This window comes from Rhinoderma darwinii, chromosome 2, assembly GCF_050947455.1.
Source record: "Rhinoderma darwinii isolate aRhiDar2 chromosome 2, aRhiDar2.hap1, whole genome shotgun sequence".
Lineage (NCBI taxonomy): Eukaryota > Metazoa > Chordata > Amphibia > Anura > Rhinodermatidae > Rhinoderma > Rhinoderma darwinii.
This window is the reverse complement of record NC_134688.1, coordinates 431,088,497-431,232,675: the sequence shown is the minus strand read 5'-3', so window position 1 is coordinate 431,232,675 and position 144,179 is coordinate 431,088,497. Positions and strand designations below refer to the sequence as shown.

Genomic DNA, 144,179 nt, shown 5'->3' with positions numbered 1-144,179 from the left:
GTTTGGTTGGAGAGACAACCCTGGGCGTCACTGCATCTAATCGCGAACTCTCTTCCAAACTATTAATTCCCATAACCATCATTGCTGGCGAGAGGTCCCATCCGGTCTCTGCTTGACTGGACTCTGGCTCTACTGCCAATTTCATCTGCCAGGACCTGGTGGACCTTCTTCAGTTCCCTACTGTCCTGCTAGAAAGGCCGTTGATCGTTGCCTCGGTGGATGGACTGCCAGTGCCGTGCTGAGTTGTTGCCAATATTGGACTATGTTCCACGCCTGTTTCGCTATACAACAGCTGACGTCTACCCGCTGCCTGGTCCCAGTTTTCCCTACCTTTCTACTGTCTACGTTGCCTCAGATATCCCCTCTGAACTATTGACTCTGTACTTTACCTGTTTGGCCAGCTGCTGGCCCGCTACGCGGTACGCCCAGTGGGTCCACACCCCGCATCGTGACAATAGGATTCACAGTTTTTTCCCCATTCCACCCCACAAATAAATTTTTTTTTTTTCCCCACTACATTACATGGTTCAATAAATGGTGCTGTGAAAATCTACAACTTGTCCCACCAAAAAAAGCCCTCATACGGCTATATCGACAGAAAAATAAAAAAGTTATGTATTTTGGAATGTGGGGAGGAAAAAACTAACGTGATATTCCTAAAGATGACTGTGACAGGAAGGGGTTAACAGGAATGACACACGATATCACACTGCAATCTAACAAGATTTCAAAGTTTGATGTAACATTGCCTTGGAGCCTTGGGGTGAATTACTAGTGATACATGGTGACATGAAGACATGGTTATGTATTTTAGTAACGTTGCTAAATAGGGTCTGAATTTATTTATGGGGGCATTGGGTCTGAATTAATTGCACAAGGTTCTCCTTATACCAGGGCAACACAGATGGTAATGTTGTCCATCTTTACCTGTCTGCCTGTCTCACCTGCTGTCTAGTAATCATCACATGAGACATTTACAATTCCCTTTAGAATAAATGATCAGGAGCTATTAAATAGGCAAAAAAAATTGTCAATTTACCTAATACACAATCCCCAATTAGTTTTCTATTTACCCCTTCCCCAGTGACCCATCAAATATTGAATGGTCTACTGTGTATAGGAAGGGGTCTTACACAAAATGTCGTAAGTGAAGTTATTTAGTCATAAAAGTCACCTTGTAGCAACATTCTTTATTTAACGTCCTAAACTTTCTATACAAATGTTCATGTTGTGCTTTTATTACATCCATCATCTTGCTACCACTCAGTTCTTCCCCTACACTATGGGACAACTAAATGTAAATGGAATACAGGAGGTCCTTCAAGTTACAATAGTCTCAGGTTACAATATTTTCAACATATAATGGTCTTTCCCGTCCTATTGTAATTTGAAAGCACATTCAACATACAATACCACAAAAGGTCTGGATCTCGGACATGGAAGATCCAGCCAATCAGCATGGGCATTTTACTGGTAAAACACACTGTCACGATCTGTGTAATGTGGACCCACTAGGCCGTACCGTGGTAGCGGGGTAGCAGCTGGCCAAACAGTGTACCAAGTCAATGTCTACATAGTCCAAGCACAAGGGTACCTGTAGCAGTTCAGACAGTAGCAACGGCTAGGCTCAGATGGCACCTTGGCAGCAGATACCAGGCGTGGTGTAACACAGCAGGAGTGACTGATGGCACAACACGACTCCTACTTTCTAAGACACAGGAACAACGGTAGCACGGGATACAGGATACAGGGAGCAGGTACGGGAACACTAGGAACTGGATACTACTAAGGGACCATTTGCAAGACTGACACGGGTAAACACAACGCTCAGGCAACAACGCTCTTTACCTGCGCCAGGAGTGAGTTGCTCCTTTGGACACCAGGTGAGGATGGCTCCATGTTATATTTCTGGTACACTGTATACTGTACAGTCTCCTGAAGAAGCTCCTATCCTCATCGTAGAAAGTGATTTACAGCCTCCAGCAGCTACGGTATTTCTGATCTTTAGGGCTAGTCCACATGTGGTTTAAATACTGCGGATTTTCCACACCATATTTTGTTGTGGAAAATCTGCAGCATAATACAGGAGCAGAAGAGTGGATGAGATTTCAAGAAATCTCATCCACACGCTGCGGACGTGATATGCGGAGATTCCACACACAATGTGGCCTGCGGTGCGTCTTTTTAAGCCGTAGCATGTTAATTGTGGTTGCGGAATTGCCGGTAGTTTGTTGCGGGTTGTCCCCATTGAATTCAAGTGAGGCGACTTTTGCGCAGGAATCGTCAAAAAAACACAAAAACCTTATGATTACCTCTGACATTCTGTAGGCTGGCTTTTCCTGGGATGACGTTTCATCCTATGTGACCGCTGCAGCCAATCACAGGCTGTAACGGCGATCACATGGGAAAAAACGTCATCCCAGAAGGCCGGCCTGGGTTATGTCCGAGGGCCGACCTCCTGGGATGACATTTCATCCCATGTGATTGCCTCTGCATCCAATCACAGGCTGCAACGGTCTCCTGGGCTGAAACATCATCCCAGGAGGCCAGCCTACCAGCAGGTCGGCTAAATGCTTCAGTTTTCCGAATCTGACATTCTGGGCGAAAGACTGCACCATAATATTGTGCAGTTTTTGGCCTGGAATTCCCTGTGGCCACCGAGGTGGATACGCTGTGTACCTTTTATGCAGCGTATCCGCCCCATGTGAACTGACCCTTATATGTGAGAATTTGCTTTATCTGTATTAGTTATCTGCGTAATCAGCATTTTTTTCTTATCTGTGGTTGACATTTTGGGGGCTTTAGAACCAATTACTTGTTTTCCATAAAGTGATGCCAGTTCCACACGACCAATGTGCCATTTGGGCCGTTTTTGTCGGCATCCGAGTGGCACCCGATAGTCTTCATAGACCCAATCATTTTAGCGGGGGTGAATCGGGTCCGTGAAAACTGACCCAATTCTCAGATCCGTGGAAAGATAGGACGTGTCCTATCTTTCCATGGATCACTGACGTGTGGATGAGGCATTAGGGTCTCAAGTTACGATATTTTCAACTTACAATCGTCGCCCTGGAACCAATTAATATTGTAACTTGAGGGATCACTTGTACTTGTATTAAGTAGTAATGGATGTTAAGCCTGACACATCTTTGCGTGTACTGCACCTTCTGCTGTACTTCAAACTCCTGTTTGTTTTTAAGTCGACACTAAAATAATCCATGCACTAGCAGGGGAAAAAAAGAAGTCACGCCAAAACTAACCTTCATGATGTTCAGATGAAGGAATCAAAATTTCAATAATATCTTAGATACTTATCAAGGAGAGAAGGGGCAGGCAATAATCACAAGGCCTACATCTTCAGATAATATTAATATTATAAGAGTAGTTGTCAGCTCTCCTGATATCTTTGTTTTTGTAAATACTTTCATTCCCCCTGAAATAACAATTCTGGAGCATCTTGTCTTAGGACCCTGCATTGTGTTTGTTCCTCTGTTATTCTTCCTGGAAATATATGAATAAATTGTCTAATGGGTGTTACCATTCCCTTGTCAATGGGGCGTGTCCCTACACAGTCTAACATTGTCCAATCAGTGTCAGAGTATCTACGAATCCACCCTATTGACACGGTAACACCCAGTTGTCCGTTTATTCATACAGAATAAAGAAGAGAGAAACTAAACGTATATTTAGTAGTACTCTTAAAACGGAGACTAAACATACATATTTAATGAAGACTATTTGCTTTTTCCTTTTTTACAGTAGTAGTTCATTCTTGAGTGTAGAGATTGTGGTTACCATCTCATTGCACAACTCATTCTGTGCAGAGAGATGATAGACCCTTTAAGAAAAAGCAAATCAAGGAGACCCCCTGATGCAACCAAATGAGAACTTTAATGAGATTTCTCTCTTTGTATGCAGGGTGATTGAAATGCCTCGGGGTAAATTTGAAGTCACTATATTATGTTTGAAGAACATTATAAAAATGTCATGAGAAATGTCAATTATATATGGCATTTCAGTTTGTCTTCTGTGTAATTAGGTGTATTGATTAAATAAATAGAATAAATGGAAACAAATCTGGTATGTAGACAAAGGTTTAACATTTCTGTGTATTTACATGTTATCACATCAGATATCGGGACTGTAGCATTGAACCTTTACTTCTCACTGGCATCAAAAAATACATATAGTTAGGTCTATCTATCTATCTATCTAGCCAATTTTGGCAGGTGCAACTAGCGCCGATCAACGAGACAGCTCGTTACTCCGATCGCTCTTCCCCATACATTATTATCATGTCGGCTTGTTTACGCAGGGAGATGTGCTGTCGATAACGATAATATTTAACTTTTTAAAAATGATACGATCAGCAGATGATCGAGCGTTTGCTCGTTCATCTGCTGATCGCTGTCCTATTTACACAAGGCAATTATCGTCAACGAGCGTTATATGAACAATCGTTTGCCCAATAATTGCCCTGTATTAAAACCATCTTTACTGTCTACAGCTGCTATAATCTGCTTATTTTATACTTATCTTAAGTTGCATAATATTCTATCTATCTATCTATCTATCTATCTATCTATCTATCTATCTATCTCTCATTTAGTAACTGTATATGCAGGGTAACAGTTTACATGTTGCTTTGCTTATTTTATGCTTATCTTGAGTTGCATAATATTAGTTTATGTCTGTCCGTTCGTTCGTCCGTCCATCTATCTATCAATCTTATTTTTGAAAAAAACAAAAAAAAACAAAAACTTTTTTTTAACCCTTTCAGGACTGAGCCTGTTTTGGCCTTGAGGACGAAGTCGATTTTCTCAAATATGACGTGTGTTACCTTATGTAGTAATAACTTGGGAATGCTTTTACCTATCCAAGTGATTCTGAGATTGTTTTCTCGTGACATATTGTACTTTATGTTAGTAAAAAAATGCTGTTGATAAATTTAATATTTATGTGTGAAAAACACCAAAATTTTGAGAAAATACCACACAAAATCGTTACTATTTCATATATTCCATTTGTCTACTTTATATTTGCATCGTTTTTTGAACATTCTTTTCTTTTTTTTTTTGATGTTACAAGGCTTAACTTTAGCAGCAATTTCTCATATTTTCAAGAAAATCTCAAAAGCCCATTTTTTCAGGGACCAGTTCAGTTCTGAACCCCATTTTGAAAACTGCACCCCTAAAAGTATCCAAAACAGCATTCAGAAAGTGTTTTAACCCCATAGGCGTTTCTCAGGAATTAAAGCAAAGTAGAGGGGAAATGTACAAATTTCATTTCTTTTTGCCAAAATTCATATGTAGTACAGTTTTTTCTGTAACTCAGAAGGTTTTACACGAGAAACGCAACTCAATATATATTGGCCAGATTGTGAATTTTTTTTTAGAAACATCCCACTTGTGGCCCTAGTGTGCTTATGGACTGATGCACCAGCCTCAGAAGCAAAGGGGAGCCTAGAAGATTTTGGGGCCTCCTTTTATTTATATATATATATATATATATATATATATATATATATATATATATATATATATATTTTAGACACCATGTCAGGTTTAAAGAGGTCTTGTGGTGCCAAAGTAGTAAAAAATAAATAGAAGTGACCCCATTTTGGAAACTACACCCCTCAATTAATTTATCTAGGGGTATAGTCAGCATTTTGACCCCACAGTTTTTATGCTAAATGTATTTGAAGTACCGTATATATCGGCGTACAAGACGACTTTCTACACCCTTAAAAAAATGTCAAAAGTGTGGGGTCGTCTTATATGCCGGATATTGTCGGATATTAGGGATGCACGTTGCAGCCGCACAGCTCAGTATAGTACACATGACTATGAGAGCGGGGCTGCGGCTGTGTAATTCAGCCACAGCCCCGCTCCTGAGTCCTGACATATGCGCGCGGGGTCAGCATCATGTGATGCGGCCGGCGCTGCACTAATGATCTGCGGCATTGAAGACAGAACATGGCGGGCGCGCTACAAAGCACCCCCATGTTGTCTTCAGTGCCTGAACTGCCGCTCATTAGTGCAGCGCCGGCCGCATCTCCTCATGCTGACCGCGCGCGCACTTCCTGTCAGGAGCGGGGCAATGGCTGTATTACACAGCCGCAGCCCCGCTCTATAACGCCGGAGATCAGAGAACCTCTCATCTCCGCCGTTATTCCCGTGAATGCTGCGATCACAGCTGACTGCAGCATTCAGGGGAAAGTGAGAAGGGGGGATGCCCCTGGATCGCGTCACAGGGAATTCCTGTGACGCGATCGAGGGCCATACCATATATGGGCAGACAGCCCAGGGTCTATTGACGGACCCCAGGGCTGTCTGACCATATCTCTTGTTGTTAGGATATACCCAAGTATGTCCTAACAACTGCCTGTGTGCTATCCGTCCACAGGCTAATGTACTGGCACATATCTGATATATGTCAGTACATTAACGTTTAAAAATAAAGTAAAAACAAAGTATGGTTACATTTTAAAAAAAATACACCTTCACCTTTTTTACAATAAACATTAAAATAAGTCTCAATACATAAAATACACACATTCAGTAATGGCGCGGACAACAATGTTTTTGCATCATTTATGATGTGTACGCTGTAAAAAAATGAAATAAACACGGCTTTCATTCACTTATTAATGTGAGGCGCGAGGTGCGATGAATTTACCCTCCATGTTCCTCACATTAATAGTAATTAACCCCATCATGTACCTCGCCTATCTGCGCATGCGCGAGTTCAAAGAGACAGAGTCCTGGGTCCTGCCGCCGATGGCCATAGTGAAGCGCTCCTGCACGAAATGGTGAGTATATCTTAAATTCTATATTTTAAGGGTAAAAGTTGGGGGTCGTCTTATACGCCCAGTCGTCTTATACGCCGACATATACGGTAGTCTGTGAAGATGAAAATCTACTTTTTTTCTAAAGGAGAAATAACACCCCAGCATTTGTAAAGCAATTTCTCCCGATTACGGCAATACCCCAAATGTGGTAATAAACTGCTGTTTGGACCCACAGCAGGGCTAAGAAGAGAAGGAGCATCATTTGGATTTTGGAGCGCTGATTTTGCTGGATTCGTTTTCAGTGCCGTGTCACATTTGCAATGAACTGGAGGGACCAAAACCGTGGAAACCACCCAAAAGTGACCCATTTTGAAAACTACACCTCTCACTGAATTTATCTAGGGGTATAGTTAGCATTTTGACCCCACAGTTTTTATGCTAAATGTATTTGAATTAGTCTGTGAAGATGAGAATCCACTTTTTTTCTGAAAAAAACGTAGACATTTTTAATTTTTACAAAGAATAAAAGAAAAAATACCCGAGCATTTGTAAAGCAATTTCTCCCGATTACGGAAATACATCATATGTGGTAATAAACTGCTGTTTGAATCCACAGCGGGGCTTAGAAGCGAAGGAGCGCTATTTGGCTTTTGGAGCTAAGATTTAGCTGAAATGGTTTTTGGGTGTCATGTCACATTTGAAAAGCCCCGGAGAGACCAAAACAGTGAAAATACCCAAATAATGACCCCATTTGGGGAACTACACCACTTAAGGAATCTATCTAGGGGTATTGTGGGCATTTAGAACCCACAGGTCTTTTTCAGAATTTATTACAATTAGGCCGTGAAAATGAATATCAACATTATTCCCACTAAAATGTTGAATTTTTTAATTTTCACAAAGAATAAAGGAGGAAAAAGCCACCCAACATTTGTAAAGCAATTTCTCCCACATGTGGTTATAATTTATTTATTTTTTATTAAAAATTCATTAACCCTTTCTGGACTGATCCATTTTTTGCTTTTTTATTTTGTTTTTCACTCCCCACATTTCAAGAGCCATAATGTTTTTATTTTTCTGTCAATAAAGTGGTGTGAGGACTCATTTCTTGCGGGACCTACTGTAGTTTTTATTGGTACCACTTTTTGTTACGTACAACTTTTTGAGCACTTTTTATTAACATTTGTTTAGAGCTGAGGTGACCAAAAAACAGCAATTTTGGCGTTTTAAATTCTTTATTATTTACAGCGTTCACGATGTGAGTTAAATAATGGTATATTGTAATAGTCCGGACTTTTACGGAAGCAGCGATACCAATTTTGTGTATTTTTTTCTTTTTTACATTACTTTAGTGAAAGAATTGGGAAAAGGGTTTTCTTTTGGACTTTAAATATTTATTTCATTTTTTTCACGAATAACTTTATTAGCTTTTTTTTTTTACACATTTTATTAGTCCCCATAGGGGACTTGAACCAGCGATCATTAGATAACTGGTACAATACACTGCAATACTAATGTATTGCAGTATATTGATATTTTTACAAGCTCCTGTAACAGCGCGATCGCTGTTCCTGTCCGTTAGTCCTGGGTGTCAGCTGTAATACACAGCTGACACCCGCAACGTATGGCACAGGCTCAGCGCGTGAGACGCTCCATATATCACCCCCCACACCACAACATGTTATTAAGTCGTGGTGCACGAACGGGTTACTGTGCAATGGGTGGTGCTGAGTGAAAATTTTCATTTTCCACGGATATGCCATTTGAGTGCACAATATGTTGTGCCCAGTTTGTGTCACTGAAGACAAATACCTCATAAAATATGAATTGAGTTCTCCCGGGTATGGCGATGCCAGATCTGTGGGCGTAAGCGGCTGTTTGGGCACGTTGTAGGGCTCAGAAGGGAGGGGGCGGCATTTGACTTTTGGAGCGCAGATTTAGCTTGGTAGTTGTTCTGTTTGGCGTTTTGCTGGTATTTCAGTTTATAATGTGGGGGCATATGTAATCTGTGCGGACTACATCCGGGTATATGTAAGCTGGGCAGAGTACATGAGGGCATAATAAGAGGGTATAATAATGTGGTAAATAAATAATAATCCGCAGATATGTGGCCGGTGTCGCACTGATAAATGGTGCCCGATCTTATCCGCTTTTTGAAAACACTGCACATTTTGCATTCCTATATTCTGGGAGCCAGAACTTTTTTATTTCTTCTCCACCGGAGCTGTGTGAGGGCTTATTTGTTGCGGGACAATGTGTAGGTTTCATTGGTACCATTTTGGGGTACATGCGTTTTTTTTTTTATCACTGCAATTCTGACAATGGTTTTTATTCTTTTTTTTTTTATGGCGTTCACCCTGCACTATAAATGACATTTTACTTTATGCTGCATACGATTACGGCGATACCATATGTATATAGTTTTTTTAAAGTTTTGCAGCGTTTGCGCAATAAAATCACTTTTTTATAAAATAATTTATTTTCTGTGTCCCAATATTCTGAGAGCCATAACTTGTTTATTTTTCAGTCAAAAAAGCTGTGTAAGGGCTTGTTTTTTGCGGGACACGTTGTAGTTTTTATTGGTACTATTTTGGCATGCATGCGACTTTTTGATCACTTTTTATTGTATATTTTGGGAGGGGAGGTGACCAAAAAATTGTCATTCTGGCATTGTTTTTTACTTTTTTTTTTGCGGTGTTCACCGTGCGGGAAAAAACCCATTATACTTTTATAGTTGGGGTCGTTACGAACGCGGTGATACCAAATATGTGTACTTTTAACGTGTTAATTTTTTTCCTATAATAAAAGACTTATTATAGGGAAAAAAAGCATTTTTTTGTTGATGTAACTTATAACTTTTATTTTTAAACTTTAATAAAACATTTTTATCATCTTTTTTTTACTTGTCCCACTAGGGGACGCTTAGACTTGCAGCTCTGATCGCTGCTGGAATACATTACACTACCTACGTAGTGTAATGTATTCCAACTCTCATTGTGACGTGACAGTCACTCTGACAGGAAGCCTACGAGGACCGGTTGCCATGGGTACCATTGCCAGCCCCCGTGATTTCACGTGGGGGCTGCTGATCTCCGCTAAACTCAAATTGCAATCGACTGCCGCATCGAAGGGGTTAACTGCCGAAATCAGCGGCGATGGGCCGCTGATCGGCTACAGGGAATGCAGGGCAGACACCCTGCACAGTTAACCGCTGCTGCGGTGTAGCGCCGCGCGGTGGTTAACTGTCAAAATACAGACGTAACTGCACGACGAGGTGTGCGAAGTTACTGCTCATCTTGAGGTGCAGTTATGTCAAGGTGCGAGAAGGGGTTAGTGCATTTTGTGCACTTTTTTTGCATGTTTTTGTCGCGTAATTAAGACTTCAATTGACTATGAGAATTCGGCGCGTCTTTGGCGCATTTCACGCACCAAGAATTAAACTGATGCTTCTTTTTTTACACAACATCTTTTTTAAACTTGCTCGTAAAAAAAACGTGTCGTATGCACTACAATGCGCTTTCCTATTGATGTCAGTAGGAAGCTTAAAGCATGTGTTTTTGATCGGTTTTTCGGCGATTAAAATGGCATTAAATACACGCCATGTAAACAAGGCCGAACTGTATATGCAGAGTTACTGCCTAGATTTTGTTTTGCTCATTTTATATTATTTTTAGTTCTTTTTAGTGTCTTGTAGCATATTTTCAATCAGAACTGCATTCAGAATTCTAATTGCTCCCTATTAGCTCTGATCTCACATCTAATCTGCACTTACTGATTCAGTGTCTGTGTAGCCCTTGCTTTGTTGTGATTTGCACCAGATACTGTATTATATTCTGACCAAATTCTACTGCACTAAAGAATCTTCAATAAGCTGTGAGGCGAGTGTTTAGTAACACAATATCGGCTGATTTCGAGTAGCATCCTGTAGAATTCTGAATACATAGTTAAATAAGACTCCCCTATAAAATACTCTGTGGGGGAGATTTACTAAGCAAAATGCATCAGAATTCTGACAGAAATTGGTCTAAAAAAGTGGAGTACAATGCGTGCGGCAAATTTATTTTGTGTTTTAGACACTCACTTTGGAAGACTGTACAGAGAAAGTGCTGTGACTAGGAGGAATCTTAAAATATTGCTGTAAAGTATGCCATTCATGAGGTGGTATTAGGAAGAGCATTTTTTCTAACATGTCTATGAAGTTGGGACAAATTTAATATTCTTCGTGCACTATTTTGATAAATATGGTGCAAAATGCTCTATTTTCGCAGTATCCTAAAATAATGCACTCTACAAAACACTATAGATTAGTATAACATTACTGAGCAATCTATTTGCAAAGTTACTCAACATTTTATATAAATTCCGTCCAAATGTGTAACAATAATGTGTAATGCTGAATCTATGTGATATAAGAAAACATATATATATATTCGTTTTTTTGCTAAATGTCTCTCTGGATTGATCTAGAAATTATTCCCAAGTTTGTAAACATTCTCCACTATTTATTTATAAAGCTTGAAGCCCTGTACCAATTAACAAGCTTTTCCTACAAGATGTAGCAAAAAAAAAATAAGATGATTGATTGGTAAAGGATCACATAGAACAAATATTTTTGCAGCCACCTGAATAGATTCTGCGTAAGAAGTGACAGCAATTACAGCAGCCATTGCCTCTCTCACAAGCAGTAGCTTCCTGAATTGCAAATAATCAGTGACAAATGACTTCCCCTCTCGTACTCACATCACCCTCGCTGCAAAGATGTAGCCGCATGTACATATACACACATTTATTGCTTATAATTAATCTCCTGCCGCTCTTTCCTTCTCGTCAACTGCAAATGACGTCCCGTGAAATATTTTAGAGCAGATTAAACTCTCTTGTCACGGGACACAAAGATGATTTCACTGTCCTGTGACAAAACACATGCTGGACTTTGGCCGTATCATGGAAAGCAAATGTTCATCTTATTATCAAGTCGGACAATGAAAGGTCAGTAAAAAAAATAAAACCTTATACGCATTTGGATAGCAAGGCCCAAAAACAACTGTAACACAGCTAAATTTTCACTTGATGCAAGTGGAATTAAGTAAATATAATATATTCTTAATGGATTTTATTTATAACAAAATGTGTTTATTATTGCTTTTTAATATAGTCAACTTTACAATTTTTTATATATACCACTTATCTGGTTGCCTGGTAACCATACAGCGGCAACTCCCAGTGAACAGCAATACAATTCTTGACAATTTGACCATTAAAGATTTTGTTTAGAGACAAAAAATTGGCACCTATTCATCTTGTTATATGATAAGAAGGCACTAATAGACTTAAGATTTTAATTCTGGACCAAATCGCCAATTTAAAACTGGTCACGTGGTGTCAGAAGCTATGCCGTATCCTTTTACTTGATGACGCACCGACACAGTCCCACGTGACCAAGGGCTGCCTTTCCTCCTGTTCGTGTCGGCACGTCATCAGGCACATGACCGGAAGAGGCTGGCTCTATCAGCAAGAGAGCATCGGTGCGCATGCACAGGCTGAACGAGAGGGAAGATAGGGTCATAATGGTAAACAGTGGGCAGGCAATCTTATGCAGTGGAAGCCGGGAGGAGAAGGTGCAAGTTCCACTTCCTAACTGGAAGGAGAAGGCTGTGCCTGCAGTGATATCAGGGTTCAGTGAGTGACCCTAAAGAAATTATTTCTGTATTGAAATGCTGTCTTATGATGGGGGAACCTCTTCAAAAGTATTTTGAGGATTTTTTTTTATTTTTAGGCCATCGTACAAGTTAGTCATTAGAAGTTAGGGTAGCAACCAGATGCGTAACTTGAAGCTTCTGGGTCCTAATGCAAAACATTTACCAGGAGCCTCCATCTATGATGTTCTATTTATAATACTGATGTTTTCTATGTGGTAGAGGGGCAATTTAGCCCCATCATGTTCCAGGGCTCAGGAGCAACTGCTACTTCCACATCCCCCATAGCTATGCCTCTGGTAGCAACAGAAATGTAGTAGAAGCTGCACTGCTGACAATATGACCCATCCACATAAAATTAAAATGGAAAATAATATAGTAACTGGTCTCTTGATGATTCTTGGTTGAGAGACACTACAAAAGGTCATAAAAAGTTGAGAAAAAAAATTCAAAAACGATAGGGGATGTAAAATAGATGTATGATAGATGTTATAGGAGGAAGAAACTTTAGAGAGAGAGCAACTTCTCAGACATTAGACAGTAGAGAAAATACTAATTATGACATTCTGCTCCATGAGACAGTACTCAATTTTCCTAATCTTAGGGAAAAAGTTTCCTTCCCAACTCTGAATCTGGCAATGAGTAAAAATCCCTGGATCACGACCAGACACTTTTTGAACTCTGTCTGTCAGTGAATTTACCATGACAACTTCCTCTGGTGGAAAGTTACATAGTCTCTCTGCTCTTACAGTAAAGAATCTACTTCTATATTGGTGTAAAAACCTTTTTTCCTTTCGACATAGAGGAAATACTTTTACTAGCTGGGCGTTCTGATGAGAAGTATCATCCACTTCTCTTCAGAACGCCCAGCTTCTGCCAGATCACGCTGTGACGTCACTCACAGGTCCTGCATCGTGTCAGACGAGCGAGGACACCGGCACCAGAGGCTTCAGTTGATTCTGCAGCAGCATCAGCGTTTGCAGGTAAGTCGATGTAGCTACTTACCTGCAAACGCTGATGCTGCTGCAGAATCAACTGTAGCCTCTGGTGCAGATGTCCTCGCTCCTCTGACACGATGCAGGACCTGTGAGTGACGTCACAGCGTGATCTCTCGAGAACACGGCTGTGTCTGCACTGCCAGAAGCTGGGCGTTCTGAAGAGAAGTGGATGATACTTCTCATCAGAACGCCCAGCATGTAAAAGTATTAAAAACGCCCCGATGTACGCACATAATACACGCCCACTTGGACTTTTACTTTTAAACACACCCACTTGGACTTTTGCAAGCCTCATTTGCATAACTACAAAAATGGTCATAACTTGGCCAAAAATGCTCGTTTTTTAAAAATAAAAACGTTACTGTAATCTACATTGCAGCGCCTATCTGCTGCTATAGCAGATAGGGGTTGCAAAATCTGGTGACAGAGCCTCTTTAAGAGACACTTTTTTATCAAAAAATGTGAACATATGAATGTGCAATATGTGACTATTGCATGTATTTTTTTAATTTATTTTTATTAAATGGATGGTTTGCTGTTTTTTTAATATAATATCACTTCATGTAAACTAGTTCCTGTTTGATGGCATTAACTTCCTCTCTGTGTGTACGACAGAAAGGATGACTTCAGGGTATGTGCACACGTATTGTTTTCAGCCGTTTCCCGGGCCATAAATGGCCTGAAATATGGCCGAAAAATCGGAAGCAGAACGCCTCCAAACATCTGGCCATTGATTTCAATGGGAAACCGGCGTTCTGTTATGAAAAACGGCCGCGTAAAAAATGGCCGAGAAATAGAAGTGCATTTCTTGAGCCGTTTTTGGAGCCGTTTTTCATAGACTCTATAGAAAAACAGCTCCAAAAATGGACGTTAAAAACGGAGTGAAAAACGCGACTTCGAATAAAAAACATCTGAAAATCAGGAGCTATTTTCCCTTGAAAGGGCATGATCAGACGTGGCAGAATTCTGCAAACACTGTCCGCATCAACGCCGCACATAATCCGAGTTGCAGATTCCGTTGTGGATTTGGCTAAAATGTTAAGTAAAATGCTGCGGATTTGTCTTTGCGGATTCAGGTGCAGATCACACCCTGCTCTCTTTCAAACATTCAATACATTTTTTATGTATTAGTGAACGACCAAAGATATTAAGATCTTTCACTGTTGAGAAAATGTCAAAACGGGTACAAGGTGAAAATGTGAGACCTTTTTCAATTACCTCTATATCTGTTACTGAAAAGGTGTGTGTAGATAAATTAATCACCTTAAGACGATTTGTGGGGTCTTGTGTATCTGGTCTCTTTTTATTTGCCGCTTGTCTCTGTGTCAGTTTTCTTTTGGATCGCATGCCAGATGATTGATTTAGTCTTGAGGATATGTTCTCTGTCTCAATCGGGGTTGGATGTGGGCGGCGCTGTGTCAGACATCGCCGGCTCACATCCTCTCTGATGCCGGAAGTGGGGCAGCAGCCATCTTTGTACCCCTGGCCTGTCGCCGTTATTCCACCTTTGACGGCCCCATATGATTGGACTACACGCTAGCTTACTTAATACAAAAGGGAGGGCCCCGCTAGGAAGACGCCACTCCCGGACGAAGGCATCTGCCGAAATGCGCGTCGGGTATTGGCGTCTCCTCCATGCGGGATTATGAAGCTGGGTATGTACCTTTATTCAGCTAGATATTTGGTTTAATCTCTCTAGGGCTGTTTGCATATTCTGCCTTAAGCAACAAGTCATCCGGGCCATTATGTCCTGCATGTGTGTTATATTTACATACACATTAAATGGCGTTCTATACATAGAGTAGCGCTATATATTGCACATAGCACTTTTTCTTGCACTGTTTAATCACTGCATGCTGCATGTAAGGCATAGTTAGCACATTTCTGACATGTTCTTACCCCATATGTCTCCAGTACATTTATTCATACCCTGATGGTACCATAAATATATCCTGCATAGGTTGACGCCTTTTAATACATTGTATTACTCATTTTTAATTGTATTTGTATCTGTTTGTTAATAAAATGAATTTCTATTATTTATTACGTCTGGTTTAGTTTTTGACCATTTTTCTTCTATAGGTTCTTCCCCTTAGTGCTAGCGGCGTATTGCTCTGCATTTCACTTTCTGTGCTAGTTAGGACACAGCTCCTAGCAGTACCCCTCTGCATTACTGTAAAAGCACCATCGGCGCTATTAGAAAGCATATCAGCATCATATAATGACTATAGATGCTCATATGCATTGTAATCGCGTCGATGATGCTGGTTTTAGTGATGCAAAGGGGTTAAAGCTCTCTACAAGCGGCACGATCGTCGCCATAACAAAGCATAGGAGCGTATGTAGTCATTACCTGCAACTCCTATGCAGTTAGGTTATGTTCACACAACCTATTTTCAGACCTAATTCAGGCGTTTTACGCCTCGAATTACGCCTGAAAAGACGGCTCCATTACGCCTGCAAACATCTGCCCATTGCCTGCAATGGGTATTACGATGTTCTGTTCCAACGAGCCTTTATTTTACACGTCGCTGTCAAAATACAGTGCGTAAATTGACGGCTTGTCAAAAGAAGTGCAGGACACTTCTTGGGACGTTTTTGGAGCCGTTTTCTCATAGACTCTATTGAAAACAGGACCAAAAACGTCCGTAAAAACGCTGCGAAAACGCCTTGAACCAAACGCCTTGAAAAACAGCTCCGTATTTTCAGACATATTTTGTTAGTCGTGTGAACATACCCTTAGGGCTCGTTCAGACGTGGCAGAATTTTTCCACTGCAAATGTTGGTGCAGATTTGGGCCAATTACGCAACGAATCTGCACCAACATTTGCATATTGGACAGGTAGTTCAGACGTTGCAGAAAACACAGCGGACTTGCCACAGATTTCAGTTTTTGCATTGCAAAGTCACAGATTAACTTTGTTCTGCGGTTCAATACGATTACCGTGATACCAAATATATTTTTTTTTTTTAGATTTGACTACTTTTACACCGAAAAAAATATTGCTTTGTTTCACCACATTCTGAGAGCCACAACTTTTTTAGTTTTCCATCTATTGAGCGGTGTGAGAGCTTATTTTTGGCGGGACGGGTTGTAGTTTTTATTGGTATCATTTTTTTATCACTTTTTTTTTTTCAATTTTTTTTAGAACTATGGTGATCAAAAAAGTGTTTTCAATTCTTTATTTTTTACGGCATTCACCGTGCCCTGTAAGGGCATGCCCACACGTGGCGGATTTCCTCCACAACTGTCCGCATCAATGCCGCACAGAATCTGCGTTGCAGATTCTGCGGCGGATCTGCCCAAAATGTGCAGTAAATTGATGCGGACTAGCTGCTGCGGACTGCGGGAAAAGTGCTTCCCTTCTCTCTATCAGTGCAGGATAGAGAGAAGGGACAGCACTTTCCCTAGTGAAAGTAAACGAATTTCATACTTACCGGCCGTTGTCTTGGTGAAGCGTCCATCTTTCGGCATCCAGCCCGACCTCCCTGGATGACGCGGTAGTCCATGTGACCGCTGCAGCCTGTGATTGGCTGCAGCCGTCACTTAGACTGAAACGTCATCCTGGGAAGGCGGACTGGAGACAGAAGCAGGGAGTTCTCGGTAAGTATGAACTTCTATTTTTTTTACAGGTTACTGTATATTGGGATCGGTAGTCACTGTCCAGGGTGCAGAAACAGTTACTGCCGATCGCTTAACTCTTTCAGCACCCTGGACAGTGATATTTACTGACGTCGCCTAGCAACGCTCCCGTATTTACGGGAGCCCCATTGACTTCCTCAGTCTGGCTGTAGATCTAAAAATACATAGGTCCAGCCAGAATGAAGAAATGTCATGTCAAAAAAGCAAGACACATCCGCAGCACACATAACATGTGCATGACAGCTGCGGACTTCATTGCGGAATTTAGAATCTCCATTGAAGTCAATGGAGAAATTCCGCCATGAGTCCGCAACCAGTCCGCCACAACTCCGCAACAGCCATTGCATGCTGCGGACACCAAATTCCGCACCGCAGCCTATGCTCCGCAGCGGAATTTTCAGCCTCGTCTAAACGAACCCTACTAAATAGAAGTGGAAGTCAATGGAGTCACCATATTCTGAGATCCATAACGTTTTTATTTTTCAGTCAAAAATGCTGTGTAAGGGCTTGTTTTTTGCAGGATGGGGCTTTTTGATCACTTTTTATTCTATATTTTGGGAGGGCTGTGGACCAAAAAATAGCAATTCTGGCATTGTTTCTTGTTTTTTTTTTGCGGTGTTCACCGTGTGGGAAAAAAACCCATTATAGTTTGTTTTTATAGTTGTATGTTTTTTTAGGAAAAAAGGCTGTTTTTCTTTACTTATAACTTTTAATTTTACACTTTTTTAAAACATTTTTATTAACTTTTTTTTTTTGTCCCACTAGGGGACTTGAAGACATGCAGCATTGATCGCTGCTATAATACATTACACTACCTATGTAGTGTCTTGTATTATAACTGTTATTGTGACGCTGACAGTCTGGTGCTCATAAGCTTCTAGTCTTCCGTGCATGGCAGACCCAGAGGCCATTGTCTGGCATCCGGTTGCCATGCGAACAATCGGCACCCCCCACGATCACATCATGGGAGCGCCAATGTGCTACAAACCCCTTAAATGCGCCGATCACAATAGATCTCCGAATTGAAGGGGTTAATTGCTGAAATCAGCGGCTACAATCGGCACCCCCCACGATCACATCATGGGAGCGCCAATGTGCTACAAACCCCTTAAATGCGCCGATCACAATAGATCTCCGAATTGAAGGGGTTAATTGCTGAAATCAGCGGCTACAGCCGCTGGCCGGCAACATTGGAGTGTCAGCTGTCATAGACAACAGACCTCTCGGTTCCCGGTGCGCAGTGTCACCGGCAGTGTGCATTGGGAATGTCTCAGTAGTTATACGTCTTCGTGCAGGAAGTAACTTCCCGTGACGACGTACAGTTACTGAGTCGTGCGGAGAAGAGTTAATATTCAATTTTTATGCAGATTTAAAAAAAATTGCAATAAACTTTTTAAACAAATTTGAGACGGAAATGCAAGATAAATTAACCAGCTACAGATTTTAAAATCCATACCTTAGGCAGTGGCGTAGCTGGGGGGGGGGGGGGGGGCAGGCGGGGCATGTGCCCCGGGCGCAACTTAGAGGGAGGGGAGGGCGCCAGCGCCGCCTCCTCCTGCACTATAATTGTACCTGTGTCCGTGCCCGGCTATTCAGCTCTTTTGTACCAGTGAAGCGATATCGCGCTTCCGTCGCTGAAAGGCGCTGACTGACAGGGAAAGTCATTCTGCCCAGCCAATCAGCGCCTTTCATAGACGCTTCGTTCAACCCCCAGGAGACCTGAGCAGAAGAGAGCAGGTTTCCATTGCTGCCGGCCGGCGTGGGAACGGGATAAAGGTGAATTTAAATAGTTTATTTTATTGTAATAAAATGTGTGTGGCTTTATCTACAGGGGGGCTTTATCTACAGGGGTGGCTTTATCTACAGGGGTGGCTTTATCTACAGGGGTGGCTTTATCTACAGGGGGGCTTAATCTACAAGGGGGGATTTATCTACAGGGGGGGGCTTTATCTACAAGGGGGGCTTTATCTACGGAGGTGACCTTATATACAGGGGGGCATTATCTACGGGGGGCTTTATCTACAGGGGGGGCTTTATCTGGGGGGACTTTATCTAAGGGGCGCTTAATCTACGGGGGAGCTTTATCTACAGGGAGGGCTTTATCTACAGGGGGGCTTCATCTACAGGGGTGCTTTATCTACGGGGGGAGGCTATATCTACAGGGGAGGCTATATACTGGGGTGGGCTATCTATGGAGCACCATATACAGGGGTGAGCTATATCTACAGGGGGGCTATATACAGGGTTGGGCTATCTATGGAGCACTATATACAGGGGTGGGCTTTATCTACAGAGGGGCTATATACAGGGGTGGGCTATCTATGGAGCACTATATACAGGGGTGGGCTATATCTACAGGGGGCTATGTACAGGGGTGGGCTATCTGTGGAGCACTATCTACAGGGGTGGACTATATGTGGAGCACTATATACAGGGGTGGACTATATGTGGAGCACTATATACAGGGGTGGAAGCTGAAGACATCTGAGCGGCAAAATGCAGAAATGGGCTGTGACCGGGAGAAGTCATCATAGAGGTCTGGACCGGATGGAGAAAAAGAACTAGAATCTAAGACGTCACCGGTGAGTCACTTAATGTAAATGTTTATTCTGCCTCTAATCAGCACTGTAGTCACTGTATGATCTGTAGCGAGATGATGGGTGGTATGATTATGATATGATTTATTTTTTTGTGAAACAGAATCTCCCAGCATATCCTTATCATTGTTCGGGCCATGCTGGGAGCTTAGTTTTACGCCATACATACCTATACGGCAGGGGTTGCACTAAATTGAGCTGTATTTGTATTTTAATTATACTTGCAGCATATGTTGGACTCTATATGTACAATATATGGCAGCATTTTATATATATATATATATATATATATATATATATATATATATATATATATATATATATACATATACAGTACATGGGGGTATTATTCAGTCACTATGTGGTTATGTTGTGGAGGTATTATTCAGTAACAGTACGGGGGTATTAGTCAGTCACTATGTGGTTATGGTTTGGCGATATTATTCAGTAACAGTATGGGGGTATTATTCAGTCACTATGTGGTTATGTTGTGGTGGTATTATTCAGTAACAGTATGGGGGTATTATTCAGTAACAGTATGGGGGTATTATTCAGTAACAGTATGGGGGTATTATTCAGTAACAGTATGAGGGTATTATTCAGTCACTATGTGGTTATGGTGTGACGGTAATATTCAGTAACAGTATGGGGGTATTATTCAGTAACAGTATGGGGGTATTATTCAGTAACAGTATGAGGGTATTATTCAGTCACTATGTGGTTATGGTGTGACGGTATTATTCAGTAACAGTATGGGGTATTATTCAGTAACAGTATGGGGGTATTATTCAGTAACAGTATGGAGGTATTATTCAGTAACAGTATGGGGGTATTATTGGTAATGTTGGTGTTACAATCTATGTACATTACTGTGGTGGGGGCTGTGGGGAAGTGTGAGTGTGGCAGCAGATGATCAGGCTAAGAGACAGTCTGCAGAGTGGCATGTGATGTACTTTGACATGTAGGTGATACTTACGTGTAGAGTGTGGGCCCAGGGCCTAAGATCATATTAATCCACCACTGGCATCGAGCCAGCACAAGCAGACCACAACAATACAGCAGGTAGAGCAAAGAAACCAGCCCAGGACGTGCCGCTTCAAAACAGTGCTAAGTGCGATCCGTCCTGGACTGGCCTGAATGTAATTGCAGAGAGTGACGCCGCAAATGAGACTGGCTGCCGAGGAGAGATATGGGGCAGTGCAGTGCAGACTGTACTATTTGTACTGCACTGATTGGCAGTAAGAAGAATTCTTTAAATATTTTCCATACTTCAAACAGCATTTTAAGGCTATGTTCACACAGAGTTTTTTGCAGGAGGAAAATTCTGCCTCAAAATGCCGTTTGAGATTTTGAGGCAGATTTTGTCCCTTCCTGCACGTCGTTTGCCGCCTTTTTTCGCAGCGTTTTTCGCTGCGTTTTTCGCTTGCGCCCATTGAGTGCTACGGGCAAAAAACTCAGCAAAATATGCTTTCTCTGCCTCCCATTGATGTCAATGGGAGGTCAGAGGCGTAAACACGTGAAGATAAGGCATGTCCCTTCTTTCTCGGGGGGCATTTTCGGCTGGTTTTTGATGAGCTTTGTGGAGCGGTTTACGCGCCAAAAAAGTTGTCAAAATACTCCATGTGAACAGGGCCAAACAAATAAACATCAAATGTTTTCCTATTTAAAAAATTTACATATTGCGTGTTTGTGTAAAGCTAGTAATGTGAAAACTCCGATAGATTTGGGGGGGGGGGGTGCCTTTTTATAGTTCGCCTCAGGCAGCAGAGAGGCTAGGTTCACCCGCAGGGGAAGCCCCTCCAGGGTCGCTGCAGGCCGGTCCCCAGGGAGAGCTGCATCCCCTCGGGGGCCCCGGCCTGGCAGAAATCCCCAGCCGTTGCGGTGCTTGGCGGTTAGAGGGGGGTTGGATCCTGGCTTCCCAAATACCCCCCCACCGTCCGGAGTGATGCAAGAGACGGGGACGTCGGCAGCCCCGCCTGGTGATGCGCCAATCAGGGGGCTGGCTGCTTCATGGCCTTCTGCAGGGGGAACGGGGAGTCCGGTGGGCCGTGGCGTTCATTTGGAACTTTGGATACCGCATACCGGGCAGCAGGCATCAGGGCTTCTAGAGAGGACGGCCCTTCCGGACAATCTGGTCAAGGATCTCCGTGCTCGCACTGTGGGTGTGGGCAGCAGTCGCGGATAATGGTTGCGTTGGAAGAAGGAGCGGTTGAGGAGCCTCGGCGTGTTCAAGTGTGTCCGGCTGGCGGGATCACAGCGCCTGAGCAGCCAGGTGGGTGTTTTCCTTCTGTCTCTTTTTCTACTCCTTGCATGTCGGGGGGTGCGGGGGTTGCGTCGGGCAGTGCGGCCGTCGGCGGGTATTCCGGGGGGGGGGGGGGGGCGGTAGTGGTTTCGCTGATCTAGTGGGTTGCTTGCGCGAGCTGGTCAAAAAATTTGATGGGTTGCAGGCCCCGGTATCGGTGGGAGCGGGCCCGGTTGCGGTTTGGAGGGTGTCGGTTGTGCCGGCCGTGGTAGGGCAGCCTCCAGATAGAGCGTTGGTCGGGGGCTCAGGGGGGGCTGTGGCGGTGTTGGTACAGACGGAGGGGATACAGGAGGGTGACAGGGTGCAGTTGGATGATAGAGCGCGGGGTGAGGTCTATGTGTGTTTTTAGGGCCCGTTGGGGGCGCATCTGAAACAGGAGGTGCGTGAGCGCATTTGGAAGGATGAGTATGTGGAGATATTTTCTCTTCTTCCTTTGGCTAAATTTAACTTAGATAAGGGAAAAAGGGATGAGAGCAAGAAGGAAGAGGAGGAGCGTCGGCGTTATAGACTCATTCCGCAAACGTTTGTGAATTGGCTGCAAGCTTTTGCAATATTGGCTAGTGTTGTTGTGGAGCATTGTTCCGCTTTTTTTTGTTACATGGATGCAATCGGCGAGGCACATCGGGTGTACGGCGGGGTGGCATGGCTGCGTTATGATGAACAATTTTGGCAGCGGAAGGCGGTGCGGCCCTGCATTAGATGGGATCAGAAAGACATCGCATTGTGGTTGACGGCTCCGGTTAAGCCAGGACAGTCCTTTTCAGGGAGCGGGGGGTCTGCAGGGCAGGTCGGACAGTCCGGTCATGGTTCTGGTTCCAAGCTCGGTTTTTGCTGGCAGTTTAACGACGGCCAATTTAAATTTGGGGCCACATGCAAGTTCAAGCACGTGTGTTCCCATTGCAGCGGGTCCTCCCATGGGGCATCAAAATGTCTGCGAAAAGTCAAGAAGGGAGGTGGAGCTGGTCAAGGAGGTGACGCCGGTGAAGTTTGAAAGGATGGCCCCCTTTCTAAGTAGGTATCCGGATAGGGCTGGGGCGCAGTTGCTTGCAGATGGTTTTCGCGTAGGTTTTGTGATTCCTCCCCCTCCTTATGAGGTTCCAGTTACTCTTCGGTCCGCTTATCAACACTCTGGGGTGGTGTCGGATAAATTGCATAAAGAAGTGACCTTGAGTCGCATGGCGGGACCTTTTGTAGAACTACCTGTGGCTGATCTTGTTGTTTCCGCGTTGGGTGTGGTGCCTAAGCGTGAGCCGAACAAGTTTCGTTTGATACATCATCTTTCTTTTCCCCGGGGAGCATCGGTGAATGATGGGATTGATCCGGTTTTGTGTTCAGTGGTGTACGCGTCGTTTGATAAGGCGGTGGTTTTGGTTCAGGAGGCGGGTGTTGGTGCCTTGTTAGCAAAAACGGATATTGAGGCAGCTTTTAGGCTATTGCCGGTTCATCCTGATAGTCAATGGTTGTTGGGTTGTTTTTGGGAAGGGGAATTTTTTGTGGATCGTTGTTTGCCCATGGGTTGTTCCCTGTCGTGCGCCTATTTTGAGGCGTTTAGTTCTTTTTTGGAATGGGTGATTCGGGAAGTCGCAGGTGTAAGGTCGGTTATTCATTACCTTAATGATTTTCTGTGCGTTGGCCCGGGTGGTTCGGGGGTGTGCGCCAATGTTTTGTATGCTTTGCAAGGTGTCATGCGAGATTTTGGGGTCCCTTTCGCTCCTGACAAAACGGAACGGCTGGTTACGGTCATTCGTTTTTTAGGTATTGAAATTGACTCGGTCTTGATGGAATGCAGGCTCCCGGAGGACAAATTGACGGCTCTGCGTACGGAGGTTCGGGCGGTGTCTCAGTTGAAAAAGGTTACGTTACGCAGTCTGCAGTCGGTATTAGGGAAGTTGAACTTCGCATGTCGGATCATGCCCATGGGTAGGGTGTTTAGTAGACGTTTGGCGGCGGCAACTGCTGGGGTGTTGGCACTGCATCATTTTGTGAGACTGAGCGGAGAGCATCGGGCCGACTTGGAAGTGTGGCATAGGTTTTTGGGGCAATACAACGGTCGGTCCCTTTGGATGGCTGGGGTTTCTGATTCTGTGGATTTGGACTTGTTTACAGATGCTGCGGGAGGGGGCGGTTTTGGTGCATATTGTGGGGGACAGTGGTGTGCTGGGAGTTGGCCTGCTAGCTGGATTGAACACGGTCTAACAAAAAACGTGGCCCTACTCGAGCTATTTCCTATCGTGGTCACTGTAACCATTTGGGGGGATAGGCTCAGGGATAAGAAGATCCGTTTTCACTGCGACAACCTTGGGGTGGTATTGGCTATTAATAATATCTCGGCGTCGTCTCCTACGGTGGTTCAACTGTTGCGGCATTTGGTGCTAGTTTGTTTGTCATTGAATGCTTGGGTGGTGGCGGTGCATGTACTGGGGGTTGACAATTGTGTTGCTGATGCTCTTTCTCGCTCGCAGTGGGATAGTTTTCGTCAGTTGGCACCGGCAGCAGATCGGATCGGCAAGGTGTGCCCGGATCATTTTTGGGAGTTGGTTTCTCTGGAGCAGACGCGTTTATTGAGCGATCTTTGGCGAGTTCTACGTGGGCAGCATATATGGCTGGCTGGGCTCAATGGGAGCTTTGGTTGGGGTCATTGGGGGACATCCGGTCTGACCGGGACAGATTAGTGGCCCTGTTGTATTGGCTGGGGGACGCGTATGAGTCGGGCGTGTCAGTGGCAATAGTGAACAAGTTTGTGTCTGCTGTGGCGTTCGGTATGAAGTTGCATGGTGTTTCAGATGTGACTAAAGAGTTTTTGGCGGTGCAAGCATTGAAAGGGTTTCGCAAGGGAAGAGTGTCGGTTGATCGACGACGGCCGGTGTCGTTTCGGATTCTGGGCTTGTTGGGTGCGGCTGTGGTGGGGGGGTGTAGTTCGGGCTTCGAAGTCCGATTGTTCCGATTGGCTTTTTCGTTAGCCTTTTTTGGGGCTTTTAGAGTGGGTGAATTGGTGTCGCCGAGTGTGTCACGTGCGGGCGGAATATGTCAGGATGATGTGGAGTTATTCGCTGATAGGGTGGAGATAGTGCTGCGCAGGTCAAAAACTGATCAAACAGGTAGGGGTAGGAGGATCGTGTTGTTTGCTATTGAGGGTTCGGCGATGTGTCCAGTACATTGCGTTTCTGCCTTGGGTGTACAGGTGGGGTTACCGGGGGTTCCGTTATTACAGCACGAGGATGGGTCATTTTTATCTAGGTTCCAGTTTGGTGCGGTGTTCAAGCGCTGTTTGCTGGCTATCGGGATACGGGCGACTGATTATTCTTCCCATTCGTTTCGGATTGGGGCGGCGACTGAAGCGGTGAGATGGGGTTTGGATGAGGCAGGGGTTAGGCGTATTGGGAGATGGGAGTCTAACCGTTTCCGCTCTTACGTGCGGCCTCATCTGCTTTAAAAACTGTTAAAATATTGCTGGGGTGTGAGTTATGCCTGTGTCAGATGGAGTGTGGATGGGATTTGTAAGCGGTGTGTGTTTTTCTCTTTACAGGTCTGCGCCCTTGTCTGGTTTGGATCTTGGAGCACTCCTTTGTGTATTGGGGCGCACTGAGGGCGGATGTTCGCCCTGACGGCCGTCAACTGAGGATTTCGCGGGATGATGCTGTCCTGCATTGGCTAGGTTTTAGGGGAATGGTCTGGGCTAGGGTGTTGCAAGAGTTTCAAGTTTATACTCAGCTAAACCGGGTTCCTGAAATATTAGTGTTGCATGTTGGGGGAAACGACTTGGGTGTGCGCCCTTTTCAAGATTTAGTGAGGGATATTAAGCACGACTTGCTGTGCTTATGGGCGTTACATTCGAGACTGATTATAGTCTGGTCGGATATTGTGCCCAGAAAGACATGGCGTTTGGCCCGTTCAGTGGAGAGGCTGAATAAGGCCAGGATTAAGGTTAATAGGGCGGTGTCGGTATTCGTGGCAAAAAATGGAGGAGTGGTGGTCCGGCACAGGGACCTGGAATCAGGTGTAGGGGGTTACTGGAGACAGGATGGTGTGCACTTGAATGAGGTGGGGATGGATTTGTGGAGTTTGGCCCTGGCAGACGGTAATGAAAGAGGGGTGTTGGTGTGGAGGAGCTTATGGGCTTGAGGTGGTCAAGGCCCATTTCGCAGTGGCGGGGGGAGTTCTTGAGGTTGGTCAGTAAAACTGGTGGGGGGGTCGCATCAGGGGTATGCATCCCCCAAAATAGGTGGAAGGGTGTTACCCCTTTTAAGCACTTTATTGGCAAAGCCATCTGCAGAAGTGAGCGGTGCCTTCGAGCCGGGTTACGGCTGGAGGTAAAAAAGCAAGTGGTGGTGGCAGATGGCTATTTTTTCAAATTGGCGGTAACCTCAAGGGCTTCCTCTGGTCATGTTATTGAAGTTATATATATATTGACCCTGTTAAGGGTTGTTATGTGTATTTTGGAAGAATTCCAATTTTTGGGGAATTCTTGGTTATTTAATGTTTGGTTATACAAATGTAATCATTTGTATTAATAAACGGCTGCTGTGGCCATTAAAGTCCAACATCGGTGTCATGTGTTTTATTCCTAAAAGGGTAAAGTATTATTAAGGATCACTCGACTCTACTTATCCAAGTCATGTTCATCCCCATACAGTACATGTAGACGGCGGCAATGATCGCTTGATCAGCGCTTCTTTCACTTACATTCTTCAAGTGTAAAAGGATCCTTACACTCTGCTTTACCTTTTTCCTTTATTTGTTTCCACTAGTCAGTGCTCCTGTCTGTCTAGGCCCATCAAGAGAACAATCGAGCTGTCATTCTGTTATTCCAATCCTCCATCTACTGTTTTAATGAGGATTACCTTGCAGATAAACTCTTCTTACAGCAGCAGTAAAATACTATAGTTTCCCATTCATTCAGGAGATTTAAAGAGGCTCTGTCACCACATTATAAGTGCCCTATCTCCTATATAAGGAGATTGGCGCTATAATGTAGGTGACAGTAATGCTTTTTATTTCGAAATACGATCTATTTTAAACCACTTTATGAGCGATTTTTAGCTTTATGCTAATGAGATTCTTAATGCCCAAGTGGGCGTGTTTTACTTTAGACCAAGTGGGCGTTGTACAGAGGAGTGTATGACGATGACCAATCAGCGTCATGTACTTCTCTCCATTCATTTACACTGCACTAGCGATATAGTTATATCGTTATGTGCAGCTACATACACAAACCCTAACATTACTGTAGTTTCCTGATAATGAATATACATCACTACCAGCCTGGACATGATGTTTATTCAGAAACCTGACACTTCTAAATCTTTTCTGTGAGATTCCAACAAGGCAAGCGTAATCTCGTTTGATATGACAGGTTACATCGTAATCTCGTGAGATTACGCTTGCCTTGCTGGAATCTCACAGAGACGCTACAGACATGTCAGGATTCTGAATAAACATCACGTCCAGGCAGTGATGTATATTCATTATCAGGACACTACAGTAATGTTAGTGTTTGTGTATGTGGCTGCACATAACGATATAACTATACAACGCCCACTTGGTCTAACGTAAAAACACGCCCACTTGGGCATTAAGAAACTCATTAGTATAAAGCTAAAAATTGCTCATAAAGTGGTTTAAAATAGATTGTTTTTCGAAATAAAAAGCACTGCTGTCACCTACATTACAGCGCCCATCTTCTTATATAGGAGATAGGGCACTTATAATGTGGTGACAGAGTCTCTTTAAAGGGAATCTATCACCTATATATTTGTTCCTAATTAAAACCAGATAGCGAAACAGTCTTTTTTTCTAATATTTTACATTTTTGATTGTAGATTTTTTTAATTCTATGTAGTGTACATGATTATGGGGGCAGCCATCTTGCCTGAGCTGCTGTTAACAGCATTTAGACATATGCTTTACAGCAGCTACATGAACCATAGGAACCTGTGAACAGGAGGGGACCCATTGACTTCTGTGGAGGAGTTTTCTAGACATGCTCTGTGACCTGTGAAGAGGTCATTGTGCAGGGAGGGGGAGGAGGGAAGCTGTGTCTATCACCTATTGTCAATGGTGGATCCTGTGTTATCTATATATAGGTGTTATCTATCATTGTAATCCTGCCTGTGATTATATTGAGATGATGCTGAGAAGTGATCTCTACAGAACAGGAAGTATCAGTCTATTGTGAGCTTCAGTGGTCAGAGTGAAAACTGCAAGATTTGGGGATTCTTTTTTAATATGGATAATGGCATAGAAATTATATTTTTTAAAAATCACAATAAAATTCTTAAAAAATGTTTCAAATAAAAACTTGTTTTAAATAGTAGGTAATTTTCTGATGACACATTCACTTTAAGGCTTTGTGCTGACTGCTAGAGAAGGACAATATTTTGTATTTAATTTTTAATTGCATAGTACTGCCAAAATAAAAAAATAAATAAAAAACAGACAAAATAGTTTTACATGAATATTGAGTTAAAAAAAACAACACACCCTGTTCTGACGGTACTGTCCCTTTACCCAATTACTATACAAACAGGCTTAAAGAGTTTATTCACTGAAGCATTACAGGGGGCCCCTTGAAACAAATGGCTATCCATTGCTTTTAATAGACACTTGCCAACAGACATGATAAGGTAATGCTTGGCTTTAGTTATTGGGCTTCCATTCATCGGTTCCGTTCGACTTTTCCGTTGGAGAAACAGATGAATGAAAGCCAAACGGAAACCATAGCTTCTGTTTGCATTACCACTGATTTCAATGGTAATGCTTCCATTGCAGTTGGTTTCCGTTTGTTTCCATTCTGTAAAGTTTCAGTGTTTTTCACGAAAACAAGAGCGTAGTCGACAGCACTACTGTTTCTGTTAAAAAAAAAAGCCAAAAACTTTACGGAACGGAAACCATGTGCAATGGAACCATTACCATTGAAATCAGTGGTAATGCAAACAGATATAGAACAAGATGTGGTTATTACTAAACCATACCTAGTATGAAAACCCAAAAATGCATTGAAAATATAGCACGGTGCCATTTCTGATAAGGAATTATGAGAAAAAATGAAATGAAAAAAGAAACAAAATTAATCCAGAAATATAACTAGGCACTCTTGCGTTAATAGAAAATTATCAAAATATTTTATTTTTAACTCCAGAAATCATCGGAAGTATAAATATATACATACATAAAATTTAAAAGAAAATCTCCTGGCCAGGAAAAGATAACATACAATTGGAACTGCTATACATAGACCAAGTCCCCTAAGGGATAAATAGCATTCATTATATATATATTTTTCTTAACAGGATTTTTTAAGAAAAGAAATTCAGTAAAACCGCTGGGTCGTATTCACACTTGCGGTTTTTTGGCAATATATATTTTTTATCCCATGAGTGGCCACAGTTCCTTTTCCAAGTAGTTGGTAATCATTTTTTGAAGAGAATCTTTTTATATAATATATTTCTCGTCACATGAAGATAGCCCTCGTATATTAAGGAGGCAGATTTTACAGCTGGTTTTTTTCCCCCTCCATTTCGATAATCAGATCCTTGATTTTGTGAGGCTCTATAGTAGCTAGCAGTCTATTAATAGACCCATGGGTCAATATGTAGCCTTCCCGGTCTTTAAACTTGAAAAAGGATGTTTTTTTCTAGATTTTTTATGTACAGCAAGCCCGACTTTTATTGCTCATACAGATTTTACCTCCAAACATACAGCAAGCACCAGGGAACCGTGCAGAGAGGCAACCAGCCCGACAGGTGGAATAGAGGGCCTTCACCAGGTGAGTACCAATATGTATGGCCATATACCTCCTTTAAAGCCTCCAAACTTCCACCGTCACGTCAAATGGTGCTCCCCTTTTCAATGCTCCTAGGCACTCCACATCGTACGCCGGAAAATGCAAGATCCGAAAGGGCAAGAGGACAAGCCGGCAACCAGGTAAGTTTCCAAAACGTATGGTATCCTTTTTCCATGTGATGTCTCCAACATTAGACAGGGATTTGCAAGGCAGGGGTTAGACGTCACTACCCGCCCTGTTTGATTAAGTCAGCTTACGCGTTTCATCCCTGAACGGGATTTCCTCACAGCACAGACCGGAGGAGAGGGATTCTACACCCATCGAGGGAGCGGGTATAGGTAAGTAATTATGTTATTATTTTTCTATTAGGTACATACATATGGGGGCATTATACTGGGTATGGGAGGGGGGCTCATATGGTAGCTGCTGAGGAGGGCATTATACTGTATAGGACAGCTATGGGGGGCATTATACTGTGTGGGGCATTATACTGTATGGGACAGCTATGGGGTCATTATACTGTGTGGGGCATTATACTGTATGGGACAGCTGTGGTGATCATTATACTGTTTAGGGCATTATACTGTATGGGACAGCTATGGGGGCATTATACTGTATGCGGGGTGTTATACTTTATGTGGCAGCTATGTGGGCCGTTATACTGTATGGGACATTATAGTGTATGGGGCAGCTATGGGGGGCATTATACTGTATTGGGGCATTATACTGTATGGGGCAGCTATGGGGGCATTATATTGTATGGAACATTATAGTGTATGGGGCAGCTATGGAGGGCATTATACTATATGGGGTGACATCATACTGTTTGGAGCAGCTATGGGCGGAAATATACTGTGGGGGCAGCTATGGGGGCATTATACTGTGTTGGGGCATCTATGGGGACATTAAACTTTGTGGGCAGCTATGGGGGACATTATACTGTGTGGGGGCAGCTATGGGGCATTATACTGTGGGGTCAGCTAGGGAGAGCATTTTACTGAGGCATTCATGGGGTCTGTTGGGCATGGCGGCTGGGCATAGGCATGCACAGGGGTCTGGTGCTGTTGGGAAGAGGTAGGAGGGCCCAAGCTGAATTCTTGCACCAGTGCCCATGAGCCTTTAGCTCTGCCCCTGTATCTGTATGTGTATATATTTCTTTGTGTGCATCTACTACATTATCTGTACTCAGAGAGTTACCACTGTGTTATCTGTGGTGTTACATAAGACTGCAGGTATCATCTACAACATTATATGTGCTCAGACAGTTATCACTGTGTTATCTGTGGTGTTACATAGGACTACAGGTAACACTACTACATTATCTGTACTCAGAGAGTTATCACTGTGTTATCTGTGGTATTACATAGGACTGCAGCTAACACTACTCCATTATCTGTACTCAGAGTTATCACTGTGTTATCTGTGGTGTTACATAGGACTGCAGGTGACATCTACTACATTATCTGTACTCAGAGAGTTATCACTGTGTTATATGTGGTGTTACATAGGACTACAGGTAACACTACTACATTGTCTGTACTCAGAGAGTTATCACTGTGTCTTATCTGTAGTGTTACATAGGACTGCAGGTGACATCTACTACATTATCTGTACTCAGACTTATCACTGTGTGTAGGGCTGGGCGATTTTGCAAAAAAATATAATCAAGATTTTTCTCAACCCTATGGACGATTTTTTATTTGATTCACGATTTTCTTAATTTTAGGAGTAAGCAATGTGTATGAAAATCCCGTGTAACATGTTTTCTATACTAGTGTTATTATAAAATGATACAAAGAATAAAGCTCACATAATAACGTATCTACATATGATTTGCTGAAAACACCTAATAAAAACAAATAACATAATGCAAATTCTTAAAAGCTAGTTGAATATATAAACCTTTTATAATATCAGAAAATATTAAATCTCCATATGACCAATACAACATTTTCTAATATACATGCTAAATAGTATCCAGCTGGTTGTTATCCAGCGTGCCCTGATGAAACAGGCTTGGTACAAATTCAATGTTTAATGATCATTTTACATCCCTTTGGCTTCGGGCCATTTTCTAACATTCTCAGTTTCTCTCTCAGAACTGTCACCTTTGCTCTTGACAGAACGAATCATGAAAACTTTTACGGTTCCATATTACAATTCATATCTAAATATGAGCATTAGGGAGAATCAGTTACCTGGACAGATCTTTAGCATAGAGCACCTGGAAGAAATGTTCTGCTTTTAGCCTCATCTACATGATTTTTTTCATCGTCACTCCTAACTCAAGGCAGGGAAGCCACCACAATTTTCTTTTATTAGGGTATGTTCACACGGCTTAGCAAAATACTTTTTCAGGCGAAAACAGCTCCTGATTTTCAGATGTTTTTGTAGCAACACGCGTTTTTCGCTGCGTATTTTACGGACGTTATTGGAGCTGTTTTTCAATAGAGTGACTTACATTTTTTTGCGGGCGTCTTTTTACGCGCCGTATTTTGACAGCGACGCGTAAAATAACACCTCGTGGGAACAGAACACCATAAAACCCATTGAAAGCAATGGGTAGATGTTTGTAGGCGTAATGGAGCTGTTTTTTCAGGCGTAATTCGAGGCGTAAAACGCCCAAATTACGGCTGAAAACAGTGCGTGTGAACATACCCTAAGTGGGCGCAATAGTAGACATACCATATGTGCAACCCAGCTGATAAGGGTGTCTACTTCTACATTAAAAGCAGAACAATAGCGCTCACTACTGTGATGTCTGTGTCCGCCCCTGAGTGTGTGTTATAGATATCCTTGTCCAGGTTTTAATATATACTAATCTATGTACTTTCAAACAGGCTCTTTCCTTATTTTAGAAAACAGCAAGTAGGGATATTTAACTTGCCTGGATATTTGGCAGAATTAATGGGATTGGATAAGAGTTCTCGAATGCTTTCGAAAGATCGGTTTTGTGAAAGTGTTGGCTGATTGGTTGCTGCGGGTAACACGACACTTTTTGCTGCAAAAGTGTTTATTCATGAGTGCCACTGTCACATAATATAAAACAAAAAATCTTAAAAATCAGTCTACCACGACTATGGTCATTTTAATTCTGTTTTTAAAACACAAGGCAGATTTAAGGCCAGATTCACACGAACGAGTGCAAACTCGGACGTGAAAAACAGCCGTTTTTCACGTATGAGTTGCACCCATGCAGGAACAGTTTTCACAGATCCCCATAGACTTTAGTCTATCGAGGGATCCGTGAAAATGGACGAAAATAGGATATCTTCTATTTTTCAACGGACCCTTCCTGCGGTCCGTTAAAACAATGGCCGTGTGAACGGTCCCATTGAAATACATGTGTCCGTGTGACGGTCGTTGTTTTAACGGCTGTCACACGGACGTATACTACGGTCGTCTGAATTAAGTCTAAAACAGATAAAATATTTGTTGAACGTTAAGTTATCCTTTAAAGTTTCTTGCCACAGTGTAATTAACGTGTTAAAAGTCAAGTTAAAGAACGCTGCATCTGTATCTTCCTTATTAATAGCACAAACATAAATTATGAGGCAATGTTTGATTCTGTATAAATCTTGAATAATAACAGAATCATTTTGAGTCTCAAACAAACTTCAGATGTAGTTATATAAACTAAGCCCGTGACAATGCTGGGAAGTCACATGGTCACTTACCATAATGTGAAGTAGGAAATGACTACTTAGAGGAGGAAATTACAATGGCAGGTCTGGATTTTCTGGACAAAACAGTATACTGCTTGCTAGGACTGTACTGCTGCCTCTGTGGATTGTAGGAAGCTCAACATTTTGGGAAGAAATAATGCTCAGAACATAGAGACCTCTCTGTGTTCTTTCATGTAAGGCTCCATGCACACGAACATGCTTTTGCTGCTGCAATTCTACGTGAGAATTGCGGCCCCATTGATTTCTATGGGCCCATGCACACGGTCCATGCATGGCCCAGGAGCCTGAACCGCAGAAAGAAAATACTAATTATGGCCGTGTTCTGCAGTCCAGGCTCATAGAAAATAATGGACACGGCCATGTTCACGGCCCGCGATTTGCGGGCGGTTCGCGGGTGACACTCTGCGGCCGGCCGACCCGAAAATCACGGCCGTGCAAATGGCTACGGTCGTGTGCATGAGGCCTAACACTACAATATATTCTATACAGGCTATAATCAAACAGGATTGTATCAAATTTTGCATATGTAATGTATCGTAACAGCTTTTGTTTTGTTTTTTATAATTCTTTGGCTTTGTTCACATCTGCATTGGGGCTCCGTTCATGGGTTCCGTCGGAGCTTTCAATACCGTATTCTACTGCGCTATTCACTCCGTCATGACGGAACCCTCACACAACAGTGACAACCGGAAACCATTTTCACCGGATTCGTCACCATTGAAATCAATGGTGATGCAAATGTAAACCTATGGTTTCTGTTTGTTTCAGTTTGGATTCCGTTCATGGGTTCCCCTGACGGAAAGCTCCGACGGAACCCATGTACGGAGTCCCTACACAGATGTGAACGAAGCCTTAGTTTGTTGATTTATTGGGGTAGGACTCCTGGCTGGTAATCCCTTCATACATCTGCTAACAAAATGTGATTCTAATTGATCTTTAAATAAATAATCTTTTCTGCAACAAAACAGAACAAGCTTATTGGGAATGCACTTAGCAGAGGTGTTGATCAATTGAGAACAAAGATTTATTTAGCTACATCCTATGGCAGACAGTAGATGAACAGCAGCAGTCACCAGCAACAACGGTTCAAGAATCTTGTTTTTTTAGAGCAGTGACCTTCAGGAGGTAGCTTTCCAGCTGTTGCAAAACTAAGGCCTCATGCATACGACCGTAATAGTGTGCACGATCGTGATTTGCGTTTCGGACGGCGCGGAGTGTCACCCGCGGGCCGCCCGCAAATCACGGGCCGTGCACATGGCTGTGTACATTAATTTAAATGAGCCTGGACCACAAAATTCGGCCGTAATAAGACATGTCCTATCTTTTTGTGGTCCAGGCTCCCGGGCAATGCACGTGCATGGGCCCATAGAAATGAATGGGACCGCAATTCACCTGCAGATTTGCGGGTGAATTGCGGCCGCGAAAACACGTTCGTGTGCATGGGGCCTAAGGCTTGGGTCAGATTTTTCATAGGCAAGTATCCTACAGGATTTGTGGTAGAAATAATAGGCTGATCTCAGGTTCGTGCTTCGGATGTGTTATTTGATGTGCCACAGATTCGCACAAGGATTTCTTTTTCCACGACATGGGCTAAAATATGTGTGGAAACTTTCCACAGCATGTGAGCGGAGTTGCTGAAACCCCATTCACATGCATGAAATGCAAGTGGTCGTTGGATATGACACCAATTTCTGTAACTAAATCTGAGTCCAATCTGTCACGTGTGAACATGGCCTAAAACTCACACAGTCAAGAAAAATCCATCCCTAGTTACAGAGAGGAGACGGACTGCAGGAAGTGAGGGTGTGTCTCTTTATAACCTGCCCATAGAAGTGAGGGGAGGAGAAAGCAGAAGGAGGAAACAGAGAGAGAAAGATAGAGACGGTTGCTGCTCATAGAAGTCTATGGAGAAGGGAGATGTAAAGCAGGAGGAGGTAGGCAGGAGCAGAATGAGAGAGACACAGATGCTGCTCATAGAAATCTATATAGAGAGGAGGGAGGAGCAGGAGGAAAGAGCAGTGAAAAAAAGATAGACACAGAGACACTGCCTATAGAAGTCTATTGAGAGGGGAGGGGAGCAGGAGGAGGGAGCAGGAGGAGGGAGCAGGGAGAGAGAGAGACAGAGACACACTCTCCATAGAGTCTATGGGGATAGGAGAGGGGGATGCAGGAGAAGAATGAAAGACACACAGCTGCTGATACCCATAGAAGTATATGGAGAGGGGAGGGGCAGGAACAGGAAGCAGGAGCCGAGTGGGAGGAAAAGACACATTGCCCATAGAAGTCTATGGAGAAGGAATGGGGAGCAGGAGAAGTGTGAAAGAGACACAAATGCTGCTGCCTATAGAAGACTATGGAGAGGGAAGGGGGGAGCAAGAGCAGGGAGAGAGACACAGACACATTGCCCATAGAAGTCCATGGAGAGGGGAGTAGAAAAAGTAAGTAGGAGCAGAAAAAGAGAAGTCTATATAGAAGAAGGAGGAGGGAGCAGGAGCAGAGAGAGATACACAGAGACTACCCATAGACGTCTATGGAGATAGGAGGCGGGAGCAAGAGGAGGGAAAGACACAGACATTCTCCATAGAATTCTATGGAGAGTGGAGGGAGAAGCAGGAGGAGGGAGCAGAGAGGACACTCAGATGAGCTGCAGCTGCTGGTAAGGGTATGTTCACACACTTACTAAAAAAATGTCTGAAAGTACGGAGCTGTTTTAAAGGGAAAACATCTCCTAATTTTCAGAAGTTTTTTTAGCAACTCGCATATTTCACTGCGTTTTTTTTAACGGCCGTTTTTCTAGAGTCAATGAAAAACGGCTCCAAAAATTGTGTTTTTCCCATTGAAATCAATGGGTAGATGTCTGGAGGTGTTCTGCTTCCGATTTTTCGGCCGTTTACCGCAAAAAAAACAGCCAAAAATAAGCCGTGAACATACCCTAAGAGTTATATGTTATCCCAGTGCTGGATTGTCAGCTACACTGCTCATTACTGCTGTATAATCTCCTTCATACTGCTACAACTTATACATACATATATATGTACACTACCGTTCAAAAGTTTAGGGTCACTTAGAAATTTCCTTATTTTTGCAAGAAAAGCACAGTTTTTTTCAATGAAGATAACATTAAATTAATCGGAAATACACTCCATACATTGTTAATGTGCTAAATGACTATTCTAGCTGCAAACATCTGGTTTTTAATGCAATATCTACATAGGTGTATAGAGACCCATTTCCAGCAACCATCACTCCAGTGTTCTAATGGTACATTGTGTTTGCTAACTATGTTAGAAGGCTAATGGATGATTAGAAAACACTTGAAAACCCTTGTGCAATTATGCTAGCACCGCTGTAAACAGTTTTGCTGTTTAGAGGAGCTATAAAACTGACCTTCCTTTGAGCTAGTTGAGAATCTGGAGCATTACATTTGTGGGTTCGATTAAACTCTCAAAATGGCTAGAAAAAGAGAGCTTTCATGTGAAACTTGACAGTCTATTCTTGTTCTTAGAAATGAAGGCTATTCTATGCGAGAAATTGCCAAGAAACTGAAGATTTCCTACAACGGTGTGTACTACTCCCTTCAGAGGACAGCACACACAGGCTCTAACCAGAGTAGAAAGAGAAGTGGGAGGCCCCGCTGCACAACTGAGCAACCAGACAAGTACATTAGAGTCTCTAGTTTGAGAGATAAACGTCTCACAGGTCCTCAACTGGCAGCTTTATTAAATGGTACCCGCAAAACGCCATTGTCAATATCTACAGTGAAGAGGCGACTCCGGGATGCTGGCCTTCAGGGCAGAGTGGCAAAGAAAAAGCCATATCTGAGACTTGCTAATAAAAGGAAAATATTAATATGGGCAAAAGCACACAGACATTGGACAGAGGAAGATTGGAAAAAAGTGTTATGGACAGACGAATCGAAGTTTGAGGTGTTTGGATCGCACAGAAGAACATTTGTGAGACGCAGAACAACTGAAAAGATGCTGGAAGAATAAATGACGCCATCTGTCAAGCATGGTGGAGGTAATGTGGTGCTGGTAAAGTGGAAGATTTGTACAAGGTAAAAGGGATTTTGAATAAGGAAGGCTATCACTCCATTTTGCAACGCCATGCCATACCCTGTGGACAGCACTTGATTGGAGCCAATTTCATCCTACAACAGGACAATCACCCAAAGCACAACTCCAAATTATGCAAGAACTATTTAGGGAAGAAGCAGGCAGATGGTATTCTATCTCAACCCCATATTGCTGTTGTGGGAGCAGCTTGACCGTATGGTACGCAAGAAGTGCCAATCAAACCAATCCAACTTGTGGGAGGGCCTTCTGGAAGCATGGGGTGAAATTTCTCCCGATTACCTAAGCAAATTAACAGCTAGAATGCCAAAGGTCTGCAATGCTGTAATTGCTGCAAATGGAGCATTCTTTGACGAAAGCAATGTTTGAAGGAGAAAATTATTATTTGAAATAAAAATCATTATTTCTAACCTTGTCAATGTCTTGACTATATTTTCTAGTCATTTTGCAACTCATTTGATAAATATAAGTGTGAGTTTTCATGGAAAACACAAAATTGTCTGGGTGACCCCAAACTTTTGAACGGTAGTATGTGTATATATATATATATATATATATATATATATATATATATATATATATATACATACATGTGATAGAGATAAGAGAGCAGGATTCTCCTTTTCTCTGTTTGCTGTGTATAGAAGACATGGGAGCCGTTAGGCTCTGTGTACTAGCCCAAAAACATCAGAGAATTAGAGATAGAGCCTGCAGAGGGGCAAACTGCTAAAAAAAAAAATGCAGAATACAAGTCGGCTTATTGACAGCTTATTCTGAAAAGTCGCCTGAAAAGATTGGTATGCTTTAAAGGGATTGTCTAGTTTCAGGGCTGTTTATTATAATGATGACCTATCCACAGGAAATTATCTTTATTGACAAATATCTAATACATATATATTTAAAAAGGTCAAGAGACACACTAAAAAAGAGGACAGTTTAATCACAAGCTCTGATCAACATTACAGTAACCAGAAGTATGATGTAAATTTTTAACATGGCTGTTAGCCAAACATTGTTATTCAATACAGATGCAAATTGCGAAAACATGTATAGTAAAGGCTAATAGCAAGCAGTAATTTGCATCAGATGTAGAGTATTTAATAGTTCAATGACCCATGATATGGTCAAAATAATAAACTGTTACACTAACCCATAATATAGTACACAGGCAGAGCAATAGATTGGTGTCCACCCTGACGCATATTTCGGCGCACTTGCCTTCGTCTGGGGGACGAAGGCAAGTGGGCATGGACATGAGATGCTGCAAAGCCAAAGTAGTGTAGTAGAGAAAAATAAATGACCCCATAGTAAAAAAAAAAATCATACTTTTATTCATTCCATAGAACAAAATAGATAAAAACTAGCAGCTTCAGAAGTAGCAAACGCATTTCGAATAAAGACCTATACTCATAGCATGGCATTCTGAAATACAGACATTTGTGGGATGTTTTGATCACGTGTCCTAATCTGGGCTGTTTGAATAGATCTTTAGTTCAGCCATGCTATGAGTAAGGATCTTTATCCGAAATGCAGATAGAATTATTAGATGTATTACAGCCTTGCACAAGCTTCGAGTTGCTATTATACCGCACACGCATGCCTCCAATTTATACATATTCATCTTTTCTGTTCCATTTTTTATTGGATGCCATATAATGTAGATATTCTGACATTGCTTCTAGGGGAGATTGTCTCTATAATACAGTTTTGTACAGAGGTACCATACAGCAGCACACAGAGTGCCTACGACTCAATGGTATAGACTCTGTGTGCCACCATACAGACTCTGTATAGGAAAGTCCACAGCACACAAGTAGATCACAAGTCATCCAACGTTTCAATCCAATTTGGATCTTTTTCATGGATATCTGTGGTAAGAAGTCGTCAGGGATATCAGTGGTGTATAGCAGCATGTATTGCAGGGTAAATCACCCGCTTTAAGCCTAATTCTACTCAAAACCTAAAATCTCAGTATGTTAACCCCAATATTTCATAATAATGTCACACTCACCAGAAAGCTGACATATGCAGAGGTTCTCTCACTGGAAGACACAATGATTGATGTGTTTTTTTAACCAAAGCCAGGAGTAAATACAAAATAGAGGAGTAATAAGCTCTTATTTTAAACTTTTCCTTCTTTTTAGATTCCTGGACCTGCATCAAAAACGGCATGTGCGATCCTGGCATTTTAATAACTTTAAGGTACACTTAAAAGTATATTAGGGAGCATCTTTGTATGCAATATCCAACTAACTAGTGAAAGTGAAGTTCCAAAGTGGAGCTACACTTTCAACAATGAGAGAGAATCACACATATGGTATTACCGTATTTTTCGGACTATAAAACGCAGTTTTTAGCAAAAATAAATCTTGCTAAAAAGTCCCTGCGTCTTATAGTCGGCAGTCAAGGGACCCCTGAACGCTTCCTTACCTAACCCCTTCCCGACCGACGACGTGTCGGCACATAATGGAGCGGATGAGGTGATGTTTGGAGTAGGCTTTCTCGCTTCGCCCGCTCAATACACTGCAGGTGTGAGCTGTGTTTTACAGGTGACACGCTGCTTTAACAGCCAGGAACAGCAATCGTGCAGTTCCTGGCATGTTTAACTAGTTAAATGCCGGCGTCAATAGCGACCGCAGAATTTATAGTGGTTTTTCCATGAAGGACATTTATGACATATCCAAAGGATATAAAGAAAAATAGGAGGTTTTGAAGCAGCACAGGTCCCGAGTCTGGTGAAGTGCACTCTGTCAAGCCACGCAAACCCACTCCGGCATAATGCAAATTCCAAGAAAAGTAGTAGGACAACAGCACACGTCTCCAGATCTTCAAAGTGGTTTTATTGTCAAAACATCCATGACAAACAGGCAACGTTTTGAACCATAGTGTGTGTAGGGTCTTTGTCAAGCCTGATAAAGACTGATACTCCTATTTGGCCTTCACTTCTACATGGGCTGCAAAGTGTGGCACCACTATGTTGATACTATGTGGCCCTAGTGAGACGACAGCCTGCTGTGAGCTTTAATATTTGGAACAGTTCAGGGATGTCATTTGACTCATTAGCTTTGGGCACCTAAGCTGTGAACACAGTGTGCTCTGGGTAATAAGATATAGAGTAAATGTGGGAAACACATCTGTGTGGCGCATGCGTCTACCATTCTATAATTGAGGCTCTGGAACTGGAGCTTGTTATTATTGGGGTAAAAGGCATTTGGTTAGGCAGCACTGGTGCCAGCTGGCACTCTTATTTGACCTTCACTTCTTTATGGGCACAACAGTTTGAAACATCTGCAAAGGGTGGCACCCCTACATTGGTACTATGTGGCCCTACTGTGAGGACAGATTGCTGTGAGCGCTAGTACAGTTAGGTCCAGAATTATTTGGACAGTGACACAAGTTTTGCCATATTGAATATACAGTTATACAGTCATGGGCTTAAAGTGCAGACTCTCAGCTTTAATTTGAGGGTATTCACATCCTAATTTTAGGAAGGGTTTAGGAATTACATCTCTTTAATATGTAGCTGCCTCTTTTTCAAGGGACCAAAGGTAATTGGACAATTATCTCAAAAGCTATTTGATGGGCTGCATGGGCTATTCCCTCGTGAATCCATCATTAATTAAGCAGGTAAAAGGTCTGGAGATGATTCCAGGTCTGGCATTTGCATTTGGAAGCTGTTGCTGTGAACCCACAACATGAGGTCAAAGGAGCTCTCAATGCAAGTGAAACAGACCATCGTTAGGCTGAAAAAAATTAAGAAATCCACTAGAGAGATAGCACAAATGTTAGGAGTGGCCAAATCAACAGTTTGGTACATTCTTGAAAACAAAAGAGCGCACTGGTGATCTCGTGAATTCCAAAAGGCCTGGATGTCCACGGAAGACAATCGTGGTGGATGATCGCAGAATCCTTTCCATGGTGAAGAAAAAACCCTTCACAACATCTACCCAAGTGAAGAACACTCTCCTGGAAGTAGGTGTATCAGTATCTAAATCTATCATAAAGTGAAGACTTCATAAGAGCAAATACAGAGTGTTCACCACGAGGGTCAAACCATTAATCAGCCTCAAAAATAGAAAGGCCAGATTAGACTTTGGCAAACAACATCTAAAGAAGCCAGCCCAGTTCTGGAACAGCATGAAACTAAGATCAACCTGTACCAGAATGATGGGAGGAAGAAAGTATGGAGAAGGCTTTGAACGGCTCATGATCCAAAGCCACCACATCCTCTGTAAAACATGGTGGAGGCAGTGTGATGACATGGGCATGCATGGCTGCCAAAGGCACTGGGTCACTAGTGTTTATTGATGATGTGACTGAAGACGGAAGCAGCCGGATGAATTCTGAAGTGTTCTGGGATATACTTTCTGCTCAGATTCAACCAAATGCAGCAAGGTGGATTGGACGTCACTTCACAGTACAGATGGGCAATGACCCAAAACATACTACGGAAGCAACCCAGGAGTTTTTTAAGGCGAAGAAGTAGAATATTCTGCAACGGCCAGGTCAATCACCAGATCTCAATTTAAATGAATCTGCTTGTAAACTGATAGTAATACCACACAAAATAGTCACTAGTTCAAATTTCCCATTTGTCTACTTTATGTTTGAATATATTTTTTGAACATCCTTTTATTTTTTTAGGACGTTACAAGGTTTAGAACTTTAGCAACAATTTCTCACATTTTCAAGAAAATTTCAAAAGTCTATTTTTACAGGTACCAGTTCAGTTCTGAAGTGGTTTTGAAGGCCTTATATATCAGAAACCCCCTAATAAATCACCCCATTTTAAAAACGTAAAAAGTATTAAAAACAGCATTCAGAAAGTTTCTTAACCCGTTTCACAGGAAATAAAGCAATGTAGAGGTGAATTTTACAAATTTCATACCTATTATACTTTTGTATTTTTTGACACAAAAGTATTTAACATTTAATTTTTTTTAGCCGAAATTCATTTGTAATACATTTTTTTATGTAAGAGCAGAAGGTTTTACCAGAGAAACGCAACACAATATTTATTGCCCAGATACTGCAGTTTTTAGAAATATCCCACATGTGGCCCTAGTGTGCTACTATTCCATGTAAAAACAACCCTAAAAAAAACAAGGGCGCACCTAGTGGATTTTGGGGCCTCCGTTTTTCTTGGATTATATTTTAGGCACCATATCAGGTTTGAAGAGGTCTTGTGGTGCCAAAACAGTGGAAACCCCCAAAAGTTACCCAATTTTGGAAACTACACCCGTCAAGGAATTTATCTAGTGGTATAGTTAGCATTTTGACCCACAGGTATTTTGCTATATTTATCGGAGTTAGACTGTGAAAATGAAAATCTACTTTTTTTCTGAAAAAACATAGACCTTTTTAATATTTACAAGGAATAAAGAAGAAAAAGCACCCCAACATTTGTAAAGCATCTTCCCCATGATTACGGAAATACCCCATATGTGGTAATAAACTGCTGTTTGGATCCACGGCAAGGCTCAGGAGGGAAGGAGCGCCATTTGGATTTTGGAGGACAGATTTTTCTGGATTGGTTTTCAGTGCCATGTCGCGTTTGCAATGCACTGGAGGGACCAATACAGTGGAAACCCCCCAAAAGTTACCCCATTTTAGAAACTATACCCCTCAAGGAATTTTTCTAGGGGTATAGTTAGAATTTTGACGCCACATTTTTTTTTTTTGCAGAATTTAGTGGAATTAGGCCGTGAAAATGAATATCAACATTTTTGTCCACTAAAATGCTACATTTTTTCATTTTCACAAGGGATAAAGGAGAAAAAGCCACCCAACATTTGTAAAGCAATCCCTCCAAAGTATGGCAATACCCCAAATGTGGTCATAAATGTATTTTTTATTAGAAAATAATTAACTCTTTTCAGGACTGATCCTTTTTTTTTTTTTTTTTTCATTTTTCACTCCCCGCCTTCCAAACGCCATGACTTTTTTATTTTTCCATCAATAGAGTGGTGTGAGGGCTTATTTTTTGCAGGAGGAGTTGTATTGATGCCATTTAAAGTACCATATAATGTACTGGAAAACTGAAAATAAAATTCTTTGCGGGGTGAAATTGGAAAAAACGGAGATTCCTCCATTGTTTTTTGGGTTTTGTTTTTACCGCTTTCACTGTGCGGTAAAAAAGAGAACTTAACTTTATTTTGCATCTCAATACGATTACGGTGATACCAAATTTATATAGGTTTTTTATATTTTACTACTTTTACAAAGAAAAAAGTATTTGTTAAAAAAAAAGTTGTTTTGTATCAACACATTCTGAGAGCCATAACTTTTTTATTTTTTGGTTGATTGAGCGGTGTGAGGGCTTATTTTTGGCGGGACGAGCTGTAGTTTTTGTACTTTTTGATCACTTTTCATTACATTTTATTTAGGTGACCAAAAAACTGTGATTTTGGCGTTTTAAAATTTGTATTTCCTATGGCGTTCACCGTGCGCTATAAATTCCATTTTACTTTATTTTGGGGGTTGGTACGATAACGGCGATGCCATATGCCATATGTATATGTTTTGCAGCACTGTGCGGGAAAAATAACAGTATAGATTTATAGTTTTGGTCGGTACGAACGCGATGATACCAAATATGTGTACTTTTTTCTTTACTTTTTAATTTTTTTCCTATAATAAAAGACGTATTTTTACACTTTTATAAAACATTTTTATTAACTTTTTTTTAGGCCTTATTCACACTAACATGTTATACGTCCGTGCTACGCGCGTGATTTTCCCGCCTGTCGCACGGACCTATGTTAATGAATGGAGCCGTTCAGACTGTCAGTAAATTTCACGCAGCGTATGTGCACTGCGTGAAACTCACGACATGTCCTATATTTGCCCGTCTTTCGCGCTGCACGCACCCATTGAAGTCAATGGGTGCGTGCAAATCGCGCTCGGGTGCCGCACGTGATTCGCGCAACAGCAGTAAAATAAATTCATGAAAACAGAAAAGCACCACGTGCTTTTCTGTTTGTAAACATAAAACCAGAGTGGCATAATGATGCCGGCTGCGCGAAAATCCTGCAGCCGCGCACCATATGCTGATGACACACGGACCTTTTGCGCGCGCAAAACGCTTACTGTTTTTTTTTTGCTCTTCACACTTACCTAGGTAGTCCAACTACCACAGTCACACTGACAGTAAGTCTATGCTGGTCCTCATAGGCTTCCATACATGGCAGACCCGGAGGCCGTTGTCTGGCCTCCGGTTGCCATGACAACCACATGGCATGGGGGCTGCCGATGTGCTGCAAACCCCCTAAATGCAGTCGATCGCAAGCGATGAGCCACTGATCGGTAAGAGTGGAGTGTCAGCTGTCGGGGACAGCTGACATCCCAGTTCCCGATGCACACTGTCACCGACAGTGTGCATCGGGAACGACACAGTGACTTCCTGTCACTCTGACAAGAAGCCTATCAGGAGGCTGGTCTTGATAGGCTTCCGTACATGGCAGACATGGATGCCATTGTTTGGCCTCCGTTTGCCATGCTAACCATCTGCAAATCTCGCAATTTCATAGTGGGGTCTGCCAATGTGCTAGAAACCCCTAAAATGTGGCGATTGCAATCGATCCCCGAATTTAAGGGGTTAATTGCTGAAATCAGCGGTGATGAGCCACTGATCGGAAACAGTGGAGTGTCAGCTGTTGGGGACCGCTGACTTCCCGGTTCCCGGTGCACCCTGTCACCGACAGGGTGCACTGGGAACCGCACAGTAACTGTACATCCTGGTGCGCTAAGACACTGGCCACCAGGACGTACAGTTGCGTTGTAGTGCGCCTCTCGGTTAAGACACAAAATGAGGTAGAAAGACCCACAAACAAGCAACAACTGAAGACAGCTGCAGTAAAGGCCTGGCAAAGCATCACAAAGGAGGAAACCCAACATTTGGTGATGTCCGTGGGTTCCAGACTTCGGGCAGTCATTGCCTGCAAAGGATTCTCAACAAGTATTAAAAAAAGCCATTTTATTTATGGTAATGATAATTTGTCCAATTACTTTAGAGCCCTGAAATGAGGCGGCTGTGTAGAAAATAGTTGCAGTTCCTAAGGATATTTTTGTTCAACCCCTTGAATTAAACCTGAAAGGCTACACTTCAATTGCATCTCAGTTGTTTAATTTCAAATCCAATGTGGTGGCACGCAGAGCCCAAATCATGAAGATTGTATCACTGTCCAAATGATTCTGTACCTAACTGTATATGGAACAAATCAGCTGTGTTGGGAACCGGACAACAATTAGGTTAAAGGGGTTTAATTTTGGGATTTCCTTATGAAGATTCTATACCCTTCCAAGTGAGAGTTGTACATTTTCTATCACTATCCACTATTCCAGAATTTAGTAACTATTGGGTCCCATTGATAAAGGATTTTGATAGATAGATAGATAGATAGATAGATAGATAGATAGATAGATAGATAGATAGATAGATAAAAAGTAGTAAATAGGCAGCACTCACAAAGGCTTATAGTGAAAAAAGAGGGTTCTATATTGACCCCAAAAGTGCGACATTTCGGCTCACACAACCCGAGCCTTTTTCAAGCCTGTGCTGCTGGATTCTGTTTTTGTATCTAGATAGATAGTCATATCAGGCTTTATATTTGATAGTAAAGTATTCTTCCATGTATATTCTTCCATGTAAAGTATTCTTCCATGAATTTGCACCTTCATTAAGTCCTGCACTGTATTTTACTCACTAGTGTCTGGATACATACATTACAATTATGTTGTATGTGCCTCAGCAAATCAGCAGTCATAGTGTGCTTGCATCATAGTCCCTACAAATACAGAGCATACTATTCTTGTAAAAAGCAAGCAGGAAAAAGAGGATTTGCTTGATGTTCTCCCAGTAGCAGTGCCCAGTTTGCCCAGTAGGAGGTTTCTGTCATTTCTCTGCACACATCTTAGATTCACAGAACACAGCAGCACTTGTCAGGCTTTCCAGGTTACATTGCTTTGTAGTACAGTGCGAGCAGGTGGACTCATGCAAACCTCAGGATTTCTACAAGATTTAAAGCAACTGCACTGAATTCTTTTTACAGCAGAATAACAGCAGTGCATCACACAGACTGGACTCAGAAGTGAATGCAAGGTATGTGCAATCTACTCCATTATCTACTTTGGCTTATATTTTAAACTGTCAAGGAGTTTGGAAGTGAGGAATCAAAAAGGATCCATTATAATAGTGTCATAAAGGATCATAGTAGGGTCAAGGAGGACACAGAAAAATACGGCAACAATGAAGCAATAAAGGATTAAAAGCAGAAATAAGAGTCATCCTCTAAAAATGTGAATACATCTCAGCATGTGAAGACTTAATGGGCTGACAGTGAGTATAATACAATATAAGCACCTCTAACTTTACCTGGTGCTTTACCACATTGTGACAATGAGCCCTGAAAACTGCCTGCTGCTTGACTTTGAAGGGGATAACTTTGCTCTCACCAGCTCCTGTTTTAATCAGAGCTCAAACCACTCTGCAGAGGACTGGTTCTACCCTGGGGTCACTTATGCCATCGCTCCTGTGTATGGGCTCATCATCCTTGTAGGACTTGTTGGAAATGTGACCTTAATCAAGATTTTCTGCACTGTAAAATCTATGAGAAATGTCCCTAATCTGTTCATCTCCAGCCTGGCTTTGGGAGATCTGCTGTTGTTGGTCACTTGTGCCCCTGTGGATGCCAGCAGATACCTGGCAGATAAGTGGTTGTTTGGCAGGGTGGGCTGCAAGCTCATTCCTTTCATACAGCTTACATCTGTTGGGGTATCAGTATTCACCCTGACTGCCCTCTCAGCTGACAGGTATGTATGCCAGTGGTTTTCATCCCATAGGAACATCTGTTAATGTATGCATTTAATATTTGTTTATATTATTATTGTATTATCAATTATTATTATACTTATTATTATTATTATTATTATTATTATTATTATTATTATTATTATTATTATTATTATTATTATTATCATCTATAGTAGATCAAATATTAACTGTTAATAATATAAATATGATTGTAGAAGTAACATATTTTAGGCCAAACTCAGAATCTGAATATTTAGGAGGGACTGCAGTTAACCCAAATATCCCACTCCCCTTATGTCACACTCATGTGTGTCCAGGGACATGAAATCTGGGTGCTCTTATTTTGTAAAGCTTTTAAGCTGTGGCTCTGCAGGGTAAAAAAAATAAATCTATCTATCTATCTATCTATCTATCTATCTATCTATCTATCTATCTATCTATCTATCTATCTATCTATCTATCTATCTATCTATCTATCTATCTATCTATCTCACACAGTGACCAACAGCTCTTCAATATGAGGACACTGCCAAATTCCCATATTCCATCTTACTGGACTCAAATAAGTGTGACATGGGGCAGGTGAACTTTATGGTTAAATGTTACTTAATATTCAGGTGTTGGATGGAATTTGGCTTCAAGCAGTATCATTTTTTTTAATTTATCCATTGGTGATATAACTTCCAAATAACCTTTGTATAGTCTACATATTGTATGGAAATTAAATACACCATTCATCCACATCCTGTAGAATAGCAGTTTTCCTGTTTATTGATAAGTAACCATACTATTTGGGTTACTTGTGATTTTACTACTCATTATGTTTTACATACACTACTGTATACCTTGATAACATGTAATAAGTTATAAATACACTACTGACCATATTTTACCTATTTTATGAAATGTAACAGTAAAACAATATTAAAAGCCTAACATCTATCTATCTATCTATCTATCTATCTATCTATCTATCTATCTATCTATCTATCTATCTATCTATCTATCTATCTATCTATCTATCTATCTAATCAGTTTAATCTATTTGCAAAGGTGCTGCTTTTTTTTTATTGTAGATGCATTCTAGCAATAAAAAGAAATTAAATAAAAAATGGTTGCAAAATTATACATACCTTCATGCCATGATATACACTGATATATTTTTATTTATTTTCCTTTTTTTTTTATATAGCAACACATTCCGCAGTGCTGTTTATACATGAACTCAAGCAGGTCCCTGTCTCCAGTTCATTTCACAGTATTATTTCCCTATAGACACATATAGTGCACACATGCCTGTTTCATAAAAAAGACAATGTGATGGAAACCATATAAAATCCCAAAAATTGACTGCTACCTTGCTGCAGTTGAATGTTTCTTATTATTGTATATGTATTCATAATAATATTGTAACATGCTGGAAATTAACAAGCTTCCAGGGCTGAATTGGATCTAATCTCTTTCCTCTTTCATCTGCTCCATGTGTTCTTCACCTTAGTGAGTTCACTTACCTTTATACGCAATACTGATGTTATTGGACATGGCCAATAACATAATGCACACACACAGTAGGAGATCATCTGGCATGAGTTGCAGATAGCTGCACAGCACGGGCTCATTATTCAGTTTCATCATGTTCCTTCTTTTTCCAAGATACCAGGTTTAGGATAATGGGCACAGGGCATCATTCAGGATTCTGTGTCAGGGTTTATCACAAGACTGTTTAATTATTTTGCAATAACAGCTTGGGTCACTAAAGGGATGAGAAGATATTGAAAAGATTACCTGCAGTTGGATATCTCTGCTCAGTGATACCCTCCAAGTATCTCACAGCATTAAGATGCTGCAGAGAAGTGGCTTCATTCCAACTAAATAAACCTATGGGATTAAACTTGAAAAATGTATAGTAGAGGAGTGTGACAGTCTTCATAAAACACTGAGTCAACCTTATATGTCTCTGTCCAGTAGTATCTGGCAAGTACAGACCAAACACTAAGCATATTTGTACATTGCAATATTACCAGCAGATAGTTGTAAGATGAGAACACATGTTATTCTAAATTCTCCACTGCTTTGAGATGGGTGCTTTCAAATCATCGTAAACATTCAGTAAAATGACACCTGCCATGCACTCTCTATTATCTGTCCATATATCCCTATTACATGGTTAAAGGGAACCAGTCAGATTGAACATGTCCTATGTGCAGGCATGTTATAGAGCAGGAGGAGCAGTAGACTGATATATAGATTCAGGATATCCTGTAATTTATTCAATGAAATCCCCGCTGTCAGAGTCCAGTGGGTGGTCTCAGCCACTGATTGACAGCTATTTCTGTATTTATAGTTATACAGAGACAGCTGCCAATCACTGAGTAGGACCGCCCACAGGACTCTTAAGGCAGGAGATTTAAATCAATGATTATTTTGTATCTTTTCACACACACACACACACACACACACACACACACACACACACACACACACACACACACACACACACACACACACACACAGAGCTATATATAAATCTGCTCAGCTACTCCTGCTCTATAACATTCCTTCAAATCAGACTGCGTGTTTGACGTGACAGCTTTCCTCTAATTAACATATATGTTACAATGTTTCTATGTTCTATATGTTTATGGTTATAGTAAAGCCAAGAGTGTAAACCTGATGTGTTATTTTCTATAGCAATGCAGGTAAATACTGCTGAGCGATGAAAAGATATTGTATATTTACAACTGTGAGAATGCTGTAGGTACATGGGCTCATTGCAGTACATTGTGGTACCATTGTAAGAAGACCGTCTAGTCCCAGGACTGCAAAGCTCGTATAAAATCACTATATTGTTGTCACAAATATAATTGTAGCAACTGATGCATTTTAGGCTTAACTCGGCTATCTATCTATCTATCTATCTATCTATCTATCTATCTATCTATCTATCTATCTATCTATCTATCTATCTATCTATCTATCTATCTATCTATCTATCTATCTATCTATCTATCTATCTATCTATCTGCCTATCTATCTGCCTGCCTATCTATCTGCCTATCTATCTATCTGCCTATCTATCTGCCTATCTATCTATCTGCCTATCTATCTATCTGCCTATCTATCTATCTGCCTATCTATCTATCTGCCTATCTATCTATCTGCCTATCTTCCTATCTAGCTATCTATCTATTTTATGTCTGTCTGTCTATCTATCTACACCGTCTTGTTATTAATTTTTCAGAACTGGTTGCTATTTTAATAGACAAAGGTCACACTCTCAACAACGGAAGATGTAGTTTATAATTACCCATCTTTGCATCAATAAGTAGTGATGTTTGATGAATATTTACAAGGTATTGGTAAGGGTCTGCATGCTATATCCCTCTGTACAAGTTAAAGTGGCTGACTTCTCTTGGGGGTGGGGAGTAGGCTGGAAAAGTCATAATTAGGTCTCAAGGTGAAATCAATAAGAGGTCGCATGCTCTTAAAGTAGATAAAATAGAATAGCATTAAGACTTGAGAACAAAGATAAAGGAACTTCGATTGATAGGTAGAAGGATGGATAGTTATACAGTGTTGTGCTCCTACTCTGTGATCTGTTCATAAGACCAGTAACATTACAACATAATATGTATGTATACATTAAACGATATAATACAAGAATAGTAAAACATTTTGTCAAACAGGCCCTGAATTGTAATTAAAAGGAAAGACACCATGCTATCAGTGCTCTCCTCTGTACCTACTACAGTTCATATGGTCGTTATAGAACGGGTTTCATTTGGGACCTCCATTTATCAGCCAGAGCGTAGGACTACTGCGAAGAGCAGCTCTTAATCAGGCAGACTCTGCACTACCAGATATTATACAGTCCTCCATTCCCTTGTCATGTAGTAGCACATTGCGCAGGTGCCATCATCTGATCGGGGTTTCCGCAGCTGCCTCCATGCAATCATCGGACAATTTCTTTAAATCAAAGTTCTATACAAAGACGAAAAAAAAATGAAGTTGTTGGTTGGTTGGCCCTTACCTGGTCTTATCTGGGGTCTAGTAATGTGTAAATCTAGGGATTTCTTCCTACATGCTTCATGCATATCATTACACTGGTGTCATGAACTGCCCATTATCTCTCCTAGACGTTACAGGATCCATCACTATTGATGTAGTGGATGTGCACTATGACAGACCTATGGCAGGCACTGATGGAGTCATGCTAAGGGTGCAGCGTGAGAGAATAACATCCAAAATCTCTTCATCACAGGATCCCACATAAGTAAGATTCAGGGGCGTAACTAGGAAAGACTGGGCTCCATAGCAAACTTTTGACTGGGTCGCCCTCGCCTTTCTTGGGTGTCATACACAGCCCCCCATGTAGATAGTGCATCCCTGTAGATTGTGCGATACAGCCCCCCTGTAGATTGTGCCATACTGACCCCCAGTAGATAGTGCCCCCTCCCCTTTGTAGACAGTGCCATACAGACCCCCCTTGTAGATAGTGCAACCCCTCCCCCTTGTAGATCGTACCATACAAACCCCCTGTACATAGTGCCCCCATTAGTGACATACAGCCCCCCACCTCACCTTGTAGACAGTGCCCCCACCTCCCCCTTGTATAAAGTGATATACAGCCCCCCAACTCCCCATTGTAGACAGTGCCATACAGCCCCCTAACTCCCCCTTGTAGACAGTGCCCCCCGAACAAATAAAACTAAAAAAATGTACTCACTTAGGCCCTGTCCCCGCGACGAACGGAGCCGCTCCACAACGCCGAGGGGATCCTTGCGTGGGTCGGTGTGATCCAGTAATGTTCTAAGAAAAGATGTCACAGCATTGTTATGTTATGGCAAATAAAAGTATGTTTTAAAACAGAAATGTCAGGAGAGAGGACAGGTTCTATTTAAAGGCAATATATAATTATTATTTTTTTGCAATAATTAAAAGTCTATGCAAAAACAAAATGGGGGTAATTTATTAACTTTTATGACAAGTGGGTGGAGCCCGACAGATTTACCAGAAACTGGCGCAAATTATGGCGGAAATCTACACTCATGGCTGGTATAGATTTCACTTTCTGGCAAACAGATGGCCTAATTTATTAAGAAGACTTGCATATGAAACGCCAGTCTTCATTTTCTCCAATTACTTTTCTCTAATCTGCTCTTATTTTCTGATTATTTTCTTTTTTTTATTCTATTTTGTTTAATTGTAATGAGCGCTGCCATATTTCTAGAGCTGCTGCTCTGAGCAGCTTAGACATAAGAAAAATCGGTCAGAAAACAACCTACGAGAGACTGTTCTGGTAATACGCTGTAGGTCATTATATGATGATAGTTCCCTTTATGTCCGCAGTCTTGAACTCATATCCACTGAGGGCCTCAGAGCGCGTGCGTGTGTCATATAAATTATTATATGAAAATATTCCTTTAAGGACAAACCCTTAAAAAAGCCCAAGAAAGGTATTTCAAAATATTTCAAAATTGTGAACACCTTGTATAAGTAGAGTCCGTGGACTAAGTATGTGGTCGTATCACAAAAGTTCTAACAGAAACCTCTGTATTATGCCAATAGATTTCTACCTTGCCAATGCTGCCTACTTCTAAATCGTGGTTGATTATCGTGTGACATTGCAATCTCCCAGAGACTACAAGAACAGGCTGAGTGAAGACGACTGTTGGAATAATCTATTTGACAGTAAATTAGATTTGTAACAGTTCTAAGTGCTGTAATGAATAGAGCACTTGTCTATATGTCTAATGGGATTTGGCGCATACAATATTAGTGAGCTAACGTTTTTTTCTAATATTATTAGTAGATATTAGGACATGGGAAGAAATCTATTTCTGGCTATAAAACAACACATTTCTTATTGAGTTTTATATTTTAGTGAAGTAATGATAAACATAGACATACATTTCCACATTAAGGGTAAGTTCACGCGTAGCGGAAATACTGTGGATTATCCGCAACGGATCTTGTTGTGGAAAATCCGTGGCATAATACAGTAGCAGCAAAGTGGATGAGATTTAAACAAATCTCATTCACATTCTACGTAAATGATAAGAGGAAAAAAACGCTCAGAAATTGACCTGCGGTGCATTGTTTCAATCCGCAGCATGTCAATTGTATTTGCTTTTTTGTTGCGCTTTTTACCTATTGAATTCAATGGGGAGGTAAAACCCGCAACAAATAGCAGATGTTGCGATATTTGCGGTCAAAAAGTTGCAATCCCGCTACAAAAATTGCAACTCAAAAAGAAAAAAAATCTTATACTTACCTAGAATTCTGTGCTTCTTCATCCATGTGACATGGAATGAAATGACACCCCAGGAGGCAGAGCTGCAGGACGGCAGAGGAATGCATGACCATGGCCACGTGTAAGTATGAAACTTTTTTTTTAACGCGCCGTTTTCCACAGCAGACTTATCTATACTGTTTCGATGCCTTGCACCCTTAAATGGTACAATACCGTTAATTTATGTATTTCGATACTAAACTGTGCACAGCTTAGTATTGTAACACATGAATGTAGTCAGAGCGGGGCTGCGGCTTTGTAATAAAGCCATTGCCCTGCTCCTGACAAGTGTGAGGTGATGCGACCAGCGCTGCACTAATGAGCGCTGGCACTGAAGACAGAAGATGGCGAGCGCACTGCAAAACACTCATGAGTCATGACTATTTTTTATTTTTCAGTCGACAGAATTATGAGGGCTTGTTTTTTGCAGGACGATTTTTAGTTTTTTTGTATAGTTGTTTTATTCTTTACCACTTTTACAACCTAAAAACCACTTGTTAAAAAAAAAAAAAAGATTGTTTTGTGTCACCATATTCTGAGGCCCATAACTTTTGGGGTGCATATGACATTTTGATCACATCCTTTTTATTCCATTGTCTTGGAGAGGTGAGGTAATTAAAGATGAGCAATTTTGGCAGTTTTTGTTAAAAAATTTTTATAGCATTTACTATGCGGGATAATTCATGTTATATTGTTCAAGTTCTGACTTTTACAGACGTGGCGATACCAATTATGTTTATTTTTTATTTTTTTTACATTACCTCAGTGAAACTGGCCTAGTACTTCTATGTGACCTGTTTAAGAATTTACTTTAGCCCAGTATGGTATTCCATTCATTTATCTCCAGTCAAACCAGCGCTGTGCTGACTGAGATGTTTTATATCAGCTGATTGGAGTTTTAAGACAGCTTATCTTTCCCAGCTGTAAACCAGAAGTAACATTATTCCCCATTACATTTTATTTCTGCAGAACTTTAAACAAGATTCATATCAAAATTGAAAGTTAGTTTTCAGTTGAGCCAATTTAACATAAATTTTCCAATGAAATTCAATGTCTTAGCGTGAAAAAAAGAAATATCATCATGTCAAGAATTGTCACAGAATATCATCCTCCATGTCCCCATGTCATACAAATGAGATCTGTACAGCACATGAAGCCACATTTCCACCATCTTCACTTTCTTTGCCGTTCTTTTTGCTATTAACATCCTCATTGTAACAATTAATGAAAAATCTTGAGTATCAAAGTATTTGAATGAAAAGTATTTCCTATTCAAGTGGATACTTGCATCCATTTCATAAGGTCATCAAATATGCAACGGCATGTTGGTGTCCAAGATAAGAAAAAAAATGGGTCTGCTTTTCCACCCAAACAGCGCCACATCTGTCCTTGGGCTGTGTCTGGCATTGCAGTTCTGAACTTTGCACTTGCTTGAGGAAGAGCTGCAGTACCAGTCACAGCCAATGGACAGATTAAAAAAAAAAATCTTGGACAACCCTTAAAAAAACAAAAAGAAAAGCTATAATTCTTGATGGTCATGGCCAGATATGGTACTGTAAGACTTGACATAGGGGTTCATAATAAAACAGAAGATGGTGTTCTTGGTAATTTGATTTATCGGCCATGGGTTCTTGCTACTACTAACATTTTTGTTCCTTTAGGCTAATGTTTCAACCACTCAGATATTAATGCGATTATTAAAAACATCTAATAAGGGAACAGACGACCAGCAGCCATACAATGTTGTCCTATATAAAAAGACTATAAGGGCCATCTACCAATATGAGCGCACACATATCACCATCTTATTTCTACATAACCATCTACATTATTAAAGAATAGCATTAAGTAGCTAAGTATTAGACCTAAATATCTAAATTGTTTTTAGTAGATTGAATGTATAATTCTTGAGCGCAAGAGTCTGTGTAGGGCGGCAAATGTTGAGGGAGGAAACTACATTTGGGGAAGGTATGGATTGGATTTGGTGTTGGGCCTCCTTGCCTGCCAGGTCCCATAGAAGTATTCAGCATTCCATCATTATATACTGTATATGGCAGCACATGACTTTATTGGTAGTTACATAGTGTGCCCAGTTATAGTTTTGGCACTGGGGCCCAAGTACTTGAAGCTGTACCAGTAACAACTATTTTTTTGGTGATTCGTTACTCTAGAATTAGATTTTTCTTTTGTAAGTACGATGAAGTCTTTTTGCCCCCTTTATCTTATATTCTACTCTATTCAGTCTGATTCTACTTTCTTGAAATATATTTAGAATTCCTTTAAGCTGTTAAAATGCCCCTATTTGCATTTACTACTTAAAGAGGCTCTGTCACCAGATTTTGCAACCCCTATCTGCTATTGCAATGTAGATTACAGTAACGTTTTTATTTTTAACCCCTTAAGGACGCAGCCTAGTTTGGGCCTTAAGGCTCAGAGCCCATTTTTCAAATCTGACATATTTCACTTTATGTGGTAATAACGTCGGAATGCTTAAACCTATCCAAGCGATTCTGAGATTGTTTTCTCGTGACACTTTGGGCTTCATGTTCGTGGTAAAATTTGGTCGATATATTCAGTCTTTATTTGTGAAAAATTGCAAAATTTAGAGAAAATTTACAAAAAATAGCATTTTTCAGAATTTAAATGCATCTGCTTGAAAAACAGACGGTTATACCACCCAAAATAGTTACTAGTTCACATTTCCCATATGTCTACTTTAGATTGGCATCGTTTTTTGAACATTCTTTTATTTTTCTTGGACGTTACAAGGCTTAGAACATAAACAGCAATTTCTCATATTCTTAAGAAAATTTCAAAAGCCTTTTTTTGAAGGTGCCAGTTCAGTTCTGAAGTGGATTTGAGGGGACTATGTGTTAGAAACCCCCATAAAACACCCCATTTTAAAAACTAGACCCCTCAAAGTATTCAAAACAGCATATAGAAAGTTTTTTAACCCTTCAGGCATTTCACAGGAATTAAAGCAAAGTGGAAATTAAATTTGCAAATTTCATTTTTTCTGCTGAATTTCAATTTTATTCAATTTTTTTTTAGTAACAGAGAAGGTTTTACCAGAGAAACACTACTAAATATGTATTGTCCAGATTCTGCAGTTTTTAGAAATGTCCCACATGTGGCCCTACTGCGCTCGTGGACTAAAACACAAGCCCTAGAAGCAAAGAAGCACCTAGTGCATTTTGAGGCCTCTTTTTTATTAGAATATATTTTAGGCAGCATGCCAGGTTTGAAGAGGCGTTGAGGTATCAAAACAATGGAAACCCACCAGAAGTGACCCCATTTTGGAAATTACACCCCTCAAGGAATTCATTTATGGTTTTTGTTATCATTTTGACCGCACAGTTTTTTCACAGCACCTATTTGAATTGGGCTGTGAAATGAAAAAAATGATATTTTTTCCAATAAAATGTCATTTTTGATCAAATTTTCTTATTTTCACAGGGAACAACATACCCCATTTTGTTGCCCAATTTGTCCTTAGTGCGGCAATACCCCATTTGTGGTGATAAACTGCCGTTTGGGCCCATGGGAGGGCTCAGAAGGAAAGGAGCGCTATGTGTTTGTTGGAGTCCAGATTTTGCTGGATTGGTTTTCGGGTGCCATGTCGCATTTGCAGAGCCCCAGAGGTATCAAAGCAATGGAAACCCACCAGAAGTGACCCCATTTTGGAAACTACACCCCTCAAGGAATTCATTTATGGTTTTTGTTATCATTTTGACCGCACAGGTTTTTCACAGCACCTATTTGAATTGGGCTGTGAAATGAAAAAAATTATATTTTTTCCAATAAGATGTCATTTTTGATCAAAATTTCTTATTTTCACAAGGAACAACATACCCCATTTTGTTGCCCAATTTGTCCTTAGTGCGGCAATACCCCATTTGTGGTGATAAACTGCCGTTTGGGCCCATGGGAGGGCTCAGACGGAAAGGAGCGCTATGTGTTTGTTGGAGTCCAGATTTTGCTGGATTGGTTTTCGGGTGCCATGTTGCATTTGCAGAGCCCCAGAGGTATCAAAGCAATGGAAACCCACCAGAAGTGACCCCATTTTGGAAACTACACCCCTCAAGGAATTCATTTATGGTTTTTGTTATCATTTTGACCGCACAGTTTTTTCACAGCACCTATTTGAATTGGGCTGTGAAATGAAAAAAATGATATTTTTTCCAATAAGATGTCATTTTTGATCAAAATTTCTTATTTTCACAAGGAACAACATACCCCATTTTGTTGCCCAATTTGTCCTTAGTGCGGCAATACCCCATTTGTGGTGATAAACTGCCCTTTGGGCCCATGGGAGGGCTCAGAAGGAAAGGACCACCATTTGGCCTACTGGAGCTTTTCTGGTGCTAAGTCATGTGTGCAGAAGCCCCTGAGGTACCAGTACAGTTGAAACCCCCGAGAAGTGACCCCATTTTAAAAACTACACCCCTTAAGACATTCATCTAGAGGTGTAGTGAGCATTTTGACCCCACAGGTACTGTGTAAAAGATAATGCGCAGCAGATGGTGCAGTGTGAGATTTGCAATTTTATATATGTATATGCCATTTCAGTGTCCAATATAGTGTGCCCAGCATGCGCCACCGGAGATATACACCCCTTAAATTGTAATGTGGGTTCTCCTGGGTACGACAATACCCTACATGTGGCTGTTATCAGCTGCCTGGGCATACGGCAGGGCTCAGAAGGGAAAGATGAGGGGGGTAAGCTGTGCGGAGTGCATCAGGGTAAATTGAAAATCAAGGGATGTATGATACATTTTAAAACAATCTTTTATACAGAGCCCTGGTTTTTCGGGACACGTGTCACATTGGTATATTGTGTTCTTCCTTATCCCCCTCTTATAGCAGACTCTGCACCTCTTTTGACTCTTTCCCTTTCCACCGGTTTGGGGACCTTCTCCTGGAAAGTGTTGCCCTGGTACGATGCGCCCCCCCTTCCTGGTCCCTAAAGATTAGATCTTGAAATTCCAGGAAAGTTCCCCTCTGGCCTGCACATCGACGTAGCACATACGCATTGTACAAAGCCATCTGTATGATGTGCCCGGCCAGCTTCTTATACCTCACCGCATGGCGCTGTAGGGCTTCAGGACTTGATTTGACAAGTCCATCCCTCCCATGTACCTATTGTAGTCCAGGATGCAGTCTGGTTTGGGGGTGGCCTTTCCTTCATATATCCTAAACCTGTAGGTATACCCTGATGCACTCTCGCAGCTTATACATCTTCACGCCATACCTTGCCCTCTTACCTGGCAGGTACTGGCGGAATTGAACCCTCCCTTTAAAATGTACCAGGGACTCATCAATAGAAAAACACTTCTCGGGGGTGTATGCTTGGGAAAACCGGGCACTGGAACGGTCTAATAGGGGTCTCCGTTTATACAAACGGTCAAAACTGGGGTCATCTCGGAGTGGGCACGGCTCATTATCAGTATAATGTAAGAAGCGAAGTATTGCCTCATTTATTTTTTTAGGTTCCAGTTCATTTCTGAAGTTGCTTTGAGGGGCCCATATATTAGAAACCCCTATCAAACACCCCATTTTAGAAACTAGACCCCTCAAAGTATTCACAACAGCATTTAGAAAGTTTATGAACCCTTTAGGTGTTTCACAGAAATTTAGAGCAAAGTAGAGGTGACATTTACTCTTTTTATACCATTTTTTTTATAACACAAAAGGATTTATCAGAGAAACGCAACTCAATACTTATTGCCCAGATTCTGCAGTTTAGAGAAATATCCCACATGTGGCCCTAGTGTGGTAATGGACTGAAGCACCGGCCTCCGAAGCAAAGGAGCACCTAGCGGATTTTGAGCCCTCTTTTTTATTAGGCACCATGTCCGGTTTGAAGAGGTCTTGTGGTGCCAAAACATTGGAAACCCCCCAAAAGTGACCCCAATTTGGAAACTAGACCCCTTGAGGAATCCATTGTAGTTTTCATGGGGTGCATGCGGCTTTTTGATCAGTTTTTATTCCATTTTTAGGTGGCGTGGTGACTAATAAACAGCAATTCTACTATTGTTTTTGTATACTTTTTTTTTTTACAGTGTTCACCGTGCGCTATAAATGATATATTAACTTTATTCTGCGGGGCGATACGATCACGGCGATACCAGATGTTTATAGTTTTTTTTTATGTCTTACGGCGTTTGCACAATAAAATACGTTTTGTAAACAATCATTCACTTTTTGTGTTACCTTATTCTAAGAGCCATAACGTTTTTATTTTTCAATCAATAAAGCCATGCGAGGACTTATTTTTTGCGTAACGAACTGTATTTTCCATCAGTACCATTTTTAGGTACATGCGACTTTTTGATCTCTTTTTATTCCATTTTTTGGGAGGTGAAGTGACCAAACAATTGTGATTGTGGTACGGTTTATTAATATTTTTTTTTACGGCGTTCACCGTGCGGGATAAATAACAAAATAATTTTGTAGTTCAGGCCGTTACGGACGCGGCGATACCAATTATGTATAGTTTATTTGTTTGTTTATATATTTTTATTAATAATAAAGGCCTGATAAGGGAAAAAGTGGGACTTTTACTTTTATTACTTTTAAAACTTTTATTTTCTTATTTTTACACATCTTTTTTTAACTTTTTTTTTACTTTATTACTTTGTCCCACTAGGGGACATGAGGGCAGGAGGCCCTGATCGCTATTCTAATACACTGCACTACATGCGTAGTGCAGTGTATTAGAACTGTCAGCTACTCACTGACAGCAAGCATAGTGGGTCCTGACGTTGTCAGGACCCACTAGGCTTCCGTCTATGGCATAGCCGGACGCCATTGTTTGGTGTCCGGTTGCCATAGTCACCATCGCCGGCCGCTATCGCGTAGCAGGCCGGCGATGGCAGCTTAACCCCTAAAAAGCCGCGATCTCTATAGAACGCGGCTTTTAAGGGGTTAATCAGCGGGGACACAGCGATCGGTCCCCGCTGTAGGAGCTGTGACAGCTGCTGAACAAGACAGCAGCGTCACAGCTCCTGTATGTGTCGGGAGGACGGCCGAAACGGCCGTTACTCCCGAGACGTACTATTACGGCATGGAGCGCGAACGATACAGCTGCCATGACGTAATAGTACGTCAAGGAGCGGGAAGGGGTTAAAAAACAAGCATTTTTGGCCAAGTTATGACCATTTTTGTAGTTATGCAAATGAGGCTTGCAAAAGTCCAAGTGGGTGTGTTTAAAAGTAAAAGTCCAAGTGGGCGTGTATTATGTGCGTACTTCGGGGCGTTTCAAATACTTTTACTAGCTGGGCGTTCTGATGAGAAGAATCATCCACTTCTCTTCAGAACGCCCAGCTTCTGGCAGATCACGCTGTGACGTCACTTCCCCAGGTCCTGCATCGTGTCGGACCAGCGAGGACACATCGGCACCAGAGGCTACAGTTGATTCTGCAGCAGCATCGGCATTTGCAGGTAAGTCGATGTAGCTACTTACCTGCAAACGCTGATGCTGCTGCAGAATCAACTGTAGCCTCTGGTGCCGATGTGTCCTCGCTCGTCTGACACGATGCAGGACCTGTGAGTGACGTCACAGCGTGATCTGGCAGAAGCTGGGCGTTCTGAAGAGAAGTGGATGATTCTTCCCATCAGAACGCCCAGCTAGTAAAAATATTAAAAACGCCCCGATGTACGCACATAATACACGCCCACTTGGACTTTTACTTTTAAACACACCCACTTGGACTTTTGCAAGCCTCATTTGCATAACTACAAAAATGGTCATAACTTGGCCAAAAATGCTCGTTTTTTAAAAATAAAAACGTTACTGTAATCTAAATTGCAGCGCCGATCTGCTGCAATAGCAGATAGGGGTTGCAAAATCTGGTGACAGAGCCTCTTTGATAGCGCTGCTTTTATCTGTTATTTCCGAATGGCCTTTCTAGATTTCAATGGAATGATTCTCTTTTACTTTGCTAAGAAAATAACTTTGCATTGAAGTGTATATGACTGAATAAAATAGACACTGGGCTACTGTGATAGATAAGGCGAGGAAGATCCTTTATACTATATAAATTCAAGTTTAAAGTCTTTGTATGTTGATATGCTCCTGCTGAATACATTGCCTGAATTAAACATGCACATCTGGACACTGGGTGACACTGGCCACCTCTGCCCCTCCATTACCGCCCTGTGATAGATAGGTATGATACAATTGATTGGACTCATTTGTAAAATTAATATATAAAGAATACTATTGCCACTAACCCTTTACCCCTGAGGAAGCTGATCTGTGTATGAGCGATACGTGTGGGGCACTTTGCTGTGGTGTTGGTTCGGCCAGATTCTAATTATCTAATTATTCTAATTATCCTAGTTTCTCCCGTCTTTTGTCTATTACTTTGGTTTCTGAGGTCTTTCTATTTTTACTTGTGTTTTAACTATTTTGTGTTCTATGTATATGTTCATATATACTTTTTGTATATTATACTAAAGCTACTGTGCGTTTTCTATATGTACTGCTCTGGGTGTGTGCATACTCTCTTTGTAAGTGGTCGCTTTTCCATGTATATTGAATTAAAACATGAACTCTCTTTCAAAGAAGATAGCTAGCTTACAATCAAGTGCGTATGCAGTATGTGTATCGAGGGAATACAAAAGAGTTTTTCTGTTTTTTTTATAGGAAAAGACATTCTGTTAATTGCTCGCTCAGACATAAATGCATGAATCGCTTTGGGGTTTGAAATGGATAAGTGTGCAATTTGAGTCATAGTATGATCACAAGAATCCATGTTCTTCGAACAATGGATAATACAGTGGTTCCTCAGGTTACAATATATTCATCTTACAATGACCTTTCAAATGTGGTTTCAAATCAGTGTGGGTATTTTACTGGTAAAGCTCCTGGGAATAAGTACATCACATTGTGGACAGTTATCGCCAATCAATGGGCACTGTATTACTGGAGTACGGGTACTGCTTGGCTGTCTAGCAGCACTTCTCTGCGGTACAGTACAGTCCTAAACGTCCTGTACTGCTCTCTATCGACTTACCTGCAACAGTTGATTCTGCAGCAGCATTGGCGTTTGCAGGTAAGTCGATGTAGCCTCTGTCGCCTGGTGCCGATGTGTCCTCGCTCGTCCGACACGATGCAGGACCTGGGGCAGGAAGTGACGTCACAGCGTGATCTCTCGAGAACACGCTGTGTGTCTGTGAACTGCCAGAAGCTGGGTGTTAACGAAGAGAAGTGGATGATGCTGATTCGTCAGCATCATACACTTCTATTCACAACGCCCAGCTAGTAAAACAATTAAAAACGCCCAGATGTACATTCACAATACACGCCCACTTGTACTTAACAGTTGTACTTTAGAAAGCCTCATTTGCATAAATATAAAAATGGTCATAACTTGGCCAAAAATGCTCGTTTAAAAAAAAAACACAAACGTTACTCTTATCTACATTGCAGCGCCGATCTGCTGCAATAGGAGATAGGGGTTGCAAAATCTGGTGACAGAGCCTCTTTAATACTTGGTGGCAAAACCCTTGTCGGCAAGCACAGTAGTCATACATTTTTTGTAGTTGATGATGAGGTTTGCACACATGTTAGATGGAATTTTGGCCCACTCCTCTTTGCAGATCATCTGTAAATCATTACGATTTCGAGGCTGTCGCTTGGCAACTCGGATCTTCAGCTCCCTCCATAAGTTTTCGATGGGATTAAGGTCTGGAGACTGGCTAGGCCACTCCATGACCTTAATGTGCTTCTTTTTGAGCCACTCCTTTGTTGCCTTGGCTGTATGTTTCGGGTTATTGTCGTGCTGGAAGACCCAGCCACGAGCCATTTTTAATATCCTGGTGGAGGGAAGGAGGTTGTCACTCAGGATTTGACGGTACATGGCTCCATCCATTCTCCCATTGATGCGGTGAAGTAGTCCTGTGCCCATAGCAGAGAAACACCCCCAAAACATAATGTTTCCACCTCCATGCTTGACAGTGGGGACGGTGTTCTTTGGGTCATAGGCAGCATTTCTCTTCCTCCAAACACGGCGAGTTGAGTTAATGCCAAAGAGCTGAATTTTAGTCTCATCTGACCACAGCACCTTCTCCCAATCACTTTCAGAATCATCCAGATGTTCATTTGCAAACTTCAGATGGGCCTGTACATGTGCCTTCTTGAGCAGGGGGACCTTGCGGGCACTGCAGGATTTTAATCCATTACGGCGTAATGTGTTACCAATGGTTTTCTTGGTGACTGTGGTCCCAGCTGCCTTGAGATCATTAACAAGTTCCCCCCGTGTAGTTTTCGGCTGAGCTCTCACCTTCCTCAGGATCAAGGATACCCCATGAGGTGAGATTTTGCATGGAGCCCCAGATCGATGTCGATTGACAGTAATTTTGTATGTCTTCCATTTTCTTACTATTGCACCAACAGTTGTCTCCTTCTCACCCAGCGTCTTACTTATGGTTTTGTAGCCCATTCCAGCCTTGTGCAGGTCTATGATCTTGTCCCTGACATCCTTAGAAAGCTCTTTGGTCTTGCCCATGTTGTAGAGGTTAGAGTCAGACTGATTAATTGAGTCTGTGGACAGGAGTCTTTTATACAGGTGACCATTTAAGACAGCTGTCTTTAATGCAGGCCCCAAGTTGATTTGGAGCGTGTAACTGGTCTGGAGGAGGCTGAACTCTTAATGGTTGGTAGGGGATCAAATACTTATTTCTCTGTGCACAATGCAAATAAATATATATAATTTTGAACTATGTGATTTTCTTTTTTTTTTATATATATATATATATATATATATAGATAATCTATCTCTCACTGGTAAAATGAACCTAGCCTAAAAATTCTAGACTGTTCATGTCTTTGACAGTGGGCAAACTTACAAAATCAGCAAGGGATCAAATACTTATTTCCTTCACTGTATATATGTGTGTGTGTGTATATATATATATATATATATATGTACATATATATATTCACATATATATATATACATATATATATATATATATATATATATATATATATACATAATGAAAAAAAAAAAGGCTTGACAAAGATTCAGCACAATTAATAGACTTCATCTTACGAATTTCGGTTTTATCAATTATTTTCTCCCAGTTTAAACTGTATCTACATCTTTAGGACGCAGATACAGTTGAACACAATGGTAGAGCAGGGTATGTATCGCTTGACGCGAGGCAGTGACGTCATCGCGCCTGTCTGCACAGAGCTGCACAGACCAGAGGAGAACAGGGATCTCTTTCACCCGTCATTGAAACGGGGTTATGTGAGTATGTTTATTATTTTTATCAGGCACTATTGGGGGCAGCTGTGGAGGCATTATACAGAGTTGGAGCAGCTATGGGGAACTTTATACTGTGTGGGGTGCAGCTATGGGGGCAGTTATGGGGCATTATACTGTGTCAGCGCAGCTATAGGGGCGTTATACTGCGTGAAAGTCAATTTTGGGGGCATTATACTATGTAGAGGCAGCTATAGGGGCATTATACTTTGTGGAGTGCAGTTATAGGGGCATTGTACTGAGTGTGGACAGCTATGGGGGCTTTATACTGTGTGGAGTGCAGTTATAGGAGGCATTATACTGTGTGGAGGCAGTTATAGGGGCATTATACTGAGTGTGGGCAGCTATGGGGGCATTATACTGTGTGGAGACAGTGTCAGGTGGTATATTACATACTGTAGTATACAGCAGGCTAAGGGCATCAATATTAATTCAATGTCGTAGCAAGCAAAATGGGGTGTAGCCTAAATAATCGTTTAATAATTGTAATCAAGGTTACACGTGCAATGAATCGCGATCTTGATTGAGGACACACACACACACACACACACACACACACTTGCAAAATTATTCACCCTTCTTGGTGTCTTTCCTGTTCTGTTGCATTACAGCCTGAAATTTATATTTGGATTTTAAATTTGATGTTATGTGATGAACCTGACAAAATAGTCCAAATTGTTATAGTGGAATGAAAAAATGACCTTGTTTAAAAGAAAAAACTATAAAACGTTAAAGTTGTGAGTGCATATGTATTCAACCCCCTTGCTATGAAACCCCTAAATAAGAACTAGTCAAACGAATTAATTTCAGGAGTCACTTAACCCGTTAGTGACCGGTCCATAGTCTTTTTACGTCGGTCACTAACGGGCCTTATTCCGATGCCATAGACTTTTTACGTCGCGGCTGGGAGCGTCCCTGCTCTGCCGGGTGAGATCGATATTAGTATCGATCTCAACCGTTTAACCCCTCAGATGCGGTGCTCAATAGCGAGCACCGCATCTGAGTGGTTTTGGAGAGGGCTGGAGCTCCCTCTCATCCCACGACACCCGGCGATAAGATCGCCGAGTGTCTGTGTCTCCCATGGCAGCCGGGGGCCTAATAAAGGCCCCCAGGTCTGCCTGGAGCGAATGCCTGCTAGATCATGCCGCAGGCATGACCTAGCAGATGCCTGTCCGTTTTAAACAGGCATAATACACTGCAATACAAAAGTATTGCAGTGTATTATAATAGCGATCGGAGGATCGCATAGTGAAGTCCCCTAGTGGGACTAGTAAAAAAGTTAAATGTTAAAGTTAAAAAAAAGCTATTACATTACTTAACCCGCACGGTGAACGCCGTAAAAAATTAAATAAAAAAACGTAATCCTGACTTTAAAAAAATGTGATTAAAAAGTGATGAAAAAGTTGCATCTACTCCAAAATGGTACCAATAAAAACTACAAGTCTTCCCGCAAAAAAAAGCCCTCATACAACTGCATCGGCGAAAAAATAAAAACGTTACGGCTCTTCAAATATGGAGACACAAAAACATATAATTTTGAAAAAAATGCGTTTTTTACTGTGTAAAAGTAGTAAAACATACAAAAACAATACAAATTTGGTATCGTTGCAATCGTAACAACCCGCTGAATAAACGTATTGTGTTATTTATACCACACGGTAAACGGCGTAGATTTAGGATGCAAAAAAGAGTGGTGAAATTTCAGATTTTTTTCTATCCCCCCCCAAAAAAAAGTTAATAAAAGTTAATCAATAAATAATATGTACCTCAAAATGGTGCTATTAAAAAATACATCTTGTCCCGCAAAAAACAAGACCTTATACAGCTATGTCGACGCAAAAATAAAAAGGTTATAGCTCTTGGAATGCGACGATGGAAAAACTCAAAAAATAGCTTGGTCATTAAGGTCTAAAATAGGCTGGTCATTAAGGGGTTAATCAGTTGAATGCAGTCCCCCTGTATGCAAACAAAGTGTCACAAGATCTGTCACATGACGTCAGTATAAATACACCTGTTCTGAATGGCTCCGGACTCTGCAACACCACTAAGCAACATGAAGCCCAAGGAGCTCTGCAAACAGGTCAGAGACAAAGTTGTAGATCAGAAGTATAGATCAGGGTTGGTTGGGTTCTAAAAAAAATCCCAATTTTTTTAACATCCCACGGAGCACCATTAAATCCATTATAGGAAAATGGAAAGAATATTGCACAACTTCAAACCTGACAAGAGAAGGTCGCCCACCAAACTTACAGATTCAACTAATACTATTTAATTAAAGGGAAAAAAATGTAAATGATAGTTACTCTTAAACCTTGTAATTTTTATTTTATTTAATAAAGCAATTGAAATTGAAATATAAGTAAGCTGGTAATATAAGCCCTTTTTGTACGGTACACTGTTTTCCAGTTCTCTGAGTACAACCAGCCATGTAAACAATATATTTTCTTAAAATTCTGAATTCTATGTTCATGGACAAAGAGCAGGGGTTTACCTGAAGGTGGGGGGGGGGGGGCGGGACAGGGCTTGGTGATACATCTACCTTGGGTGCTGAGTAAGGAGTTATTTCATTGGCACAAGCATCAGGAGTTAATAATAAAGTTTTCGTAATTACGGGGATACATACTATTTTGGCAGCAGACTCACTTTGTATGATAGAAGAGAAGTAGGTCACCACAAAGCACCAGCTGTGCCAGGGCAGGCTGATAACGGAGTCTCTAAACTACGAATGTATGATGTATGTATGCACATCTGCTTACAAGGATTTAGATGTATTACTTTGTGGGGAGAGCAACCAAAACTTTGCAAAGGTGAAAGAAAGCTAAGCTTTGTCCCAGCATGGTCTATAATAGTAATAGGTAGCTGCACCCAGAAAGTTTCTATGAAATTGGTCATACACTTTTGGCCGACTGCTATCTTTCCAGACTCCACCATAAACATGCACACTCGGCTAAATATCCCACGGCAATAAATAATCGAACATATTGATATCCAACATGCCGTTTCTGCTTTACTCCAACATCTGCCATCAGATGGGAGACCTCCATACATTAGATAGCTGGCCGATTGGCTGAATTTGATCTGATGTGTATGACCAGCTTAACTCTTGTTGAGGCATACATCGAAATCAAGCATTAGATGGCAATAATATATAGTCATTTTATTATAGCTACTAATCACCCAAAGTCACTTTCTAGTTTTGTCTTAAGGATTGTAGGATTGTAATCTGTGCCGGTAGTTTAGATTTTACTAATTTTTTTTTCCCCACATTTTGATGTCTGAGGCAGCCTGAGATTCCTTCACTATAGCCTTGATTCTTCTCTTTCCTAACTTTAGCATAAAGTACATTATATGAAATCTTGTCTGGTACGTTTTAATTCCACCATGCCGCTTATCTTTTCACTTCACTGTTTAAACACCAACCAAAACAAACAACATGGGAAGAAAGTGTAATCAGGAAAGAGCACACGATATCGGAAAGGACAGTAAATACAAATACTTAGCATTTCTTTCCAAAAAAAAGTTAACCTACTTTCATGTTTATCTGATATTCCTCAGGGTTAAACGGTTTGCAAACACTGCCTGACTTTATAAAATAGAATGTAATTTGTTTTATCTAATTTGCTCCTTATTTAAATCTATAACTAAACAATCAACCTTGAGAACCTGATATTAAATGCGAATAAATAAAATATACAATAGAGACGATTTGCACAATGTCTGAAGGAAGTATAAAACACTCCTTAGATGTAGGACTATAATGACTGCTAAAACGGTAATATTTAATCTATTAACAGTTCAAACACTATAGTCAAACACTAAGGGAAGCTAAAACATTTACTGGTCACACAGTCCGCAAAACACGGCTTAGTGCTTTACACAAAGTATTACTCACAGAGATTGTCTATACCAGTGATCTTATGCTAGGGCTCCATGGCAATCCCTACAAATCATGGTAAGATTGTGATCATACAGCGACTTCCATGTTTCCCTATAAAAAAAGTTGAAACTGAGTTTTTGTTATGATCTCAAAGTCGCTTGTAGCTTTTATGCGGAGGGAGGTCACATTGCAGTCGTTCTGTGATTTAACTGCTTTCTTTCAAAAACAAAGCCAACACCTGCCCACAGGTTCTGTGTAGTATTGCAGCTAGGCCCTATTCACTTCAATAGAGCGAGCTGAGCTACAATACACAAACAACCCATGGACAGATGTGGCACTGTTTGTGGAAGGAAGCAGACATGTTTTTTTAATCCTGGACAACACCTTTAATCCAACCCAGGGGCTTAGCTAGGGGGGGGGCAGGCGGGGCATGTGCCCCAGACGCAACTTAGAGAGGGGCGCCAGCGCCACCCTCTCCTGCACTATAATTCGACCTGCGTCTATAGGACACAGGTACAATTAGAAGCAATGAATGGCCGGGTACGTTCCGTGCCATTCAGCGCGATTCTACGAGTGAAGCGACGCGATACTTTGCGCCACTTGCGTCATTGAAAGCCGCTGATTGACAGGGAAAGTCATTCTGCCCTGCCTATCAGTGCATTTCATAGATGCTTTGTTCAACCCCAGGAGACTTGCGCAGAAGAGAGCAGGTCTCCATTGCTGCCGGACAGCGCGGGAACGGGATTAAGGTGAGTTTGAATATTTTTTTTTTTTATCATAATAAAAAAGTGTGTGGCTTTATCTACGGGGGTGGCTTTATCTAAAGGGGGTGGCTTTATCTACGGGTGTGGCTTTAGCTACAGGGGGCTACATACTGGGGTGGGCTATATGTGGAGCACTATATACAGGGGTGCGCTATATATACAGGGGGGCTATATACAGGGGTGGGCTATCTGTGAAGCACTATATACAGTAGTGGGCTGTATACAACGGTGGGCTATCTGTGGAGCACTATATACAGGGCTGGGCTATTTCTACAGGGGGGCTATATACAGGGGTGGGCTATCTGTGGAGCACTAGATACAGGGGTGGGCTATATCTACAGGGGGCTATATAAAGGGGTGGGCTATCTGTGGAGCACTATATACAGGGGTGGGCTATATCTACAGGGGGCTATATACAGGGGTGGGCTATCTGTTTAGCACTATATACAGGGGTGGGCTATATCTACAGGGGGGCTATATACAGGGGTGGGCTATCTGCGGAGCACTATATACAGGGGGGGCTATATGTGAAGCACTATATACGGGGGTGGGCTATATCGACAGGGGGCTATATACAGGTGTGGGCTATCTGTGGAGCACTATAGTGTGAGTGTCAGGGTTAAACTTCCTTCTCCCTGTTATTCCACACCGAATAACCACCTCTGTAAATTGGAATTGAGCGCATGCATGGAGAAAATATACCACGCAGACAAGTTGGTAGATGTCCTCCCTCAGTGAGGTAGGAAGTGAACTAACTTTATTTGAACAAAGAAACACAAAAGTTCCCTCCCTAGAGATGTGGTACGTGCTTAAGCCCCATTGGCTCCTCAGCTGTGAGTTCTTCTGTACACTCCTCTTGCATTCCATGGGCGGTGTCTTCCATAGGCGTGCCCCTGATACATGGTCCATTTTGTTACATTCCAGCTCTTTGTGTAATATACTGATATATACATACATATATATGTAAGGATAATATTTTTGCAAACAATATACATGGTAATGATCACTGACAGTAGCTCTATGTGGGTCACTATATACAGGGGTGGGCTATATGTGGAGGACTATATACAGGGGTAGGCTATATCTACAGGAGAGCTATATACAGGGGTGGGCTATCTGTGTAGCACTATAGGGGGAGCTATAAGTGGGACACTATATGGGGGGGCACTATCTACAGGGGCTCTATGGGGGCACTATCTACAGGGGGCTCTATGGCAGGCATTATCTACAAAGGACACGGTGTATGTGTGTGTGTGTGTGTGTGTGTGGGGGACACAGTGTATGGCGCTATTATGTTTAGGGGCGTAGTGTGTGGTATAATGAGAAAAAGAACTAGAATCTGAGACGTCACCGGTGAGTCACTTAATGTAAATGTTTATTCTGCCTCTAATCAGCACTGTAGTCACTGTATGATCTGCAGCGAGGTGATGGGTGGTATCATTATGATATTACTTTTTTTTGTGAAACAGCATCTCCCAGCATATCCTTAACATTGTTCGGGCCATGCTGGGAGCTGGAAACAATTTAGTGCAAACCTATACGGTAGTGGTTGCACTAAATTGAGCTGTATTTGTGCTGGTTCTGTATATATATATACTGAGCTTGGTTCTGGGGCTGTATTTATGTACTGAGCTTGCTTCTGGTGGTGAGTATAGAACTATATTGCTTGTAAAATGTACAAATGTTTTTATGCTCGAGTTACATAAAAAGAAATGTGGGAAAGAAATGACACGTCATTGATTTGTATAGAAAACAAACATGGCGAGGGGGAAGGAGATGTCGGGAAAGAGATTGGGGGGGAGCAAACAAAATCTTTGCCCCGTGTGCTGGGGAACCTAGCTACGCCTCTGATCCAACCTGTATGTCCATTGACTCCTATTGGTAGACAGTCGTGCTATTTATATACACATTAGATTGTCGGCAGAACCTGTTTGAAACTGTTGGGTCTGCTGACTGTAATGAGTCAGTTTTTCTGTCTTTTTATTTTCTACAACAATATTTGCATGCATGTACTGTACATACTTTTGATAGGATGCTATTTTCAATATTACACATGTACTGTAGGGGAGAACATCTGCTTTTACTTTTTGTTTTTGATGCTAAAAACCTCAGTACCTTCTGTAAGGGAGGGAGGTTTATTCTGTACTAGGAATGTAAGAGTTAAAGAGTACGACTATAACCCCATCCCGCCACAGCCCTTTTTTTAGATTTTAATTTTCTATTTTTCTTCCGCACATTCCAAAAGCCATAACTTTTTTATTTTTCCGTCAATATAGTCTTATAAGGGCTTGATTTTTGCGGGACGAGTTATAGTTTTTCGTAGCATTATTTGTAAATTATTTGTGGGGTTCCTCCATTGTTTTTTGCATGTCGTTTTTACAGAATTCACTGTGCAATTAAAACAACATGTGAACTTTATGCTGTGGGTCAATGCGATTACGGCGATACCAACTATATATATTTTTTTTATATTTTCCTACTTTTACAAGTAAAAACCTAAGTGTAAAAAATAACATTTATTTTGCGTTGCCAAATTCCGAGAGCCATAACGTTTTTATTTTTCCGTCGATTAAGTGGTATGACGGCTTTTTGCGAGATAAGCTGTAGTTTTTAGTGATAGCATTTTGGGGTACATGCGACAATTTGATCACTTATTATTTCATTTTTTGTGGGAGATTAGGTGAACAAAAAAAAGAGATTACAATTTTTTTTTTACGCCGTTTACCGTGGGGGTTAAATAATTATTAGATTGTAATAGTTCAGACTTTTACAGACGCGGCAATACCAATTATGTTTATTTAATTTTTACTATGCTCTATGGGAAAAGGTTTTTTTTTGAACGATTACATTTTTTTATTTTTTTTTACATAAAAAAAACTATTTTATTTGACTAATTTGAACTTTTTTTATTAGTACCCCTAGGCGACTTCAACCAGTGATCGTTAGATCGCTTGCACGATATACTGCAATACTAATGTATTGCAGTATATCGTGACTCTGACAGAGTTCTTTTAAGCTTAATAGGTGCACAAAGATTGCGGACCCGGGGGCCTTCATTAGGCCCCCAGGCAGCCATAGAAACCATCACCCCTCCCCCGCGATTGCGTTGCGGGGGGCGCGATGAGCTGTTAAAGGGGGTCGCACCCCTCTTTCTAACTATTTAAATGCTGCAATCGCCATTGACCGCGGCATTTAACGAGTTAAACTAGCGGGATCGCGCTCAAGCGATATCCCGCTCGTTACTTTGAAGTGTCGGCAATAACATACAGCCGACACCGGCATCGTATGGAGCGGGTTCACTCCGTGAGCCCGTTCCATACTTCCCCTACCTGACTTTGGCGTATGGATACGTCAAATGTCGGGAAGGGGTTAAATGGGTATTTCAGCTTCAGGAAGTAAAAAAAAATCCCTCCTTTCATCCCTACAACGCCCACTGAACTTGATCACTGGAAGAGCTGCACCAAAAAGCCTCTATGGGCAAAATACAGGTGCCCCATAAATTGCACAGGCAGTGAGTGTTGGGGGAACCATGTACACACTTGAGACCTGCTGCAATGTTTACATGCAGTGACGCTCGGGTTAATGGGCGCCAAAGGAATTGAATACATTTTTCTAACAACATATAATTTAAAAAGCCCTCTTATTTTATGAAGGTCTAAATAAAAATTAAATTAAAACTCAGAAAAACCCTTTAAGAAAACAGCTGCATTCTTGTCCTCTCGCTGAGCAGCTGTTATGGAATCACTGGTTGCGCAATTCCCAGACTGCTGGAGACTGTCGGGAGTAAGTGTGCAAATAAAACTGCAATCCCAAATCCATCACAACTCTAAACGACGGAATCTAAGGCTACTCTGAGGTATTCGCCAGAGCCCATCGCAAGGCGGGATGGTTTTTGCTGCACAGAACCAAGGTTGTTCTAACAGAGTTCAGTGTTGGATAAGGGGTGCAAAGCAGGCTATACCTGAACAGGTAACCAGAAAGCCAGAGGGTAAACAGAAAGTCCAAAACAGAGATAGTGGAAATCAGGTACAGCAGAGGTCAGAACCAGCCGGGAGCAGATCATCAAAATCGGTAAACAAGGGGTTAACGAGAGACAAGCCGAGGTCAGATTCCAAGAAGTCCAGAAGTCTAGGGCACAGGGTAAGTGAGAGCTTGATCACCACATCTAAGAAAGGAGAAAGATTCCACATGGACTAGCCACACAGTCCATTCGCTGCAATGATTGTGCCACGGGTAAGCTTACTATAAATCCAACATCTCTTTCGCCTAGTTACCCGGGGACCTGTAGGAATGGACAGAGGAATTTGAATTTGAATAGTGCATTTTTTTATTTTTCTGTTATGCGGTGGAAAGGTCATCAGTTGTCAGAAGCTGGACAACCCCTTTAAAATGTCAGATAACACCTTAAAATTGTAGATTAGGCTTCCTCCTTTTATCCCTTCTCTTTTATTTCTGATTTCCTTCCTTTTCTCGGTTTGTGATTTTGTATTGCTTTTCACAGACACTGACAGATATTTAATGTCCTTTGACAGCTTAGCGGTTTCCGAGATGTGGAGACCCAGCTATTTTAAATACTACTGTCATTTGTGTGTGCATTCACCCTTTTGACGTTCTTGCATTTTACTGCCTTTTATTATCAATTTTTATTGAAAAACCCAATAAATATTACAATTAAAAAAAAAACCAAAACAAGTTAAACCAAACAACTATCTTCCTAAAATATTACAGTACATTTTAAGAGTTATCAGAGAATATTGTACAATGTTACTGCCAATTAAAGTGTTGTAACCATTATCATATTCTTGTGTACTGCTGTAATAACACTTGTGATCAGTTAAATTTGTGGTGGAAATGTTATGGTTTGGGACTGGTTGTTACAAAGGGTCTGCGGACCCACTGGGCCGTACTGCCTTGGCGGTAGGGCAGCTGGCCAACAGGGCGCAGGTCACAGTCTATGGTATATAGGGTACCTGTGGCAGCACGGACAGTAGCTTGGCAAGAACTAGGCAGCGGGTGGACGTCAGGCGTGGAGAAGCAGGCAAGCATGGTATCCAGCACAGCATGACTATAGCAAGCACAACACTAGATCGGGATACAGGTACAGGAACGGGAACAGGAACAATGGGAGCAGAAAACACTAGGGGACCAGACTAAGGGATACACAACAACGCTCAGGTATAGAACTAGGGGGCTGGACCCCTCTTATAGTCCAGGGTACTCACGGGTCAAAGTTCGTCCATCCGGTCCGGTGCGCGCGCATGCTGGTGCCCGCTCTTAAAGGGGCAGCGCGCGCACCAGACCAGATAGACGAACTTTGACCCGTGAGTACCCTGGACTATAAGAGGGGTCCAGCCCCCTAGTTCTATGCCTGAGCATTGTTGTGTATCCCTTAGTCCCTTTAAGAGCGGGCACCAGTGTGCGCGCGCACCCTACGGGATCCGGCAGAGGTGAGTGGACGCTCGCGCTGGCGTCTCCTGAGGAGGAGGCTGGGGCCAGCGCTTGCCGACTCGTGGCTGTGGCTGTGGCTGTCAGGGGAAGGTTGGAGCTGACAGCCCGCAGCCACGGACATTACACTGGTTTTCTGCAACAGGGTCTGTTCAGCTCAGCAACATAGAATCCACCAAAAAAAAAATCCCATTGTAGTAGATCACCCTTTAAAATTGGGGCCTTAGTGGAGAGGCTACCTAGATCCTGAAATGACTGGAAGAGTGGGTGGAGGCTTAGGGTCTGGAGACCTTCTGTTTATAGGTGCCTCGCAGACATGTTCAGGTAGAATATTGGATAACGATGTCCTGGAGATAATAAATCCTTAAATTATGGGATCAGAGCTTTTGGGAAACACAGGCCCTGGAGGTAAGGTCAGGAAGGTGGAGATAGAGATATAAATTTACTCAACCTGTTGCAGGAAAATTTCATGGGCCAGTTTGTGGAAGACCCGACTAGAGGTGACGCTCTGTTGGATCTGGAGCAGACAAAAAATGGCGACAGCACCCTGCAACACTAATGCCACCTAAACCACTAAATATAAATAAATATGCACTAAAGCTAAATCTACTTACAAATAGGGAGGTTCTTAGTGCACATTTTGATCAAAAAGTGTTAGCCCACCTGCCACGACAAGGTGACCTCTGTAAGGTGGGAACCTACGCTGCACATACACCCAGAACTGGGACTAAGCCTACATATATACCTGGGGATGGTAGGATCCAGCATTGAACCGATTAAAATCACCCAGGGCAGAATGGGAGTAGTGCAAGAACAACAAGTGGAGGCAGTCACTAACCCCACATATATGGATCCCATAAACACAACAAAAAGTTGAACAGCACATTCCAACTAAATGATACAAAATGTATGCAGGTGCAAGAACACCTGTGACTGCAGATATACAGCAGACAAAAAATGGCGACAGCACCCTGCAACACTAATGCCACCTAAACCACTAAATATAAATAAATATGCACTAAAGCTAAATCTACTTACAAATAGGGAGGTTCTTAGTGCACATTTTGATCAAAAAGTGTTAGCCCACCTGCCACGACAAGGCGACCTCTGTAAGGTGGGAACCTACGCTGCACATACACTCTGTTGGATCTTGTCATTTCTAATAATGCAGAACTTGTTGGGAATGACAATGTTCGTAAAAACCTCAGTAACTGTAAAGGATCTGCCAAACACAGCTTCTGTGTCGACGCCCGTGGTTAATCAGTCTGAATCTGCTCCTAGGTCTGATAGAGTGACTCGATCTGCTACCACTCAGGCTGGTAGGCTGAGGAGTGGGAGAACCAATTACAGCCTGGCCAGATGGTTCTAGCTCCCGCCCTCAGTCTATGTATACCTTCATTTGCTTCTTGTCTTTGCCTGTAATTCTATCTTGTTTCCTGGCTTTGCTGCTCCAGCTATTACTATTGACCTCTGCTTCATTTTGACCCTGGCTTTACTGACTATACTCCTGCTATGCGTTTGGTACCTCGTACACTCCTGGTTTGACTCGGCTCATTCACTACTCTTGTTGCTCACGGTGTTGCCGTGGGCAACTGCCCCATTTCCCTTAGCTTCTGTGTACCCTTGTCTGTTTGTCTGTCATGCACGTATTAAGCGTAGGGACTGTCGCCCAGTTGTACGCCGTCGCCTCGGACGGGTCGTGCAAGTAGGCAGGGACTGAGTGGCGGGTAGATTAGGGCTCACCTGTCTGTCTCCCTACCCCGTCATTACATAATCACAGGCCCATATACCTTTTCTACCCTGGCTCCTACTACTATGGACCCCCTTGAGACACTGGCTCAGCAAATGCAGGGTCTCTCCCTACAGGTCCAAGCCCTGGCTCAGAGGTGTGACCAGCGTGATGCTAAGCAGCTAGTGCCCTCCACCTCACCTCTTGAACCCCAGCTCAAGTTGCCTGATCGGTTCTCAGGGGACCGGAAGTCTTTTTTCTCCTTTCGGGAGAGTTGTAGTTTCCGTCTAAGGCCCCACTCCTCAGGTTCTGAGAGACAGCGAGTGGGTATTATTGTCTCCCGGCTCCTGGATGGCCCCCAAGAATGGGCCTTCTCCTTGGCTCCTGACGCCCCTGAACTCTCCTCTGTTGACCTTTTTTTTTCCGCTCTCGGGCTCATCTATGACGAGACTGACAAGACTGCCTTTGCCGAGAGTCAGTTGGTGACCTTACGTAAGGGTAAGAGACCCGTTGAAGAGTACTGTTCTGACTTTAGGAAGTGGTGTGTAGTTTCTCGCTGGAATGACCCTGCCTTGAGGTGCCAGTTTAGATTGGGTTTGTTGAACGCCCTGAAAGACCTGTTAGTTAGCTATCCCTCTTCTGACTCTCTAGATCAGGTTATGGCTTTAGCGGTACGTCTCAACCGACGTCTCAGGGAACGACGACTTGGACGTTTTTGTGCCTTCTCCTCTGGCTCCTTCATGATGGCTCCCGAGGTTCCGTTACTTTGTTCTTCCATGGAAAACTCGGATGAACCAATGCAACTCGGGGCCTCCGTGTCTCCCCAACAACGTAGAGAGCTCCGCAGGAAGAATGGTCTCTGTTTCTACTGTGGGGATGACAAGCATCAAGTGAACGACTGTCCTAGGCGTAAGAATACTCCAGCCGGAAAACTTGGAGCCGAGAGGGGATGATGTATGGACCGGGCTCACGCACTGAGCCTGCTCCATACACTACAAGTGTCAGCAGCTGACACGCTGCTCTAACGGCCAGGAACAGCCAGCATCTGTTCCTAGCCTTTTAACTAGTTAAATGCAGCGGTCAATAGTGACTGCGGCATTTATAGTGGTTTTCCCCTGAAGGACATTTATGACATATCCACAGGATATGTCATAAATGTCAGTTAGATGCGGGTCCCGCATCTATCTCTAGAACGGGGCCCCCTAAACCCAGTTCTATCTTACCCGACTCTGCTGTCTTCCGGCCACTTCACTTCCTGGTTACATGGTGTAGTTACGCAAACAGCATAACTTGCTGAGCTATGCCGTTTTTGTAAGTCCCATACAACTGAATAGTAGTTATGGAAACAGCGTAGCTCGCATGCTACGCTGCTTCTGTAACTCCATTCACTTCTATGGGAGTTACGGAAACAGCGTAGCTCAGCTAGTTAAGCTGTTTCCTTAACTCATCCATGTATTGCAGTGTATTGTACTAGCGATCTAATGATCGCTGGTTCAAGTCCCCTAGGGGAACTAATAAAATGTGTAAAAAAAAGTTAGATACATTTTCAGGAGTGTAAATTTTTTTTAAAAGTTTAAAAATTAAAAACTTTTCACATTTCTCCCCAAGCACAATGTAAAAATAATTTAAAAAATTGATATAGCTGCGTCCGTAAAAGTCTGAAACTATTACAATATAGCATTATTTGACTCACACAGTGAACGGCGTAAAAAAACTAAAATTTAAGACCCCAGAATCAATGTCTTTTGGTCACCATAGCGCTAAAAAGAATGAAATAAGAAGTGATAAAAAAATCGTATGTACCCAAAAAATGGTGCTAATAAAAACTACATCTCGTCCCGCAAAAAATAAGCCCTCACACCGCTCAAACAATGGAGAAATATAAGTTATGGCTCTCAGAATCTGGTGAAACTGAACAATTTAGATTTTTCTTTGTAAAAGAAGTAAAATATGAAATGTTTTCCTATTTTCTGTTGTCTAAAACCTGGGTGCGTCTTATAGTCAGGTGCGTCTTATAGTCCGAGAAATACGGTACTTAAATTTTACCTATACTGTAAGAAACAAAACGCAGGCTGGGAGGGCAAAAACACTTAATTTTAAGAAGGCCAATTTCCCCAGGATGAGGGCTGCAATTCAGGATATAGACTGGGAAGATCTAATGTCAAATAATGGTACAAATGATAAATGGGAAATCTTAAAATCCCCTTTGTATAATTATAGTGCAAAATGTATTCCTATAGGTAACAAGTATAAACAACTAAAATTAAACCCCACATGGCTTACACCTTCTGTAAAAAGGGCAATACATGACAAAAAAAAGGGCATTTGAGAAATACAAACCTAAGGGTACAGCTGTAGCCTTTGTAAATTATAAAGAGCTTAATAAAATCTGTAAAAATGTAATAAAATCAGCAAAAATACAAAATGAAAGGCAGGTGGCCAAGGATAGTAAAACAAATCCCCAAAAATTCTGCAAGTGTATAAATGCAAGGAAGCCAAGGTCTGAACATGTAGGATCCCTAAATATTGGTAATGGGGAGATGGTCACAGGGGATCAAGAGAAGGTAGAGTTACTAAATGGTTTTTTTTAGCTCTGTATATACAACAGAAGAAAGAGCAGCTGATGTAGCCGATGCCAGTGCTGTTAATATATCAGTTGATATACTGAATTGGCTGAATGTAGATATGGTCCAAGCTAAATTAAGTAAAATAAATGTGCACAAGGCCCTGGGACCAGATGGGTTACACCCTAGAGTTCTTAAAGAGCTTAGTTCAGTTATTTCTGTCACCCTCTTCATAATATTTAGAGATTCTCTAGTGACTAGTATAGTGCCAAGGGACTGGCGCAGGGCAAACGTGGTGCCTATTTTCAAAAATGGCTCTAGGTCTTCCCTGGGTAATTATAGACCAGTAAGCTTAACATCAATGGTGGGGAAAATGTTTGAGGGGCTATTGAGGGACTATATACAGGATTATGTGACAAAAAACAGTATTATAAGTGACAGCCAGCACGGTTTTACTAAGGACAGAAGTTGTCAAACCAACCTGATTTGTTTTTATGAAGAGGTGAGCAGAAGCCTAGACAGAGGGGCCGCTGTGGATATAGTGTTTTTGGACTTTGCAAAGGCATTTGACGCTGTCCCTCAGAGACGTCTAATGGGTAAATTAAGGACTGTACGTTTAGAAAGTATAGTTTGTAATTGGATTCAGAATTGGCTCAAGGACCTTATCCAGAGAGTTGTGGTCAATGATTCCTACTCTGAATGGTCCCCGTTATATGTGGTGTACCCCAGGGTTCCGTGCTGGGACCATATTATTAAACTTTTTTATTAATGATAGAGAGGGATGGGATTAATAGCACTATTTCTATTTTTGTAGATGACACTAAGCTATGTTATATATAGTTCAGTCTATGGAAGATGTTGGTAAATTACAAGCTGATTTGGATGCACAGAGTGTTTGGACATCCACTTGGCAATTGAGGTTTACTGTAGATAAATGTAAAGTTATGCATCTGGGTACCAACAACCTGCATGCATCATATGTCCTAGGGGGAGCTACACTGGGGGAGTCACTTGTTGAGAAAGATCTGGGTGTACTTGTAGATCATAAACTAAATAAGAGCATGCAATGTCAATCAGCTGCTTCAAGGGCCAGCAAGATATTGTCGTGTATTAAAAGAGGCATGGACTCGCGGGACAGGGATATAATATTACCACTTTACAAAGCATTAGTGCGGCCTCATCTAGAATATGCAGTTCAGTTCTGGGCTCCAGTTCATAGAAAGGATGCCCTGGAGTTGGAAAAAATACAAAGAAGAGCAACGAAGCTATAAGGGGCATGGAGAATCTAAGTTATGAAAGATTAATATAATTAAACCTATTTAGCCTTGAAAAGAGACAACTAAGGGGGGACATGATTAACTTATATAAATATATGAATGGCACATACAAAGAATATGGTGAAATCCTGTTCCATGTAAAACCCCCTCAAAAAACAAGGGTGCACTCCCTCCGTTCTATAGAAAATAGGTTCAATTTGAAGCGGCGACAAGTCTTCTTTACTGTGAATCGATGGTATAGCCGACCGCAGGAGCTGCTCACAGCAGGGACAGTAGATGGCTTTAAAAAAGGCTTAGATAATTTCGTAGAACGAAAAAATATCAGCTTCTGTGTCAATGTGTAGAAATTTGTCCCATCCCTTGATTGAACTTGATGGACATGTGTCTTTTTTCAACCGTAGTATGTAACTATGTCGCTCAGAATTTGGCGACACAAAATACATTTTATTTTTCTCAGTTTCATTGTTTTTTCCTTGTAAAAGTAGTGAAATATAGGAAAAGTTAACATGTCGTTTTAATTTCACGGTGAATTCCGTAAAAACTAAGCGCAATAAACAATGGAGGAATTGCTGTTTTTTTCATTTTCTTCCCCACAAATAATTTTTTCCCCGTTTCCTAGTACATTATATGGTACAATAAATGGTGCCATGAAAAATTACAACTCACCCTACAAAAATCAAGCCCTCTTAGGACTATATCGATGGAAATATAAAAAACTTATGACTTTTGAAAGGTGGGGAGGAAAAATGAAATTGAAAATATATTAAAAATGGCTGCGGCATTAATGGGTTACAAGACTGTGCCACTTAAAGTGTTGTAACCATTAAAGAGTCTCTGTCACCATATTATAAGTGCACTATCTCCTACATAATGTGATCGTTGCTGTAATGTAGATAACAGCAGTGGTTTTTATTGATCATTTTTGACGGATGTTATGACCAATTTTAGATTTATGCTAATGACTTTCTTAATGCCCAACTGGGCGGTTTTTAGCTTTTGACCAAGTGGGCGTTGTAAAGAGAAGTGTATGATGCTGACCAATCACGATGTGCTGTCACTTACTTACACATTAATGTTACTGAAGTGTCTTGAGAGTGAATAGACATCTTTTCCAGCCATGACGCGATGTCTATTCACAATCCCGACACTTCGGTAAGATTTGTGTGGGACTTAATGACAGCACAGCGGGATCTCGATGTGCTGTGTGAGTAAGTGAAACACAAACGTTACCAAAGTGCAACCCCTATCTCCTATTGCAGCAGATCGGCGCTGCAATGGAGATAAGAGTAACATTGTTTTTTTTTTAAAACGAGCATTTTTGGCCAAGTTATGGCCATTTTTATATTTATGTAAATGAGGCTTTCTAAAGTACAACTGGGCGTGTTTACAGTAAAAGTACAACTGGGCGTGTATTATGTGTGTTACATCTGGGCGTGTTTACTTCTTTTACTAGCTGGGCGTTCTGACGAGAAGTATCATCCACTTCTCTTCACAACGCCCAGCTTCTGGCAGTGCAGACACAGCGTGTTCTCGAGAGATCACGCTGTGACGTCACTCACTTCCTGCCCCAGGTCCTGCATCGTGTTGGACGAGCGAGGACACATCGGCACCAGAGGCTACAGTTGATTCTGCAGCAGCATCGGCGTTTGCAGGTAAGTCGATGTAGCTACTTACCTGCAAACGCTGATGCTGCTGCAGAATCAACTGTAGCCTCTGGTGCCGATGTGGCCGACACGATGCAGCACCTGGGGCAGGAAGTGAGTGACGTCACAGCGTGATCTCGCGAGGACACGCTGTGTGTCTGCACTGCCAGAAGCTGGGCGTTAACGAACAGAAGTGGATGATGCTGATTCGTCAGCATCATACACTCCCATTCCCAACGCCCAGCTAGTAAAAGAATTAAAAATGCCACGATGTACGCACATAATACACGTCCAGTTGGACTTTTACTTTAAACACGCCCAGTTGGACTTTAGCAAGCCTCATTTTTAAAAATAAAAACGTTACTCCTATCTACATTGCAGCGCCGATCTGCTGCAATAGGAGATAGGGGTTGCAAAATCTGGTGACAGAGCCTCTTTAAGCTTGTTGTGCATCTTAAGAGGAAGTGATGATATGCTTGTGTGCTGCTGTAATAACACTTCTGATCAGTTAATATAGTTATTCATCATTTATTTGGATTGCGATTGTGTTTTATTAAACAGGAACCTCTCCAGTAACCCCACATTACACGAGAGTGGACCTTGTAACATGACAGTGACTCTAAATTGTTTGTGTCAGAGACTGGTAGCGAGTTAAAAGAAACCCCTACTAAATGTTGTTTCTGCCAAAGAGGAAAAACATCAGGTAATAGAGCAGAAAAAATTAGTTTGTAAATTTTATTGTTTTAGTTTTTTTATTTTGCTCATATACATCACCTTTATCTTACATGTATACAGTTTAAATGAAGATGAAATGCTTACATGTCCACATATATTACAAAATAGAAAAAAAAACTTTACATGGGGTGTCATTACTTTTTTACACGGCTTCATAATTACACTGAACAATCCTTCTAAATATGGACATTTTCTTCCTGTTAGTCTGACTGTAGTGGTTCCAGCATTTTTTTTTTTGTATTCCGCTGTGGTTTTTGAGGCTATAATTAAAATTTGCTTGTTCACCAGCATAACGCATATTATTCCCAAAGTACAAGCCTAACAATCTAATTTCCACTTAATTAGTTTAGAAATGGTTATTAGGGATTTATGTTTGTTTCCTCTGTTTCACATGGATAGACATGCAAATAGTTTGACATTTTTGTTGCGTTTTGTTATCCATTACTTAGTGTAAGATTCTGCAGTTTTTTAATGCCCTTTTTTATGATGTCCAGTGTAAAAGGGGTCCTTATCAGGCAAAAAGCTCACTTTATGAGCAGGGGAGGGGTGGAAAGCAGGCACAGAGGAATAGGACCATCAGCTGAATGTAAGAAGCACCACTCAACAATCCTTTATTCTGTGAATAGAGAGAGAGGATAAGCTATTGTTGTGCACCTTGCAACTTCACAATTAGCTGAATTGCTTCCTACTGTAAAGGGAGAGATTCAGGTAGCAGAAGTATTTTAGCAAGTAGCTGATAATATAATTCAGTCTATATTATTGTACTGTAGGTACTGAAACTGTTTGGTGCCTTTATTTAAGGATAGTAAGGCAAAGTGTAGACAAACGTACTTTTATATATGATAGATAGATGATAGATAGATAGATAGATAGATAGATAGATAGAAAAAATGGTAGATTATGAAGAACATTGTGACTTTATATATATATATATATATATATATATATATATATATATATTTACACACACACATATATATATATACATATATATATATATATATATATATATATATATATCTATAGTCCTGTGAATAAGTTTACTGAGGATCTAGATTTATGTAAAACCTATTTCCACCAATGTAAGAAAGTAATTCTGAACTTATTCATTGGTTGTGCCACCCTTGGCAGTAACAACTGCAGTCAAACATTTGCGATAACTTGCGATTAATCTTTACATTGCTGAGGAATTTTGACGCACTCTTCTTTTTAGAATCGTTTTAATTTGGCTCCATTGGAGGGCTTTCAAGCATCAAATACCCCTTTAAAGGGGTCATCCGGCAACAGAAAATGTCATGCCAATCATGTAATCAATATAAAATTAGGTAACTTACTAATATGTTATATGCCGATTCCCCGTCTGAGAACACACAGTAGTTTTCTCCACTTTGATGATGCGCCGGCACAGGCCCACATAACTGAGATCGCTCTCCTCCTCTCTTGTGTTGGCGTGTCATCAAACCACGTAACCGCAAGGGGGCTAGCAGTGGGACAATTCAGAAGAAATAAGCCAGCCCCCTTTTTACACAGTGCTGCCTTGGTATCTCCGATCCCAGCAAATGCGGATTGTAATAGCAGAGTGGAGATAAAGCAGCTGAAATTGCAAGTCCCGCCTAATATCCGGAAATTTGTGAACGCTTTATGTCACGAACTGTCGGTCAGACATTCTTTTTCAGGATTTTCTGACAGAGAGCAGAATTAATGGTACCATTACTTATGACACATTGTCCAGCTCCCGCAGAAGCAAAGCCATCCCAGACCATCACACGACCACCACCATGTTTGACTGTTGGTATGATGTTCTTATGGTGGAGTGCGGTGTTAGCTTTATGCCTACTATAGCAAGACTTATGTCCAAAAAGTTCCACCTTTGAATCATCAGTGCACAGAATATTATTCCAAAAGATTTGGAGGCCATCTAGATGTTTTTTGGCAAATGTGAGAGACAAGCCTTTGTGGTCTTTTTGGTCAGCAGTGGGTTTGGTTTGTGCCTTGCAACTCTCCCATTGATGCCATTTTTGCCCAGTGTCTCTCATCGTGGAAGCGTATGCTCTGACCTTAACTGAGGCGAGTGAGGCCTGCAGTTCTTTAGATGTTTGTCTGGGTTCTTTTTTTGACCTGCTGGATGAGTCGTTGATGCGCTCTTGGTGACATTTTGATTGGTTTGCCACTACTGGAAAGGTTTACCACTGTTCCAAATTTTCTCTTTGTGAATAATGGCTCTCACTGTGGTTTGCTGGAGTCTCAGAACCGTAACAATGAGCCTTTTCCAGGCTGGTAGATTTCAACAACTTTGTTTGGCATCTGTATTTGAATCTCTTTAGGATGTGTCTGTTGCTTATTTTTCATACCTTCTTGCCTGCTTTCCATTGCTAGACAGCTTCCATTTAATTGATTTCTATATTTAAGTATTAATGCCTGGGTGTGGCTAGTAACATTGAACCAAATTGTCAATGGAATCTGGTTAACTGGTTGATTTAGTAGCTAAGGGGCAATTACTTTTTCACATAGGACCACGTAGGACTGAATAGCATTTTTCCTTCAATATATGAAATCATCCTTTAAAAACAGCATTTTGTGTTTATTTGGGTTATTTTTGTCTATTATTGCTTTTTGTTACTTTTTTTATTTTTCAAACTTTATTAAGTTTAAATACACATAGAAAAAAAATCAGTTACTATACAATTCCAACAAAATTTGCTGGTAGATATTAATACAGTACCATTTATATACCTTGTCCCAAAAAAAAACCTCTCTCATTTCTCCTGCCCCCTTACATTATCCCTATTTATTAAATCTTTTTGATCAGGCGATTGTGCCCAACTGCTCTTGTATTCATGCAACTTTCCACTTTTTTGAAGACTAAAGTTTTCCATTAGGATCACTAGGTCCATTTTTCTAGTCCACTCCCTCACCACAGGCACTTTTTCGGTAATTCAGGATTTCAGTATTAAATTCCTGGCACAGAATAGTGCTTTAACTATCCAATTTTTGCTACCTTTTATTATAGTTTTTATTATTCTATTATTTTGGACTGGTTTCCCTCGGTATACACGTGACTACATTTGTTTCAATCTTCACCTCATAAACTTTTTCCAGTTTTATAAAAAAAAAATTCCCAGTACATATTTAGTTTAGGAAATGGACAAAGTATCCTCTTTCCCTCCCACATTTGTGACATAGATCAGTTATTCTTAAAGTGTAGCTAAACGTTTGACAAACTTCTGACATGTCATAGTGACATGTCAGAAGTTTGGGTTAGTGGGGGTCCGAGCACTGAGACCCCCACCAATTGCTAGAGCGAAGCAGCTGAGGCGCTCGTGTGAGCGCTCAGCCGCTTCGTGTCTGTTCACCTTTTTCCGGAAATAAATGTATCGGTGTACGGACTCAATAGAAAGTCTATGAGTCTGTGCTCCGATACATCGGCTTTCCGGAAAAAGCTGAACAGACACGAAGCGGCTGAGCGCTCACACAAACACTTCAGCTGCTTCGTTCTAGCGATTGGTGGGGGTTTCAGTGCTCAGAACCCCACCAATCCAAACTTATGACATGTCACTATGACATGTCAGAAGTTTGTCAAACGTTTAGCTACACTTTAACTCCATTTTATATAGTCTCAGTGGAGTATATTGTAGACAATGCAGGATAAAAAAAACTGCATTATATTGTTACTTTTTTACTTTACACCCCCTTTGTCCATCAAATTAGTAGTGTACCCATTGTGTTTCTGTAATTTCCCGAATATCGTTGTTCCATTTTTTTATAGTCATATTCATCATCATTTACTCATATAATATATATATATATATATATATATATATATATATATACACATATATATACACCCATATTTTAGTTATAGTTTTAGTATAGTTTCCCCATCAATCCCTTTTTTGTTTCACTTCCCTATTCTCATAGAAAGTGTGTCTTTCTCTTTTAAACATTTATTTTTTAGATTAGAGCATCTTTTCTTATAACTCTTGTGTTATTTCTCAGTTATTCTTCTTGATAATGTATGAACACACTGATAATCACAGTCTGAGGCCTCATGCACACGAATGTATTTTTTTTTTCTCCCGTAAATACTGGCATAAATACGGGTCCTTGGTGACACGTATTCGACCCGTATTGCACCAGTATTTACGGACCCGTGCCCGTAAATACGGGTCCGGTGTCACCAGTATTCCACCCGTATTTACAGGCACGTTTTCACTGCAAAATTGCACTGCACTAATCGGCAGACCTTCTCTCTGAGGGTATGTTCACACGACAGCGTCCGTAACGGCTGAAATTACGGGGATGTTTCCGCCTGAAAACATCCCCGTAATTTCAGCCGTAACGGCATGTGCAGGCGCCTGAACGCCACGTCCATTACGGATGTAATTGGCGCTGCTATTCATTGGAGTCAATGAATAACGGCTCCAATTACGGCCAAAGAAGTGACAGGTCACTTCTTTGACGCGGGCGTCTATTTACGCGCTGTCATTTGACAGCGGCGCGTAAATATACGCCTCGTGTGAACAGACAAACGTCTGCCCATTGCTTTCAATGGGCAGATGTTTGTCAACGCTATTGAGGCGCTATTTTCGTACGTAATTCGGGGCAAAAACGCCCGAATTACGTCCGTAATTAGTGTGTGTGCACATACCCTAACAGTGCAGGATAGAGAGAGGGGGCAGCCCTTTCCGCAGTAAAAGTATATTCACCTTTTATGTTTACTTACCTATAGCTACATTTGTGTCTGGGCTGTGTATTCATGCTGTCTTTCACAGCTACATATGTCCTTTACATTACATGGTGTTTATGTGGACATGGTATAATCTGTCTCTAGATGGGTTGTTCTGTTTACCCTTGGGGATAATTACATCTAAACCTCTCTGATGCTGTTCTTGGAATCTGGCTTATTTTAACATTGATATTATTTCTGATATCACGTATTGTTATTTATTATGTACCAATAAAGATTTATATATTTTATGAAGATACGTTAGTTATACATTCATAGATATAATATCGGGTGCTATGTCCCCTATGTTTTTTGGTTGTTCTGCATATTTTCAAAACCAGACAAGTGCCCTTGACAATGAATTAATTACAAAGTGACCCCCTGCTAAGACCCCAGCAGTCAGCTATAATATATGGGGAAACCTGGCAGTGTGTATTTAATTTCCCTGCAGCACCACCACAGGTCAAATTAAAGGGAGTCTGTCACCAGAATTTTCCATATCAAACTGCCAACAATGTAATATAGTGTAGGCTTCCCTGAATCTAACGTTATTTCCCTTTTTCACATGGGTGCCTCCTTTGCAGAGAAAATAATTTTATTCTTCATATGCAAATGAGCATTTTGGAGCAACGAGAGCGTCACCGTTGCTCTAAAACGCTCTGAAACGCTATGGACCGTTGGATCGCTGGTTGAAGTCCCCTAGGGGGACTAATAAAAAAAGTCAAAAATGTTAAAATTAAGTTGTTTTTTTATGTAAAAAAATATATATATTAAAAGTTTACAAAAAAAAACATTTTCCCCCTAAAGCATTGTAAAAACAATAAAATAAACTAACATAATTGGTATCGCCGCATCCATAAAAGTCTGAACTATTACAATATATCAATATTTAACCCGCGCGGTGTACGCTGTAAAAAAAATAAATGTAAACGCCAGAATCGCTATATTTTGGTCACCTCATCCCCCACTAAAAATTGAATAAAAAGTGATCAAAACCTCGCATGTACCCCAAAATAGCATTAAAAACTACAGCTTATCCTGCAAAAAATAAGCTGTTATACCAATTAATTGACAGAAAAATAAAAAAGTTATGGTTCTCAGAATTTGGCAACACAAAATAAATTTAATTTTTTACACTTAGTTTTTTCCTTGTAAAAGTAGTAAAACATAGAAATAGCTATATATATTTGGTATCGCCATAATCATATTGACCCACAGAATAAAGTTAACATGTTGTTTTAATTTCACGGTGAATTCCGTAAAAAGTAAGCGCAAAAAACAATGGAGGCATCGCTGTTTTTTTCTACCCAACAAATAATTTTGTGCCTCTTTCCTAGTACATTATATGGCACAATAAATGGCGCTACAAAAAACTACAACTTGTCCCACAAAAATTAAGCCCCCATAGGACTATATTGATGGAAAATTGAAAAACTTATGGCTTTTGGAATGTGGGAAGGAAAAACAAAAATGAAAATCTAAAAATTGTTTACGACGGGTTAATATCCTTTCCCATTACCTAGGAGCGCACGCTCTAGTAAACATATATATCATTGCATTGATGGGAGTTACTATACATAGTCTTCTTTATAAAGAGCACATACTTTGCAATACCTAGTATATTATGTTAAATTGTTACTACTGAAAGCACCTATAGAGGACAGTGCAGCCATGTTCATTCTCGATACCCTAAGTACATAGCTACTTAATAGACTCTGTGAAGCCACGTCCATGCTTGTGCCTCCAATAATGACGGATCTGCTTACAGTACTGCACAGTGTATGTGCTACCTTTGAACCCCTGTCCTTCTGTTATCAGTTTCAATGGCAAACTATTAACATGATGTATATCGGAAAGTGTAAGTATCAAAAAAAAATACCGGGATATACAAGTCCCTGACTTCCCGGTACTGGACCTTTTGTGCGAAATTTTTTATTCTTCTTGTGAATATCCCTGTGCATAAGGGAAAGACACAAGTGGCACAGAAGACATACAAAAATAATCATAAGCTGCTCATGTTTTGAACTTGCTCCTGAAGGTGGTCATTGCGAAGTAGGGCCCTATGCCAAGTTTTGATATAGGACCCTATGGCCACCGGTTTCCACCCAACCAGGTACATCTTTACCGAATAAAGCTAAGAGTCAAAGCACACAGCACATAGACCCCAATGATGAGAACTAATTTATGACATATCAGAAGTTTTTTCAAAACTGGAGCTTTACTTTAATGTAGTTGTGTATTCCACATATTGTACAAAGATGGCAAGTGTGATTAAAGACCTAGATGGGAAATGTCATATTACATGCCGGCTATTCAAGTATGCTGGAGCAGTTGCCTTTAGTGGAGAGGTTTTCTTTATGAGTGAACTGCTTTAACCTACTTATATTTTAACTGTGCAATGATATTAGGATCTAAGGAAAATATACAGAATAATACACATTGTTAATGGTGTGTTATACCCAGTCAGCTACTTTATTTGTCCCATTCATTAAACTAAGATCACATAGTTCCAGTTATTTACCCTTAAAATGAAAAAAGAAAGAAAGAAAAGGTAAAGTCCAATACAGACCTGCAAGATATAGTCTGTTCTATTGTCAAGGATGCAAATTCATGAATGTTTTAGCACCTACTGTACAACTTTGATACTGTTGTGATTAATAATGTATTCCGTGGGTAAATATTTGCACAAGGTTGTTAAACTGACTTCTGTGTTTTCTGCTTTGTAATTAAAACTAGAATGCCTGTACATACAATATATGGACAAGACAACCACAGAATGAGACAAGTTTGTTTCACAAACAGATGAAGATCATTAAAATACTTTGCTCATGTTAAATATGGGTCAAGTTCTTGGACCAGAGTGGGACTACAGCTTCTTTTTTATATAGTAAACATAGTGAAGTAAACAAAATGCAATGAGGTTAAACTAAATGTTAGTGTAAATCCTGTAACATCCATTCTCTTGTGTTTGTTTTTACCCTGTTCTCTTGGATGGAGTAAAAATACTGTGTGGGTTCGACTTAAAGGGATTGTCTCATAGAGATAAGAACTAGTCGCTCAGAAATAAGATCATCTCTGCTGGATCTGCTTCTAGAACTCCCTATGATCATCTGTTATTATTGCGTGAAGGTTCGTCCGGCCATATATTTCAACGGGAATGCAATGGTTCTTTAGTGTTACATGTTAGCAGTAGCGGATTTACATGCGAGTAGCATGAAAGCACAGATTGGTGCCTTAGACTCCACCCATCAAATAGACCCCACCTTAAAGGGATTGTAGAATTTTGCATGCACTGGCCCTTTAAGTAAAGAAAGATCAACGCTCGCAGGTACTAAAGAGTGCACAAGATGCAGGAGGAGAGCGGTGGTGAGGAAGGCTGTGACCAGGGAAGAATGAGGTAAAAACACGGTCAGGAGTCCGAGACTGCCGTGGAGAGGTAAGAATATGTCGGCAGAAAGCAGCAGCCATTACACATATTAGTCAGGTTAAATACTTTTCCCTGAGCAATTAATAGCTCATAGTAGGTAGAATCTCTGACTGGAGTCATGCTTTTTATATTCATTAAAGGACAGTTCATTAAACAGCTTTTAGGTACATTGTAGAATATTTATGTAGTAATTATTTTCCCCAAGCAGAAAGTTATGGCCCAATGTTAATTGTGCTCATTTCTGAAAGTGTCAGCTGCACAAGCTGTTAGTATTGAAGGTTTTGTGCCACCATTAGGGAATGTACCCTATTTACAGTCATTCATATGGCATTGTCTATGTATTTCTGCCTTTGCATGATGTAGGATAGAAGACACATCAAACAAGGGGGCAGCTGCACCAGTTTATAGACATTCACATGCACTATATTGATTCATGTTACTCAATATGTGTGACCAGGAGTAACTAAGGATTCTAAATAAAGTAAAAAAACAAACAAAAACTAATGTACATGGTAATGGACCATCACCCTTACTACCCAGGGGCCCAAAGAATTCTCAGACCGTTTCCGATTGCAGTCATATCACTTTTCTACTCTGTTCTTTAGGTAGTTAATTTCTGTAATTGCTATTCGGCTTCTATACAAAAAAAAACTATGATTTTACCATAAAGCAGAACTTTATGCAGACGAGGCTTAAAAACAATAGGTTAAATCAGTGGGTAAATAAAGATATAGCCATATATATTGGTCATATAGCCAATTTTTTAGGATACGAAAAGGCATAATATGGGCAAAAAAAATTGTGTTAAAGAGGCAACAGAAAATAATGAATTCAGACTCAACACACTTGTCCTTTTAGTAGCTTTTTGCTTAATTTTTCTTGCTTGTTTTAAAACATTAAGGCCAGGCTCACATGTAGCGTACATACTGCAGATTTTCCCTAACGGATTTCATTGCGGAAAATCCGCAGCATATTACAGTAGCAGCAAAGTGGATGACATTTGAACAAATCTCATCCTTACACTGCGTAAAAAAACTGTGGAAAAAACGTTCATAAATTGACCTGCGGTGCAGTGTTTTAATCCACAGCATGTCAATTTATGTTGTTGGATCGCTGCTTTACTTTTGCGAGTTTTCCCCATAGAATTCAATTACTGATCCATTCATTTATTTGGCCCACTGACACCTTCCCGTATATTTACGGGTGAGCGTCTGGCTGGAGAAATGACCCGCAAAAATAGGACATGTCCTATTTTTTTATTTTGCGAACCATGCTCCTATACTTTATAATGAAAGCACGGCCCGCTAATGCGGGTGACTGTCCGCAGCCGTCCACGGCCGTCCGTGCCCGTAATCATGGGCCATGCACACGGCTACCGCCATGTATATGAGGCCTTAATGGTAAATTTATCAGACTTGTTGAAACTAATACATATAGGTGGGAAACCTAAAGCATGGCCCAGGAACACAGGAGAAATGTTGAAGTTCTATTGGATACTGGAATTCCTGGCTCTCAAGATTTCACAATGATTTGCACACAATACTGCACTCAACTTTTTATGTTGATTAAATTTAATTATAAAGTAATATATGCTGTTATGTATAAAACTCATAAATCCACAACCCTTATTTTCATGCTTCATTTAAGGCAAAATCTGGTTGAGCGCTGTATTTGAGAAAGGGGAAAATTCCGATTTTTTTTTTTTTTCCCTAGCCCAAAAATCTAATGGAGGTAAAAATCCATTTAACAATTTATACTTGGTCAAAGATAGGAATATTTGAACAAAACTACAATATTCTGAAGTCTCCCCCTCTTGTTTCTTTGGAAAAGACTAATAACTCCTTCACTTTCATTAAATTCCATGTACAATAAAGAAATGTCAATATCTCAGAACTCATTAAAATCTAACGTACAGTTCAAAAGAAAGCACAAGGCCAATACTAAAGACTTTGTCGTAATTACTTAACCTATTTTTCAACCAGTCAATAGAATTCAGAAAAAGTATGTTAAAAAAAATTGTGAATCTAAATTGGAAAGATGGACTATTTTATTTATCTCAGATTTCTTTGTTCTACTGATACTAGTACAGTAATGTTAGTGTAACAAAAAAAGACCCCTGAACTTTGGGAATAAAATTTTTTTAAAAACATATTGCACAATCTTTTGTTGTTGTTTTTTTAATTCATTATTTATTTTTCTTTTAAGTGCAAAGTGATACAAGAATACAGTATCAAAACAGAACAATATACACTACCGTTCAAAAGTTTAGGGTCACTTAGAAATTTCCTTATTTTTCAAAGAAAAGCACAGTTTTTTTCAATGAAGATAACATTAAATTAATCAGAAATACACTCTATACATTGTTAATGTGCTAAATGACTATTCTAGCTGCAAACGTCTGTTTTTTAATGCAATATCTACATAGGTGTATAGAGGCCCATTTCCAGCAACCATCACTCCAGTGTTCTAATGGTACATTGTGTTTGCTAACTGTGTTAGAAGGCTAATGGATGATTAGAAAACACTTGAAAACCCTTGTGCAATTATCTTAGCACCGCTGTAAACAGTTTTGCTATTTAGAGGAGCTATAAAACTGACCTTCCTTTGAGCTAGTTGAGAATCTGGAGCGTTACATTTGTGGGTTCGATTAACCTCTCAAAATGGCTAGAAAAAGAGAGCTTTCATGTGAAACTCAAAAGTCTATTCTTGTTCTTAGGAATGAAGGCTTTTCCATGCGAGAAATTGCCAAGAAACTGAAGATTTCCTACAACGGTGTATACTACTCCCTTCAGAGGACAGCACAAACAGGCTCTAACCAGAGTAGAAAGAGAAGTGGGAAGCCCCGCTGCACAACTGAGCAACAAGACAAGTACATTAGAGTCTCTAGTTTGAGAAATAGACGCCTCACAGGTCCTCAACTGGCAGCTTCATTAAATAGTACCCACAAAACGCCAGTGTCAACGTCTACAGTGAAAAGGCGACTCCGAGATGCTGGCCTTCAGGGCAGAGTGGCAAAGAAAAAGCCATATCTGAGAATGGCTAATAAAAGGAAAAGATTAATATGGCCAAAAGCACACAGACATTGGACAGAGGAAGATTCGAAAAAAGTGTTATGGACAGACGAATCGAAGTTTGAGGTGTTTGGATCGCACAGAAGAACATTTGTGAGACGCAGAACAACTAAAAAGATGCTGGAAGAGTGCCTGACGCCATCTGTCAAGCATTGTGGAGGTAATGTGATGGTCTGGGGTTGCTTTGGTGCTGGTAAAGTGGGAGATTTGTACAAGGTAAAAGGGATTTTGAATAAAGAAGGCTATCACTCCATTTTGCAACGCCATGCCATACCCTGTGGACAGCGCTTGATTGGAGCCAATTTCATCCTACAACAGGACAATGACCCAAAGCACACCTCCAAATTATGCAAGAACTATTTAGGGAAGAAGCAGGCAGCTGGTATTCTTTCTGTAATGGAGTGGCCAGCGCAGTCACCAGATGTCAACCCCATAGAGCTGTTGTGGGAGCAGCTTGACCGTATGGTACGCAAGAAGTGCCCATAAAGCCAATCCAACTTGTGGGAGGGGCTTCTGGAAGCATGGGGTGAAATTTCTCCCGATTACCTCAGCAAATTAACAGCTAGAATGCCAAAGGTCTGCAATGCTGTAATTGCTGCAAATGGAGCATTCTTTGACGAAAGCAAAGTTTGAAGGAGAAAATTATTATTTCAAATAAAAATCATTATTTCTAACCTTGTCTGTCTTGACTATATTTTCTAGTCATTTTGCAACTCGTTTGATAAATATAAGTGTGAGTTTTCATGGAAAACACAAAATTGTCTGGGTGACCCCAAACTTTTGAACGGTAGTGTATGTACAAACAACATTTGCACACAAAAAGGATACAATAAAACCCTAGTAGGAGAGAGAAAAAATTGTAAAATAAAAACCTATATATGTAAACTGGACCATAACCGGGCAAAGTTAAGTTGGTCATCAGGGCTGGTCTCAAACTTATATCTTTGCTTGGCCAGTCATATAGGTTAACTGTTTTTTTTTTTAAATAAAATAATTTTCAATGTGAAAAAATGTTTTGTTTTTTTTTGCTTGGAGACTTTTTTTTTAAGATGAAACTTTATCAAATAATATATATCTTTTTATTCCAAAGCATTATATCCTGTCAGCGTTACATTGACAGGCAACATTTTAGGCTATGAACAAACTTATATGAGGTCCAAAATAGGAACGTGGTTCAAAACTTCCATGAATATATATATAAAAATCGGCCAAAAATGAAGTTCTAAGAACCACAACTACATTTTAAGGCATATAAAATACTTTTATTAAATACAAATTAAAAACATCAAAACAGGATGTAACGATGAACCAAGATGCAAGGTATATTAAATGAGAAGTAACATGCAATTTAAAACAAAATGCATAGTATTTAGGCTACCAGAGGTATTTATAAATGGTACTAACATCTACTACACTGGAACAACCAAGTGTGTGCAACAATGCACGTGTGTGACTATCTACACAGAGGCAAGGCTACATAGGACGCTGTCACTACCAAGAAGAAAAGTGTCCTGTTACACGTGAAACCTGCTGGAAGTGGTAATATGAATAGTAGTGGCTCACCTAAATATAGAAGAGGGGAAGGTGCACCCCATCGTGCACCCCACCTATCCGGTAGATAGGTCATCAGTTGTCAGATGCTGGAAAACCCCTTTAAATACATAATACATTCCCTTTAAGAAGATCCCTAATATATTCTTTAAGAAATCCTCAAATGCTTAAAGGCTATGTAAACCTTTGAAATGGATCTTTTTTTTTTTATTAAAAGGTCAATCAGTGTGTTTGGTGCAACTTTATAATTCGTTTTTTATTAAACATTCTTTTTACCTTACTTTTTACTTTCAGCTGTATTGTTCACTGAATCATGTACCTGTCAGGTCCGCATGAGTGCCGGGTTCAGTGAAAGGGTGTCACATAGGATCCACCTGTTATCCATCGCATCAAGCTCATAACTTAGATGTGATAGATTACAGGTACACGCAGGGCCCGCTGCGACTGAACCCGTCAGGTCTGCGGGACTGACGGATTCAGGTCTTAGCGAATGATACAGCTGCTCTGTATGCAGAATACACAGCAGCCGTATCTCAAAAAGTAAAAAGAATTTATAACAAAAACGAATTATAAAATTTCACCAAACACACTAATTGACCTTTTTATTACAAAAAAAATCCCTTTCAAAATGTGTACATAGCCTTTAAGTACAAATGTATTTATAATAAAGAATTCTAACATAGTAAGATCTAAATACAATACATAGACCAAGCAACAACCCTTCCTCTGTCTTAAAAATCCTGATCCTCAGTATCTTAATACAAAGATTTATTTAAAGGTAAGCTTAAAATAAATATCCGGAAATATGAGGAAAACTATTCAAGATTTGTGTCTTAGGATATATACTAAATCTATTACACCTATTTATTATAATTATATACATTTATATTGAAACCCAAGCAGAAGGAGAAGCTAGTTACTTCCTCCTTTACAGATGACGTTATTGAACTATTCTTTCCAGTATCCCTTGATGTTTAGGTCTTCTAACTTTATCATTTATACACAAAAAATTGCCGTGCCATGAATAAGGACACGAGATGTGTCTGAAACGCGTAGGCACACTACAATAAGGAAAACTCTTATCCTTTACCCACCACTCATCCTTGTACTCTGTCAGATTGCAGAACTATCCTATCTAGTTCTTTTTACTTGTTACACCAATAAAATAGGAACAGGAGTCCCGTTTTACTTACACTCAGCGCTGGATTGTGGCTTCACTTTTTCTCCTTTATAATTTATACATAAGGATATACATTAGGGTGGTGGTGCTCTCTCTTGGCTGCCAGGGAGAACTAAGAGAGGGAGGTGGGATCTGCTGTGTGACTAAGTAACCCAGAAATTAGCCCCATTAGCGCTAATATGGCGGATAGTGGAAGCAACTTTCTGTCCCTAAAAATAAAGGCAGAAGATGTATTGGGGACAAACAGATGAGGTTACAATAGAAAGACAGCACACAAGTACTGCACATAAACATTCAGGAGTGCAATTTATTATTGGTTTGAAGTACACTAATGCATTTTATATAATAATTCTAGGAGCTTGTCACATGCAAAAGTAATTCAAATGTTTGTTAAATTTACACCTCCTTTTAAAGCTGAAGCTGTCAGAGAACACGGCTTAGTGCTGCCAATGTGTGTATATAATTTGTTCCACTTGTTATTGTATTAGCCGGTAGAGGTTTACAAAAAGGGACACCTAAACTACAAGTAACATTTTCGCCTAACCTAATGTTATAAAATATTCTGGCTGGAGTTCTCCTCTTCTTCAGAAACAAGTACCAAAGATTATGATACTGTTTTTTTTCGTCAGTTTACAACAATTATGGGGATTCTAGATATGTATAGGATACTGTGTGTGCGATTATTAGCATGGTCATTGGGATGGTGGGTTATTAAAACTATTTTCATTGGACAATGGGGTATCAATGTATGTGAGTTTTTACGATTCAGATTTTTGTACTATTAACCCCTTAAGGACACGGCCTAGTTTGGGGCTAGAGAACTCAATGATGTTTTTTGTTTATTTATCACCACATTCTGAGAACCATAACTTTTTTTTCTGTCCAAATAGCTGTTGGAAGGGCTTGTTTTTTGTGGCAGAAGTTGTATTGTTTTTAATTCTATCATTTAGGAGTACATATAAAGTATTGAAAAACTTTTATGAGGGCTTGTTTTTTTGCAGTATGAGCTGTAGTTCTATTTAGAACCATTTTAAGATTCACAGGATTTTTGGATTAATTTTTATTTCTGTTTTTGGGAGGGGCGATGAACAAAAATCATAAATTCTTGCATTGTTTTTTAGTTACATTTTTCTTTTTGCGGCAATAGCAATTATGTATAGTTTATTTTTGTCTTCTTCCATCATAAACATATTCAAAGGGAAGGAACACACTAGGCGTTAAGCACTGCGGATTTTCCACAACGGATTTAATTGCAGAAAATCCGCAGCGTAATACAGTACAAAACAGATAAAAACAAGGGGACATATATACAAAAACACCAAAAAAGGCCATACTTACAAATGGTAATACAGTAGCAGCATCGTGGATGAGATTTAAACAAATCTCATGCCCACACAGAGAAAAAAATCAGGCAATAAAAACGCACGTAAATTGACTTGCGGTGCGTTTATTTTAGCCGCAGTCAATTAATGCTGTGGAACCACTGCTTTTGTGTTGCGGGTTTTCCCCATTGAATTCAATAGGGGTGCTTAAACCTGCAACAAAGTGGTGTGTGTTGCGACATTTGCGGCAAAATTGCAGCGATTTTGCCTCAAAAATAGCAAATAAGAAAAAAAAAAGGTTATACTTACCCACAGTTCCCTGCTTCTTCTCCAGTCTGGCCTCCTGGGTGACCACTGCAGCCAACCAAAGGCTGCAGCGGTCACATGGCCTGCAACGTCATCCCAGTAGGCCGGACTACGCACAGAAGAAAGGAAGGGGGTAAGTATAAACTTTTTTGGGGGTTTTTCGGTGCTGCTTGATGCAGCATATCCGCCCAGAACACACTGTGTGTGTTCCTACCCTAAGGGAACATAGGATTAGTTTTTTTCTTTGCACACTTTATTTTACTTTTTCTTAAAATTTTCTTTAGTCCCACTAGGAGTCTTGAACATGTGATCCTTTGATCACTTCTATAATGCACTGCCTTTGTTAAGCCTGGGCTACCATGGAAACCCATTGGCACACTACACTTAAATTGTGGGGGCGATATTAATCGCACTATCTAAGGGGTTAAACGATCGGGGTGGAAGTTATCTCCTATCCTGGGTGCCAACTGCTGATCACCGCTGTACATTTACGGCGCTGTGCATGAAGTGCATCCTGCAAGCGTTGTAAATGGTTTGTTTTCTTTGTTATTATTTTGCACGTTTTCACATATTTTATTATAGACTTTTTGATTTCTGAGCAATATTTTGTTTGCTACTTAATATATTTGTATGAACATATGGGGAAATCCCTTGTTGCGTTTATACTAACTATGTTTAATTTCAGGCAGATACTACTCTGTGTGTCTCAACAGGGAAACTGCTGTTTGCTCAGGACATATCACTTGCTCCTGGAAGAATAGGGTTTAAGTCCTCATGCCCACTTCAGTTGTTTTCTTCAGGGTGCTATCCGTTTTTCTGATAGCACTCGAACACATTCATTTCAATGGGGCCATGCACATTTACGTTGTTTTAACGGAACCGTGTTTTCGTTCCGTCAAAAATAAGACCGGTCCTACTCCTGTACGTTTTTTATGGAACAGTCTCGGCTTTTTCATTGATTTGGTCCGTGAAACAACGGACTGCACACGGAAGCCATCCGTGTGCGGTCCGTGTCTCACGGATCCGTCATTTACGGCTGCACGATGGACAATTGTATATTTTTTGTTTTGCTTTGAATAGAGGGCATTATACCCTATATACAAAGGAAATAAATGGAACAGTGGTGCTTTTGATAAAAAATATTTTTTTTTAACTCTACTTTATACAAATGCTGTCTTGCTCAGTGTAATATACAAATTGCAATGTACTTTTACAATACAATAAGACATGCATGATTTCTATGTCTCGTGATTGATGTTCCTCAGTAAAATATTTGATATGAACATAAAAGTGACTAAATAGAACATATAACCAATAATTCAAAAAGGGTAACATTCCTCCGATATAGGATCCTTCTTTGTTATCTGATAAATAGAAGGTGAAAATATTTACTCAGAACCGGAAGATGAAGACAAAAAATATTATTTGGCTTCTGAAGATACAGAATGCTTACTGAAAAAAAACAAAATCAGGGTCAGGGGCACTATTCACATTTATTCCTGGTCAAAAAAACAAACGGCTCATACAGAACAAGACTCAATCTGAAAAACCTAAACCATTGCATAGTTTATTGAAAGTTCAAAATGGAAATGATAAAGTCCATCATTTCCCTAATCCCAAAACATTCGATGTGTACCAAAGATCTGAAAGAAGCATAATATCACATCCCATTTCATCCCTGGTACCAAAAATTTCTGATATTTTGCATTAAACATCGGAAATATGACCTTTCATTTCCAATTTTAATGCCTCCCATTTCAAATCTCATCTGCTTCTGGGTTTAGTAGTAGAAAGAAAGGAATAAACATTATCCCATACATAGATGACTTCCTACTGGTTGCAGCATCCAGACAAGTATTTCTTCAACAGCTTCAGACAGTCACAAATCTGATGCAATAGACAAGTTGGCTCAATTAATCATGAGAAGTTAGATCTATTTCTCTCAAAAATTAAAACATTTTCTGGGAATTCACTTAGACTCTTCAAATATCCACCCTTCCAATGACAATAGAGAGAGACTAAAGAGAAAAATGCACTCTTTTTAACAACAAAAATTCTGTATCAGTAAGTAAAAGTACAGTATGAGGATTTTGGGACTGATGACATCAAGCATTCCAGCAGTCGTGTGGAGCCAATTCCACTCAAGACCTCTCCCCAGTCTAATCCTATTATCCTGGAACAGAAACCCAAGCTCTTTAAACAAAAAGATAAAAGGTTCACAGAGAATTAAGAACATCTCTGACTTAAAGAGGCTCTGTCACCAGATTTTGCAACCCCTATCTGCTATTGCAGCAGATAGGCGCTGCAATGTAGATTACAGTAACGTTTTTATTTTTAAAAAACGAGCATTTTTGGCCAAGTTATGACCATTTTTGTAATTATGCAAATGAGGCTTGCAAAAGTCCAAGTGGGTGTGTTTAAAAGTAAAAGTCCAAGTGGGCGTGTATTAGGTGCGTACATCGGGGCGTTTTTAATACTTTTACTAGCTGGGCGCTCTGAAGAGAAGTAACATCCTCTTCTCTTCAGAACGCCCAGCTTCTGACAGTGCAGATCTGTGACGTCACTCACAGGTCCTGCATCGTGACGGCCACATCGGCAGCAGAGGCTACAGTTGATTCTGCAGCAGCATCAGCGTTTGCAGGTAAGATCGACTTAGATCGCTGCTGCAGAATCAACCGTAGCCTCTGGTGCCGATGTGGCCGTCACGATGCAGGACCTGTGAGTGACGTCACAGATCTGCACTGTCACAAGCTGGGCGTTCTGAAGAGAAGAGGATGTTACTTCTCATCAGAGCGCACAGCTAGTGAAAGTATTAAAAACGCCCCGATGTACGCACATAATACACACCCACTTGGAATTTTGCAAGCCTCATTTGCATAACTACAAAAATGGTCATAACTTGGCCAAAAATGCTCGTTTTTTTAAAATAAAAACGTTACTGTAATCTACATTGCAGCGCCTATCTGCTGCAATAGCAGATAGGGGTTGCAAAATCTGGTGACAGAGCCTCTTTAAAGGAACAGTGTCACCACAAAAAAAATTTTCATGTCAGTTTAATGTTAGTGTTTTATTAAAAACGTTTATATTTATTTGTGTGTTTGTGTGTTACTTTTTTCTATTTTTTCACTTTTTCTTCCCTATGGGGGCTGCCATTTTTTTTTCCATTTCTGTATGTGTCGATTAACGACACATACAGACATGGAATACGGCAGCCACAGTCCCATAGGGACTGCGAACGGGGCCCGTCCCATCCACTTCTGTGTACGCCGTCTGTGTGGGAACTGCGCATGCGCCGCTCCCACACAGTCCAATTTGAAATGCGCGCCGTCCAGCGCCATTTTCCTGTGGACCGGAAGTCGCGGCCGGACAGTAAGATTACTACTTCCGGTCGCGGCTTCCGGACTTGTGCACTTGGACCAGCGGCAGCAGACGGAGCGGATGGGCCGGAGGGAACCGCGGCGGCAGGAGCAGGTAAGAGATTTCTATGTATGTTCGTGTTTGTGTGTGTTTACTACTGTATGTAAACCTACTACACTGTGTGTTAGCTCAAAAAATGGCGACACACAGTGTAGGAGGTTAGACCGTTCAATCCCCTCGTTTATCCCGGCACTAGCCAGGATAAAGGAGGGGGGGATTCTCAGAGCTCACTAGAGCGAGTGCTTTTTTCCCAATTTTGCAGCAAAACGCAATGTGGTTGCTTTACCACATGCAATGCTGCAATTTTGGGAATAGCTCCATCTAGTGACCAGCAATGGGAAATATTATAAATTAGAATCTAATTTATAATATTTCCTGACTCGTGAAAAAAATAAAAAAAATGTGAACAATGTTTAATCACCTACACACTAAATGTTTAATTTAAAAAAAACAAACATGTTTTGCTGGCAACACATTCCCTTTAAAGGGAACCTGTCACCAGCATTTTAGCTATAAAGCCAGCAATACCTGGTGAAAGTGGGTGAAAAATCATTGTCATTTAAGCTATAAATATGTTCTAAGTAAGCTCTGTAACTTTAGTATTCCGTTTTTCAGTGGTCCCACGCCGTATGCAAATGAGCAGAAAAGAGTCAAATCTTCATCTGAAAAGAGTCAGATTTTCATTCCTCCAGTGTCTCAGAGTGGACTCCACCTCCTTATTTTTGATTGACAGCTCCTTAGCCAGTCAGGGCCGGACAGGTGCCGGCGGTGGGCGGGGTTAAGAAGCTGAGTCCCAGAGGGAAAACTAATTACCATAAAAGGCAGGAAAAGTTTAAAGGACTACATTTACTGACAGAGGAGGACTTCAGGAAAGAAGAGAACAGGAACGAACTCTGGACAGCTGTGGCCATTGAGGGGTCAGGCGAGTTTGACAGGTAAGATGTTGATGACAGGATCCCTTTAAAGAGACTCTGTCACCACATTATAAGTGCCCTATCTCCTACATAAGGAGATCGGCGCTATAATGTAGGTGACAGTAATGCTTTTTATTTTAAAAAACGATCTATTTTGACAACGTTAGGAGCGATTTTGGTTTATGCTAATGAGCTTTCTTAATGCCCAAGTGGGCGTATTTTTACTTTCGACCAAGTGGGCGTTGTACAGAGGAGTGTATGACGCTGACCAATCTGCATCATGCACTCCTCTCCATTCATTTACACTGCACTAGCGATATAGTTATATCACTATGTGCAGCTACATACACAAACCCTAACATTACTACAGTGTCCTGATAATGAATACACATGACCATCCAGCCTGGACGTCATGTGTACTCAGAATCCTGACACTTCTGAATCTTTTTTGTGAGATTCCGGCAAGTGAAACTAAATCTCGTTTACCTCGTAATCTCGCGAGATTTCGTATCCGTTGCTGGAATCTCACAGAAAAGATTCAGAAGTATCAGGCAACCTGACTACATTCTCTTTATTGTACCACCAGAGGGGGGCACCAAATACCGACCTCTTCAAGACCTATCAACAAATATCTTCATATGGGCAAAAAAATAGTTCTCTCGGTATCAGCTGTACACTTAAAAGGAGGGAAAAACATGAGGGCAGATTTCTTAAGTCACCACAGATTGGACCCTGGAGTATTTTAGAGCGTGGCAAACAGATGTGGTTTTAGTCAAGAAGATGTATTTGAGTCCAGAAAAAAATGCAAAATGAAAAAACTTTTTCTTCCTCAACACCAAAGACAATGCAGTGGGGATAGACACTCTTTCTCAATCCTGGAATATGGAACTAGATTACGCATTTTCTGCTCTTCTGCTGATTCCTCTAGTTATAAAGAAAATATATCAGTAACAGACGATGGTCAAACTGATAGTTCCATAATGGCCCAAATGGAGGTGTTTTCCCCTTCTGCAAAAGATGGCAATAGACTCCCCCATCCTACTTCCACATTAGGAAAATTGGCTGCATCAGGTATCGATCTTTCATCTAAAGATGCAAAATCTCCAGCTGTCGGCTTGGATCATGAGAGGTACATCCTGAAAAATAAAGTCTTCTCAGATAAATTAATATTTACTATTCAGTAAAGTAGAAAGAAAATCACATCAAAAATATATTTGAAATACTGGAATAGATTTTGTTCTTGGAAAGGGGCAAACTCTCCAAATCTAGACAATCCAGATATTTCAGCCATCTTAAATGTCCTTCAGGAAGGATTAGACCTAGACCTAAGTGTCAGTACTCTTAAAGTGTAAGTTTCTGTCTATCCAGGTTCTTTGATAACACCTTAGCTGAAAATACGTGGATCAAAAAGTTCATTAGAGAATTAGGCTTAAGGTTACATAGTTAGTACGGCTGAAAAAATACACTTGTCCATGTGGTCAGACCTTCCGTCCTGGTTTGGGATCTCAACCTAGTACTCTTAGTATTAATTTCGGCTCCTTTTGAACCCATTCGCCTGGCCAAGATAAAGCTGTTGTCATGGAAAGCGATATTCATAGTAATAATCACTATGGCTCGCAGAGTAAAAGGAATCCAGACTCTATGTATGGAAGAACCATACCTTAGCATATTAGAAGATGAGCGCACTGAAGTTGGATCCTTGTTTCCTTCCTAAAGTGGTCACTTATTTCCACAGATATCAGGACATCTTCCTTCCTTCATTCTGCAAAAATACAGCCAATACAAAAGAAGAACATTTTTATTTTCGCAATGTCAAAAGGACTATAATTCAATATCTGGAATTCACAAAACCCTGGAGATTACACAATAATTTATTCATTCTATTTCAGGGAAAAAATAAAGGCAAGGAAGGTCTCAAAAAGCACATCCACCTGCTGGATAAAATCAGCCATATTGGAATCATATAATTCACAAGTGGAGCCTCCTTAAGGAATCAAAGCCCATTCCACAAGGGCAGTCACCTCTTCATGGGCTGAAAGAGCAAATGCATCAGTTGAACATTTGCAGTGCAGCCACATGGTCCAGTCTACAAAACTTTTAAAAACACTAGGGACTGCATGTACTTGCTAACCAGGATGTGTCCTTTGCCGCAAAGTTCTCCTGGCGACAGTCCCTCCCTAATAAGCTACTTATCTGTTACTCTTCATGTGTGAGAGGACGCAATGGAAAATAGGAATTAGTTCCTACTGGTAATTTGGTTTCCATAGTCCTTCATGACAGCATTCCTCATAGTGTCGTAGCTATAGGGGTCACAGCAGTCCCAATTGCGATCAGGCCCCGAAGCCATAGGGCCCGCCGCCCCGCACCACATCTATTACAATTTACTATAGTAATGGGGGCCTATGTAATAAACGACATGGGCCCCTGTTACTATAGTAACAGTATACTTACCCTCCTCGTTTTCTAGCACAGCGGAGGTACTGACATCTTTCCGCATCATGACGTCACGAGGCTGTGGGCCACGCACAACATTGCAATGCTAGATGGTGGCAGGACTTCTGCTGTGCCTGGAGCTGAAGAGAAGGGTAAGTATAACATTACTGTCTGCTGCTTCCCTGTATCTATGGTAAGGTAGCACATTAAAAAATAACAGGAATTTATTTACCCTCAAGCATGTCCTGTTGGACTGAAACATCGCATTTGTGGGTAAATAAATTCCTGTTATTTTTGGATGTGCTGCCTTGTCTCTTGAATTTTGCTGTCTCCATTTGTGGAACCTTGGATCAGGTTCCTGTAAGGTGTTGTGATCATCTCTTTTTCTCAGCTGTATCTATGGTAGTCTTAGATACATGGACCACGTGTTATCCTGTCTGAGGGGCCTGTATCTAAGCCTACCACATAATAGCCTTAGATACAGGGCTTCAACCATGTGGTAGGCTTAGATACAGGGTCCAACAGACAGTATCACACATGGGTCCTGTATCTAAGCCTACCACATGTGTTCCAAATTTTTTTTGGGGTGTTTGTGCTTTTTTTTACAGGTTTAGTTGTTGGACTAAGTCAGATTCGAGGACTACTTCGATGATGGCTTTTTTTTATTCTCAATAAAATGGTTAGCGAGGGTTGTGTGTGGGTTTTTATTTCAGTAAAATATTTTTTCTATGTCTTTGTATTTGTTTTAAACGTTATCACTACTGCCGTAGTAATGGCTGCTGGCTGATTGACAGCATCCATTACTAAGGCGGAACTTAGTGTTTTACCAATGTAGAGGCTAACAATAACCCCCATTATTACACCGGTACCCACCGTCACCAGAGGTACCGGGAAGAGCCGGGTACGATCCAGTATCTGACCATCTGTAGTGATGGACGGGTACTGGGGGAGCCTCAGGCTGGTATTATTAGGCTGGAAAAGCCCAAAAACAATCGCCCTTCCCAACCTGGTAATGCTAGGCTACTACTGCTTTATTGTATATGGCTGGTTATGAAAAATAGGGGGATCCCATGTCATTTAAAAAAATTGTAATAATAATAATTGGAAAAAACTATGTGGGGCCCCCCCATTTTTCAGAACCAGCCAGATACAACATTATAGCATTACCAGGGTGGGAAGGGCCACAGTTTCTGGCCTTTCCCAGTCTAATAATACCAGCCTGCGGCCGCCCCAGTGCCCGACCAACACTACAGATGGTCAGGTACTGGATCACACCCAGCTCTTCCCGGTATCCCTTGTGGTGGTGGGTACCCGGGTAATAATGGGGGTTAGTGCTAGCATTTTCACCAACTAACATTAAGCCCTGCCTTAGTAATGGACGCTGTCGATCAGCCAGCGGCCATTACTATGGCGGTAGTAATAAAGTTTAAAAAAACACATGGACGTATTTTATTGAAATAAAATAACAACCACACAATACTCGTTAACCATTTTATTGACAATAATAAAAACGCCGTAATCAAAGTAATCTGAAGAACTGCAACAACCGAACCTGTAAAAAAACATAAACACACAAAAAAAATTGTAGCACGCAAAAAAAAACAAACAATTATTATACTTACCTTCCCTGGGTCCAGTGCTGGAGCCGCAATGTGAGTGAGTTTGACCCTATATCTTAGCCTATGATAGGTGATACTGTCTGCTGAGCCACTGTATCTAATCCTAACCATAGCTATAGAGTCGTAGTTCTATAGATATGCTGTCTCCAATATACAGTATATATATATATATATATATATATATATACACACTTACACACATACATACAAACATCCATACACACACACATACTTTTTTTTGGGGGAGACAAATGTAACGGGGCTATTACCCCTGACGTTTTAAGACCTTAGCAACGCCCCTGGCTGCTAGTGCTGCATCGTTCGGTCACTTAGGAGACCCCATCGGCCATGATAAGAAGTTCGGGGGCCAAAGAAAGACTTTTGCAGCAGGGCCCATGAGCATTTAGTTACTCCCCAATCCCTCCCTATGCCTTGTTAAATTAGTGTAATCCTAATAAACTATATTGCAGCAGATCATGGGGTAAGTTTTTGGAAATCGCTGTTGATCATGTCGGGCAGAGGCTGCTTAACTTCTCTGTGTATCTGTCCCTACAGAGGTCAGAGGGCAACCTTAATTTGTGCTGTCATAAAGGACTCATGGAAACCGAACTGCTGGTAGGAACGAATTCCTATTTTTTTACTCTTATTTTTTTAGTACCCCTAGGGGACTTTACCGTGCCATGGTTTGATTGCTCATGCAATTCACTGCAATACTTATGTATTGCAATGTGTTGCCTTTTTTCTATTCTACTATTAAGCCTTGCCCTGGCAATAGTATGTCCAAACCTGGCAGTTGCAGGCTTGTGTAAGATGTCTGAAAGAGCCGGCACCTTCTGGGTATGGTGCAGGCTCAGCTTCTGAGCCCATGCCATATTGTAAGAGCGTAAATCTGCCATACGTGTCACTAAGGGGTTAAATTATGATGCCATTTTTCAGTTTTTTCCTTGTGTTACTGGAAACATAAATAAAATCACAGTAAAAAAAGGTTTTGGCGCTACCCCATAGAAGTATGGGGTACCCAATATCTTCAAAACCAAACTATCCATAAAGATAAGTCCAAAAGAAATCGCAGCACTCCAAATATCCTATTAAATTGTGTTTTATTCACCCATGTTAAAGTATGGTGGATAAACCACAAATTTTATTGGATATTTGGGGTGCAGCGATTTTTTTTTGGGGACATTACGTGAACCCTGATCAGGGATTTATCGCTTACCAACCTTGATCTTTTTCATTGTGCTGCTCCGTTCCATTGCATAAAAATAGAAAAATAGAGAGATCCAAATACAGTGCCCATATTAATAGTGTCCTACATAATCCAAATAAATAGTATATACAGCAGCTAGATAAATTGGGCACGTCGCATTCAGATTTATAGTTTATATGGCATCCAAATAAATAGTCGTATACCTAGATAAATAGTGCATGCAGTGTTCAGATAAATAGTGTATATAGCATCCAGATAAATAGAACATGCAACATCCAAATAAATAGTGTATACAGTGTCCAGCTAAACAGTGTCACCCAGCGTTAAGATAAATAGCATATACAGTCCATTCTCCTCTTCAGCCTGATGGAGCTACGCCACTTACCAACTGGATGGGCCCCTACTTGTGTACCTTGGCCGGGCTACATCTGACCGGGCCCCCTGAGGGAAGGACAAAGCAGCAGTCGTTGTGGTGGTTCTGACAGACACTTTTTTTTTTGTAAATGAAACACTTATATTTTACAGCCGAGCACTACTTCCACCTAATGTTCTTTAATAAGGAGCTAGCATAGAGGTCAATAAGGCAACCAAGCACTGGTAGTAATGAAAATAAATCCAAGAATAGCAATTTATTGTCTTCTCGAGATTGTAGAAGTTTCACAAGTATGAAAATGCAGAAATTGGAATACAATGCACTTATCTGAACAGACATGGGTCCTTATAATTAACATGCAGTGAAGAATGGAGGGGAATTGAGAAGTGTTAATCCGGTAAAACAATTGCTCATTGGTCGATATGAAAATGAGTAAAGATGAAAAATTCCAGTGCTTTATTGCCCTATAAATTCTGTTTTAAACATTTGAATATCTGGGCAGCCGTGTGCTGGATTTATTCTTATCAGGAGGGAACAATAAAAAAAGGATGTGACGAAAAAAAAAGAGGGAACAATGGTTTTTCAGCTGTAAGAGTTTCATGTAATAAGATAAGACAAAAGGAAAAAATGGATGAAATTAAGCTTATGTGAAAGCCAAAATGTGTATCCTAATAGCATCTTTTACAACAATAATTTAAAATATAACTGGTATTGGGTTCGCATTTTCTCACTAATGCCTAAATAAATCACGGTCTGTAATGTAATAAGCAGCAGGACAGCAATACGACAAGCCGGGCTTAATGCATCGGTGGAGAACATTTTTTAAAAACAATGAGTCCATTTTACTATTAGGGAAACTCTTTCATTTTCGGATTATGGTTTTTAATGGAAGCGTAAAAACAAACAATCTAAGAATCAACAGCCATTTGTCTTCTATAAAGGAATTGTAAGTTGTGCGCTTACAAATTTATGGAAAATGTTTTATATCTTATGGTGCAGAGAGAGAATGGAGCATTTACAAAGTGATCCTTCCTTTTCAGCTATTTTAGGCTGATGTTAGTGATCCAGGCTGTTACAACCGAGGGATCATGCTTTACATTCTGTCTGAGCGTGCAAATAGACCAGGGCTGCCCAGTCATAAATCCTACTCAGTACTTTTGGGGCGTCTGAGATGTTTTTCAGGATCAAGAGAATCTCGTTTCTTTCTCTAGCATTGATCTCTGATATCACATATTGGTGCAAATAAAGAAAGTTAGAATTTATCATCCTGCACATTTTACCGTTTCTTGTATATAACTCATTCCTTCAAAGACCGGTCACCAGGAACTAGTTACCCAGCTAAAACACACACAGTTGTTACATAAAGCATGCGCTATTAGGGCACATTCAGACGTGGCAGAATTGCTGTTGAATTCCGCTGCGGACAGTCGGCAGTGGAATTCTGCAGTAGCCGTTTTTTACATTTCTTTCTATACATTTTTAAGAAACTTAGTTGCAGAAAATAACTGTGCGGAAATCAGGCTGCAGTGCAGAATTTTCCTTCCGTGGCATGCTCATTACATTGCGGAGAAGCAGCAGAATTTCTCTGCGGATTTCAGCCTTTGCAATGCAAAAACTGGAATCTGTGGCAAGTCCGCAGTGATATCTGCAACGTCTGAATTACCTGTCAAATATGCAAATGTTGGTGCAGATTCGTTGCGTACTTGCCCCGAATCTGCACCAACTTTTGCAGCGGAAAAATTGTGCCACATCTGAACATGGCCTTAAAGAGGTTGTCCAGGATTAGAAAAACATGGCTGATTTCCTCCAAAAACAGCGCCACAGGTTGTGTGTGGTATTGCAGATCAGTCACAATCACTTCCAAAGGCTGGGTTCGCACGACCATGTTACGTCCGGAAGTCTCGGACCGAACACAGTGCAGGGCTCCTAGCATCATAGTTGTGCGGAGACTGTTTGGGGATGTGACTAATGAACCTCTCTGTCTCAGCACAACTAAAGAGATTTATCGTTCAGAGGTCTGGGAAAGCTGGGTGACCACCATTACCCCTCCTACTGGAGTGTGTTTGGGGATGTGACTAATGAACCTCTCACACTCCAGTAGGAGGGGTAATGGTGGTCACCCAGCTTTCCCAGACCCCTGAATGGTAAATCTCTCTAGTTGTACTGAGACTGTTTGGGAATGTGACTAATGAACCTCTCAGTCTCAGCACAACAAGAGAGATTTACCGTTCAGGGGTCTGGGAAAGCTGGGTACCACACTAACAGCTGGCATATTGTTTATCAACCAGCTTTCCCAGGACAGTTACATCATGTGTTCTTTATACAGAGTCTCCTGCACGACTACAGGGGGGGCCCGTCGAGGGGGGGGCCTGTCAGGGGAGGGGACCCGTCGGGGGAGGGGGGCCTTCGGGGGGGGTGGCTGTCGGGGGTCACTAGAGTGGCGGTTTGTGAGAGAGAGAGGGACAGACAGAGACACACACCTTACCTGTAGTGCAGCTGGTCTTCATAATTGCGCCTGCTATCTCCCTGCAAACCAGCTTCTCTGCTGTGTGACTCTGACCTGCGTCTGTGCAGTACAGAGCCAGAGAGCACATACAATAGACGGGAGCCGTTCATTGACTCCTATGTACTGTAGCTGCCGTATTCCATCTCTGTATGTGGCGTTAATCGACACATACAGAGATGAAAAAAAAAATGGCAGCCCCCATAGAAAAGTAAATGTTAGGAAAAAAGAAAAGAGTAAAACACAAATACACAAATAAATACAATTTATTTTAATAACATACTAAAAGCAATATTATATAAAAAAAAATAATCTGCGTCACCTTCCCTTTAACTCCCATTGTTAAAGGGACATAATAATAATCTTTATTTATATAGCGCCAACATATTCCGCATGACTTTACACTTCAGAGGGGACATGAATTAACAATTAAAACAAGAGGAGTGAGAGCTTACAATCTATAAACATTACGGTTTTATAAAAGACATGCTATTCTTTGCATAATGAAAAGGTATACAATTTACCAATTTACTTTCTGCATCAATTTCTCAATATCTCTGTTCGCTGTCATTCAATAAGAACCTTAATTGTTTACTTCCAGTAGATGAAAATCTGTCGTGGTCATCTATGGACACACGGGGCAGGATTAGTTGCAGTACAGTTATCAGAGTTGTGTCTTGTAACGAGCCGTGCACCTGTGTGTCCGTCACATGACCAGGACAGAAGATTAGAAGTATAAATCTTTCCTCTATACTGCACTCTTTGGTGGTTACTCTCTGTGAAAGTGATTAGAATATGTTTAAAAGATAAGATTTTGCATGCACTCCATCTTGTATGATAGGCGTCCATTTTGGATCGTTGGAATACATCTTTTGGCCTGAAGGAGCCATCTTGAGATTAATAAGTAAAAAGTCAGCAGCTGCCTTGAAAAATTCTATGTTAAATGTTTTATTATTCTAGTAAGGAGCAGATCAATCATTCATGGTAGAATGGACAATGACATTGTTTACCGTAAGGGAGGGGGGTGAGCCTTGAAGAAGGGCTCTGTTTAAATGATTTAATGTTGGGCCATCTTATCTGCAGTCTCCATTCTCTAGTGAGATAAGAAGTAGACACACATTAACTTGTATATCTGAATTCTGTGTCTTCCCCATGTAACAAGGGTCTGGTCACCTAAGGGACCTTGGGGGGTTTGAGGAATCATTATAATGCATTTAAATATTCCCATTGGCTGAATCAGAGTCATTAGCACATTGTAGATGATTGGCTGAAATCAAAGCCTACACCCCTTCTGAATGATATTATTGTAATTGAGTTTGGCAATAAACGGCAGAGAAGGATTTTGAGCATACAAGCATGGTCTCTTGTGTCATCTTTTCTCTCATATATGTATATATCTATCACCTATGATTTGGAAACTGGATAAATCACTGGAGGGCGAGTATCGGTTGACATACCCATTACAAATTTCAGTCTAATATATTTTTGCCCATGATTGCGTTAACACTCTCCTTCTTTGGCTAAAAAAAATAAAATAATAATATGCAAAAACTGCACTAACACTGTACTGTGTGAACAAGAACTGCCCTGAACTACTGTAATGAGTGAATAATTTAAAAGACTCAGAATATGTCATTTTTATATTTTTATTCACTTGCATTCCCCCGCAGTAAGCCTGCAAATGGTCCATGTGCTATATGATAATGCACACCCCAGACTTCTAAGCTTGGGGGAACAGTACAGCAGACTGCTAGGTGCTTCATTAGGGTATGTGCACACGCTAACTGCATTTACGTCTGAAATTACGGAGCTGTTTTCAGGAGAAAACAGCGCCGTCAATTCAGAAGTAATTGCTCGTACTCGTATTTTGCGAGGCGTCTTTGATGGCCGTAATTGTGAGCTGTTCTTCATTGGAATCAATGAAAAATGGCTCAAAATACGTTGAAAGAAGTGTCCTGCACTTTTTTGACGAGGCTGTTATTTTACGCGTCGTTATTTTACAGGTCGTCGGCACAGTACGTCGGCAAACCCATTCAAATGAATGGGCAGATGTTTGCCGACGTATTGGAGCCATATTTTCAGGCGTAAATCGAGGCATAATACGCCTCGTTTACGCCAGAAAATAGGTTGTGTGAACCCAGCCTTAGCATACGGCGCATGGGCTGTTTGTAGGCTGACTTCGGGGGGAATGCAAGTAACTACAAACATAAAAACGACATTCAAAATCTATATCTTTTAGGCTAAATTCACACACAGCATTTTGCTGATTCTTTGTGCATGTTTCTTGGTGTTTTTAATGCAGCCAAATGTTACATTAAAGTCTATAGTAAAATCTAAAATGCATTACACACAATTGCATTTTGGTTTGTGGTGCTTTGAGGCATTTTTGTGGTCAGTGCTGTTTTTCTCCAAATGCAGCATGCATTCTCTATAGGACTTCAAAAATGGCAGAAAAAAAGAGCATGGAAAATGACACCAAATGAAAAACGGCTACGAAAATGCCTCTCAAAATGCTGCAAAAAAAAAAAATGCATGTTACCTTTTAATAATGCTAGCAGTTTTAGCAGTGTTTTTGATGCATTTTAAATTACGAGAAAAATTCTGAACTTGGCCTTAGGCTTTTCGCTCATTACAGTAGTTCAGGGGATTTGCCGTGGTGATAGATTCGCTTTTAGCTGACTAATAATTAGTAAGTAAATACCAATGCCACATGGACACTTGTTTCTAGAAAACTTTCTACACCTACATATGCTGCTGTCCATCAGCAGATGGTACACAAGATTATGTATAAGACATGTCAGCAGGACAATTCTAATTCCTATTGAATCTGATATGTAAATGGTTTACTGAAAATTGAGCAGTTTAATAATTTAGTTATATTTCATTGTTTGTAACCAATAGTCTGTCCGGGAAATTGTCAAATATCCTTGATGTGTCTCTATATATCGGAGATATTCAGCAATGTAATCCCACTCAAATATACTTCTCATTCTAGGTACACAGCAATAGTAAAACCCATGGACATTCAAGCCAACAATGCACTGACCAAGATTTGTATCAAAGCTGCACTCATCTGGATATTATCTATGACCCTGGCAATCCCAGAAGCTGTTTTCTCGGACATGCACCCATTCTATGACAAAGAAACCAACACAACATTTGTCAGCTGTGCCCCCTACCCACACTCTGATGGACTTCACCCAAGAATACACTCAATGACTTCATTTTTAATCTTCTATGTGATCCCCCTTTCCATCATTTCAGTGTATTACTATTTTATTGCCAAGAACCTGATTCGAAGTGCATACAACATGCCTGTGGAAGGAAACGTACATGTTAGGAGACAGGTATGATTTTAAGTTTTGCTTTTTTTTAAAGAAAAATGTTGTGAAAATACAAACATGAAATAGAAGAAATGACTCACAATGTGTTCATTCACTTGCATTAAGTGTGCAGTAAAGATTGCCTGCTCTGCTTTATCCCATATATGAGACAATATCCCTCCGAGGAGATTAATAATCTCATTGGGCAGCAGGTGTTGGGGCTCAGTATAGTGTAGCCTGTTGCATTATTACCTCATCTTAAAGTGTACTTATCATTTCAGAAAACTTATAACATCTCATAGTGACATGTCAGAAGTTTTGATCGATGTGGCTCCGACTGCTGAAACCTCCACCACTAACTGAAACTAAAAGACTGAAGCACTCTGACAGCTGACTGCTGTGCCCCTTCATCTGTCATTGGCTTTGCACAGCTCCCTGGAGTTAGTTGTGTAAGGGCACATCTCCGCTCAGCTCTCTGAGAAAGGCCAATCACAGCCAAAAATAATGTCCTTAAATTTCACCGATTTGTGGGGGTCTCATCACCCAGATGCCAACCGATCAAAACGTTTGCATTTCACTATGACAAGTCAGAAGTTTATAAAAACGATAGGTACTCTTTAAATAAGGGCACCTTGAATGTTTAGTGCATAAGGAGAAGTGTCCCATCAGATTCTCCAGTGGGCCCAAGTGTTGCCGTGATAACTTTATCTGCCAGCAACATTGCTCATGAGGTGCCTTAGCAGCAGATCAGTCGCTAATAGAGTTTATACCATTTTGGGCCGTTAAACAAATAACCTATTCATATTTTGACCTGTGTGAGTGCAAAGATATCAACATTTACTATACTAGGTACCGTAATTAAAAAGAGACAGGTATCTGATGGGCCAAAGGCACTGAAATCTGACACTGATGCTAATAGAGAACATTAACCTCCTCAACTGCGGCATATGTACCTGGATGATTGTTTCTCTGCTCAAAATCCAGACGAAGCAAAAGCGGAAATCTGTAAAGTACTGCCGAAGTAAGTAGCCTATCATTTACGGTTTTCATTTGAAGGATTCTTTTTATCTAAAAAAATCCAAGATGGATCAGCATCCTCCTCACATATAAGGGCTTTGATGAACGTAACAGATAATGCAACTCAGTGCCATGAATTCCATCCAGGCAAAAGTCAAGAGGAGGCAACAGCGAACAGACTTCTTTTTCAAATTTTAAAATACTTGTAAGTTTATTCACCACCACATGTGAACACAATGTTTTGGCTCAACAATTAGCCTTTCAAAGCAATTACAGAATATTTTTTGCAGTTTGCTGTGCTTAGATTAACAATAAAGGTGCCACGGTTCTTCAGAGAGAGTCACAGCCGCTTTATACTAATGATCAAAGGGGTTTCCAAGGGTCAGACCTCGAGGGATCAAACATGGTTGGCCGGTCCTAAGGATAGGCAATAAAGTTTATAGGTTGAGAAAACCCCTTTAGGTCAGGATCACACACACAGTTTTGATGCAGTTATTCTGGCAGTTTGTGGCTCAGTTTTTTAAGCCAAAGCCAGAAGTGGATCAAAAACGAAAATCATGTATAAACTGATGCATCTCCTTTCTTTTGTGTCCACTTCTGTGTTTGGCTCAAAATACTGAACCATAAACTGCACCACAAACTGCAATAAAACTGTGTGTGTGATCCTGGCCCTAGACTAATTTTCCACACAGAGTTTTTGGGAAACATGACACTGCAGTTTTTCTACCAAAGCCAGGAGTGGATTCTAAAGAAAAGACTTATACTTTTCCTTAAAATGGACACTATCCCAGTGAGTATAAGGCTGGATTCAAACACAGCCTTTTCTGTATGTTTTTTCGCTGCTTTTTGTTTTACGATTTGAAAAACACCAGAAAATAAGCCATGGGAACATACCCTAAGGGCATGTTCAGACGTGGCAGAATTTTTCCACTGAAAATGTTGCTGCAGGTTTGTTGCGAATTTGCAGAAACATTTTCACATTTGTACAGGTAATTCAGATGTTGCAGATATCACAGCGGACTTGCCACAGACTCACAGAGTTCAGCCTTTGCAATTGCAAAGGCTGAAATCCGCAGTGAAAATACGCTTCTTCTCCTCAACATAATGTGCATGCTGCGGAGGGGAAATTCTGCCCCGCAGCCTAAATTCCGCTCTGTTATTTTCCGCAACGTCTGATCTAAGTTACTTAAAAATGTATAGAAACCAATGAAAAAAACGTCTGCTGCAGAATTCCACTGCGGACTGTCCGCAGCGGAATTCAACAGCAATTCCGCCACGTCTGAATGTGCCCTAAGAGGGTTCTCCTGCATCTAGATGACTCTCTAACAATAGCTTCCTACTCAGGTCTTAAAGCATACCTAAGTCATGTGCAAACATCTTGTAGGTGCCATTGTTTTTATGTGATTTATGGCACTAAATGTACAGAGCAGTGATATAAGTGGCGAGATATTATTAATACTTTGATTAAAAAGCTGCGGCTGAATGTCGGCTAAATCAGCTCCATATGGTGCCCTCTACTGGATTTTTTGCAGAATTAACTCGGCTTACCGATCAACAGTACAACACAGCTTTTCATTACAGAATACGTGTTCTGACAAGTAATGCTCGATGGGTTTAACATGTGGAATATAATTCATAATTGGAATAAAAGAAAAAAAATTATTAATAGATTATTCATATTCATTTCCTTTGATTATAATGTACATATAGTCACATAAAAGACTGATTGATATTCATGCATGTAGTATTAAAGGGGTTTTCCACAACCGCACAACTGATGACCTATCCACAGGTTCCGATCAGCGACTCCGTCTGCCTCCAGGCGCTGGATGTTTTGAACGGTATGCAGTAGTTGGAGCGGGAAGCATATGGCTTCGAGGGTCACGAAATAGCGTCCGAGCTGCAGTTCTGCTCCTTTTCAAGTGAATAGGAGCAGAGGTGAAGTTCTGCAGAACGGCCGCTATGCAGCGGTCGGAGCCATCTGCTTCCGGCTTTGTACACTGCATATTGTACAATGACATCCAGTGCCCGGAGGCAGACAGAGCGGCTGATTGGTGCGGGGTCCGGGTGTCGGACCCACACCGATCATATACTGATAATCTATTCTGTGGATAGGTCATCAGCGGTCCGGTCGTAGAACTCCCCTTTAATAACAATATTATAAAATGATTCGGCATGTATAAGTGTAGAGAAATGTACGTGCTGACAGAGCACATGACATTCCATATTTATATAAGGGGGTACAATTTTATATGTAGCCAGCTGGCATGGTGTAGACCTCTTGTGCCTGTCTTCTGAATACCAGGAAATATTACCTCTTGACTTGATGGAAGTCTGCATTTGTGTAGGAAACTAATACAAACAGAACAAATTGGCAAACAGCAGGCATCCACTGACTTGTTCCAGATCAGAGCTGGACTGACTGAGTCATACCTAATTTATATAAGGGGAAGAAACAGAATTAACAGCTACTAGGGAGTTGGATACATAGAGTAAGACATGTTAGTAAAACAAGGGCTGTAGCCACTGCAGCTACTTAACTGAGAAGTTATAGTTCAACTGTAAGAGCATGTTCAGACGTGGCAGAATTTTTCCGCTGCAAATGTTGGTGTCGATTTGGGGCACTTACGCAACGAATCTGCAGCAACATTTGAATATTTGACAGGTAATTCGGACGTTGCGGATATCACGGCGGACTTAGCCCAGATTTCAGTTTTTGCATTGCAAAGACTGAAATCCACAGTGAAATTCCGCTGCTTCTCCACAACAAAATGTGCATGCTGTGGAGGGAAAATGTTGCACCGCAGCTTAAATTCTGTACAGTTATTTTCCACAACGTCTAAACTAAGTTACCTAAAAATGTATAGGAACCAATGTAAAAAATGGCTGTGGCAGATTTCCACTGCGGACTGTCCGCAGCGGAATTCAACATCAATTCCGCCATGTCTGAATGTGCCCTAAGCGATCAAAGGATTGCATCTTCTAGTCCCCTAATATAAAAAAATTACATTTAAGAAACTTTAATAAAATAAAAAGTCCCACCCCAAATAAAAAAAAATTTGGCATAAAAAAGTTTTTTTTTTAAATGATGATTATATTTGACACATCCACAATCGTATAACACCACACATAAAAACCTAACTTATTATTAAAACTGAATCGCGTATGGCAATATAGAAAATTATTCCCCCCCTAATAATTTTTATAAAAGTTAATCAATAAATAATATGTAGCTTAAAATGGTGCTAACAAAAACTACAACTCGTCCCACCAAAAAAATTGTCGATGTTAAAAATAGTTATAGCTCTTGGAATACGTCGAGAAAAAAAATCGCTTGGTCCTGAAACTTCAAAATATGTATGTCCTTAAAGGCTATGTACACCTTTGAAAGATTTAAAAAAATAAAAATAAATCAATGTTTTATATCATTTTAAACAACTTTTAATTCAAATTTACTCTTATCAAAATTTATTTTTATTTTTTAAGATACATCTATGTATCCTGTATACATAGAAGCTGTATCATTCTGTCTAAGCCACGGCCGTCAGTTCAGCTGAGCTGACGGCTCAGCTTAAAGCTGATACTGCATCTCTGACACGTAAAATCCAGATAATAACAATCACATCTAAATTCATGACATAGATGGGATTGTTGTTCGCTGGATTCTGTGCATATATATAGGATACGTAGAAGCTGTATCTTAAAAAGTAAAAAAACAACTTTTAATAAAAGTCAATTTAAAAGGTGTTTCAAATCATATATAACATTGATATATTTAAAAAAAAACGTTTAAAATGTGTACATATCATTTAAGGGGTTAAAAGTGGAGCTTTCTTCCATTTACATGCATGATTGGCTCATCACAATTTAGGTGTTACTTTCTGCAAAGGCGGAAAGGGTAAGCACTTGTCAGATACCTGTTGACCTACTTGAAAAAAACTAACATGGCCAATGTAATTTTCCCCCGAGGGCCAATACTTATTGGTTTCTAACATCAAACACAGACAGAACATTGTATAAATATCTCCCAAAAATACAAGAGATATACTTGAGTAAATGCTGGAGTGCTTACTATAGTCAGCCAATTCACAACTCCTTTATATTGAACCTAGAAGATTTAAACATAATAACTAATTGAAATTAAAGGGATATTTCCAGAATGGACAACTATCACCTATCCACAGAATATGTGATAATTGTCTGACCGGTGGGGGCCCCACCGCTGGGACCCCCACCAATCACTAGAACAAGGGTCCTGAACCTTGAATGGAGCAGCGGTTAATCACGCACATGACGATCAACTGGAGGATTCTTGCAAATTGTTATTAAAATATGCAGGGAAATGAAACTCTTTCCAAGCGTCCATACTACAAGACCTTTTGACAATAGTAAGGATGTTATTTTTACTGTATATGGCATTGGCATCTTGGATACAATTTTATAGTTGTATTAAATAAAACCAGTGCTTGGTTTTATTGTAGTGACAAGGTATTTCATGTAGCAATTTTTCTACAAAAAGGATAATAACTTAAAGGGGTTTTCCCACAAAACACATATATCCCCTATTCACAGTATAGGGGATACATGTGTCATCACTAGGGGTGCAACCGATGGGACTCCCAGCGATGAGGAGAATGGGGTCTGAAAGTCCCCCGAAGGGCTCCACGAGAATGAAGCGCTGGTGCGCATGGTCGGCCAGCGCTCCATTCAAACCTATGGAACTTCGTGGACCGATGTCTCCGACATCTCCATAGAAATGAATGGAGCGCTGGTCAAGCATGCGCACCTGGCCTGCGCTCCATTCTTATGGAGCACTTCGGGAAACTTTTGGTCCCCCATTCTCCTCATCGCAGCGGTCCCAGTCATCGGACCCCCAGCGATCACACGTGTATTCCCTATCCTGTGGATAGATGATACATGTGTTTGTGGAAAAACCCTTTTAAATATTGACTTCTTATCCATGCAAATATTATTTTCCCTCCTATACGGTAGATTCAAGCAAATGAATCATCACAGTACAAATTATTGTTTAAATCAAGTTTTCATGCATTTTTAATTAGTGTTTTTTTTTTCACACTAGCCACTGAGCATGCACAATATCACTTTAAAGCTTGTGTTGGATACACTGGAGGTCATCTCATTATCATCACAGGCAGGATTACAATGAAATGTATCTCCTTTAGTATAAAGCTGCAAATGGATAACCCAGGATCATACTACTCACCATAGGTGCTTTGTATAGATAACCTCCTCCTGCCCTCCCTGTAAAGTAACCCTGCTTGCGTCACAGAGCATGCCCACAACACTCTCCCATATTGTAGATGTCAGTGAGTTGTTGTCTGTTTTCTTATGCCCAGGTGCCTGCTGCACAGCAAATCTCTAGAACAGCTGTGAACAACTCAGAACAAGATAGCTGGCCTCACGATCATGTAAAGAAATAAAAAAAGTATCAGAAAATAAAAATTAATTTGGAAAAAAAAAAGAGTAAATTTCAGTATATATTTCTAATTCATAAATAAAAATAAGGTGACATTCCCTTTAATATATACACATAGTTGCCAGCTGACTCTATTCTCTAATTTAGCGGTAAGCTTTACAGGGGTTGTGTCATGAAGCTTGGGATTCTATTAGACCATATTCAGACGAACGTAGAATACGTCCGTGTGACGGCCGTTAAAACAACGGCCGTCATACGGACGCATGCATTTCAGTGGGGCCGTTCACACGGTCGTTGTTACAACGGACCGTGTGAAGCGTCCTTTGAAAAATAGAACATGTCCTATTTTCTTACTCAAGTCTATGGGGATCCGTGAAAACTGGACCCCGCATGGGGGCAACGAGAAAGTAAAAAACTGAAGTTTTTCACGTCTGAGTGTCCCCACGTTTGTCTGAATAAGGCCTTAGCCAGAGCGGAGAGATGCTCACAAAGAGTCTCTCTCTCTCTGACATATCTAACCTGTGAATGCACTACATGGTCAGCCATTCATTTGAATGGCCGACATGTAATAAGACATTTCTCCTGCTGCAGCTGTTACTGAGGAAATGCATAGCCAGCTGCAGCTTCCTCCGGTGATAACCTCTGGGTTTCTGTCCCAAATACTTATCCCAGTAATCTCCTTTGCCAACAAATTGATACCTAAGTAGTATTGACAACAGCATCAGGCGATAAATGTATGATCGCTGGGGCCCCTACCACGTGGACCCCCACTGATCTCTAGAACAGGGGTCCCATTCCTCCTCACTGCACGATCAAAATGAGGAAAATTTTGAATGGAGCGCTGCCACTTCATTCAACATCTGTGGGGCCGACGTGTAGCGCTCGGGTGTTTCGGTCAGCCCCAAAGACATTGTTAAATGTGGGAAAATCCATTTAACAATTTGTTTTTTGTTTGTAAAATGTAAATCTTACAGAACTATTGAAAAAATTTCCCCCATGCTATTATTTTAATATCCATCCTTAAAGGAATTTTTGTTCCATCATTGGAAGAGATGGAATGGAGCTGTGTTGCAATTCTCATCACAGCAAGTGGCCGGGAGTGCCGCAGTGCAGGGAAAAATTGAGAAGAGGCCACAGCATTAAACAAGCACTGCAGCCCTTGAATTCTCAGTATAGTGGGGTTTCCCACAGTTGAATCCCCTCTGATCAGAAACTAATGGCATATCTTACTGATACACCATCACTTTATGAGATGGGAAAACCTCTTTATATCATATGCATACACATGTATTTTACTACAATTGGAAATTGTTTTGACCATAGGAAAAATCTTTCCACTCTACATTATCCTAAAATTTTAATTGGCCGATTGTTAAAAATTTTAAAGGGCTGAAGTTTAGGAACCAAAAATAACTTTAACTATAACTAATAACTTTAACTAATAACCTTTCTTTATGAACTTGAAATACTATTCTGATTCATCTGAGGTTTGAGAAAGATGTATGGGGCTTTTATTTGGAGCTTTGAACTAAAGAATGATATCAAAGGGTTTATGTATGTAAAAAAACAAAAAACGTCTTTTTGACGTTTATTTAAAAGGCCACACGCTAGGCCTCCATGGCAATTCATGGTAACCACTATTTTAACACGGCCAAAAACTTTCCCATGAAGCCCTAGCCTAATAGTTACATATGTACATATAAAAGGCAGGCAATATAGGTGGGATATAGCTAGAGCTGCAATCTATGTCTTGTTTTAAATCTAAGCGACCTAGTCTGCAGTCCAGCCTGAGCTAGAGCAGGTTGAAGTGAGAGCTACAAAAATATGCAGCTCACTGCAACCTAGCCCTGGCTGGATGGAAGCTAGAGCTGCGATCTTGGTCTCGTTATAAAGCCAAGAATCTTAGCTGCAACCTAGCCTGAGCTAGAGCCTTTTATAGCAGGGATGTATCAGATCAGGTCCTCAGCTACTGAAGTGCCTCCCTGCCAGGACGTATGAGATACATCTCTGGCAGGGAAAGGACTACAACATTAAACACATGAGAGCATATAAATTACAAAATATTACATGAAATCCTTACATGAATGTTTGAACTGGCCCACCGATACTCCTGGGCTTTTTATGTACATATGTTACTCTTATCTACTGTTAGATGTGACGTAACAAATAAACTAAAGTTTTGTTAGAAGCTTTGATCTCCGGCTCCCAAAAGAAACTAAATCCATTTTTCTTTGGCCTTGAGCACAATAAATTAAGACTTTCTTTCTAGTATCGCTAAAATCTAAAAAAAATTACATTTCTTACACGAGATGAGTCCCTCCAGGAGATGAGTCAGTGCGCCAGATGAAGCTGAGGATAGTACAGTAAATATCACTTTAAATAAAAGGGTCTTGTAGTTGTACTAGTAATGGAACAATCTGATTTTAGCGGATTATACAGTTTTGTTAAATTTCCAGGTACCTGTTAAGCAGATTTCTAGAACTGCTGTTTACATTTATTTTTCGAAAAACAGAAACCCTGTATTAAAATAAAATATGATTTTCCTGTCATCCATGAATCCTCAAGTTTATTTTAAATTCACTCAGCCATAACGTTTTTTTTTTTCCGTCAATGGATTGCTGTGAGGGCTTATTTTTTGTGAGAGGAGTTGTAGTTTCTATCGGCACCATTTAAAGTACCACGTAATGTACTGGGAAACTGAAAACAAATTCTTTGGGGGCTGAAAATGGAAAAAACTGCGATTAATTTATTGTTTTTTGGCTTTCGTTTTTACGGCTTTCACCGTGCGGTAAAAATAACAACTTAACTTTATTCTGCGGCTCAATAAAATTACGGTGATATCAAATTTATATAGCTTTTTTTTTAGATTTTACTATTTTTACAAAAGATAAAGTATTTGTTAAAAAAAAATGTTGGTTTCACAACATTGAAAGCAATAACTTTATTTTTTCATTGATTGAGTTGTATGAGGGCTTCTTTTTTGTGGGACCAGCTGTAGTTTTTATTGGTACAAATTTTTGATCACTTTTTCTAACATTTTTTTTTTAGAGCTAAGGTGACCAAAATACAGCGATTTTTGGTGGTTTCATGTTTTTTCTCTTTTACGGCGTTCACCGTGTGAGTTAAATAATGTTATATTGCAATAGTTCTGACTTTTACGGATGCAGCAATGCTCATTTTGTTTATTTTTTTTACCTTACAAAATGGGAAGAGTGTTTTTTTAAAACTTTTAATATATATTTTTTTCACTACTAAAAATGTGAAACTTTTTTTCTTTTACACATTTTATTAGTCCTTCTTGTCCCCCTGGACTTGAACCATCAATTGCTAGATCGTTAGAACGCTGGTACAGTGCACTTCAATACTAATGTATTGCATTGTATTGTCATTTTTACTGGCTGCTGTTAAGTAATGCTAGAGTCAGGGCTTAACAGAGGCAGCATAAAGGCAGAACTGGGGGCCTTCATTAGGCCCCTGGGCTGCCATGACAACCATGGATGTGCATGTGGCCTTAATCACCTGAGAACTGTTCAACTGTACAAATTCCGCAGCGAACCCGTTCTACCAGATATAATATATAAAACGTTATTTAGAGGACTTTTCTTCGTTATCAGTGCTTGAAATTACAGGCATAAATAAAATAATCACAAAGATTCATAAAGTAAGGCCCCATGCCCACAACTGTAGTTTTAATCCGGAATTACAGACCAGGTAATTCTGAATAAAATTGCGGACCCATTCATTTCTATTGGCCATGGACACCTTTTCGTATATTTACAGATGTGTGTCCGAGCTGTAGAAATGATCCGCAAAATATAGAACATGTCCTATTCCTGTCCGCAATTGCGGCACGGATTTGCCCATACAAGCTATAGGTGCTTCCGCAATTGCGGACAGCTACGGAAGTGCACGAGGCCTTAATCACCTGAGAACTGTTCAACTGCACAACATATAAAGAGCTTTGTTATGTGTCGTGAATATTTCCCAAACTGACCGCCAAGCTTTGTTTTAGGGTATACTTGGCTGAGGGTGTGACGGTATGTTTTTGTCAGGACAGTATATTTACTGACTGGCCCAGGGGGGTTTCTTGTGCTTTCTCCTGGATGGAACAGATAAGAGATTATAAGAAAGGTTGAAAGTAATGGACATGTAGCCGTTTCAACCTTTATAAATATGTTATATGTAAGTATGTTATGGCAACAGTGGAAGGAGCAACACTGTCTGCCCCGGGCAGTAAAAGCCTAAAAAACAAAAACAAACAAAAAGAGAACAGCAACATAATAACTGATGAATGAACATGATATAACATCCATGTCTGATCAAATCTAAACTGAGTATTAACTAGTAAACTAATATGGGAATTATTCATTTGGACTCAAGTTACGTTATAGGTGAATACATACAGCAACAGTGTGAGTTACCTTCTTCGCTGCAACTGGGGCATGAAGGTTGGGGGTGGGGAAGGGTCGAGCTGCCTCTAGAACATGGCAGCTCATGGCAATTAAAATGTCCTTATTGAACGTGGAGCCTTTGATTGCAGGTATTGGCAGCCAAGCAGCATGGTCCGTAATTTCTGACCCATGAAAAACATGCAATTGAAAAAATATCTAATTACATCACTGCATAACTATTATCTAGATAGAAATGCTCTTTAGCTATCCATGATCCATAATATGAGCCAAGTCCACTGTATCCCAGTGTTTCCTCTAAATTTATGTCATTTATTGCTTGCCATCACTATGAATAATACATGTCAGGGCAGTTTCAACGTAAATAAAATGTTTTTAAATGAAATGTTTGTTAGATCAGTTTCCTGGCATGTAAGGCGTAGAATAAAGCTCTGTGCTTCCAATTACTGATTTTATGCCAAACATAAAAAATGGGCGTTGAATATTTTATTATAATTTTGAACATTACAGAGTGTTTTTCAATTTTTACTTGTTTGGTTATATTGTGATAATAAATAAATATTACTGAAATAAGGAGATTTTTATTCAACGCCTGATGAATGGTCTCTTTAGCAATATAATTTCAGACATACAATTATATAGTAATGTTTTACTACAGTGGTTACCACAGTGCTTGTAGGAAGCAGAGGAGAAGAAATAATAATTGTGTCATTGCGGGTTCTTGTATACAGATAGCTCAGGTGAAACTGTATCTAAAATTGACTTAGGTATCATGTACTCAACCGTATTACGGTATTTACGTATTATGTGAGCGCCCTAGACTTCTATGGGGCCATACTCAACCCCTGTGGGGCTCCAATTTTATACAGGGGGAATGCAGAGGTTTTTTTCTGCCAGATTCCATATGAATCCAACAGAATAATAATTGCTTTATTACTGAGGTGTTCTCCTTTAGAAGAATTGTCCCTAGGGAGGATTATCTCTGCAGTACAATGTTGTATAAAGACGCCATACAATGGCACACAAAGTGCCTACAGCTCTGTAATGCGGAACCGCAGGGGATCCATGTGTCTCCATACATCCTCTATACAACGGCTTTGCTGTGTGCATGAGACCTTCGAAGATTGCTTCATTGTAACTTGCATTCTCCTAGGGGAGGGCTGATTCATTGGGAATAATAGGCAATCAGTTCTTATTAGAAAGGTACTAACATAAGTATTAAGGGAGCTGTACACTAACACTATATCTGCACACAATTTGTAATATACAATACAATATATGAAACATTTACCACTGTGGTACAAAAGAAGATGGCAGAGGTAGCCCAAATGTGTTGAATCAATGCACACAGCTCTTGAGATAGAGCTCATTACTAGAGGTTTAGCTATAAACGCTATGTACACATTTGTAGCCAAGATTTTTTTTTAATAAAATACATTTTTATTTGATTTTAAGCAACTTTTAAATAGCTTTTTATTAAATGTTTACTTTTTCAGATACAGCTTTTATGTATCCTGTATAAATAGAAGCTGTATCTTGCCGTTAAAGCTGATTCTGTCAAGCCATTTGGTCTGATGGCTCGGCAGAAAGCCAGGCTATTCACAGAGTGTGGGCCCTCCCGAACTCTGAAAACTTTTTGTTTAGGTGGCCACAGATCTGGCATAGTTTTGAATTCGCTTTAAAAGCAAAATGTAATGGCAGGAAGGAGGTGATGGGAAAGTGAGCCCTAATCTACCCACCGCCCTGTCCCTGCCTACTTGCAACGACCCGCCCTAGGCGACGGGGTACAACTGGGCGGCTGTCCCTACGCTGTCTAAGTGCACGGGTAAACAAACAGGGAACACGCAAGGGAACGCCACGAGGAAACGGAGCGGCGAACGAACAGTCAGGACCAGGACGAAGTGAGTACACCCAAGCGGGCACGGAGACAGAAGCAAGCCAGGGGCAAAGCAGGTCAAGCGGAACTGCAGCAAGGCAGAAGCACGGCAGAAGCAGGCTGGAGCAAGCAGCAGTGAGGCCAGGAATCCAGAAGAATTACAAGCACTGAGGGAGAGAACAGGGCAGGTAATAAAGGACAGGGGGCGGAGCTAACTCCGACAGACCAGGCCGCGATAGGCTCTCCCACTCCTGAGCCTGCCACCCTGGTTGGTGGGAGATGGTGTCAGTCGAACAGGTCTGGCCTCAGGTGTGGATTGATTAATCCCAGGAGTATACCTAGACGTAGTACCTGGCAGATCCCTAACAGTACTCCCCCTTTTATGAGGGGCCACCGGACCCTTACTAAGAGGACCCGGTTTAGTAGTGGGGAAGAGAAGGTGGAACCTCCTGATCAATACCCCAGCGTGAACATCACGGGCAGGTACCCAAGTCCTCTCCTCCGGCCCGTATCCTCTCCAATGGACCAGGTACTGGAGGGAGCCCTGGACCATCCTACTGTCCATAATCTTGGCCACCTCGAATTCCACCCCCTCAGGGGTGAGAACGGGAACAGGAGGTATCCTCGAGGGGGACCAGGACGGGGAGCAGCGTTTAAGGAGGGAGGCATGGAAGACGTCATGTATGCGAAAGGATGGGGGGAGCTCCAGACGGAAGGATACAGGGTTGAGGACTTCAATGATCTTATAAGGTCCAATAAATCGGGGAGCAAACTTCCTGGATGCGACCTTAAGGCGCAAGTTCCTGGACGACAACCAGACCAAATCCCCGACGACAAACCGGGGGTTAGCAGAACGTCTACTATCCGCCTGAATCTTTTGTGCGCTCTGGGACGCCTCTAGGTTCTTCTGAACCTGGGCCCAGACAGTGCACAGTTCCCGATGAACATCCTCTACCTCAGGATTATTGGAACAACCAGGGGAGACGGAGGAGAACCTTGGGTTAAACCCGAAATTACAGAAAAACGGGGAGACCCCTGACGAGTTACTGACCCGGTTATTCAGGGAAAATTCAGCAAGGGGAAGGAATGAGACCCAATCGAATTGACAGTCAGAGATGAAACACCTTAAATATTGTTCCAGGGATTGGTTAGTCCTTTCCGTTTGGCCATTAGTTTCGGGATGGAAGGCGGAGGAGAAGGACAGATGAATCTCCAACTTTTTACAAAAAGCTCTCCAAAATAAGGAAACAAATTGTACCCCTCTGTCAGAAACGATATTGACTGGGGCCCCATGGAGACGCAGGATGTGTTTCACAAACAAAGAAGCTAACGTCTTGTCGTTAGGTAGCTTCTTAAGGGGCACAAAGTGGCACATCTTGCTGAAGCGGTCGACTACCACCCACACCACCGACTTGCCCTGAGATGGAGGCAAATCGGTGATAAAATCCATGGAGATATGGGTCCAAGGTCTCTGGGGAATGGGCAAGGAACGTAGTAGGCCCGCAGGTCGGGACCTAGGGGTTTTGGACCTAGCGCAAACCTCACAAGCGGCGACGTAAGCCCTAACGTCTTTAGGCAACCCAGGCCACCAATAGTTTCTGGTAATGAGGTGTTTGGTGCCCAAGATGCCAGGATGACCAGATAGAGTGGAGTCATGGTTTTCCCTGAGTACCCTCAGCCGGTATTGCAGGGGAACATACAGTTTGTCCCCAGGGACGTTCCCGGGAGCTGCACCCTGATCAGCCGCGATATCAGAAGCTAAATCAGAATCCGTGGCAGAGACGATTATACCAGGGGGTAAAATACAAGCAGGATCCTTCTCGGAAGGAGGATTGGCCATGAAACTACGTGACAGAGCATCAGCCTTAATATTCTTGGACCCAGCCCTATAGGTAACCAAGAAATTAAATCTGGTAAAGAATAGTGCCCACCGAGCTTGTCTAGGATTAAGCCTCCGGGCCGATTCTAGGAAAACCAGATTCTTGTGATCCGTAAGGACCGTTACCTGGTGTCTGGCCCCCTCCAGGAAGTGCCGCCACTCCTCAAAAGCCCATTTAATGGCTAGAAGTTCGCGGTTGCCAATATCATAGTTACTCTCCGTGGGCGAAAACTTCCTAGAGAAGTAAGCACAGGGGCGGAGATGGGTGAGGGAGCTGGTACCCTGGGACAAGACGGCCCCCACTCCCACCTCGGATGCGTCAACCTCCACAATAAATGGCTCCTCTTGGTTGGGCTGAATCAGCACGGGGGCCGAGATAAAGCACTTCTTGAGGGTCTCAAAGGCCTGGACGGCCTCAGGGGGCCAATGGAGGACATCAGCACCCTTGCGGGTAAGGTCCGTAAGAGGCTTAGCGACGACCGAGAAGTTGGCAATAAATCTCCTGTAATAGTTGGCGAACCCTAAAAAACACTGTAACGCCTTAAGGGAGGCAGGTTGGACCCATTCCGCCACAGCCTGAACCTTGGCAGGGTCCATGCGGAATTCATGAGGAGTGAGGATTTGCCCTAAAAATGGTATCTCCTGTACCCCAAAGACGCATTTTTCAGTCTTAGCAAACAGATTATTCTCCCGAAGGACCTGGAGCACCTTCCTGACATGCTCCACGTGGGAGGACCAGTCCTTGGAAAACACCAGTATGTCATCAAGGTACACAACAAGAAAATTACACAGGTACTCTCTCAGGATTTCATTAATAAAATTCTGGAAGACAGCAGGGGCATTACACAACCCAAAGGGCATGACCAGGTATTCGAAATGACCCTCGGGTGTGTTGAACGCAGTTTTCCACTCATCCCCCTCTTTGATGCGGATAAGGTTATATGCCCCCCGTAGATCGAACTTAGAAAACCATTGGGCTCCCTGAACCTGATTAAAAAGATCCGGAATCAAAGGAAGTGGGTACTGGTTCCTTACGGTGACCTTATTCAGGTTACGATAATCAATGCACGGCCTAAGACCACCATCCTTCTTCCCCACGAAGAAGAAGCCAGCACCTACAGGAGAAGTCGAGGGGCGAATGAAACCCTTGGCCAGGCATTCTTGGATATACACCCTCATAGCTTCACGTTCAGGACATGAAAGATTAAATATCCTACCCTTAGGAAGCTTGGCACCAGGCACCAAATCGATAGCGCAATCGTAATCTCTATGAGGGGGCAACACCTCGGAGGCCTCCTTAGAAAACACATCGGCGAAGTCCTGAACAAACTCAGGAAGCATGTTTACCTCCTCCCGGGGAGAAATAGAGTTAACAGAAAGACATGACATAAGACATTCACTACCCCATTTGGTGAGATCCCCAGTATTCCAATCAAACGTGGGATTATGCAACTGCAACCAGGGAAGACCTAATACCAGATCAGACAATAATCCCTGCATCACCAGTACAGAGCACTGCTCCAAATGCATGGAGCCAACCAGGAGTTCAAAAACAGGAGTATGCTGAGTAAAATAACCATTAGCAAGGGGAGTTGAGTCGATTCCTACTACAGGGATAGGATAAGGTAAATCAATACAAGGCATCTTTAGAGACATAGCAAATTCCACAGACATGATATTAGCAGATGAGCCAGAATCCACGAAAGCACTGCCCGTGGCAGACCGGCCAGCAAACGAGACCTGAAAGGGAAGCAAAATGTTACTGCGTTTCACATTAACGGGAAATACCTGTGCGCCCAAGTGACCTCCCCGATGATCACTTAGGCGCGGAAGTTTTCCGGCTTCTTATTCTTGCGCCTGGGACAGGTGTTCAGTAGATGCTTGTCGTCCCCACAGTAGAAGCAGAGACCATTCATTCTGCGAAACTCCCTACGTTGTCGAGGGGACATGGAGGCCCCGAGTTGCATAGGTACCTCCGAGTCCTCCGTGGAGGGGCGAGGAGACGGGACCTCGGGGGGGATCGCAGAAAAGTCAGGGGGGAGCACATTGAAGCGTTCTAGCTGACGTTCCCTGAGACGTCGGTCAAGTCGTACTGCTAGGGCCATAACCTTGTCAAGGGAGTCAGACGAGGGGTAGCTAACCAGCAGATCCTTCAGGGCGTCAGATAATCCTAACCTAAACTGGCACCTTAGGGCCGGATCGTTCCACTGAGAAGCTACGCACCACTTCCTAAAATCACAACAGTATTCCTCAACCGGTCTCCTACCCTGACGTAAGGTCACCAGCTGACTCTCGGCTAAAGCAGTCCTGTCAGTCTCGTCGTAAATGAGTCCGAGGGCAGAGAAAAAACGATCAAGAGAGGAAAGTTCAGGGGCGTCAGGAGCCAAGGAGAAGGCCCACTCTTGGGGCCCTTCCTGGAGTCGGGATATGATGATACCCACCCGCTGGTTCTCGGAACCTGAGGAGTGGGGCTTTAGGCGGAAATACAGTCTGCAACTCTCTCGGAAGGAGAGAAACGTCTTACGGTCCCCTGAGAACCGGTCAGGTAACTTGAGGTCGGGTTCTAGAGGTGAGGTGAGGGGTACTACTAAAGCAGCGTCACCCTGGTTGACCCTTTGGGCCAGGGCCTGGACCTGTAGGGAGAGGCCCTGCATCTGCTGGGTCAGGGTCTCAAGGGGGTCCATGATAGCGTCAGCGTAGGAGAAATGGTAGGCTAGGTAAGGGCTTGTAATTATGTAATGGCAGGAAGGAGGTGATGGGAAAGTGAGCCCTAATCTACCCACCGCCCTGTCCCTGCCTACTTGCAACGACCCGCCCTAGGCGATGGGGTACAACTGGGCGGCGGTCCCTACGCTGTCTAAGTGCACGGGAAAACAAACAGGGAACACGCAAGGGAAGGGGCAGTAGCCACGGAACGCCACGAGGAAACGGAGCGGCGAACGAACAGTCAGGACCAGGACGAAGTGAGTACACCCAAGCGGGCACGGAGACAGAAGCAAGCCAGGGGCAAAGCAAAGCAGGTCAAGCGGAACTGCAGCAAGGCAGAAGCACGGCAGAAGCAGGCTGGAGCAAGCAGCAGTGAGGCCAGGAATCCAGAAGAATTACAAGCACTGAGGGAGAGAACAGGGCAGGTAATAAAGGACAGGGGGCGGAGCTAACTCAGACAGACCAGGCCGCGATAGGCTCTCCCACTCCTGAGCCTGCCACCCTGGTTGGTGGGAGATGGTGTCAGTCGAACAGGTCTGGCCTCAGGTGTGGATTGATTAATCCCAGGAGTATACCTAGACGTAGTACCTGGCAGATCCCTAACACAAAATGAGCCATACAGAAGAGAGAGAGAAAATCTGCTGTGCGTAAATATAACCAGTCTTTGTTGTATAAATCTACATTTACCTTAAGAGAAGGTAAATATATACAGCATCAGAGCCAAGCTCAGTACATATATACAGCACCATAACCAAGCTAAGTACATATATAAAGCACAAGAACCAAGCACAGTACATATATACAGAAACAGAACCAATCTCAGGACATAAATACAGCACTAGAACCAAGGTCAGTAAATATATACAGCACCAGCACAAATACAGCTCAGTACAGAGAGATAATTTGCAAATTTAGTTTAACCCCTGCCATATAAGTTTGTACGACATAAAACGAAATCTCCTTGTATAGCCTGAACAATGGTCAGGATATGCTGGGAGTTGCTGTTTCACAAAAAAAGAATGCTACCATCCATCATCTCGCTGCAGATCATAGAGTCACTACATTACTGATCACTCAGAGGGAGAATAAACATTTACATTTAGTGACTCACATGTGACATCTTCTCAGATTAGTTTTCGTTCTTTTTCTCTTTTTTTCTCCATCTGGTCCAGACCTCTATGATGACTTCTCCCGGCCACAACCCATTTCTGCAGAGTTTGCCACTCAGATGTCTTCGGTTTACCACTTTTCCAACATTTCCGCACCTATAAATGAAGATAAAATTCTCAGGGAGCCACACTCTATGCCCCTGTATATGTCAGGTCCGTATTTCAGGGTGGCTTCCTTCCCCCTGTTATTTCACACCGAATAACCACCTCTGTAAATTGAAAGCTTGAAGGCATGCCTGGAAAGAAGTAAACCAGCCAGAGATGTTGGTACACAGCTTTCGCCAGATCAGCCAGGAAGAGAACTGCACTTTATTCAGAACAAAGAAACACACAGAAAAGACCCCTCCCTAGGGATATGGGATTGCCCAAGCCCCCACCGGCTTCTCAGCTGCAAATTCTTCTGTACACTCTTCTTGCATTCCAGGGGGCGGTGTCTTCCATAGGTGTGTCCGACATGAACAAAGAACTTGTTATATATATCAGTATATTACACAAAGAACTGAAATGTATATACATATATGTGAGGATAATATTTTTCAAACAATATACATGGTAATGATCCCTGACATATATAATAGAATCATACAATGAGCCACTGAATATAATAGTATACCACTGTCCCAATGAAAAAAATGGTGTAAAACTCTATAAAGTAAAACACCACACACACTCACAAAGGCCCCCTGTAGATAGCACCATGTAGATAGAACCACTCTCAAACACCCTGTAGATAGCGCCACTCTGAGCCCCCTGTAAATAGTGCCATTCCCAATGCCTTGCTGTACATAGTGCCCTACATAGAGCCTACTGTAGATAGTGACACTCACAATGCCCCCCTGTAGATAGTGCCCCATATAGGGCCTCCTGTAGATCCTGTCCCTTACGAAGCCCTTTGTAGGTAGTGCCCCTCATAGAGTCCCCTGTAGAGAGTGCATCCATAGAGTCCTCTGTAGATAAGGCCCCTGTAGATAGTGCCCCCAGAGAGTCCCCTGTAGATAGTGTCCCCCTGAGAGTCCCCTGTAGATGGTGCCTCCATAGAGTCCTTTATAGGTAGGGCCCCCTGTAGATAGTGCCCCTAGAGAGTCCCCTGTAGATAGTGCCCCCAGATGGCCCCTTGTAAATAGTGCCCCCCCAGAGAGTCCCCTGTAACTTGCTCCCCAGATGTTCCCCTGTAGATAGTGCCCCTCAAAGGGCCCCTGTAGATAGTGCCCCCCAGAGGGACCCCCGTAGATAGTGCCCCCCAGAGGGTCCGCTGTAGATAGCGCCCCGAGAGTCCCCTGTAGATAGTGCCCCCATAGAGTCCCCATATATAGTGCCCCCCAGATGGTCCCCCGTAGATAGGGTCCCCCGTAGATAGTGCCCCCCCAGAGGGTCCCCCGTAGATAGTGCTCCCTAGAGGGTCCCCTGTAAATAGTGTCCCCCAGAGGGTCCCCTGTAAATAGTGCCCCCAGAGGGTCACCTGTAAATAGTGCCCCCTGTAGATAGTGCCCCCAACACTGCCCACTGAAAAAAAAGACATTACATGCTCACCTGTTCCCGCTCCCACACCGTCCTCCAGCGACACAGGCCCGGTCAAAGACCAGGCGTCATCCAGCATAATGGCGCAGTCGGCGTGATGTAGTCTACGTAATTGCTAATGCGCCGAATGGTAAGTCGGAACTGATAGTTCCCGTGTCGCCAGTGCTAGAGTTATGAATTGTGTGCAGGGTCCCGCTTCACCCCACCGGGGCTAACTGGGCCCCCTTTCAGCTTCGGGTCCCAGGCCCTTGACAAGATTGCCCCAATTATAATCCGCCTCTGATATTGTCCAATATACAAACCTTATTCAACTGTCTATGCAGGGGATTTGGAGCTTTGGAGTATCACAAAAAGGGAGCCCCATCCACTGTAAAGATATATAAAGAAATTAATCAGTAGGGACACTTTGAATTATTCAAATGAAAAATAAAGTGGTAGATAACTTTAAACTGCTGGAGACCTTGATGCTAAATCTGTACCAAGGCCCCTTCAAACATAAAAATTCTGTTTTCTAATGAAGCAGAGGTGTGACTAGATTCACAACACTTAAAGCGGCACTATTGATCCGTACATAAAATCAATGTTAATAGCTTCCGAGCTGCGTGCACAGACACAGCTACAGCAAGTCTGGACTCCCTCTTTTCTTTTTCCTCCGGCTCATCTGTAAAAGTTTAACAAAATATATATTGTAAACACGGGCATTTAGCTTTCAAAGATTTTATTTATTCCATATAAACCATATAATTACTTTTTATTTTACAGAAACTCTATTGAAAGTAAGATATACACAAGCCAAGTGTGAAAAAGGAATCCAACATGACATGCAATTCAAAGCACATGATAAACAATCCACGTGAAGCAAAATCGTACACAGGCCTCTGCTGTACATTCAAAAATTATAATATAGCAAACTGTATTATTCTATTGTAAGAAAAAAATGACCAAGCAATGTTTTTTGTAAAAGTTGCAGGTTGGCTTCGACTCTGAGTGTATAAAAATTGGATGACAGCGTAAAACTATTTTATTTACTTTAAGAATTTTCATCAGCACACTACTAAATGTTTATTTTTATTGTTTTCCAGATTGAATCTCGCAAGCGACTTGCCAAAACAGTCTTGGTTTTTGTTGGACTCTTTGCATTCTGCTGGCTTCCTATCCATGTAATTTATTTATATCGCTCCTACCATTATTCAGAAGTGGACACTTCCGTCTTGCACTACATCACCAGCATCTGTGCTCGGATATTAGCCTTCACCAACTCTTGCGTTAATCCATTTGCTCTGTACTTGCTAAGCAAGAGTTTCAGGAAACAGTTCAACAACCAGTTGTTCTGTTGCAGACCAAGGCTCATTGTGAGGTCCCAGAGCATGGGAAGAAGTACCACCAGAATGACCTCACTAAAAAGCACTAACCATTCCATGGCCAGCTTCAGTCTGATCAATGGCAAACACATCTGTCACGAAGGTTGTGTATAAAGATCTCACCTGGACATTTGTAAATGTGTTTCTTGCATATGGTTGTTTTTCAATATCTGTAAATAGTACAAGTGTTACTGTAAGAGAATGAAAGTTACAACAAGTATAGTCAACTTATCATGTTCTAACTACAATGTTTCAGGCAGATTTAACATGTGGAATTGTTTATAGAGCTGGCAATTATGTTTATATGCCTAATACAATAACAAAAATATGCCATGACCGCATTGTCTAAATTAAGGGCTTGTTCACATCTGCATTGGAGACTCCGTTAGGGGCCTCCGTCGCAGACCCAGTCGAGATTACAGAAAGCAATAGTGCAGCATGCTGCGCTATTGGTTCGGGTAAAACTACGGACACCTCGACGAAAAGCCAATGAAACCTATTAAAGTCAATGGGATCCGTCGGCCGCCGGTTGTGTCCGTGATGCAACAGAAGCATCACTTCCGTTTTTTACCTTTTTCTGCTCCTCTGATGGAGCAGAACAACAGAAAGACCCAACATAAGTGTGAGCATAGCCTAAGTATGTACAGAAGCAAAAACATTTACTAATACTTATGGAACCCTTCACAAGTTAGAGCTGGGATCTCTTTAGTAGAAGCAGTTATCTGCTTGCATATATATTCTTATTAAATAGGTTGTCCAGGATTTATAAAAAACATGCTGCATTCTTCCAAAAACAGCACCACACCTGTCCACAAGTTGTCTGTAGTATAGCAGCTCAGCCCCATTCACTTCAATGAAGCTGAGCTGCAATACCAGACACAACACATGGACAGGTGTGGCGCTGTTTCTGGGAAAAAAAAGAAGACATATTTTTCTAATCCTGGACAACCCCTTTAATAAGTAAATTTCAAATATTTGCTGACTTCCAGACGTAAACAAATACTAAAACCAGGTCTGTTTTTTATCATGTTCTCTGAGAACATCAGCTGGACCATAATAAGTTGACTATATCTTGTATAAAGTCCTATTACATATGCTGCTAATAGGTGAAGAGGAGAAAACCATGCATCTGCAGATAATTTATTGCAAAAGTGAAGGGGTGAACCTTCTTTATTAGAGGCATTCCTTTCTTAAAGCCTTCATCTTCACCTGTGAAGTCACTTAAACTCGCCCTGTGAAGTCACCTGTGAAGACTTAAACTCGCCCAGCAAATCCCTGGAAGAAGGAGGGACCCCGGAATACTACTCAGAGAGTTGAAATGGACAACATACTGAATTTTCCTATTGACGAAATATGTCTTTTACTTGTTTGTAAAAGTTGCCAGATATTACACATGTATTAATAAGTATTTATTTTCTGCATATAGTTACTAAGTTATACAGAGTATTGTTTACTGGCACTGAAGCCATTGTTTGAACTCTAGCTTGAGGAATGAAATATGAATGAATGTGAAATTAAACAGGAGGCAATGTACTATATTAAGGCAGTTATTAAATAAGCACAAAAGCCATATTATAATTATATATAGATATTATGCATGAGGGGCATAAACTTAAAATAAATCTTGTCATTTTACTGTTTTACATAGATTTGCATTATTACACAAGGAATTATTAAAAATCTATATGGCTGAAAACATTTTCTCTAACCCAAACATGCTAAAACGCAGAAGGCCCCTTGCATCTTCCTTAGTTGTATGTAAAGTAAGAACCCCCACATGCATTGGCAGAAGAGCTCATGCTGGAACACCACACTATGCAGATCAGAAGGTGAACTCTCTGCCTTAGTACATTGCCTCTACTATAATGTATTTTTTTTTTAATGAAAGCATACAAATGAACTATTTCCTACAAAAACTTTGTGACCTTTACAAATGTAGTATATATTTGGGATAAAATGTTGTTCTTCTATTTCTAAAAAGAGCCAGAAAATTTGGTTTGCTAAATATGTATTCTCTACAGTGTGAAGCCAAGATAAGAGTTAAGGTGATTACCCATCAGGTTTTGGTGACATTACAATACATGAGGCACAAAAAAATATGGATATCACAGGGTTAATGTAAAGGGTTTGCCAGACACAGGTTCTGTGTCGATGCCCGGGGTTAATCAGCCTTCATCAGCTCCAAGGTCTGCTAGAGTGACGCGTCTGTTACCACTCAGGCTGAGGAGAGGGAGAACCTATCACAGCCTGGCCTGACGTTTCTAGCTCCCGCCCTTGGTCTGTTTATACCCTCACTTGCAGCATGTTCCTTGCCTGTGATTGTCTGGTTTCCTGGCTCTGCGATTCCTGCTATTTACCTGATTGACCGCTGTTACTTATTGACCCTGGCTTGACGGACTATTCTCCTGCTCTGATTTTGCTACCACGTACTCTCCTGCTTAGACTCGGCTCGTTCACCTCTGCCTGTTGCTCACTGTGTTTTCGTGGGCAACTGCCCCAACTTCCCCTTTGCTTCTGTGTGTCTTTGTCTTGTGTTGTCTGTCTTGCACTTATTGAGCGTAGGGACCGTCGCCCAGTTGTACGCCATCACTTAGGACGGGCCGTGCAAGTAGGCAGGGGCTGAGTTGCAGGTAGATTAGGGCTCACCTGTCCGTCTCCCTACCCCGGGTCATTACAGTTAATTTATCAAATGAAATAAAGACGCACCATTTTAATCTTGTGTTGTGACATATATGACAAATTTGAAAAAGGGTGCAAAATATTGACATGTACATCAATCATAAAGTGGATCAAAGAGGTTTTCCCACAATTGAGGCCCCATCCACACAACCGTAGAATTCATCCATAATTACGGTCCATAATTACGGACCGTTATTACGGACCCATTCCTTACTATGGCCGACGGGCACCTTCCCGTATATTTACGGGAAGGTGTCCGTGCTGTAGAAAAGCTCCGCAAAAGATAGGACATGTCCTATTTTTTTATTTTTTCGGACCAAGCTGCCATACTTTATATGGGAGCATGGCCCGCAAATGCAGGTGGCTGTCAGTGGCCGGCCGTGCCCGTAATCACGGACCGTGATTACAGGCAAGGTCGTGTTCATGGGGCCTAACATTTATCACCTGCCCACAGGATAGGCAATAAATGTATGATCGCTGTGGCCCCTACCACCTGGACCCCCCACTGATCTCTAGAACACGGGTCCCGTTCCTCCTCACTGCACGATCACAATGAGCTGCCACTCCCTTCAACATCTGTGGGGCTAATGTGTAGCGCTCAGGTGCTTCAGCCGGCCCCAAAGACATTGTTAAATGTGGGAAAATCCATTTAACAATATGTTTTTCATTTGTAAAATGTAAATCTTACAGAAATATTGAAAAAATGTACCCCATGCTATTATTTTAATATCCATCCTTAAAGGGATTTTTTTCTATCATTGGAAGAGATGGAATGGAGCCGTGTTGCAATTCTCATCACAGCAAGTTGAGATGAGGCCACAGAGTTAAACAAGCACTGCAGCCCTTGAATTCTCAGTATAGTGGGGTTTCCCACAGTTGAATCCCCACTGATCAGAAACTAATGGCATATCTTACTGATACACCATCACTTTATGAGATGGGAAAACCTCTTTATATCATATGCATACACATGTATTTTACTACAATTGGAAATTGTTTTGACCATAGGAAAAATCTTTCCACTCTACATTATCCTAAAATTTTAATTGGCCGAATGTTAAAAATTTTAAAGGGCTGAAGTTTAGGAACCAAAAATAACTTTAACTATAACTAATAATTTTAACTAATAACCTTTCTTTATTAACTTGAAATACTATTCTGATGCATCTGAGGTTTGAGAAAGATGTATGGGGCTTTTTTTTGGATCTTTGAACTAAAGAATGATATCAAAAGGTTTATGTATGTAAAAAAACAAAAAACTTCTATTTGACGTTTATTAAAAGGCCACACGCTAGGCCTCCATGGCAATTCACGGTAACCACTATTTTAACACGGCCAAAAACTTTCCCATGAAGCCCTAGCCTAATAGTGACATATGTACATATAAAAGGCAGGCAATATTGGTGGGATATAGCTAGAGCTGCAATCTATGTCTTGTTTTAAAACTAAGCGACCTAGTCTGCAGTCCAGCCTGACCTAGAGCATGTTGAAGTGAGAGCTACAAGAATATGCAGCTCACTGCAACCTAGCCCTGGCTGGATGGAAGCTAGAGCTGCGATCTTTGTCTCGTTATAAAGCCAAGAATCTTAGCTGCAACCTAGCCTGAGCTAGAGCCTTTTATAGCAGGGATGTATCAGATCAGATCCTCAGCTACTGAAGTGCCTCCCTGCCAGGACGTATGAGATACATCTCTGGCAGGGAAAGGATTACAACATTAAACACATGAGAGCATATAAATCACAAAATATTACATGAAATCCTTACATGAATGTTTGAACTGGCCCACTGATACTCCTGGGCTTTTTATGTACATATGTTACTCTTATCTACTGTTAGATGTGACGTAAAAAAAATAAACGAAAGTTTCGTTACAAGCATTGATCTTCGGATCTCATCCGTCTCTGCTCCCAACAGAAACTAAATCCATTTTTCTTTGGCCTTGAGCACAATAAATGAAGACTTTCTTTCTAGTATCGCTAAAATCTAAAAAAAATTACATTTCTTAGCCTTTTTTGCCTATATGGTCAATATGGACCTACATACAGTATTGCAAGTGAGGCAACATAAACTACAGTGCTACATCGTGGTCATTCGGATGAATGTATAACATGGATGGCATAATCGGGAACACTCTAGATCACAAAGGGAAAACCCAAGCAGGGGGCCACACTTCTATGATGTCTATATGGACAGTGGTTGTTCTAAGGGAACACCTAAAGTAACGAAAGTTTCTCCAATATCACAAGATGCAAAGATCACTAAGTGGATGTCTATTTTTCATAGAATTTGATTTACTTAAAAATTGGATCAAAGAGTATTTGCATTAATGGAGAAAATGTTCTTCACTTTTACAAATGACCCTTAGATCCGAGTTTAATACTCCTCAATTTATCTACAAAAACACCACAACGATACATTTGATATTATTAAAAATACTACATTTAATTAAAAAATGCCTTTTACATAGTCCTATTAATACATACAGTGGAGGAAATAAGTATTTGATCCCTTGCTGATTTTGTAAGTTTGCCTACTGTCAAAGACATGAACAGTCTAGAATTTTTAGGCTAGGTTAATTTTACCAGTGATAGATAGATTATATAAAAAAAAACAGAAAATCACATTGTCAAAATTATATAAATTTATTTGCATTGTGCACAGAGAAATAAGTATTTGATTCCTTTGGCAAACAAGACTTAATACTTGGTGGCAAAACCCTTGTTGGCAAGCTCAGCAGTCAGACGTTTTTTGTAGTTGATGATGAGGTTTGCACACATGTTAGATGGAATTTTAGCCCACTCCTCTTTGCAGATCATCTGTAAATCATTAAGATTTCGAGGCTGTCGCTTGGCAACTCGGATCTTCAGCTCCCTCCATAAATTTTCGATGGGATTAAGGTCTGGAGACTGGCTAGGCCACTCCATGACCTTAATGTGCTTCTTTTTGAGCCACTCCTTTGTTGCCTTGGCTGTATGTTTCGGGTCATTGTCGTGCTGGAAGACCCAGCCACAAGCCATTTTTAATGTCCTGGTGGAGGGAAGGAGGTTGTCACTCAGGATTTGATGGTACATGGCTTCATCCATTCTCCCATTGATGCGGTGAAGTAGTCCTGTGCCCTTAGCAGAGAAACACCCCCAAAATATAATGTTTCCACCTCCATGCTTGACAGTGGGGACGGTGTTCTTTGGGTCATAGGCAGCATTTCTCTTCCTCCAAACACAGCGAGTTGAGTTAATGCCAAAGAGCTCAATTTTAGTCTCATCTGACCACAGCACCTTCTCCCAATCACTCTCAGAATCTTCCAGATGTTAATTTGCAAACTTCAGACGGGCCTGTACATGTGCCTTCTTGAGCAGGGGGACCTTGCGGGCACTGCAGGATTTTAATCCATTACGGCGTAATGCGTTACCAGTGGTTTTCTTGGTGACTGTGGTCCCAGCTGCCTTGAGATCATTAACAAGTTCCCCCCGTGTAGTTTTCGGCTGAGCTTTCACCTTCCTCAGGATCAAGGATACCCCACGAGGTGAGATTTTGCATGGAGCCCCAGATCGATGTCGATTGAGAGTCATTTTGTATGTCTTCCATTTTCTTACTATTGCACCAAAAGTTGTCTCCTTCTCACCCAGCATCTTACTTATGGTTTTGTAGCCCATTCCAGTCTTGTGCAGGTCTATGATCTTGTCCCTGACATCCTTAGAAAGCTCTTTGGTCTTGCCCATGTTGTAGAGGTTAGAGTCAGACTGATTAATTGAGTCTGTGGACAGGAGTCTTTTATACAGGTGACCATTTAAGACAGCTGTCTTTAATGCAGGCACCAAGTTGATCTGGAGCGTGTAACTGGTCTGGAGGAGGCTGAACTCTTAATGGTTGGTAGGGGATCAAATACTTATTTCTCTGTGCACAATGCAAATAAATATATATAATTTTGACTATGTGATTTTATTTTTTTTTATTTTTATATAATCTATCTCTCACTGGTAAAATTAACCTAGCCTTAAAATTCTAGACTATTCATGTCTTTGACAGTGGGCAAACTTACAAAATCAGCAAGGGATCAAATACTTATTTCCTTCACTGTACATAGTAATCAATAAGATCTGGAAAAATGAGCTTATGGTGTCTTCAGATTGAATACATATTTTTTCCTTTTACTAAAGTGTGCAATGAGAACTGAGATATCAGGGACATTCCCAGTTATAGTAACTCATCTTGATCCTTTTTTTATCTGGAGATAAAGGAATTTACAGTGCCTTATGTTTCAGCATTGTCACCAAATCCTGTTAAACTGACGGCCTTTATGCTCTCTATTAAGGGTTCAACTCACTGTTAGTTTTTGTGAGCTTGTAAAATGGACTTATTTTTACAGGAAATGTAAAGACAGCAATATTTATCTCACATGACTGGCCTGTGTAGGTCCTGCATGCATGCTAAAGGAGTCCAACTATTGGTATTTTTGTGAATGCTATTAACTTAAATTGATAATTTTGTTTAATTATTGATCTGTAAAAAATACACCTGTAATGTGAAACAAGTGATTCGAGCAGTCGATTGAGAATGCCAATTTCTAGCACTCAGCTTCTAATAAACATCTTCTTGACCAGAATTAAGCTTTTTACAGGGCATATATCTGTACCAGTGGCGTAACTATAGGGGTCACAGATGTCGCAATTGCCCGTGGCCTCCCGCACCACATCAATGAAAAGTTACTATAGTAACCTGGGGCCTATGTAATAAACTACATGGGCCCCTGTTATTATAGTAACTGACAGTACTTACCCCGTCTCGTTCGGGAGCGCAGCCGAGGTTCTGACATTACAGCGCCGTGCGCAGCGCATGACATCACGACGCTATGCGCTGCGCACAACCTGCCGACCCTGGATAGAGTCAGAAACTCTGCTGCAGCCGAAGACTAGGGTAAGTTTAATATTACTGTCTGCTAAAGCGAATAGGTCGGGGTCCGACTCCCGGGACCCCCGCCAATAAGCTGTTTTGAAGGAGGTGCAGCGCTCCTTCACCTTCATTATGGTCACTTTCTCACACTGTGAATCGCCTACACGGACGTATCAGCGATTCACAGTGTGAGCAAGTAAGGGAAATGAAGGGGAAGCAGCGCTTGTACGAGGGCCCGGGGGCGGGGGGGGGGGGTCCGGGAGTCGACCCCCTGACCCATCAGCTATTGATGGCCTGTGCTGAGGATAGGCCATCAATGTTTAGGGACTGGACAACCCCATTTTAGCCTAGCGTGTGTTAGGCTTAGATACACGGCCCCAACAGACAGCAATCTTATACTGTATAAAATGACTGTATGCTGGTCCCTGTATCTAAGCTTAGCTTAGGCTTAGATACAGGGTCCAACAAACAGTATCACACATGCACATGGGCCCTGTATCCAACGACCAAACCTGTAAAAAAAACAAACAAATATTAGTAAGGTCCTTGTTCACATCACTGCTGCCCTTCAGTCTGAGGTTATCATGTTAACCCCTCAACGGAAAGGCAAACGGAAACCTTAGCTTCCGTTTGCATCACCATTGATCTCAATGGTGATGGAAACTTTGCTAATGGTTTCCGTTTGTCACCGTTATAAATGGGTTCCGTTGTTTTGGCGGAATCAATAGCGCAGTTGACAATGCAAAACAACTTAATCCTGTCACAATGGTGACAAACGGAAACCTTTACCAACGTTTCCGTCACCATTGAGATCAATGGTGAGGGAAACGGAAGCGGAGGTTTCAGTTTGCCTTTCTGTTTTGGGGTTACCCGACGTAAACCTCA

The 144,179-nt window shown here is 41.2% G+C and overlaps 1 protein-coding gene across 1 annotated transcript; it reads left to right on the top strand.

Moving 5' to 3' along the window:
* The first annotated feature begins 46,448 nt into the window (after positions 1 to 46,448).
* Positions 46,449 to 136,496, top strand: GRPR (gastrin releasing peptide receptor). Its single transcript, XM_075850880.1, has 3 exons — positions 46,449 to 47,378; positions 114,026 to 114,377; positions 135,447 to 136,496. The coding sequence occupies exons 1-3, from the start codon at positions 46,966 to 46,968 to the stop codon at positions 135,837 to 135,839; spliced, it is 1,158 nt and encodes a 385-aa protein (XP_075706995.1). The 5' UTR covers positions 46,449 to 46,965; the 3' UTR covers positions 135,840 to 136,496.
* Positions 136,497 to 144,179: the final 7,683 nt, after the last annotated feature.

Bases quoted from the DNA above. Each gene is read 5' to 3' on its own strand.
- GRPR (XM_075850880.1), top strand. From the start codon at position 46,966: ATGAGCCCTGAAAACTGCCTGCTGCTTGACTTTGAAGGGGATAACTTT. The intron at 47,379-114,025 runs GTATGTATGCCA...TTCTCATTCTAG, and splicing joins ACTGCCCTCTCAGCTGACAG to GTACACAGCAATAGTAAAAC. The intron at 114,378-135,446 runs GTATGATTTTAA...ATTGTTTTCCAG, and splicing joins ACGTACATGTTAGGAGACAG to ATTGAATCTCGCAAGCGACT.